General features: G+C 37.9%; 1 protein-coding gene and 2 long non-coding RNA genes across 4 annotated transcripts; 2 read left to right on the forward strand and 1 right to left on the reverse strand.

Moving 5' to 3' along the window:
- The first annotated feature begins 3871 nt into the window (after nt 1-3871).
- On the forward strand, nt 3872-70025 carry LOC148971537 (uncharacterized). 2 transcript variants are annotated; one of them, XR_016146938.1, is made up of 5 exons: nt 3874-4094; nt 56151-56470; nt 56573-56762; nt 68437-68499; nt 69957-70025. It is a non-coding gene; the product is annotated as an uncharacterized LOC148971537 (long non-coding RNA). The 2 variants fall into 2 exon arrangements; XR_016146937.1 differs by lacking the exons at nt 56151-56470; nt 56573-56762; nt 68437-68499; nt 69957-70025 and adding exons at nt 16786-17014; nt 33829-34431 and having other exon boundaries at nt 3872-4094.
- Nucleotides 70026-80451: 10426 nt separating this feature from the next.
- LOC120474300 (uncharacterized) lies at nt 80452-105395 on the forward strand. Its single transcript, XM_089121917.1, is given in 12 exon segments — nt 80452-80524; nt 86606-86802; nt 89126-89202; nt 89475-89543; nt 90004-90118; nt 97272-97506; nt 102362-102525; nt 102649-102727; nt 102730-102922; nt 104408-104497; nt 104532-104563; nt 104565-105395. Coding segments are annotated over 7 exon segments (822 nt in total). The 5' UTR covers nt 80452-80524; nt 86606-86802; nt 89126-89202; nt 89475-89543; nt 90004-90118; nt 97272-97398; the 3' UTR covers nt 104721-105395.
- On the reverse strand, nt 82345-85474 carry LOC148971538 (uncharacterized). Its single transcript, XR_016147141.1, has 4 exons — nt 85367-85474; nt 84852-84942; nt 84630-84724; nt 82345-83432 (listed from the first exon to the last, which is right to left on the reverse strand). It is a non-coding gene; the product is annotated as an uncharacterized LOC148971538 (long non-coding RNA).
- Nucleotides 105396-144179: the final 38784 nt, after the last annotated feature.

Genomic DNA, 144179 nt, shown 5'->3' on the forward strand with positions numbered 1-144179 from the left:
GAGCGTGCTGTTAGCAGAATGCATGAACTGATAAAATGAAGACATTGAAAATTGTTTTATTTCAAATTTCATTTGTATTGATTTGTGTGGATATATATAAGGGCTGTCAAACGATTAATCACGATTAAATGCATCCAAAATAAAAGTTTGAAATTACATAATAAAAGTGGGTGCACTATGTATAATTATTTTGTATATATATATATATATATATATATATATATATATATATATATATATATATAAATACACACATACCTGTACATATAAATATACACAATGATTAATCGTTTGACAGCCCATATATATATATATATATATATATATATATATATATATATATATATAATGATTTATTTTATTTCATTTTGATTGATATGCAGACCTTATTTTTTTCCTTATTATTATTATTATTAATATGCAGACCTTTAGATTTGTTTATTTTTTTCTAGACCTTGGATTTTGTTTTTAATTATTAATAATATGTAGACCTTTTTTATGTATTTATTTATTTTATTTTATTTATTTAGACTTGGATTTTTTTTTATTTGGTTTTATTTTTTTATTCATATTTAGACTAAGTTTTATTTATTTGTAAAGTTTGTATAGTTTTTATTTTTTATTTTTTATTTTTTTTTACTACTGTTATTTTATTTATTTGATATGTAGACTTTGGATTTTTTGTTTGTTTGTTTATTTATTTATTTTTTTATTGATATTTAACATTTGTGGTAGCCATAGTCCTGCTCTGACACAAAGCGATCTGTTTGACCGAGTTTGAGTCTCAGCTTATGGTCATTCCTGATCCCATTCCTTACTCTCTTCTCCATTGGTCAGACAAACAGATAGTCCTGCCCTAAACTCATGCCATTGGTTGAGATTATTTTATTGCTTGCATAACATTCAAGAGAAAATAGCTCAGTACCAATAAATCATTTCAAACTGTAATGGGGTTGCCCGACAAGGTTGTATGACTATGTTCTGTGTATTAAACTGCAGTGACTCTGACCAGTCGCACATCTGTAGAACTGTAAACGCTATGAACACTGTGGCCCGTTTAAGTCACTTGATTCATTAGACGCTTTCGGCAATGGAACACAATTGAGAGAGAGGGGACGGAGATTTTTTTTACGTCATCGTTAAGCTCCTTTAAAATGCACTAAAACTCAACATAGAGCGTTGTCACTGGAAAAAATGTTCTGGCGCCTCCCCGAAACTTGCCCCCAAGTTTCAATAAAAGATGTGTTTCATAATTTGCCAATAAATTCGATATTCTTTATAGGTCTATTAACGGCCAATGTTTGACTGATTTACTCTGAAAGGTCATTTTCTGTGTGAAAGTGAATGGTAAAACATTTAAGCAGCCCATGTGTCTGCCACTTGGAAGGAATCAAGTACGCTTCACAAAATCAGACTTATGTTCTCCTAGGGCATAAAAACTCCAGCAGAACGGTGGATGACATTAATAAAAGCGTTTGTTTTGGGGATTTGAGATTCTGGTCATCGTTTGCAGGCCTGGATTGGGTTAGAGCGCATGTTTTGCGGCCTAACTGCTGTAAATCCCGTTATAAATGATGACAGTTGGTTTTGCTGCATGAGACACAAAGAGGCAGTGACAGGACATACAGGGTGTGTGACCACATAATAGCTGCTTTGAATAATGTGTGAAATGGCCCTTTCTCGGGTTCTCATACCCCCTTTCCCACTGAAATGGTGCCCATTGTTATATTACAGAGAAAGTGGTAAAAGCTGTTATTGGATGGTATCTTTTAAAAGGTTCAAATATGTACCGTTTAGGTACTAATATGTACATTTTTGATAGCAATATGTATCTTTGAGGTACTAATACGCACTTTTTAGGTACAAAGATGTACCTTTTGAAAGGTTATCACCCCATTGACAGTGTGTGTACCTTTTTTTTGAGTAAATTATAGTATTCTTATTAATATTTTGTTGCTTAAACTTTGGTTTTAATTTTAGTTTTTAGTTTTTGTGGTGTTTGAAATAACAGAACTAAATATTGATTGATCATGTTCTATAATTTCTAATGGAAACTAATTTCTCATCAAGGAAAAATTTAGGCCTAAAACTTAGTAAGCTAAAACATATCAAAAAATAATTTCAAAGTGAACTATCCCTTTTAACAGCTATAATTGCCCATTTGTTCCACAGAAATCTCAACCTAACAGTGTTACTGGAATTGGTATCAATGTTGAACAATTAAATAGATGTTCTCGCTGAAAAATCTGAATAAGAAAATTAAACCTCTTTTTGGACCATTTATTATTATTATGTTGCATTGAGAAACTATTTCCATAACAACTATATATATTTTCCATAATAAATTCTCCTAATTGGAATTCAAATAATTCTAAATGGTGATTCTCATTATATGCATTATAGTGTAAAACATTTAGATCTTATTTGTCTGTTTAGCATGGTAAAAATGCAAGTAAAAAATTAGTGATGCATGTGGAAATGCCAAATAAATAAGGAAACATACCCATGAGAAGATTTGAGCTCTTTTGAACAAACTTTACTTTTTGAATTTTTCATGATTCTGCTGAATTATGGAAATCCATTTGCTGGATTCCTTTAACTAACGAAGCACCCAGCGGAGTCTGATCACCACCTCTCTCTTATACAGCCAAGCGTCTCCACTAAAACATTATGAGAGAGAGAGAGAGAGAGAGAGTCTATCTTGATTTTTTTTAATTATTATTATATTTTGTGTAAAAATGACAGAATAAGTCAAAATACAGACATAGTGTTAGGTGATCAGAAAGCATTGACGCACCTGTCAGCCATCTTTGTTTGTTTTTATTGGGTGACGAGTTTTTTTGAAGGCGGGGTTTGGGAGAGAATCTGTGTGGCTTGAAGTTAGCACACAGGCTAAAATTGCTTATTAGTATTAAGATGAATATTGATTTACAGCATGCACCATTTTCATCATGGTCTTCTGGCAAGCCACTTATTTTGCTAAAGTTTTGCCCTCAAAAACACACTGGAACACAACTGAACCGATCACTTAGCCGAGCGGCGAAACATAAACAGTCTGACATGTTTTGTGAAAAAGCACACTTAAAACCGTACGCGACTGGAAATATTTAAGATATTTGTCTTACATATACATGTTTTGCTTCAGTGTTAGCAATGTCACCAGATCCAAACATATTACTAAATATTCCCTTGTCCGTCTTTCTCTCACAGTCCAAAAGTAATGTTTATATGAAGGAGTTTTTATTGACATCATGGCCTGATGATGGTGTCAATGGCGTGTATTTCCACAGGCTGCGTCTGCATTTCAGTGCCTGTAAAACCATGTTTGTGTACGATGTTATGTCTGTTTACTTTCTCTGGAAAGCCAAATGATCCGTTGGCTAACTGACACGCTGAAATATTCATATAGTTGCGGAGCAAAACCTGTGGTGTGTTTCATGCAGTGTGGGCATCCAGTAATGCAGTTTTTTGGCCAATAAAAGTTTGAGTTCTGGCATTAAAGTAATACCAACATTGAGAGTGTTTGCAGGGTTGGTGAGGACGTCCCAGACAGCGGTTATTCCACAGAAGCCGAGGGTCCCGATAAATCTCACTTACAGTTACTTCATAATTCGTGAATTCAGACGTGCTGTGAATTATGAATTGTTTAGATGAGACAATTTCAAGAAAACATAAGGGTACAAGTAAAAAAAAATAAAAAAAAAATATATATATATATATATATATATATATATATATATTACGAATAAAGAAAATTAGGTGTATATATGTGACAGGTGGTATGTTAAAGTTTAGTTCCTTACTCAGTTTGATACCACATCTGATAAGTTAATAATTACATTTTCAAGATATTCCATTTACAATAGCCTGTTAATGTGTATTACGTTTTGTTACTGTTTAAAACTAGTCAACGAATAATAAATTGGAATGATAATGCTGATCTTTGATGGGTCGATTATTCGTCGATGTGTTGGTAATGCCTTGGGTCTCCAGTAGGGGGAACGCGCTTCTCTTCCTCATTCAATGCAGCAGACGAGTGAAGGCGTGGATTGTGTATTTCTTCAACCTTCTCCAGTTACTTCCCCCTTTTTAAGGTAACTGCCACTCACAACGGAATGTAAACTTTAACATGTTGATAGTATATTTTGTTATGTTACTGTTTTATGAGTAAAAGAGCCGTTTTGAGCATGTTGTTAAAGAGTTTCATGCTAACTCAGATGATGTGTAACATTATGCTAGCAGCCGCAGACCTCGTGGCTTCATCGTGTTCAAGTCACGCCAAATATGAGTGTTTCTGCGTCGTCTGCGTTTTAACTAGCTATACTAGTTACACGTATTTTTTGCTGTAAGGTTTATTGTGTATTTATCACTATAAGGGTGACCGTGAGTTCATGTTCTGCTTTTGAATACTGTTAAAAGTATAATTCATTTTAGTGTTATGTGAGAACTCATTTGAAAAGGAGTATTCAAATGTTATTTGATAACTTTGGTTAAACATTTCATGTGGTAATTTGAGTTAAAATGATCATTTAGAATGCATTATTGTGACTGTGGTCTTGAATTTGATGAGTGCACGAATATTGAATATGTTGTTTTTTTTTGTTTTTTTTTTTTGTATACATTGTTCAAAAGCTCATTCAACACAGACGAGTGAAGGCGGGAGTTGCGTGTTTCTTCAACCTTCTCCCGTTACTTTTCACCTTTTTAAGGGAACAAATTTGTAGCTTTTTATTTAACCTTTTTTCTTTGATTTAGAGCTTTACCTTTAGATTTTACTGTAATGATAGCTAAATTAACCAAATATGTAAGTGTTTTTTATTTATTTATTTATTTTTTTACTGAATTCAGAAGGCTTTAACATTGAAATACATACCATAATAATCATGAAGACGTTTATGGGTCTTTGTCCTGCTGCTAAAATAAGCTGAATCTTTTAATGAGGGCATTTTCCAATTAATAGACTCACTTGGCTCTTCTCTGTGTACCCGTCACCGTTCACAAGCAGACACTGAAGACAAGATTTTATGATATAAGAGGGTGAAAGTTTATTAGCTTCCTGCATCAATAGTTTATCTCGTTGGTTACAGAGCTAAAAGATATATCTTACAAGAAAAAGTAAGGAGTGTATCTTGGTTTTGTCAGGACATTGCAGACATGTTTATTTAAAAGTTCAATGTATAAAGTATTGAGGCTAGCGAGTGATAACATGATCTCATTGTGATAATAAAAGTAAAATGAAATGGTTTATTTGTGTTAAGACATTCTAGTGATCATCTCTAATTAATTAGAAAGTGGAAATATTGCTATTTCCAGATTTAGTGGTGGCTCAAGTTTTCTCATGCATTTCATTTTAAACTTTACTATCATGTTAGTTCAGGTCCAAATTTGCTTAAAGCGAGGAAGTGTTCAATTATTTTTATTCCAGGGTTCTCATCTGGCCTAATAAAACAATGTATTATGTTAACATTGAACTTTGAAAACAAAAGGGTCACACATTGTTCTGTTTGGAACATAATGCCAATGTAATTCATCTCCACGCAAGTCGATGAGTGAACGGCTGAAATAGAAATGCAAAAAGAATCTAGTGAAACAATAGAGGGCGAGAATTTTGGTCCTGAGGAAATGCAAGAGAATAGCCATGACCTTGTACATGGCAGCATTTCGTTTGTGCCATATCCGTATGACCTCACCCAACTCACTCGTTTTCCATGTTCATGTTGCCCGAGACTCATTTTGCTTTGTTTTTCATTAAATCTCTCAATTACACACACATGTTTCCGAACACTGTTATTGGCATCTGTCACCTCTGTTGTGCGTCTAGTATTAGCTGCAGTCATGCACTTGAGCAGAGTGCATTCTGGGTACGGCTCTCCGCGGTGGATTCTGAAGTGGTTGATAACTAATATTTACTGCTATTTTCGCAGCCAGGCTGCTTTCCTTAATTGTTTTTTACAGTTGGATTGGGGATATTGATTTATTTTCTCTGTCTACACTAATTGTGTACAAGCTTTGCATGCAAACATGGCAGTAGTATTTTATCAACTGTATCATAGTAAATTAGATGTAGAAGATTAGGCACAGATTCAGGGTGAAAGATTAGCATTTAAAGAGGAAAAGTCAAAGATTTAAACTAACAGTATAATCAAGGCGTTTGTTCGATTATTATTCTGGTGTTTGTCAACGTTGCAGAGTACAACATATTGTGCTTAATTAAATGCTGGAATAATTTTAAACAATACAACGGTACTTTGCAAGCAAATACACACACTGAAAACGGATATGAAGACTTCTATAAACCAGGAGAAAAAATTGATTTACTGGGTTGCAATTCAGAGTACATTTACACAACACTGTTTAAAAAAAAAAAAAAAAAAAAAGCCATTCATTTACACAACATTGGCGTTTTGGTGGCCTGGAAATGCAAACTTTTGGAAATCGTACTGTATCATACTATGTCAGTGCAATTAAGTATTGTTTGCCATTAGCCTGGTTTCACAGACAAGGCTTAGATTAAGCCAGGATTAGGGCTTAGTTCAATTAGTATGTTTAAGTAGCCTTTATAAATGTGCCATAGAAAAAAAAAAGTACTGTTTTGCATCTTGAGACAAAACAATGGCACTGATGCATTTGAGGCTGGAGGGTGAGTAAATTATGGAATAATTTTAATTTGTGTGTACTAACCCTTTAAGTGGTTGCTGGCTTGGTGGATTAACTCTGCAACCATTAAAATCGTCCAACATAGCTTGACCAGGCTGGGGGACCAGCCGACCATCTGTAAGGTAACGTCCACACTGTAGAGTCCTACATGACTCTCGTTGGCTCTCATCTAGCTCCAGTAGAGAAAGACTTCTTAATTTAGGAGGACCTGGCTGATCAGCTCTGGAAGATAGAAATTATCCAGCAGAATCTGACAGAAGACAAGGGTCTGGATATCTTTGTCTAGCCTCTTCGGCTGGAGAAAATGTATGTTCAGCAGAAGTACTCCCTCCACTGTAGAGACCGTCAAGTTTTAAATGTCTTCCTCTCCGTAACGACGTTATTCAGTAGCACGTCATTTGCTGCCAGTGACATTTTCTTTGAAGTCATAAAGGCTGGCACAGTCATAAAAGCGCTGAGAGTGACAATTTTCAGCATGCCCGGTGAATTATATCTTTTATTTAAGGTCTCGATTAACCGGTGTCACATTTTTCCCTGAACTAATCAATTTTCATGATACGAGCCACATATAATTCTGGAAAATGTTGGAGTCCCTCTTGCACACCGCTGCCAGTCATGGGATAGAACCAAAGTGCGGTTATTTTCTACGGCGGCATTTGAGATACTGTTCCACTGTAATAGAAAATCACTAGTACGTTTAGTTTGGAAGCTTCTGATGTGGCTAGAAAAAGCCAATGCAATACAGAAAGCTTGTATTAAATTCAGTCCCTAACTTACCCTCAGTTGTCTCAGTAGACTTTCTTTGCCAGTTCCTCTGCCACCCAGGTTCATTAGCAGATTGACTAGATTGTAAAAGCCAGTTGGTCAGTTGAGGCAGAGAATATGCAACATAAAGTCCAGCAAAAAATGGATTGGGTAGGTGCTAAATTTAAAAATTTCCCTTATGTTTTCCTTATTGTCCATCTGTCTGCTTTGAAATGTTGAAATTTACTCAAGTTATTTGTATTTAGCCAAGAGGTGAATCTATGACGACCGAGACTTTTGTTATACAGTTTTTTCTTTGTTTTGTTTTTTGGATTCTTTTGTGCAAATGGAGAGACCAGATTTATTGTGTTTAGCATTCATTATGCAAAGGGTATCCAATTAAAAGTTGGAGGAGAGATCCAGTCTTCAAAGTTTAATTTGGCAAAGGTTTCAAAACTCTTGCCAATATGTTGTATGACTATGAAAATTCATTTGAATTTGACAAACATGTATACAGATAAATTAAAAAAATTATAAATTGTTGAAATAGTCTTTCCAATATGTCCAGCATAGAATTGCAAATAATTCAGTTCCATTCAAATTGATATTATGTATGTTATCTGCTAAACATATATTTCACAATATAATTGTTCCAACTGCAGAATAACAAAAAAAGGTGTTTCAGTTTCAGTCATTCCAGATGCTCTATTTCTCTGTGTGGAGTAAAAATAGTCATATTAATTTATGTTAAATGATTCATGGTCCTTGTGGAACCAACCTTGGCTCTGGATCCGGAAGGCGATTGCAAATTTTTGACCTCTGGTTTAGCTGGTCAACCTAACTCAACTATAAAAATGTCCCATTTCAAATAAATCCTCATGCATGAATCTTGTTCACAGTTGTAGCATATTCTAACATGAGGACCAGTATGAAGATTTTTATCATAAATGACACTGTAAATGAGCTTCCAAAATTAACAACACATAGAGGAGGCCGTATTTCACATGTTTCGACTCTACAGTAAAACCTTCTGACGTTTTTTTTCCAATTGCCAAGCTCAGAGAATCACTTCAAATAAAGTACAGAGACAGTAAGTACCTTTCATTAAATCAGGGACTTTAAGCTTGAAGAATCTCAGACTCTCAACTGCATTTCTGAGTTAATAAGTCCGTCTTGGTAAAAGTTATGACGTCGTCTGATATGATCAACCATGAAGTACATTACAAAGGTAATGTGAGTGCAGGAACGGGCTCTCTGAGCAGAGTGTATATTTTCATTATCAAAAACATTGAGCCATTTATCCCAAGAAGTCAGAATAATCATTAATAGGCCGGAATTTATGATGCCAGATCCTCAACTAATGTGAAAGACTCCAGGTGTTACTAATAGCCGTATGGAAATGTGTGCCGGGGTCTACGGCTAAAACGGAGGTAATAGAGGCGCTCTTAATCTCCGCAGAAGAAGAGCCATTTCAGTGACACGTTGATTGGATTTTGAGGACCTTAACCGAGGACTATGGGAAAGCGTGTTTAAATGGCGATGAATGGGGTGACTTTTAAAGTCATGTGTTTTTTTCCACTTAGAAACGCACTAAACCTACTTTACAATTATTTAGTGTTGTAGGAAGCGTAACCTGGCCGTGACGCTTCTGGTGACTGAAGTTCAAATCCAACTTGGGTCAAGGATGGTGTTTTCTCTCCTAAAAGAATCCGCGTTTTTAAATGAATCGTTTTTGTTTCAAGTATGATTCAGTGATTCTGACAAATTGTTCGCTTCTCCATATGTATGTAAGACTCATTCCTAAATGAATCAGTGTTTTTGAACTAATCAATTCAGTTGCGGGAATGATTCAGTGGTTCACTCATGAAAACAGTCTTATTGTAATTGAATCAACATTATTTTTTTATTAATAAATTTGGTTTTGTTTCATTCACTCAATGAAGTCACTTGTTTGGTTTCTGAATGAATCAATGTGTTTGAACAAATCGACTGAGATATGAAGTCAGAATTGTGAGAAAGAAATTCGCGATTCTGAGAAATAAAGTCGCAATTGCAAGATATAAAGTTGCTATTCTGAGAAATAGTTGCAATTGTGAGAAAAAAAAGTTCACAATTCTGACTTTTTTTATCATTTATCAGGCCAATTCAGGCCAATTTATATCTCACAATTCTGACTTAACAGCACACAATTTCGACTTTATATCATGCATTTCTGACATTATAACGCAATTGTGAATTTATATCTTGCAATTCTGACTTTATAACACGCAATTGCGACTTTATATCTCGCAATTCTGACTTTAGATCTCGCAATTCTGACTTTATATCTCGCAATTCTGACTTTATATCTCGCAATTCTGACTTTAGATCTCACAATTCTGACTGTATATCTCGCATTTCTGAGAAATAAAGTCCGAATTGTGAGATGTAAACTCGCAATTGTGAGGAAAAAGTCCGAATTGTGAGATAAAAAGTCACAATTACCTTTTTTATGTTTCATTCTGTAGTTTCCATAGTTATAGCCTACATAAGCTATAGATAAGGTCACTGAAAATCTCCATCATTAATACAGAAGGTGTTTATAATTACTCAAAAAAAAAGGTTTAATTTGTTTGAAGCGAGCAAATGATTCATAATCCACGAGATGCCAATCCTGCATGAGGTGTCATGCTATCAGTTCAACATAACTCATTTCTAAAGGAGTATTAAATAAAAAAATGGCATGTTATTGTATAAAAATCCAATCAATCAAGTGAAATGTGTTGCATGTTACAGGTATGAATCATTGCTGAAGCACATGAATGCACAGACTCGATAAAACATTGATTAATTCTCCACTCGACAAGAGGTCACATTAAATTTACAGTCCCATAATTAGATAATTGTCCAACTTGTTATTTATTTCTTGTTGAGTAAGAGCTTGAAAAGGTGTGGATTGATCAATGTAGGTCAACAATGTTAGTTTGGAGACGCATGAATCAAGAGTATCAGAAAGAGCTGTTGTAGTCTACTTCGATTAAGGCCGGGGTCACATGCTTGACTTCCTCTGTACTTGACCCAGTTAATAATCAGCACTGGTTATGTGACCTTTAGCCATTTTAAATTAAATTAGAAAGTTGGAGGACATGGTTTCTGCATGGTCAGGGAATTGTTCCATTCTGTTATTTGTTAAGGTTTAACAAAAATGGAGGTTGATTAAAGACAAACAAAAAGAGCTATTATGAACTAATGCATGTTTAGTGAACAGTTTCTTACATTTAGTTGCATTGCAATATTTAAACAGCTAGACTCAAACATGCTTCTCTTAAAAAAACAACAGCAGCAGCATTTGGGTTTGGGATGACATGAGGGTGAGCAAATAATGAGAATCTCTGTTTCTTTTCTAAAGTGCGAGATATGACTGTAAAGCACCAACCGTGCCTCAAAACAACCGAAACCTTTTGAGAGTAGCAGCATCGTTACAACAAACTTAATGATACAACAACAAAGGCCTTGAATATTAGGATGAGGCGGGTGGATCTTGCGCACCTGTGGCTGGAGAACCATCATGAGTCGTAATCAGAACTTCTCTGTGAGGAAAGTCACGGGGACAGTTTTGGAAAGCTTGAAGTAGATGAAAGGGAACACTGCGGTTCAGGATCAAACGCCAGGGCTCTAGTCTCGGCCTGTGTTTGTACTAGGAATGCATATATACTGCATAGCATTTAGATCTGGAGCCTTTGTAGAGTTCGAGGCCACAGACGCGACTCTTATTATGCACTAGTGCAGCAACAAACCTGCCCCTTCTTCCGACCGCCTCGAATCCTCAAAGGCGAAGCAAAGACCAAAGGCAAATTCAAATAAAAACAGACACAGCACAGAGGCGTACAGAAGCACGCATTGTTTGTGTTCATAATACATTAAATGTCATGCCTGTATAGATGATGGGATTGTGGGTAATTGATCTGAATGAATTTCTCTTCAATCAGTTCTCTTTGGGATAAACATTTGAATCATTTATTAGTTAAGAGTGTGTTTGACAAATACAGTAGTTCCTGTTTACATGTAATTACCACTTTATTGAAATCTCTCATTGTATTCTTTTGCAGACTTGTCCACTATCTAAACATAGTCTATCTATCTATCTATCTATCTATCTATCTATCTATCTATCTATCTATCTATCTATCTATCTATCTATCTATCTATATCTTAAAAAATAAAACCGTAATTTTTACGGTAAAAAAAACGGCAGCTGTGGTTGCCAGAACTTTACCGTCAAAAAACGGTAGCAACGTTATTAGTTTTATAGACTTAACTTAAAATTTTAGAGTAATAAACTGTATTGCATTTTCCGATCTATTTTACAGTAAAATTATATTAAATGTACCATGAGATCTATCACAGTTATTTACGTATGTAGAATGGATATCTATCTATCTATCTATCTATCTATCTATCTATCTATCTATCTATCTATCTATCTATCTATCTATCTATCTATCTATAAAACCGTAAATTTTTACGGTAAAAAAACGGCAGCTGTGGTTGCCAGACCTTTACCGTCAAAAACGGTAGCAATGTTATTGGTTTTACAGACTTAACTTAAAATTTACAGTAATAAACCATATTTCATTTTCTGATCTATTGCACAGTAAAATTACTTTAAATGTACCATGAGATCTATCACAGTTATTTACCGTACATTATATAGTATCTATCTATCTATCTATCTATCTATCTATCTATCTATCTATCTATCTATCTATCTATCTATCTATCTATCTATCTATCTATCTATGTATCTATCTATGTATCTATGTATCTATCTATCTGAATAATTCTCACTACTGTGAATATATCCCACTGTCCATTAAGTACGGCTTGGTGGTTTAATCATGGTTGGTATCATTCTGTTTGAGTGTGCCATGCAAAGTGTGTCTGACAGGGTGCATTATTTGTCTATGGAGGAATCTTCGGAGTAGACAGCCAAATTCACACCTCACTGGAGAGCAAATGAGGCCCACCTTCATTGAATCTCCGGCAGCATAAGCTCTTGACGTAACTTTTTTTTTCCTCCAATGCTCCGTCGTTCCAGATCGCAGTCTCTTGTCATCTTCGGGCGAGTGTGACTGCGGAAGAAACAATGGAGGGATTCTGTACTTCTGCGGCATGTTAAAGATGCCCCGTCGCCATGGCAAGCCGAGCGTGGACGCCGGCTGAAATAAATGATGCCGCGGCTTACCTGTCGGAAAGAGTGATTCGGCGCGTCGGACTGTTGCAGTCGGCACGGTGACAGGCAGGCCCATCATGCTCTAGTAATGGGGTCAAACAGGAAGACGGGGATTTGACGCCCGGTGAGGCCACAGGGCCGTGCCCTTGTTGAGCAGTACGAGCGGCCCGATGGAGTCAGCCTGACCTGTTTATTACCGTGTTTTTCTGCTTCGCTGCAAACCAGTAATGATTGTCACACTGTTTGATTGACAGTAGCTCTCTCCCCTCGCTCGCTCACTGGATCCAACTTGAAAGTGGTTGATGGTAGACGAATTGTGCCTGTTGACCCATCGCCATGCCCCACCGAGGGTTCAATTTACCTCCCCTGACAAGCAAATGATAAGTTGCGGCCCCACACGTTCCCAGCACCCTACCTCGCACTCAGGAAAACACACTACCGTCGGTGTTAGAAACGATTCCAGGGCCTTTAATTAGCCTGGCAGTTTTACTTGACTGAACAAGTTCAGAAAGCTAATGATGTCTACATACATGATCTACAAGTCTAAACAACACGCCTGTTTTCAATTAAGAATAAGATTAGTGCCTTGAACATCCATATTTACAACTTGAGAAAAACAAGAGCATAAATGTTGAAGCAGTTCTTAGTTTAGTGCTCTTACACAATCCAAAAGTCTGAATGTGGGATTTTATGCCATTTAAACTTATGCTTGTAATTTGGCTTGAACAAACTTATTAATTTGCTGCTACAAAATAAGATTTTTCAGTGCTACAATATATCAGTTCAAAAAGAACACAGCAGCAGTCTTGTATTTGGCAGTATAATGGTTAAAGGGGTAATTCACCAAGAACTGCACAGAATTTGTCCAGCGCATTACATTTCCAGATGGACGTCTAATAGTGTATTTAGGTTTTTTTGGGGACCTTGGCAATAACTCAAACTGCAAAGTCATTAGGAAAGAAATTCAACAACACCGTGAGTGTGTCTGCCTGAGAGTTTAGGTTCCAGACTTCACATTGTTCTCAGCAAGTACTTTATTATTAAGGTTACCTTGTGCCTTCCTGTGAATGAGATTGACAAATATGGGTCAGGAGAGTTTTATTCGTTCAGGAAGAGTGAAAAGCTTTTGCAGTATGGAAGGTAATATGTTCTTAACCGAAATGGCCACAGATGCTTCTGAACAAAACCTCAATGAATCAACCAGCTGGTCAAGAAGTTATTAAATTAAAGAGTCTGCTATGTAAATGTGACATTAAAACCTTAATGATTTACATAAGCCATGTCAAGTGATTTGCCATATAGGAATTAGTTGAAATGAAGTCCTTGATTTAGATAGAAAGTAAAAAAATAAAACAAAACAATAGTTATATCCCAGTTGCAAGCATTATTTATGTCATTATTTGAATGGAGATGTTTATCTCTGACTTTTGGAGCTCACTTTATATCTATGGGTATCACATAGAGTTATGGTTTTAAATGGCTTTTTGGAAAATGTCACGGCCAGGGAAAAACCACCAGATCCAAGGCAAGATCACAGCGTTCTCTCTTTCTTAGATCAAAAAAGATGTCCAACATGCTGAGTTACTTTTTCTTAAAAGAAACGCCTTGGGCAAGTTCTTCTTTAAGGATCCAAAACAGACAGATGTTTCAGAATAAAATGGCCTCAGTAGTTGCTTTGCATCACCAAGTTCAGTCATTCCACAAACTCGCAAACACACGCAACCACCTACGCAGTCTTACACCTCCATTTCAATTATGAATGCGGGTGATTAGCAGCTGTCTGACAGGAAGGACTGCGCCAGATCTCCGTGGCTACGAGCAGATCGCGGTGATGGCTGTGGCGCTGGATGTGTGCTAACTTGCAGAGGCACAGATGCTTGTTCCTTAAATAGCATTATATGCTAATTAATCCGTCCAGTGGCTCTCACTGTCAGTCACACTGCTGGCACGGCGAGCCTTTGTTAGCGGTGTGCCAAGCTAATGTGGCGGTCTTTTGAGTTTTGAGCTCTTCTAATATAGTATTTAGGTCTCAGTATGAACTACATTTTAATGTGGATTATAGATTATGTAAAAATTCAGTTTCAGTTACAATGGTTACAATTTTGCTTATGGCTGCTAACTTGCAAACTACTTGCCAAATAATTACATGGGCATAAAATATTGATTTGAGATTATGCATGAGACAAAAGAGGCTGCTGATAAAAGAGGCATGGGACAACATTTTCTGATTAAAACGTAAGCGGTACTGCCTATGGAAAACTCACCACCACATAATCTAACGTATTCTGGGTGGTTGCCAGCGTGTTTCTATGCAGTTGCTAAAGTGCTCTGAATGTTTAACACTTTACTATGTGGTTTCTAGGGTGTTGCTAAGTGGCTTAGGGATTTCTGGGTGGTTTCCATGGTGTTGCTATGCAGTTGTTTAATGTGTTCTGAATGTTTAACATGTTTTTATGTGGTTTCGTAGTGGATTAATGTGTTCTGGTCGGTTGCCAGGGTGTTGCTATGCAGTTGCTAAATTGTTCTGAATGTTTAGCACCTTGCTACTGTATGTGGTTTCTAGGATTGATAAGTGGATTAGGGTGTTCTGGGTGGTTGCCAGGGTTTTGCCATGCAGTTGTTTAATTGTTTCTATGTGGTTGTCGGTGTGTTTAAGTGGGTAAGGGTGTTCTGGGTGGTTGCCAGGGTGTTGCTATGCAGTTGTTAAATTGTTGCTATGTGGTTGCCAGGGTGTTAAGTGGGTTAGGGTGTTCTGGGTGATTGCCAGGGTGTTGCTATGCAGTTGTTAAATTGTTGTTATGTAGTTGCCAAGAGTGTTAAGTGGGTTAGGGTGTTCTGGGTGATTGCCAGGGTGTTGCTATGCAGTTGTTAAAGTGTTCTGAAATTTTTAGCACGTTGCTACTGAATGTGGTTTTTAGGGTGTTGCTAAATGAGTTATTATGTTCTGAGTGATAGCCAGGGTGTTACAGTTGTTAATGTGTTCTGAATATTTAACATTTAACAAATATTTGTTTCTTCTGTATGTGGTTGCTAGGGTGTTGCTAAGTGGGTTAGGGTGTTTTTTCGGGGCGGTTGCTTACTGGCTAAAGTTTGAATTAATTTATTTCTGGGTACTCACAGTGTGTTACACATGGAAGGGGGAGTCTCTTCAACCACCACCAATATATACATATATAATGTTTTAAATAATAAGTATTCAATGAAATATCTTTGATGGTGGGATGATATCTAGAAAGCTTATGTTCACCCTGCTGTGAGCGCTCTCAGAAGCTGCCAAAAGAGTGTTTAGCTCCTCCGTCCAAAGGTAATGTGGAAAAGAGAGTCAGCAAATTCTGCTTTCTGTGTTTGACTGTTCCCTAATACCTACACAATAACCCCGTGGGGTATACTCGGGCACAAAGTTGTTTTGCTAGTGAAAAAGCAAAGCGGTCCCCGAGGGCTCCTCATCGCATAAACGCCTGTCTGCAAACCCTCGGGAACAACTCCCAATCATCAGGGGTCTCAAGCACGACAGCCAATCACAGCCACCCTATTTTTACTCTCCGCCTCTTGTTTTCATACTGTGTGGGGTCAACAGACAACAGCTGAGAGATTTTTTTGAGTTGTTCTCCCTGTGTAACTTGAGTCAGTTTTTTTTTTTTTTTTTTTGTAATACGCATATGATGCAGTGTGCTTAAACAGTTTACAGTAGGAACATTTTATTGCTCAGAGGTTGCTCTTTCAAAGCCTGAAGTCTTCTTAAGGAGTTATGCTATATCAGATGTGTCTTTTAAAAGTCATTAGAAGCTATATAAGTGGATTGCACAGCATTATAATTGTTTGAGTTAATATTGAGAGATAACTTTTGAAAGCACACTTGGGTATATTGTCAGATCGGAGCACAGTTTGAGACATTGTTGAGATATTTTCTGAAGCTTTGGAGTCAAAGGTGATTAGCAATTAATCTAATTGTTGTTGATTTAATTGATTTAATCCCTTATGGGAAAACTTTACTATTCTTTACAGTGTCTGTCAGTACATTGCACCACAGTATTGTACTGTAATGGACAGTGTGAGCCGAACATAGACCTCCCTCGATGTTGAGATAATGCCAAAGAGCTTTGCAGAGTATCTGTCTTCTCTCAGCTGTAGCACTAAATATCTCTCTTCCTTCCCTCTCTCTCCTTTCTCAGGTTTAGCTGCTGGACTATATCGCCACTTCATCACCCCGTTTGGCAGATGAGAACGCAGAGTTATTAATAATTTTGTCTGTGTGCTACAGATGTTCCACAAATGAACAGGGCTGCGTTGAGTTCTCATGACACCGGGGCGCCTCAGGTGCTGAGCGCAGACCCAAATATGTCTCCCTCCCCCCAGTGCTGTCTCACCCCTCTGTAAATGAATGGAACAGGAAGAGCTGAGGTGAGGACAGGAAAACAGACACGCCCACACATCCTCAACTCATGAACGATTGAGAAAAAGATGGATTGGGTGGGAGTGAGGGCAGGATAGAGTTGTGTGGTTGACCACATCCTTCCTCTGTCAGTTCAGGTTTTCGGAAACCTCCGTTTAACGTTCATCAGATGTTATTCCGATATGATCGTTGCATTTACATTTACAAACACTTTTATCCTAGCAACTGCATTCAAGGGAAAGTTTTAGCATTCTTCGCATTGAGAAGGCCTCGTGGCCTTGGCATTGCTTGCATTGTGCTCTTTACGAATGAATTCAATAATAGTTTTGAATGTCCTGAAACAAATACACTGTAAAAAATATTGATGGTTTAATTTAAAAAAGTAAGTAACCTGGTTGCCTTAAAATTTTAAGATCATTGAACTGGAAAAAGTGAGTTAATACAATGAAGGAGAATGATTTAATCATCAGAAACTCAAAATTATATGTTATCTGAACGAAATAAACGATTTAAGTTGATTTGACAAAAGAAAGAATGCTGTGATTACTACACTGCAAAAAAATATTGTTGGTTTAACTTAAAAAAGTAAGTAACCTGGGTTGCCTTAAAAATTTAAGTTGATTGCACTGGAAAAAGTGAGTTAATACAATTAAGGAGATTCATTTAATCATCAGAAACTCAAAATAATAAGTTATCTCAACTAAAAAATTATTATAAAGTTGATTTGACAAAAGAAAATATGTTGTGATAACAAATCTTGAAAATATTTTTTTTTTACAGTGTAATGGTGTTAAAGTTTTTGGTTTAAAAGAAGTACAAGTCAGTGGAGAACTGACTTTGCTCTCAAATTTCATAAAGTAATCTTATACCTATAATCTTTATGTATAAACCAATTCTGGAAAGGTGTATAGAGGTATGATATACCATATAACACATATATCTTAAAAATATATATAGGTTTGTTAGGTGACTGTGGGGCCCATTTTAGTACAGTGAACTCATTGTCATGTTCAATTGAAATGATTCAAGCTTTGTGACGTGGTGCATTGTCCTGCTGGAAGTAGCCATCAGTGGATGTGGATATGGTGGCCATAAAGGGATGGACATGGTCAGAAACAATGCTTAGGTAGGCTGTAGTATATAAACGATGCCCATTTGGCACTAAGGGGCCTAAAGTGTGCCAATAAAACATCCCCCACACCATTACACCACCACCACCAGCCTGCACAGTAGTAACAAGGCATGATGGATCCATGTTATCATTCTGTTTACGCCAAATTCTGCCCAGGCACCGTTTTCTCCAATTTTGGTGAGCTCTTGCAAATTTTAGCCTCTTTTTCCTATTTGTAGTGGAGATGCGTGGTACCCAGTGTGGTCTTCTGCTGTTGTAATAGCCCTATTGACACAACTATGTTTAGATAAAGTGTGCAAAAGCAGTGGTGGAATGTAACGAAGTACAAATACTTCGTTACTTTACTTAAGTACATTTTTCACGTATCTTTACTTTACTTAAGTACAATAAATAGTGCATACTTTTTACTTTTACTTCGTTACATTTTGCAGCAATTATTATACTTTCTACTCCACTACATTTCTACAACTTCTGTTACATTTTCGTTACATTTTCTGATCAGTTTTTCCCCTGCCAAAACGTAATCTGACCGTCCGTTCGTTGCACGTTTGTCTCACCAGTGACGTTTGGTTGCCATAGATACAGTATATCAACCCGGTCACACTAAATGCGTCTCACACGCAGTGTGTTTATCATGCAACTCATACGCGAAAATTTGTTTTTACGTGCATAGGAAACACACCGTGTGTAATATATGTTTGGTTTGGTTAGGATTATGGCAAGCCAAGAGGTTCAGAATTACACCATAAATTAATCGCGTTTACTGCCAAACATAGTTATTAACATATAGTAAGGATAAGCATGATATTGCCTAATTGCAAGCTTGTTTCAGAAATGGTGACATTTTTTTCCATCATTATTGAACATCATTATAGGAGTAGGCTATTAGGTTGAATGAGTTAGAATTAAATGTTTTATTAATCATTAGAAAATAGACATTAAGATAATAAATTGTTATGCAAGTACTTTTACTTTTAATACTTAAAGTACATTTAAAATAAAGTACTTTTTACTTTTTACTTAAGTATGGTTGTCATTGTGTTACTTCTACTTTTACTAAAGTAAATATTTATCTGGGTATTTGTACTTTTACTGAAGTACTGAGATTCAGTACTTCCTCCACCACTGTGCAAAAGTGATTTCAATGAAGTGGTAATTACATGTAAACAGGAAACTTGTTAATTGTATTTGTCAAACACACTCTTAAATAGTAAATTAGTCCAACGTTTATCCTAAAGAGAACAGTAGTGAAAGGGCATGGTGAAAAGTGAGTGGGATGGAGAGAAAGTGCTAACTAGTCAGAGTAAGAAAAGCATTGAAAGACATAAAATATGACTTTTCCGTGAGGGGTGTGTGTGTGTGGGGGAATTTGGGCCCAGCTGTGGCACACATGACTGAAGAGATTCTTATCCCGGGCCTCATGTTTCACAATGACCTCCACTTCCGTTCTGCCCCTCACTGCCCCGCTCAGCTCTGTAGCCGCTGTTAAAAAAGGCCTTTCTGAGAGCAGCAGACCCATGAAGAGGTGCTGGTGTGTCAAACATCTGTTTTATCCATTACTGTGAGACTGCAGCCCTGCAGAGTGCAGAAGACACAGAGAAGCATCCATAAATCTTTGGCCTCTGGTGGAAACATATTTTCCACACACTCCTCCTCCTCCTCCTCCCTCATTCTCTTGCTAACCCTCTGCCTTCATCCCACATCCCTCCATACTTGAATCCAAAGGGCCGTTCACACATGCAGACATTTGCAGCAGCACAACAAGCAAAAGTCACTGATTTATAACAGTAGCAACATAAACGGTAGAGTGTGCAGATGAGTGTGTTCAGCAATGCAACAGTGTTTATGAAAGTGTTGATGTATAAACAATAATTCTGAGAGCTTTGAGGCTATTCAGTTCATTAAGAATGACATAAGGCTTTTACAGAAGTATATGCACTATATCTTTTTTTAACCGCATTGATTGTAGCTTTCGTTTGCTATAAAATGGGAATATATTTTGATCTGATTAAAGTCTAAATTGATCAGAAGTGACTGTAAAGACATGTTACACTGAAGACTATAGTTATGATTTTAAAAAAAAAATCAGCTTTGCATCACAGAAATGAACTACATATTACAATTTATTAAAATTGAAAACTGCTATTTTACATTGGAACGATATTTAACAATATTACAATTTGTTATTTACCATATTTTTGACTAATAAGAGACTTCTTTCAAAATACATATAAATGACCACCATGTAATACAGTTTCCATTTGTTTGTATCATGATTCCATAACAAATGAATCGAGCAAAATAAGACCAGACAAGGGTATTTAAAAAAGTAAACAGTGTCAATTTTGAGGTAATGTTGTAACTGGAAGTTGTGTTGAGGTTCAGTGCAGTTAAATTGTATCTTATATGGGTATTTTTTTTATTTTATTTGATCATGTCTATATCCTCAAACAGTCTGTAGTCTAATAGAATAAATGATGGGTTCTCTGGTTGAAGACATCAGGCTGAAATCTATGTTTGCATTGATATAAAGCTCTTAATTGTTTTGAGAGCATCAAATAATTTTTTTTTCTGGCATTCTCTTTTATCTGGCAGTGTAGACAGTGATATATTGAAGGCATAGCGATATGAAAGACAGGCCAAATAAAGGACACTACGTCCAAGGTTTGTTAAATATTTCATAATAACTAGATAATTCATTTACAAAAAGACATTCATTTTCCTCCTGTATAATGGTGCACTCATCTAAAATGGAGAGCGTGAGCTCAAACTTTTGAAAAATTCAAATATTTGCATCAATTTTTAAAAGGGGTTTATATCTAATGAATTTAGATTTAATTTGGCATGGCATAAAATCCATTTGTACCGCTTTTAATTAAGAATGCAGTCCATGCAATTAGAATTATGGGTAGAGCCTTCATCAGCAGGTCCTGGGAGAACCGCAGTCGGAAAAATTATGTTAATGCTTTACACTGAAAACACTCCGAATGGAGGGCAGCTTTTTCCTCGTCTCTTGCAGACAATGAGGTGCTGCCGGAAGCTTCCTCCTAAGCCTCTTTCTGAACGCAACATTTCAAGCGTGTTTATTCTTTTGTTTACAACAACCCGGCACATGGTACATATGTCTGACGTGTGTATAGATCTGAGTTTGCGTGTGACGTTAATGTGTGTTTTACAAAATGCAGTGACACTGAGGCTGAGTGCTGTGTTATTTATAAAGGGCTGAGCAGTTCTTCAAGGCCTTGGCTCTCTTCATCTTGGAGCAGGACTAATGAATCTTTAAGCCCAGAAACAGTGAAAAGAGGAATAAGACTGCAGTTTGCACCAAGAGCCATTATTACACTTAAATCTAAACAGTGCAACCCATTTTAATGATAATGAAGTTTCAGAGCAAACTTCAGTCGAATTAAGTTTCTTACAAGATTTAAAAGCTTTATGCACTCTGTGCACTTAAAGAAGTACTTCAAAGATTTCATGTGTAAATGTTTTTACATTTCAGTTTTCACATACTTTAGTGCTGTATATATGTTTCACATAAGTTAAGAAATATTGCAAAACATACATACATACATACATACATAAAAATACAACAGTTATTTTATTAAGCTCACATTGGCAGATTTGCATAACTTAGAATTAGGAAAAAAATTATCTATTTAATGGATAATGGATATTATAAACAATGCTGTTGATTAATTTATAGCCTTAATAAAAAAAAAAATGTTTTAAATGAAAACGCAGTAGTGTGGACGGGGCCTCAAACAAATTCCGAGTGTGGTTACCATACTTGGCCGTCACGGCATGCCAATTAATATATATATATATATACACTCTAAAAAATGCTGGGTTGTTTTAACCCAACTTTGGGTCAAATATGGACTAACCCAGCCGTTGGGTTAAATTTTTACATTACATTTTTAACCCAACATTTCGGGTTTGTCCATATTTGACCCAAAATTGGGTTAAAACAACCCAGCATTTTTTAGAGTGTATATACAGTATATATATATATATGAAGAGTTCAGATGCAAAAGCCTCTAAATGCCATTTGAAATTTTCATCTTTAATGATGATTTTTATCAAACTTGTACATTTAAGTTCAGTGATTTCACTTAAATAACAATTAATAGGTAATTATCATTGCCATTTAAGTGAAATCACTGAACTTAAATATACAAGATAAAAATCGATTGATAAAGATTGATAAAAATCATCATTAAAGAAGAAAATTTCAAATGGCATTTAAAGGCTTTTACATCTGAACTCTTCATATATATATATATAATTCACGCCTGCACAATTGTGTTGTTGTTTTTAATATCAGAAATCACCCCATTTTACCTTTCAACCTTCTCTTCTTTGTTTGGTGCTAATTAAGTTTTACAGATATTTTAAAAAGTCCTTGCATAAACCTTCAGTTTAACTGACTTTGAGTCTTTCATCTGTTGTATTCATGAATGCACATGAACCGATGGTGGACTTCAGACCTCCATACAAACTTTGACATCAAGCACAAGTTCAATTTGCCTTCATGCATGTTGATATAGCCTGCAATGAATTGATTGCAGTTCTTTCAGCTCATTCTGACTACTTCAAAGCAAAGCCAGGGAAGAGATATGCAATTAGTGACTGAATTATGAAACCAGTGATAACACTGTATATATAGAACATAAAACTGTGCTCTTTTTACTGTATGATGTGGATTGTTTCTATCTAAGACTACTGACGTTGTCATAACATAACACAGTTAGCCCTTTGTTTGGTATAAGGGGTGGCCAGGTAAAAACTACCTATGTAGGTTTGTACAAGCAGTCCTAAGTAGTTTTGCAATTGGGGATAAAACCATATTAATATTTTGAACTTAATATTCAGATTTTATCACTTGAAGTACATTTTAGGTTACCTTGTATTTTTACGGAGTGATTACTGAGCTTAATCCGGGATAATGGTGCGTTCCATTCCATGTCGGATGTGGGATATGCTTGATTTATCACTCTTAGAAGAAAAGGTTCTATATAGAACCTTAAAATGTTCTATCAGCGCTACATATTTGGAACTCCTAAAAGGTTCTATACAGAAGCCTTTTTAAGGGTTCAATAATAAGAACCAGGAAAAAGGTTCTATATGGAACCTTTTGGGTTCATTCATTATCGTTTGTTTTGTCCTTTCCGGATTAAATATTTCATATTATTGACAAACATCAAGACCCTAAAATGTATTTATGAATGCATGTGAATGATCACAAAATTCAAGATATGAGGGTTAGAAAATGTATATATTTAAATCATTGTATGTAGTTAATCAATATCACACGAATAGTGCCATTTCAGTTTTTCTCCTCCAAAAATCAGCATGATTAAAAACAGTTTAATAAACATTACAGCTACATGAATGAATTATAGCCTATAAAGAACCTAATCCCAAAAGGATTATTTCTTGACATTATAGAACCTTTTTTTTTTTTAGCATAAAAGGTTCTTTGGAGTCGAGTGAAGAACCCTATGCTTCATATATAGAACCCCTTTTTCTAAGAGTGATCCTTCAACTTTTTGTGGACAACACACAAGGAAACAAATTGGCAATGCTACTTTTAGTTTTTGCAGGTGTTTGATGGTTAACACAGAAACTAGCACAGGTGTACAGAGATGTCTCATTTTCCATGTTTTCACACCTGTCTCCGCAAATAATTGCTGAACGGGTCTTTTTTTATATATATTATGTAGGAACTTTGAGTCATTGATGCAGTTTATATGCTTAAAATTAAATGTGCATCATTAACTATGTACATCGTCCTGGGTGCCACCATGTTCGTGCTCCGGCATCTTGGTGAAATCAGAGTTCCTAGTTCCCAAGTCGAAAGTCCCACTGGTGCATGTAGAAAGTTGGAAACGCCACATTTCCAAGTTGAATGTGCATAAGCCCAAATCTTGCATTATGGCTCTGATTGAAAGAGAACTACACCTGGGCGAAGTTCCTTTTCCATTCTGTGAAAGTCATCTCTACAGTAGAGTGGCCTAATCCTCCCAGCATGACAGAAGCCCATTTTCCCTTCATTTCACTGCTGCGCTGTAGGTGGCTTCCAACTTTTGAGTCATGGCTTTAATGGGAACGGCATCTGGCTGAATCTCCGCTCCCTCCCGAACGCCCACGCCGAACCCGACGTGCAGGAACACTCTTCCTATTTCCATTAAAGTTCATTTAACCTCTGCACACACATACAGCAAGTTTAAAAACCACAGTATTCACTCCCTTAAACACACTCTGATGTAGGCTTGATGTTTCTCAGGAATGGAGAGCTACGTGGTGTGTTTGGGGGCTTGAGCGAATACACAGGTTTGCTCTGGGAAACATGGTTTTCATTGGCAGCACTTGAGAAATAAATAAGCGGAAACCCAAAAGAGTCCAGTGGATATGCATTAAAAAGTAATGTGAGTGCCCTCTTGTGCATTCTGTGGGGAAATTAGCTCCAGGGTTTAATATGAAGTCAGAGTACTAGAGTATTACTAGACCATTATCAAGACATTCTCAACACTCACTCTGTCATTTCCTACGAGACTAATTTGTCTCTTTAAAATGGATCGCATAAAAGTGTGCATTGTGCAGGGTGGATTATTAAATGCATGTAGAGAGGATGAATCGTCTGATTGTTAGATTTTCTAATAAAGCACTGCTAATATACCAAGATGTTACGTCAACTTAAACACGTCTGGAAAGATTATACTGCGATCACACAGGAAATATTAGTCGGCTATTAAACTTTAAATGTGATGTGTGTAATATTTTCAGTGATAAAATATGTTCACTTATAATTTACTGAGACATATAATCAAGTCCTTCGAAATATCATTGTTTGTTTGGGTGCCTACACTGTAAAAAAATTGTTGGTTTAACTTAAAAAATGAAGTAACCTGGTTGCCTCCAATTTTAAGTTCATTGAAATGGAAAAATCAAAGGAGGTTGATTTAATCACCAGAAATTCAAAATATTACTACATAACTACATAATTTAAGTTGATTTGACAAAAATAAAAATGTTGTGATTACAAATCATGAAAAGATTTTTTACAGTGCATTTTTGTCAAATCAACTTAAATAATTTATGTAGTTCAGATAAGAGTTTCTGGTGATTAAATCGATCTCCTTCGTTGTATTAACTCAATTTTTCCATTTCAATTAACAAAAAATTTTAAGGCAACCAAGTTACTTCATTTTTTAAGTTAAACCAACACATTTTTTTACAGTGTATAGACTCAACCAATAGCATGCATTTGAGGGGGGGGCTATGTTTGACAAATTGCTGACAGGTCAGTGTTTGAGAAAACAGATTTTATTTGTGCAATTCAGCTAAATAAAATAGATTCGGCATATGTTAAACACAATAGCTTTGAAAAGCCCCTGATTTCCTGATTTGGCAACTATGGATAACCAGAAGTTAGCGACTGTTTTGTAGCATTCCTAACTGGATTGATAGCCCGAGTGCATAATTCTGATCTTTAAATCCGTCTCTCTGGTTCTGTATGATAAATGTCAACAAAGGATTACAGATTGAAAGCCCGTCTGGGTGAAGGAGACTTTAGAAGCGACGCTTTCCCCAGGAGAGTGCTCATACTCCACAGACAAATGTAAAAGATTTACTGTGCTTGAGCATCTAACACAATTCCTCTGCTTTCCTCATTTGGATCCAATTGACACATTTGGAATTCCTTTTACACTAATGAAATGCTTTCAATTTCTCTGTCTGTATGAAATGACCTCACATAGAAGCGATTTCATTCGTTTGAGTAACAGAGTACTCGAATGTGTGTGTATGTGTCTGGCTGTTTCAGAATAATTGTTGTGGGAGAAGGGCCACATATTGATTGTGGATTGAACAAATAGTTCATTTTATCAGGCCTGACTGTCCCCATTCTTCTTCATGCTAAATAATGAATAAGCCCATCCGTCAATGTTTCAAGGTATTTATTGCGGTTTCCCTTTAGCTTGTATAAACCGGCGGAGGCTTTAGCGTAAAACCGCTGGGAAAATTGCTGCGATTATTCCATGAAGCTCTGGCAGGGTGTCCAGTGAATAGCCTTGTTAATCATCTTTGTCCGATTTGGTTTGATTTAATTCACTTAGTATTTATATTCATATGTAAGACAGTAAAGCCCTGCAAAATACATTTAGTCTTGCAGTTAAAAGTGTTTCCAGGTGAAAAAACACAAGGATGTAATGGTACAAATTGAGGTCCAGAATTGTAGAGGACATGTACAATATGATATATTAAAGTGCTCATATTATTTTACAAAAAATGATTAATGCATAAATATATTGCGCGTTATTTATTTTCCCAGCCTGTTCTCACGTAAATGCATCTCTATAACACAGATTGTGTATTGTCGTTTAATTTTTACGCGTAAATTTGTTTATTACGTGCATATTAGACGCAGTTTTCGCATGCAATACACACGCACCCCACACCACTGCAAAACCTACCCTAACCAACCCATGCGTATCCTATGCACGTAAAAACTCACTTTAGCGTATAAATTACACAAAAATACACATGCCTGCTATAAAGACGCATTTAGTGTGATCGGGTTGATTTTCCTCACATTGTTTCATACATTTCTTGGCAACTGTAAACAGTCTACTGTACAACTGTAAACTTGGTGATTTTTGTAAATGTAATGTATTGAACATCAGGTTGCTGTGGCTACTGTTTTTATAACAGCAATCATCCATGATAGGCTCTATCTTGCAGTGATATTAAAGGAGTAGTTCACTTTTAAAGATAACTTTTGCTGATAATTTACTTACCCCCATGTCATCCAAGATGTCCATGTCTTTCTTTCTTCAGTCGAAAAGAAATTACGATTTTTGATGAAAACATTCCAGGATTTTTCTCCATATAATGGACTTCAATGGGAACCAAACGGTTCAAGGTCCAAAGTTTCAGTGCAAACTGCAAAATATTCAAAGGGCTTTAAACGATTGCAGACAATGAATAAGGGTCTTATCAAGTGAAACGATCGCTCATTTAATAAAAAAAAGTAACAAAGTTTAAGTTTTATAAGCTCAAATGGTCGCCTTGCTCTGTTCTGTGATGCGCGTTCGTGACTCTCCTTTTCGAACTCGTTCATCAAAATGAACGAATATTTTTCAGAGTCAATTCGTTCGTTTCGTTCGTTGAATGAACCAAACGACTCGCAAAAAGATTTGTTTATTTTGATGAACGAGTTTGAATCGTTCATCAAAATGAACGAATCGTTATAAGATTCCTTATTGATTGAAAATGATTCGTTCATTTTGATGAACGAGTTAGAATCGTTCATCAAAATGAATGAATCTTGATAAGCCCTCAAATGATCATTTGACTTGATAAGACCCTTATTCATCATCTGGAATCGTTTAAAGCCATTTGAACAGGTTGCAGTTTGCACTGAAACTGTCTTTCGGACCTTGAACCGTTTGGTTCCCACTGAAGTGCATTATATGGAGAAAAATCCTGGAATTTCTTTTCGACTAAAGAAAGACATGGACATCTTGGATGACATGGGGGTGAGTAAATTATCAACAAAAGCTTTTCTAAAAGTGAACTACTCCTCTAAGGGAGTTATGTATATGAACACCTCTTAACCATGGTGAAATAAGATACAGATTCTTATTGCAATACATTATCCAATACTAAATTCAAGTGTTTTTGTTTGGTGAATTTTGTGAAGTTTGTTCAGGTTGCTTTCCTTTTTCTTTTAACTTGGTTTCACCAATTTGTCAACTGATTTACCTGAATTCTGCATTAAGTGTTTAATCCATTGCCATAAGAAGCCACCCATATAGAGTCCTTCAAGAGATTCATTATATATTCAAAGTTCTCGAATGCTTAATGTACTTGAAAAATATAGTCTTGGATCACTGTTTGAGCACTAAATAATTTCGCTGATCAATATTACTGGTAATATGACATAGATAACATGCGGTCAAGGGCCTGAATATTTCATCAGATATGGTTGGAGAAAATTTTCAATAGACGTTTTAAAAGTAATCTCCTTGCACTTATGAGTAAAACCGCTTTTTACTCCACATAGCCCATTAACGCGAGTGAATTATGGATTTTTTTTTTTCCTGGATTCTGAACATCGGGCTATGAGTGTAACCAAGTAGAAATGATATTACATATATTATACAGAGGTACACAGAGAGAATTAATGGATGTCTGTCCCACTAACTCTAGGATGAGATGGCTGAGGCTTTCCCCAGGGATCCTGAGCATACTGAAGATTTCTTGAGTTAAAATTTAAAGGAATAGTTCATCCAAGAAATTAAAATCCTGTCATTATTGACAAAAATCGAGGTTTTGAGCAACATGCACATGTAAATGATGCTTTTTTTTGGCCTGAACTGTTCCTTTAAGAAAAGCTTCATCCAAACTCCACCAATGTTGGCCTGAAATTAAACTGGATTATTAACCCCTCTGAGTTTCAGAATGCCAGTATAATTTCTGCTTAAATGAAAGTCCAATGGGCTGGTGTTCCAGAAAGGATTACTCTCTTATAAATTTGATCTTGATCTCATGACACTAGTTAGGAGACGGAAAATATTGAGGCTTTGCTTTTAGTCAGTCTCTTGTGACTGTGTTCAAATAACTTCCAAATCTTGACCCATCATATTTTCAGCATCCTAAACGACTCAGCAGACAGAGCCTTGTTTGTGGCATTCAATACAAAATTATAAATTATTACTGTGCACTTTTTAATAGAACAGCTAAATGACAAATAACCCAAACTAAATACTCAATTTTGCAATGGTTTCAATTTGATATGCAGATGTTTCAATGCAATTACACATTAAATGCCTTGGAGGGAGAACAATATTGCTAGTAAATAGTCCAATGTCTTATAAAACAAACACCATTACTTCCAGCCCTGCACACACAAATCTCAGGAATCCCAATGTAACCATTTCTTCCGTAATGTTTTTATAAAAGATATATCTCGATATATAAATAAAGATATATTATTTATATAATATATAAACATTTTTATATTTGTTTTTGTTTTATTTTTGAAATATTCATTTATCGGCCATTATAACTGCCGATACCGATATTTTAGAAAATACCTAATATCGGCCTGCCGATATATCGGTCTGGCTCTACACCAAAGTATGTTTAAGTATGTTTTTCCAGCCCATTCTCATCCCAAGGCATCATATACGACACTTTTGCCAAAGCATATACATCCAACGCACATGGCACCCTTTAGCGTCAATGAGACGCAGATATATATGTGTTAGAAGGCGCCTCCTAGTGGTCTAACCCCTAACCCTACCCCAGAATCCGAAAACTACCCATAACCAAAGCGTGTTATATTGACGCTAAAGGGTGCCATGTGCGTTGGATGTCTACGCTTTGGCAAAAGCGTCGTATATGACGCCTTGGGATGGGAATGCGTTGGTTTTTTATACAAAGATATATGGTTTCAGAAGTTTCTAAAGATAGATCAATATAATCTCATGCCAATTCGTTTTGGCGAATTGGTGGCTAATGGATATGAATTCGTACAATCTCATCCAAGCCATGTCTGGCAACCAGAAAATCTTGGGAACTTGGGAATGGACTCGTTTGAGTAAGAAAGTATGTGTTGTGAAAATCATTGGTGGACTTTGTTTAGGGGTGCACTTTCATGCTTTTTTTCTCTAAAAACTATAAATTCATACAAAATTGCCCCCTTGTAAAACAGCTGTTTAACCATGAGATCGGGTTGTGCAGACTACTTTGGTTGGCCTTTGAAATGAATGCATGGTTTTGAAACAGTATGTCAATTATTTGAGAAGCAAAAGTTGATAGTAATGCCATGAAATTCTCCCTCTCTTTCTTTGTGCCACTGCCACCCAAAGAGTAACGGCAGACAATGAAGACGTGCCATTCCCGTCAGTCATTCCGAAGGCGGCCCCAATCATCAAACTGACAGCACTGCAAGAGGTGTGAGCCCTAGCTGGAAATACACACACTCGAGCCTCTGTCCTCCCTCGGGTGTCCTCTCATATAATGTTAGAATTAATTCTATTTGAAATACTTAAAACAAGTAAGGTGAGGGTGTGTGGCTGAGGTATTCACTTCTTTCCTAATGAACACATACCTTGCCTTTCTCAGAGTGTCCTTGGACTGTCATCTCCAACCTTTTGAGTCTGTATCTGATTATCCAGGCAGCAATTAATCATAATTAAGCAAGTCGTAGTCTTGGAGCAGTGGAGGCGAGGTGGCAGAGGATCTGGCACTCCTCCTGATCAGCCCTCCATTTTGGCAAGCGGGTACTTCGCTCGGCTCCGTGATAAAGCCTGTGGTGGGGGGCATAAAGGGACATATGTGTGGGGGGGTGGGTAAAGAGTGGAAGGGGGGATTTGGACAGGCTCGTGGCTAACTCTCGTCCTCCTCACCTCCCTTTCAGTCCCTCTGGACTGCTCTGAAGCGTTGGCTATGTTGAGTTCCTGAGCGCTTGAATTCTCTTTGTCTTCCGAGAGGAAGCGCCATAACAAATGACTCTTAGACCTGCAGGGGTTGTACGGATTTGGACCGAATGTACAGTATTTTCCTCCTTTTTTTCGCCCCCCAAGTACATCCATGAACAGATTTTTGGGACAAAGTCATAGAACTACCAAACAATCCTCTAGAAATCACAATTACAAAGTAGAAGCTAATTACTAATGTTCATACTTGGGTTTAGGGATTTGAAGTATAAGTATGGATCCAAACTTCGATGTGCTATATGATATCCAAAATTTGGTTTATTGAGTAGAGGCATGCCATTACTTTTTTAATTTGTAAAATGGTAAAATATGCCAAAAATTCCTTAAATCCCTTAGACCTGAAGGAGGGATCCAAGCCATGTCTGGCAACCAGAAAATCTTGGGAACTTGGGAATGGACTCGTTTGAGTAAGAAAGTATGTGTTATGAAAACCATTCATAACACATATACTTTTAAATGTGTTTAAATTTGCATACAATGTATAATATGTATGAAACACTTTTCTATTATTAACCACAACTATTGATTTTTTTTTAAAAGTAGGCCTAAAAAAGTTTTAAAAAATGCCAAAAGCGCCAAACTAAAGAGATTCAAATATGAAAAGATAATATGCAATATTAATAATTAGTGTAATAGTATTAGTATAAATAATACAAAAATAAATGACAACTTCATGCTAAATGAAATATTGTCCTCAATCTGGAGACCAAACATATCAAATCATGTCCCTGCGAATCTCTCCGCTCATCTTGTGGCTTTGTTGAGTTTTCCAGATGGTTTGTATTTTGCTGGTCGAAAGGTTTAGTATCGGAGGCCTGGGCTCGTAACCCTATGATGTGTTCTTCTTTTTGCAAGCAGTTTATTATCAGAAAGTGCTTTCATTGCATGGGTTGGATGTTGTGCTGTGCCTGTGATGGAGGCAGAACAGAGATTAATTCAGGGGTCAGCCGTATCTGAAGCCCTGCCGGGGAGAGGCTGAAGTCTTGCCAGGCCCTGACAGAGGTCATTTTTGGTCGGTTCTCGCTCTCTCTTTCGCCTCTGCCTTCAGCAATGAATTTCGTCACGCCTCTCCAATTGCAATGTTTTCACATATTTCCCATCCATTCTCTTGACCAGGGTGTGAATTATGGGGTGTTTAGGGACCATCTGACCTCTCTAATTAAAGCTCTCCAAGAACATAAAAAACAAAGAATTGGGGGTCCACCTTAGCACACTACATTTCCCAGCATCCCTCCTGTTCCTCACCTCATCAGCACACACACCTCATACACACTCCTCGACTTGGACAACATATTACTTAATATTCCCGAGTTCCTGTTTCCTGTTCCTCTTCTCCATTGTTCCCTCCAGACCCGTTATACAAAGATTATTACTTTTTAGCCTGCTAAATGGCTTTACTATTTACTCACCTGTTGAAGTCATGATCACTATCTTCACTTGCCTAAGAACTGAAGTTTAATACCTTCATTACTCTTCTGTGGGAGGAATTTGCTCAAATAAAACACTGTTAACATCCATATCTCTCGAGTCTGCTGCATCTTATATAGTATATAACTGAAATAGTGTAATAGCTTTATGGTGTTTATTTGTTATTTCAGGAACGTACAAACTCTGGATACAAACTACAATTATATGGCAAGAGCTGCTTAACTCTTTCCCCGCAACTTTTTTGATGATTTTTACAAAACGTTCATGGCCCCCAGAATATGTTGTTGTATGAATATCCAACCCGATCTCACGGGAATTCGTACGAATTTTACGAGGTGGCTAATTCGTAACAATTCGTACGACCTCACTTTGCTAAATTGTACATATTTTACGAATTAGCCAATTCGTATGAATAGAGTGCCGAAGTGATGACGTCACTTTGTTGGACAACTCGGAAGCTAGCGGCGCATTCCCTTGGTCGAAAAGCAATGCATTTTCCCCATAGACTTTTGGAAAATCGCAAAAAATAAGATCTGTGTTCAACAAAGAGTTGTGACCCTTACACGTTTTGTCTAGCAAAATAATCTTTACAAGTTAATCCAAAATTGATACATTTTGAAGCCTATATAAAGATTTTAAAAAAACGCAATCAGACACAATAAAGTTTAAAAAACCACAAGCAGGTTATAACTGTGTGTTCTATGTCATAGATCAAAACGTGAAAATATTTAGAGGCTTTGTTCACCACAGACCTTATTTCAGGCGATTTAGCAAAAACCCATTCAAAAATCCCATAGGCTTTAGAGCGAGGGAACCGTAGTGCTAAAATGCTAACTCACTTCCGCATTTTGGCCTACAGAGTGATGTCGTAACTTCGGCACTCTATTCATACGAATGACCTACCCCAGACCCCGCCCCTAAACATAACCGTCACGTGGGTTTACAAAAATCGTACGAATTCGTACGAGTGAGGTCGTATGAATTAGTACGAATTAGCCACTTTTGAATCACTCGTACGAATTTGTACGAATTGGTCGTGAGATAGCGTAGGAATATCTGAACATGCAATTAACCCAAAGAAAGAACAGAGCCTCTGACACGACAGCACAGAGCGAATCATATGCGCGAGTCGGCACAGACCGCAAAACGTAATGGATTATGAACCCATTTGAATTATGCACTGAATTCTATATTTTAAAGCAATATGGAGGAGAAATGGTTAGAGATTTTTATTATGTTAACAAAACGCTATTGGCTATTTTATAAAAGGGGAGGAGCTGTTCGGTATGTCCCGCCCTGTCTTCCTGTTTCAGTGGAAATGATGTTAACACATCGAATAATGCTGTGAGTTTCAAGGCACTTCAATTGGTCTTTAATGTACGTATACTGCTTGCCTTTGGACAAATTAATCATTCATAAAAATAACTATAGTTGGATTTGTTTTTTTAACTGCAAAAAATCAGTCCATTATCATCAGAGGGCTTTAGAATTTCAATCAGCAATTAGTTTCACTGGCTAGATTTCGATCAGTTCATCCATCAGCATATGATCTTACATAAAAAGCATTGCATAACCACTACGGCTAATTTTGTTGTAGCGTCTGCCGTGACTTTGCTTGTAAAGACATAACTGATTATGTTGTGCCACTCTGACGGATCACTGAGCTCTTCACTCCATTTTCACGGCCGCTTCTCATTCAGAGTGTCTTTTTTTTCTGTCTCTCTCTGTCATGGTTCCTGATGGTGCCCGCCTACAGGGGATGGTTTCACCACATCATCATCGCCTGGGTTTGATTGTCCTCTGACTAACCTGACCGCAGGACGACTTTGTTCTTACAAAGAGGACACCAAATTAACACTGAGCTGTTTCACAGCCCGTGCCTCTGATCTTAATGAGGGATGACCTGGAGAAATATAACATAATTATCCTGATTATTACAATCTTTTTAGCCAGAGAATATAAAAGGCTCATTATTGTTCTTTTTGAATTGTTCATTACGATTATTTCCGAGCCTGCAGCCTTTTTGGGCCAAAAAATAGTAGGGCGAGACAGAAGAGGAAGAGAGAAACCCCATCTTTGATTGGTTAATACCCAGCAGTGGAAAGGCTTAGAGAACTTGAGCCCACTGTCTCCCTGTTTCGGTCGTCTGAATGTCCCCCGGCTTTCTTGAATCATTTTTTTTTCTTTGATATATATATATATATTACACTGATCTATTAGAGGTTCCTGTTAGGGACCTGTTTAACATATTTAAATATATTTGATTTGTTGAAAGGGGCAAAGCTGACCTGCTGTGTCTTAAATGTGTCATTTATACAGAAAAATAGGGGCTAGTTGTCACACTTTTTCAACATTTCTCACAATCCTTTGTTTTTGAAAGTCTTCAACACAAAATTTAAATACATTTTAATTCATAGTCCTTCAGAAATCATTCTTATACACACTCTAAAAAATGCTGGGATGTTTCAACCCAAATTTGGGTCAAATAATGTTGGGTTAAAAATATAATTTAAAAAAAAATAACAGTTGAAAGTTGAAGTTGGGTTAAAATTTTAAATTACATTTTCAACCCAACATTTGTTTTTTCCATATTTGACCCAAATTTTGTTTGAAACAACCCAGCATCTTTTTTTTATTATTATTGAAACCATTGACATTTTCAGAATTTTCGATGAATAAAGTTTAAAAGAACAAAATTTATTTGAAATAAATAATTTAAAATAAAATTTATTTTTTAACTTTTTCTGACATATTTACATTCACTTCTGATCAATTTACTGCATTCTTGCTGAATAAAACTTGTCTTTCTAAACTCAAAAAAATGCTGGGTTGTTCAAATATGGACAAACCCAGCCATTGGATTACATTTTTAATGACATTTTTAACCCAATATTTGGGTTTGTCCATATTTGACCCAAAGTTGGGTTAAAACAATCCAGCATTTTTTAGAGTGTATTGCAATCTTTCTGACCCCAAACATTTGAATATAAACGTTACACTCATAAACAGTTGTATTCACTCATAAACATTTTATTATTATGAGCAAATGAGCTATTAGCATCAATATATTGTAATTTCTGATGTTTTATTGTTTCTCAAAGCAGCTCCTTATGTTTGAAACTTGTCAGTTTTGCATTTAATGACACTTATTTTCCCCTTTGGTTAAAACTGCCACGGCAGCAAAACGAACAGTCAGAGCAGGATCGGGTCCAGATTGCTCATTACTAAGTGTCTGCTTAATTCCAGTTGTTGAGCGTGAGTGATATGTGTAATTATAGCTGTCAGTCCATCCTGACGCGCTGACACCCGTGTGACAGTCCTCATAAGCAGACCGTTGTTGTCCTCAGTGAGTTATGATGAAGGTTTGATTTAGAGTCTCGCTGCGGCATTATTATTAACATAAAATACAGACGCTCGTGGTCACGTCTCTAAACAAATAGTAATTTTACATGCTCTCTTTTCACCTTTTGAACACTTAACCTTTCCAAAATGAATAAGTATGCAATCAATGAATCGTTTTGATAAGCAGAACATTTTAAAGTGACCCTATTTTGCTTTTTAGACTATAACCACGTGATTGCAAAAGGTCTGCAGCTTCAAAGATCAAAGTGCATGACAAATAAAGTTAAGTTTATAAAAGAAAGCTTTATTTGCACACTAACAGGGTGTGCAATTCATTCCTAGAGAATTCCCTTTTAGCCATCAGAAGCTTTTTTTAAAATAATGCGAAGACAAGTAAATATGAAAAAAAAAAAAAACGTAGTGCAAATATACTCTTAATATGTGCTTGTCTGCGTGATGGGGCTTTGAGCGCGGTGGGGCGGCTGGTCGTATTGTGCTGAGAGATAGTCAGTTTGGATTACTGTTCAGTCGTCCTGAAAAACAATTGGGGTTTCCAGCAGCTACTCTGCATGCTAAGCTACGACGCTATTGAAATCTGCGCTAGCTGTTTTACCCTGGTGCCAAAAGAAATCAAGTTTTGCCCACATGGCAGGCTATGAAAGACTATGAACTATGGGAGAAACCTACTGTGACATGTGTCGCCTGCATACGAGATCAAATGCATGTGCATTCAAAAGAACTTCTCCAGGTAGATTTATCGACAGGGGGACAAACGCCACAATGAGACTGACTCAATCACGATCACTTTGAAGTTGGAGAGGGACGAACCATCACGGGCCTGAATAGAAGTACAATTATTCTTTTCTGCCTCTCTCTCTCTCTCTCTCTCTCTCTAATGGGTTTAGCATTCATGCTTTATAATGGCTTAAACAGATCGAATAGAGTACAGGCATGTTGTTTATTCACTTTTTACTCGCACACACACTCTACACCTCTGCATCACGATTTGTTTTCGTAGTGTCTTTGCCCTTGAATTTGTACAGCAAAAAATCTGAAACCTTTTTTTTGTTTTGTTTTTTACTCATACACTTTATTTTTTTGCCATTTGTTGTCGTTTTATTTTTCCCTTTTTTCACAAAAGAAATCATCAGATTATATGATTTATTTTTTAATCAAAATTTATTTGGTTTAGATAAATGTTAAAAAGGACTAAAATAACACTATTGGATTGAATCTCAATTTAATCAAAGTGATAATTTAGTATATTATATTTAGTTATGATGACTTTTAATTGGCTTTAGTTTTAGTATTTTTAGTTATTAGTTTTATTTAGTTTGAATTAATTGTATGGTAATTGTTGTACTTCAGCTTAAACCTATTGTTTTCAATTAAAACCAAGGGCAAATTTCTAATTGTCATTTGTATTATTTTCTTTCAGCCCTATTTCAATTAAAGAAAATGATGACACCTGTGCAATGTAAAAAAACATTTTTTTCAACATTTTTTCTTTTGTCAAATCAACTTAAATTATTTATGTGCTTCAGATAACATAATATATTGAGTTTCTGATGATTAAATCAATCTCCTTCATTGCATTAACTCAATTTTTCCATTTCAACGAACTTAAAATGTTAAGGCAACCAGGTTACTTCATTTTTTTTTAAGTTAAACCAACAACATTTTTTTACAGTGTGGGTCTGCTCATCTTAAAAGTAAATGATAAAGATGTGAATTGTCCAGGCTTTCGTTGAACTTGAAGTTTCGACCTTATTGGGTGGAGAGGAAGAGGTAATCTGGCAAGCGAGAAGAAAAGCGTTTTCACACTTTTCTGTGTGGCTTCTCCAAGCTGCTTTAGATCAATAGCATGTACTTGCTGGAGGTTAACGTCAGGTCTCCTCTCTTTAAAAGCCATAAAACTGAAACTAAACAAGCCTCGGAAAGCTCTAACCGCTGTTTCGCCCTCCTCCTACCCGACGCTTCCAGGTGTTCTCGGATTCGAGCAGTAATTGCGATCACATCAGTCCAGTCATAAAAAGCAGGCCTATGTAATGAAGCTGGTCTTAATAAGGTGCTTATGTTTTATTCTGGCCTATTAGAGTCCATCTCTGAGAGCAGAATGACTTTTACAGTTCTCTCCTCTACCTGCTGTTTGGCAGCGGTTGGAGAGACGGCATGCAGGCCAACAGTTTCTGACAAGGTTAACACCCACAGACGTTTCCTGTAGGTCTGGGGATAGCAGCTGCTTTTTACCTGACGCCCACTTCTGGTCTAGCTTTCACGATCCTCGCTGGACTATGAATTTGGCTAACCAGAACCAGACATCCCACCATTGCTCGCCACAATCCTGAATCCGCTGAAACACTGGCCATTAATGAGGGGACAGCGACTGTAAAACTGCAATCGTTTCAGATAAACACTTTTGGGACTACGTGTGATGGTTCATTACTTGAATCTAAACAGGTGTGAATACCCAACGCTATCTCACAACCTCACTCGTATGAATTTGTACGATTTGTCTAAACCCACGTGATGGGTAGGTTTAGGGGCGGAGTCAGGGATTGATCATTCGTAGGAATTCACACGAATTGTGCAACTCGTAAAATATGTACGATTTAGCAAAAATCGTACAAACTCGTAATTAGCCACCACGTAAAATTCGTATTTTCGTATACACGAACCATATCGTTTTGTATTTTATCATTCCTTGTGTTGGTTACACTTAAGTAATAATTTGATTTCAATATTTTTTTGGAATAATTCAGTTGTGACCTTATTTCCTTTGTTTTTTATTTTACCCGTTTTAGAATGACTATTTTTTACTTGTTTTATAGTAAATATCAAACACCATATAAACGTACTTGTCGATAAAAAAAGTGTCGACTGTAAATCGATAATTGTCAGTGAAACACAAAGTCTATAGACTCAAAAAAAATGCTGGGTTGTTTCATCCCAAATTTGGGTCAAATATGGACAAACCCAAATTGTTAATTACATTTTTAACCCAACATTTGGGTTTGTCCATATTTGACCCAAATTTGGGTAGAAACAACCCAGTGTATATGTTTTAATGCAAAATATTCAAATTGCTTGCGATTATTAAATCTCAATAATTCAACATGTCACTTTTAAAAGTAACTTCCCCAACACAGACACAATACACAATAAAACGAATGTATCCTATAGAAATGAGCTATTCTATTCTAGTTTGTTCTAAGATCATCATTTACATAGGAGAAAAGTTGAAATCTCTTATTCAACACCTCAAGACTGATATTCTGAATGATTTATAAATATGCTAACACTTTTTCCTCTAGAGGTAGGTGTGTGTGTGTGTGTGTGTGTGTGTGGTGTGGCGTTGGGGGGTTCCTCTGACACTCATGGGTCCAGACCCCAAACTCTGGTTCATGTCTTAACAGCAGGCAGAGCAGCAGGTCAAGCCACCAATGGGAAGCAGTCCTGGGCCGCACCTCAATGGACCAGAAGCCCGTACAAATCTCTAAACGTACGTCAGATGTCAGTTCTGTGGCCTTGGACTTACACGGCCACTCTGACATACAGATTTACCCAGAGCTGCTTACATTGGCCTGACCTAGACCTTGCGAGAGCCCAAACCAGATCAAAATGTGTATAGTATTAATGCTGTATTTTTTTAAACCATATGCTAATGCTTGCACGTCATATGGAAAGATGGATCCATTGTCAGTCTCAAATATAAAAAAAATAGTGTAATTGCCTAGGGTTACTCTGTTTGAGGTTTTAAAAGATGCATGCTTTCCTCTGCACGCTGTTACCGAAGCATCTGTAAATCCACTAAAGCTTGTTTGTGGTGTCCACATGTCAAATTCAAAATACTCTAGTTCATCTTTTCTTGTTTAGAGATACGCTTTCGCTTTCACTTTCACTCGCCACATCAGTCTTGTATTTCCCTTTTGTTTTAAAAGAAAATGTTTTTACACATTTGAACCCCATAGACCTTATTCAGAGCAGCGCCAGGACAGGTATGAAGGCGACACTGTGAGGGATATAATAACCATGTTTTTAATGATATCCGCTGTAAAAAAAAAAAAAAAAAAAAAATCATAAATTTAGTTTTAAAACCCTAAATGTAATACATTTTCCACAGCGCATGTTGTCTGGAGTTTTTTTTCCTACTGAAATTTCTTTAACGGATATTTTTGCAGAAACACATTAATAACAGTACAATCCACTTGTACTGAAATGCATGTCTATCCCTCACTTTCATTTCTGTTAAAGGTTAAAGATGGAGCTGTTGTGAATAGGGTCTATTCCTGATAGGGTCTAATAGGGTCTATATAGGTTATACTGTCATAACAGCAAATTATATATTCTTAAGTAAAACAAAAGTTCATGTTTCACATTTAACTTATATTTAAAACGTATATTTTTTCATGCACTAAAAACAGTGCATGTTTCAATGTATATTTCACATTTAACATTGTGTGTGCATGCAAATTGAGAATCAATAATAATGATACACTTTTTTATAGCCCTTTTCATGCATGGCACAAGCATAAAAACAAATATTGGGAAACGGTGCACCCCGATATCAATATAAAAATACTCAACAAACAACTATTAGAGGATAACATAAAACATAAAACAACTTTTGTTGTACTGAAAAGCAACTTAAAAAAATGTATGTTAATTTTGGCAATGCCTTTGCCAAATTTAAACTTTTATTAGGGATGCCAACTGGCAATTCAAAAGTAATAAATGCAGAAATGCTGTTCTTTTGAACTTTTAATTCATAAAAAAAAAATATATATATATATGGTTTCCAGAATTTTTTTATTTGCATATATCAACATATAGCACCAAAACAGCATATTAGTGTGATTTCTGAAGGATCATGGGACACTGAACACTGGATGAATGCTACCTCAGCAATAAATTATATTTTCAAAATAAATTAGAGAAAATTTTGATTAAAAAATACAGTATATCTAATTTACTTTTCAACATTAAAAAAATCAAATTGACCCTAAACCTTTAAACAGTAGTACATGTGTAAATTCACAAAGGAGAATCGTTAAAGACAATTAAATGAAATGGGATTGCATGAATTGACATGGGTCACAGCACCTGAACTCTTGAGCTGGACGCCAGCTGTTATGAGGTGTTGATTTTGAGCATAGATCATCCGTTTGGCCCAGATGGTAATTGACTCAACACCAGAACCACTGAGGCGACCCCTGTGTCTCACTCTATTTCTCTTCCTGGGACGTCAGAACCTTTTTCTTTGCAGTTTTCGGAGGCTTTGAAATCCTGAAAAGTGGAGGTGGATCCCAGCAGGATCGAGGCCCATCTCTCTGCCCCGAAGGAGACGTACTGCCACAGGGCCGAGAGATGAGCCTTTGCCTGTCCGCTCTCTGTTCCTGGTAGGTGTTCGCTGATGATAAATATTTCATTTCCTTGCAAAACAAATAGCTACACATCATCCCTTCCCCGAGCTTTATTGTCGACGGCGGCGCGGCGGGAAGTTTGTGATGGTTGCCGTGGAACGCATGAGAGAAAAATGGCTTGTTGAGAACAATCATAACTCAGCACGTCACAGAAAAAACCTGACCGCAGCGGTCAGAGTCCCTCATTGGGAAGTACGTCTGCATGTTGTGACAGCGAGTTTGTTCTGTTTTGATGCCTGATGGATAACTCGAATCTGCAATGCCGTTGAAAACCGAGCGTTTTTATATTGAGTGCAGAATTACCATGATACCACAACTCCCAGCTCTATTTCAGCTAAACAGAGCGCAGTGGAGGAACGTGATTTGTTGAGTGTTTCCTAAATCACTTTCCTTTGCCTTTTTTTAGGCTTCTTGTGCGCTATACACATTAATAACTTTCAGAGATATTTCCTGATCTGGACCATTAATGGACTTTCATTGAACTTGCAGTCATTTTCCATTTTTTCAATCACAGATTTGACAGCATATTTGCTCACTGTTGGCCAATATATTAGTTTTATATCCTGATTTCATAGATTTACATCATTAGTGGCATTAACCCCTGCCAAACGCGTGTGGATTTCAGCAGAGGTGTGTGTAACGCTGTCACTCCTACTAGCAACTTTGGTGGGTTGAATTTTATATGTAATATATGCATACATTTTACAGTTGTAGTCTTTTAAAAAGGCATCTGAAATTTCTGAACTGTAGTGGGTTTGTGTTGGTTCCAGTATGGTTTGCACTGAAATGAAATGGCGTTGCATAAACTATGTGCAACGTGTGTTGTCAAAAATAGACATTTTTTGATACATATTGATACTTAAATGCATCTGAAATGCTTCCGATTCTTATTTCATTCCGCAGAATAGAGACATGATACCAGCTGGATTATTAGGAACACCATACTAATACTGTGTTTGACCCCCTTTCTGCCTTAATAATACGTGGCATTGATTCAACAAGGTGCTGAAAGCATTCTTTAGAAATGTTGGCCCATATTGATAGGATAGCATCTTGCAGTTGATGGAGATTTGTGGGATGCACATCCAGGGCACGAAGCTCCCGTTCCACCACATCCCAAAGATGCTCTATTGGGTTGAGATCTGGTGACTGTGGCGGCCATTTTAGTACAGTCAACTCATTGACATGTTCAAGAAACCAGTTTGAAATGATTCGAGCTTTGTGACATGGTGCATTATCCTGATGGATACATGGTGGCCGTAAAGGGATGGACATGGTCAGAAACAATGCTCAGGTAGGCCGTGGCATTTAAACGATGCCCAATTGGCACTAAGGGGCCTAAAGTGTGCCAAGAAAACATCCCCCACACCATTACACCACCACCACCAGCCTGCACAGTGGGAACAAGGCATGATGGATCCATGTTCTCATTCTGTTTACGCCAAATTCTGACTCTACCATCTGAATGTCTCAACAGAAATCGAGACTCATCAGACCAGGCACCGTTTTGTCCAATTTTGGTGATCTCTTGCCAATTGTCGCCTCTTTTTCCTATTTGTAGTGGAGATGAGTGGTACCCGGTGGGGTCTTCTGCTGTTGTAGCCCATCCGCCTCAAGGTTGTGTGTGTTGTGTCTTCTTCACAAATGCTTTGCTGCATACCTCGGTTGTAACGAGTGGTTATTTCAGTCAAAGTTGTGCTTCTATCCTTCTATAGTTGCTCTATAATCCTTTAGGTGAGTGTATACCTAATATCTACTGTATATGGCAGTGATTCCCCATGGTATCAATGTCAGGACTGTGGCCAGTTTAAATGCTAAGTGTCTAGTAACTTTGGAAAACCATTAGCCACAGCATGGTGAGTAAAAAAAAAAATAAAGTTAATATCAAGCCCTGATGGTAACTATTATGTAAACTTATAGCCATAGTGCTCATATGAAGCTAACTGAGGGTGGCAATGGCATGTCACCCACGTCGGCTGGTAAAGATTTGTTCCTGGCTGTATTTCATCAAGACCTCCTCATTACTCTGTTCTTTTGCATGTTTTAGTGTGTGAGGTGTGTGTCCCTTTAAACCTGCCAGTTAATGAGCGGTTCTCTCTCACACACTCCCGTTCCTGTGTTTAATCACAAAGATGAGAGACCATCTGAACATCAGCATTACTTATTACAAGACTTCTTTTCATCCAGACCGTCCATCTGATATTCTCTAGCAAGTCGAGGAGGTAAAAACCTGCCAATTACGTTCCTCCTCCTTCAAATTCTCACAGTTTCCTTGATAATTCTCTCCACAACTGCAGGCCGCTGCCATCGAGCTTTTGAAGTCCTAACATTTTAAACTCAGTGTACAGTGGTAAGGAGAAATTATACGAACACTTCCGAGGAGAGACAGACCGTGTGAGAAAGACAGCCAAATGAAAAGCTTTATTGCTCAGAGGTTGCTCTTCGAAGGCTCGGGAAAGCTTGTAGCTTAATAAAAATAATAAAAAGGTCATATTGAAATATATGGATTCGATTGGTATGAGACATCTGAAACTAGAGACTACTCAGCTGGTCTCATCCTAAGGCGTCATATACTGACGCTTTTGACATTTCGTCTACATCCAACACACATGGCACCCTTTAGCATCAATATGAGATATATATGGGCCAGAAGGCGCCTCCTAGTGGTCTAACCCTAACACTACCCCAGAACTAAACCTACCCATAACCGAAGCTTGTTATATTGACGCTAAAGGGTGCCATGTGCATCAGATTTAGACTCAATGTCAAAAGCGTCACTATATGACGCCCTAGGATGAGAATGCGTTGGACTAATGTGAGATTACTGGGACTTTCTTAGGAGAGCTTTTTTTTCATCAGGAGGTTCTACAATCTACATTTTTATTTCTGTCTAGGTGACACAACAGAGATGTTAACGAGATATTATTTGTGATCGTGTATGTTCTTATGGATTGTTTGAAAAGACAAAATGAATGGACTTTTCTAATGCAGATGTTCCTCGTGAAGTCCTCAGGAGAAATGAAAAATGGAGACAAATGAGACAATTGTTGACAAAAGAAGAATTTAGCACTACAAAGACATTATGAATTTAATTTGGATAGTAGATTAAAATTGTTGCAAATCTGTCCACAATTTAAAATATCTCTTCTGAAACACTAAAGGGGGGAGTGAAATGAATGAAATTAAATAATATTAAATTAAATGATTATATTTATTTACTTATTTATTTCCATCAGAGAATAAGTACATTTGTGATTTTAATTTTTTAATCTTCATCTTTTTTTTTTAATTATTATTTATTTTTTTATTTTTTTATTTTACATAATCTAAAACTTTGAGGCAATGGCTACAAAGAAAGCAGTTTCATTTCTCAGTGAACTTTCATCATTCTGAGCTCACGAACTCAGCCCTTTTCATTCTAAGCAAGTAATTTCCAGGCCTATATGCTCGAGATCAATAGGTTAAATAACTTGTCTAAATCACCTTTATTGTATTTTTAAAAGGATAAGTTTTATATCCTCTAATCTGTTTTGCTCCTTCTGTAGTTATAGGCCAAAAAACCTTCCCTTAATCCGGTTCCTGCCATGTGCCCTTACTTCCAAAATATGCATGTCATGATCAAATCACTTCCCAGCAAAGCCATCATTAAAATGAATTTATGCACTTTGGAATTGGACGTTATCCCCGATGCACTGGATGTAGGTAGCCCAGTTTCTGGCTCAGCCCTGGATGTTTTAGATTCTGTGGATAGACCAGGCTTCTCTTCCACCACATTTCAATCGCTCTGCTCCCAATTCTGAAGCCCACATTCACTGGGGCCTGGGGATATCCAGTTCCAAATTAAGAGGCACGACTGGACTGGCGTTCCTCGCTTGTTAAGAGTCTGAAGCCAGACTTCAAACTCTCAGACACAGGGACCAGCTCCATAGTTCAAACATGTATTCTCTCATACAACCGCTGTGTTCCCACCAGTGTTGGGGAGTAACAATCTAAAAGTAGAGATGCTACTAACTTTATTACATTTTTCAGCAGCTCAGCTATTTTTCAGCAAGCTTTATTTATTTATTTTTTTCAATGAATAGTGAAACAGTTTGTTTTTTTTGTTTGTTTTTTTGTTATATTACAGTTTAGACTTAGACTAACTAAGTGAATTTTAGTATTTTAAAAGTATTTTTTGTTAGGTTTAATCCAGTTGCTTTTAGATAAACATTATTCTGATTGCAATAATTAAATAATATAATTACCTTTTGATGCATGCATCAAAGTTTGTTTGATGTTTATACACATTTGGAATAGAAGATAATAATACATATATATATATATATATATATATATATATATAATTGTGATTAATCGCATCCAAAATACAAGTTTGTGTTTACATAATATATGTGGGTGCACTCTGTATAATTTTTTTGTATTTTGTATTTTATAAATACACACACATGCATGTATATTTAAGAAATATTATTTATATATAAAATATTTCTATTTACATATCATATAAATTATATATAAATCTATATACAGTAAATACATGACAATATTTATTAAATATATACATATATAAAATAATTATACACAGTGCACCCACATATATTATGTAAACATAAACTTTTATTTTGGATGCGATTAATTGTTTGACAGCCCTATATATATATACACACACACACACACACACACACACTTGATTAAGTTGCATAATTATGATCAAACATAAATTACATTACAATGCGTATAAAAATATTTTATAAATGACATTTTTTAAATATATTGACAATGAAAAAAGTCATTGGACGTAAAAAGGACAGTCATGCAGAATTATTATGAGGTTATAACAGAAATACCGTTTAAAGATCTCTCCACTGTATCTGCAACATGCATTGGAAGAGTACAAAAGAACAGGTTCAGTATCTACTTTTTATTACAAACTTGTAGCATAGCCTACTTTTTCAAAGGTGTATCTTGACTGTAGTTTAACTACTTCAAATAAAGTAGAGCACCTTGTATAGTCAACAGTTTCAAACACTGGTTCTCATGCACGTCAGATCCAGATGCAATCAGATGTGGCACTCAGCAAATACATCTGACCTTACACCTGTGTCCACCTTTGTTGTAGAGAATGACAAGATCTCTGTAGGACTTCCTCTTTAGTTTCCCTTTCATTTGACAGTGGGGCATTATCTCCTTCCTCTCTCTCTCTCTCTTTCCATCTCTCTCTCCCTTTTCGCTGTATGCTTCAGGCAATTACAGCAATGTTGCATTTGTCAATCATATTCAGTTGTGCATGGTTTCCTAAAATAATTATCAGGTGAGTGGCATCTCGTTGCCTGGAGTACCAGTCTGGTGAAGGCAAGCCCCAGAGTATTAATTACTGCGCGCAGAAATTTGCAGAGAAGCAAGTCTTTTAATGGTAGAACTGACGCAACATGATTGTTCTGATTTTTTTTTTTTCTACTAACATGACAATCATCGCCGTCCCTGTGGTCATCAGCATAGATTAGCTGGAATCGTCAAGGGAGGCCATTACCAAGCTGTGTACCATTTGATAAAACGAGGCACACATTGCCAGGTTTCTGTTTGTTGATTTTCAAAACAAGGCCTGCTTTTCAAAAAAGGGAAAAAAAGGCAGAGAAAACACCCCAAAAGTCAAAATCTAATAAACATGGACTGCTGCCAGAAAGCTTGAGTGTAGTGCTATTTACCGGGGTGAAAGAGCTACATTTCTGGAGATTTCCGCTGGAAAGGAATCTCTCAGGAAAGCAATCTTCAAATAGCAGCATAAAGGGATGCGTTTATTCTAAAGGGCATTTTCCTGCAGGGATGCGGGGTTGAAGTGTGCGGATGCATCGTCTCGGGCCTGGCGAGTGGGGAACGAGAGAGAGCGCGCTCGCACAGGTGACATTTCCAAACTGGTTGGTTATTGTAGTGGTTCATTCTTAGCCTGGATCACAGATGATCTCCTCACATTGTCTTCATCTTATTCCTTCCAGCAAGGGTTTTGACTGCATTTCGGCTCTTGTCTTCACATGAATCACAGCTTCATATATCTAGAGAGTGGGTTTTCAAAAAGGGGCTCCGTGAACCCCATAGGAGACGCAAGGAGGCGCTAGGATCTCTATTTGAAATAAAAGCTAAATATTTACTAAATAAGATTTAAGGGCTGCCAAAGTTAACACGTTAACTTTTAATTAGTTAAATATGATGTTATTTTAATTTTATATAATTTTTAATAATTATATATATATATATATATATATATATTAGGGCTGTAAAATGATTTATCGCAATTAATCGCATTCCAAAATAAAAGTTTGTGTTTATATAATATATGTGTGTGTAGTGTGTAATTATGTTGTATATATAAATACACACACATGCATGTATATGTTTAAGAAATATTTGCATGTATATACTTTATATATATATATATTTATACAAAATTAATATTATACATAAATATTTTATATATTAATAACACATTTTTCTTAAATATATACATGCGTGTATTTATACAAAGTAATTATACACACTACACACACATATATTATGTAAACACAAACTTTTATTTTGGATGCGATTAATTGTGATTAATCGTTTTACAGCCCTAATATCCTATGTGTGTCCTTTTCTATTGGACGTTCGATTTTCTATTTTCTTATTTACAAGTTATTTTTAATGCTATTTTTAATGAAAATTATTTTATTATTTTTGGTTACTCAAAAGTAAAAAAAAAGTGTTCGACAAATATATATATGAAGAGTTCAGATGCAAAAGCCTCTAAATGCCATTTGAAATTTTCTTCTTTAATAGTGATTTTTATCAAACTTGTATATTTAAGTTCAGTAATTTCACTTAAACAACAATTAATAGGTAATTATCATTGCCATTAAAGTGAAATCACTGAACTTAAATATACAAGTTTGATAAAAATCATCATTAAAAAAGAAAATTTCAAATGGCATTTAGAGGCTTTTGCATCTGAACTCTTCATATATATATATATATATATATATATATATATATATATATATAGTACTATATGTATACACTCTAAAAAATGTTTAGAGTATTTATTTAGAGTATTTAGAGTCAAATATTTTCCCCAAAATGTACTATTCATTTACTACAAATTCAAGTATTCTGTATTGTAAATCAAAATAAATAAATGATTTTAATTATCCAATTAAATATGTCAAATATAATGTCAGTATTGTCCTGCCTTCAATTTTAGATGACAATTTTAAAAAACATTTTATAACATCAGTAAAATCACTCAAAACACTGTTAAATTAAAGAAAGTCAAGTAATGAGAATTACCAAAAAGTAAAAAAAAATTACATGTTATGGTTATATAATGAACTACTATCATGAAAATGTCAAAACTGTATCTGCAGTTTTAGGTTGAAAACTTGAGACGTTCAGTGCCATTCTCTTTTCAACACGCGTGTCAACATCATCAGGTAAACCGCCTTGGTCGTGTATCCGTGTATCCCAGAGTTGGGAAGTGAATGAAAACTCCCACCCGTATCTCATTACAGCGTTTGCAGAGTGGGAGTTCTCATGGCCTGTGTGTGTGTGTGTGTGTGTGTGTAAATGCTTCTGTATAGGTGTAGGTCTACAGCACACGCCTCCCAATCAGATTTCCGCTCTGGTTTTCACACTCCTTAATCGCGCGCGTTAAATCGGCACGCAATGCGGTGTCACGGATTTCTTTCCGCTCCACGCCCTTCTTTGTTGTGCCTCGCCGCTGAAGTAGGTTAATGGCGGCCTTTGAAACGCAACCCTTCTCTCTGAACGCGATGTGCGAAAGGTCCGTTCAAAGAGCGCCGCTACCTTACTTCAAGCTTACAAATGCACACTTGAGTGCACATAAAGAGGGAGTGATTCAAATGGGGGGAGAGTAAGCAGAGCTCATTAACATCCGTGTAGCGGCAAACGCTTTCTCTCTCTCTCTCTCTGTCCACGGAGCCGAATTCTAGCTTCAGATGAGCCAGGCCTGCTGGGAGTTCAGCTGCCAGTTTAATTAGTGTTCAGTAATTTCAATAATGAGTGACAATTCATTGGGGCTTTTAGGTTGGTCTCCTCGTCAGAGGCGAATCAATAATCTGCTGTTTTCCTCCCTCCTTTTCTTTCAAGACTAAAAAGTGGCACGTAACTTCCATCAGAGGGGGAGAAGGAAAATGAAAGACAGCAGCGGGTCCCAGAGAAATGCTGGAGACAATTTGCCGCTAATAGCAGATGCTAGCCTTTCCTCCGCCTTTTGTTTTGATGTTATTGGATGAAAAGGCAGGTCTTTAGCAGCGAGCGCAGGGCCAGAGCGTGAAAACAATTTGCCCTGGCTGTAGAGGGAGTGATGCGGGTAAGTGAGAGGAGGCGCTGGGATTACGGATAATCCCCCGGTCCGCACCTTGAGGCGGAGAGGAAGCGGTGAAGCTAATTTTGGACGTTAGCGCGCGCGCCTCGTAGCCGGCCGCCGTTCCATCCCGCGGTGACATCCGTAATTGATAATAGGATTTTCTACTCGAGCGGAGTTGAAATGTTATTATTAAGGCGCACCATGCTAGAATGAAGAAGGAAAAGTAAAAGACGTTTAACCGGAGTGCTTGAAAAGTTTACTTACAAATCACTTTGTCGCTGAAGAATAAGTTACGAGATCTCTATGTGTCTTGGCATGCCTGTTTCTTTAAATGTGGGGCCAAGGGATGAATTTTATTCAAAATAAATATTATTTACTTTATTGTTTTATAAATTTAACATTAAATCTGTTTTGGAAACTTTTATCATGCCTTCCCTGTAAAAAAAAAAAATAATTTTCCAAAGATTATGTTTAACTTTCATACAAATTCAATGCCATTTCTTTGAAGCAGTTTTCAGAAATTGCTTGTACATTTTGCAAATAATTGCAAAGTTAATCCTACACCATTTTTGTGTGTGTGTTTATAATGTCTTTACCGATTTTACAGATGTCTTTTATGTCTTTAACCCAATTGTTGGGTTAAAAGTGTAATTTTCACCATCAACTGTAATTTTTTTAATTGCATTTTTCAACCCAACATTTGGGTTTGTCCATATTTGACCTATATTTGGGTTGAAACAACCCAGCATTTTAGAGTGTACGTATGTACCTATAGACTGAACACTTACTGTTTTAACCCAATTTGGGGAAAATATGTACAAACTCAGCCATTGGGTTTCATTTTTAAATTACATTTTTAACCCAATGGCTGGGTTTGTCCATATTTTACCCAAAATTGGGTTAAAACAACCCAGCATATTTTTAGAGTGTATGCATGTGCATGACGTCCCCTTTTTGTTTACAAGGAGAGGACATGGAGACAATACGGGTATCATTTTCAAAAACTCGTTTTCAAAAATTTGCATTCTCAAGCCCCCAAAACACCATTGTTGTGTAAAGAGATAGAGATACTCATCCCTTTTAATATTTGATCAGCCTATGTACTTTGCTGAAAATATACATGATTATATGGTTAGGTTTTTAGGTTAGGTTAGGTCTTTTATTGTTTTACCCTTTTCCCACACCCAGAATTTGAATCTTTTAGATGAAAACATTTGCAAACTATGATCATAAGCAAATCATTTAAGTATTTATTGAAAAACATTTTACACAATTTACATCCACTAATTAATAATCGCCACTTAAAAGATTTACTCAAAAGTTTGTGAACTTGTTTAATAAGAAAAAATATATATTATATGTGCATAAGATCTTAGCAGGGCTTAGCAAGGCAAAACATTTGACATTTGATTAAAAAAAATCATTGAATGTAGTTATTGAAATGTGAGGGAAATCATATTTGTTGACAAATAACTAAATGATCATGTGATGCATATAAATACACTGTTGGACATTGTAAGAAGTACAAATAAATGAGTGTGTGTTTTAAAGAAGAAGAAGAAAACCACCTACTTTGCATAAAACTTATTATCCCATGTCAGACCTAAACATGAATATGCACCTGTGAATTATACTCAATGCATATTTAGCATGGATGCAAACCCTGCTAATTGTTTGTTTGAGACTGCACGTTGCTTCCTGTACATCTCGAGTCAGCATGGTTCTGCATACCATTATGCCAATGATGTGCAATTAGACCCGCGCATGCCAGGACTGGCAGACGGCCTGTTCCTCTTCCTACAGACACCGCTGTGAACTTCTGAACCTGTGAGGAACGGGGTCTACCACAGCCTCTGGGCCTGAGAGAAAGACACACAGAGAGAGAGAAAGACAAGAAGAGTGAGGAAAATGATGCCCGAGGCAATGTTACATTCTGAGCGGTGATGTGGTGTCGTTTAAGGAGATTATTCTTATAGCGTCGGTTCCTTCATCTTCGGACTAACTGAAAGTGGCTGTGCATGAATCACCTTTAGCAGATCCTTAACCTGAGATGGCCAATGGATTCACTTCATAGAAATAATCAGGCAGAACAAGTGCCACCCATTTATTTTCTCAACTGGTCTTGCATCATAACCCAGATTTTGTACTGAGCACCATAACAGAGCCACTTATATCCAGAGTGACTTTTATTTCATTAATGGCAAAAAATTAACATTCAGTTCATGCATTCCATTGGTATCCATGACCGAAGTGATGTTGACAAAAATATCTTTAATATCAAACATTGCAATTCATGGTTGGGCTATATGCAAAATGCAAGCCAAATACACTCTAAAAAATGCTCGGTTGTTTTAACCCAATTTTGGGTCAAATATGGACAACCCCGAAATGTTGGGTTAAAAATGTAATGTAAAAATTTAACCCAACGGCTGGGTTAGTCCATATTTGACCAAAAGTTGGGTTAAAACAACCCAGCAATTTTTAGAGTGTATGTAAATTTATAAACCTGACATAAGCTTTGTGTATGTTTAGCATGCATAGTTATTCATATTGCTGATAAACATTTAATTAACAGGTTTACTGTTTGGGATTTAACTTATATTTGACATTTGTTTGAGTATTGTATTTTTTGTTAATTTTAGGGTACATTTACACGACAACGTACTAAACACGGAAACGTTTTTCCTCTGGATTTTTTAATGTTTTGCGTATAGGTGACTAAAAGCGCTGTATTCTGCTGCCAGACCAGTAGTTGGCGACATCACTTTGTAAAGAAACACTGCACTCGAGTCTAAACAATGCTGGGTTGTTTGAACCCAATTGTTGGGTTCAAAGTGTAATTTTCACCATCAACTGTAATTTTTTTAATTGCATTTTTCAACCCAACATTTGGGCTTGTCCATATTTGACCTATATTTGGGTTGAAACAACCCAGCATTTTTTAGAGTGTACGTATGTACCTATAGACTGAACACTTACACTCTAAAAAATGCTGGGTTGTTTTAACCCAATTTGTGTAAAAATATGTACAAACTTAGCCATTGGGATACATTTTTAAATTACATTTTTAACCCAATGGCTGGGTTTGTCCATATTTTACCCAAAATTGGGTTAAAACAACCCAGCATATTTTTTAGAGTGTATGCATGTGCATGATGTGCATGAAAGCACCTTTTTGTTTACAAGGAGAGGACATGGAGACAATACGGGTATCATTTTCAAAAACTCGTTTTCAAAAATTTGCATTCTCAAGCCCCCAAAACAACATTGTTGTGTAAAGAGATATGAGATACTCATCCCTTTTAATATTTGATCAGCCTATGTACTTTGCTGAAAATATGCATGATTATATGGTTTTATTTGATTATTTCAGGTCGTAAGGAACCAAATGCAAAGATTTACTTACTTCAGTCTGAGGGATATTTCAAGAGAGTTGTGGGCATGAAAAGCCAGCTTCTTCTCAGAGCGGCTTGTCTTTAGCAGGTGTGATTCACAGCAGTAAGGACAGCGTTAATGCAGCTGTATTCATTATTCACTGTAAATTTATATTTGGCATAATTACGAAGCAGTGTCTGTCGGTGCGGTCCGTGTGAAGCAGCTCTGATGGGGAAGATAAATGGTGAGGCTCGGGCTCTTAATGAGAAAAGAGGTCATCTGTAGGGTGTGCAGCACTGCCACAACTGTAGCTCTCCTTCCGTCCCCAGGTACCACATGAGCGCACGACACGTAATTAGACAAAAAGAGGGAAAGAGAAGCATATAATAGCTTAATGAGATATGATTTCAAAACTTTATCCTTTTTCCGATGATATATTGCATACTTTTTAAGAATGGCGTCATGTTGGGTAAAATGAACTCCTTGCTAATGAAAAGCAACAAAAACAAAACCTTATGAAAATATATATGTGGGCTGTCAAACTATTAATCGCGATTAATGGCATCCAAAATAAAGGTTTGTGTTTATATATTATATGTGGGTACACTGTGTATAATTATTTTGTATTTACATAAATACACATACACATGCATGTATATTTAAGATTTTTTTTTAATTATATTTATATTTTACATAACTTATATATAAATCTATATACCGTATATACATATTGCTTTATATATAATTTATATTTATATTTATTAAATATATACAAGCATGTGTGTGTATTTATATTTATAAAATAATTATACATAGTGCACCCACATATATTATGTAAGCACAAACTTTTATTTTGCATGCGATTAATCGCGATTAATCATTTGACAGCCCTAATATATATATATATATATATATATTTTATATATATAGTTTATATATATAGTTTTATATTCCATACATTCAGAGTGAATATTCACTATATTCAAGTCTAATTCCTTATATTCAAAGTTGCATTCCATATATTCACTTTTGTTCCATATACTCAAACTTCATATTCTAAATATAGTGTGTGAAATTAACTCTTTGAAATGAATTGGATTGTGCAAAGTACCAAATCACAAATGAACCAGCATTATTCTGATGTGTGTGTGATGTCAGAGAAAAGTTACAATTCAATATTTGAGGCTGACTAATTAAATGCAGATGCATGCAACAGATATGTCTCCACGAGGCGTCTCTTGTGGGACTTTAAAGTGCAAAAGCATATACAGATATTTCCCAGCCCATGCAACATGCAGGCCAGAGCTTCAGTGGAGTGTGAGGGAAATATTAACCTCCATAATACTCTTCAGCGTATCACAGTCTTGTGTATAATCCCCATTAAAGATGCACCTCACAGCCAGAGGGCCTTTCTGCGTGTGTATGAAGCCTGCTGGGGAGTCCGCGCTTCAGGGAATAGCTCCGCTCGAGACAGTCTGATATCAGCGGGGAAACCTCCTCACGTTTGTGCAACACAACCCTCCTAATCTAACTTTTCCTGACATGTAATGGGGGAGCGTTCCCCGATGGCCCATTTATTTATATTAAAAACGTCATTCAGGTTCGCTGTCTTAATTGATTTCATTTCTCCCAGTGAATCTCTTGCCCCGTATGTTTCCACTCCAATAATCTAAATGATTATGTATTTTTTTATTAATACTTGCAGACTTGCTTTCACCTGATTCTTTTGAACCTTGCTTTGATTTAGTCAGGTGTGATGATTGACAAACAGAGCTATGCTATCCCTTTTACTGTTTTTTTTCCTTCCATGCTCTTAGTTTCATTTCAAACTGTCATATAACACGAGAACTGAGTCTATGATAAGGCAGTAATGGGGTGTAGACAGAAAAAAAAAAAAAAAGAATAAATGTGCCCGGTTATTACGCGCTCCCAGGGGACTCGTGTGTTTGGTGTAATGTGCGTGTGAGAGCGATACTCATATTTCCATGTGTCACGCATCCCCTCATTCCCTCTGTCAAGAGAATTGTCAGCCATATTGCTGTGGCACTTGGCGTGAAATGCTCGGCAACAAGTGCTGATGACTGACTATCGCACCCGCGCTTTACAGCGATTCGGTTCCTGATTACAGACGTAAACATGGTAAACACTCCTTGAAACTGCCTTATGTGATTGCTGTCGCTTTTGTAGCATCTCTGATTCTTTAAACAGGGAAATTTTTCTCCATATAATGGACTTCATTGGGAACCAAACGGTTCAAGGTCCAAATGAGTGTTTCAGTGCAGCTTCAAAGGGCTTTAAACGACACCAGACGATGAATAAGGGTCGAAAAATAAATAAAAAGGTTATGTTTTAAAAGCTCAAACGCTCGCCTTGCTCTGTTCTGTGATGCGCGTTCGTGACTCTCCTATTTAAACTCGTTCATCAAAGTGAACGAATCTTTTTTCGAGTCATTTGGTTCATTCAACTAACGAAATGACTCGAAAAAAATATTCGTTTAAAGCCCTTTGAAGCTGCACTGAAACTTTCATTTGGACCTTGAACCGTTTGGTTCCCAATGAAGTCCATTATATGGAGAAAATCCTGGAATGTTTTCATCAAAAACCTTAATTTCTTTTTGACTGAAGAAAAAAAGACATGGACATCTTGAATGACATGGGGTGAGTAAATTATCAGCAAAATATTTTTTTTTTTTAAGGTGAACTACTCCTTTAACACAATGGCGGGAAGATTTCAATGAGTAAGTTTCGCTCTTATTTCCTTAAAAAATCTCAGCTGTTTTACACTACCAGTAAAGCACAAGAGGCCTACGTTACAGTGGATTAACCACGCTTAAACGCAAAGCTTGCTTTATTCTAGGCTATCGCGCTGAGAGCTTGGCGCTGCAGTATGCATATATGGTTGCATAACTTGTCTGATTTATCGCAGCTAATGCTCCAGTTCAAGTCAATTGTAAACGTATACAGTGTTTATGTTGGAGTGGGATTAGAACCACAGGCATTTATTGCTCAAACATGAGCCACAGATGAGCGAGTTTGGAGAGCTTGAAGGAAAAAGCCAAAAGGAAATTCATCATTTGATCTTTTTGTCTCAGAGTCTTCTCTCCCATAGGTACGAGGAAATATCAAGTTACCAAGCACTCTCTCAGAAAGGCAAAAAAAAAGAGAACATATGGTTTTTCGGAAGACTTACACAGTGTTTCATTTATTTTGCGCTGTCCCCATTGACGGAAAATGGCAGTAAATAACCTTGCCATGTATCTATTAAACTCCAGATTTACAACTGTTAAGCATCGGCTAACGTGTTAACCAGGTGCGTGCATGTTATTGCATGAAATCTGACCCAGTTTTAAATCACTGTTCCAGGTCCAAGAGTTGAGAAGTGAAATTCCCAGATAGCCTTTGTCTCTTCTATCAGCAGCAGACGAGCTGAAGGATGTTGGTTATATTTTTAAGAGAGCTGCAGAGGATACCTGCATCTCATCCCATGCCTTCCTCCCACAACTTTTTTCCGTTTCCACTCGTCCTCTTTCCCTCAATCTTGTTTTTTCTCTCTCTTTCACTGGATTCCCACTGATTGTAGGCATTTCCCCTCACTGGCTCCATGTGAAGGAGGATAAATCCTGCGTTTCTGGCAGAAGAGGCCATGCATCCTGGCGATGGTGGAGGCCATTGACAGTTGAGTGTCGTCGGGGGATATTAAAGTCCAACAGCGGGCCCATTTCCCTTATTATTACACGGGCTATCCTATGATCAGTTTCATGCACCTTTCCTTCGAACTCCGCCAACATGTGTCAGCTGTGTTTAATAGTTCGGCAACAACAAATTTATGTTGCTAAGCTCCAGAAAGTAAACCTCACCAAAATACATCTCGCCAGCCACCCTTCTACAGCGTCCACAGAGGTAATATGGAATTTACTTTCTTTGAGTTTTTCGTAATTGCTTCCAGATTTTGGTCTTCCCCCAGAATATTCCTGAGCGAAGCCACATTTTCTCACGATGCAGGCGGCCAAGAATATCTCCAGCCTTGCTGTGGTTATTCACTGCTGCTTGTCAAACATCCTCCGGCCGACCGCAGTCATTTGTTTTCATGTTAACCATGCCTGAGAGAGAAGAGCGAGATTGCTGCTCATCGCGGAGGGAAGGAAGGCTCCGTGTATTCCGACATTTGGACATGCATAGTCATGGGATGATGGTAACCTCAACCTTGACATCTTCCATTTATCATGCTGAAATTGGAATGTCAGGATCTAGTGAATCTTTCTACTGTATCTACCTTTATTGAACAGGATGCTTATTTATTATTAAGGCTCTCTAGTGATGCAGTACTCAAGCACACACAAATATTAATGAAAAAATTGTGATTCAACGAGGTGTCCGTGTTACAGTGTATATCTATATATTTAAGTGTTAAAGGAGTAGTTCACTTTTAAAAACTTACATGTCTTTCTTTCTTCAGTCGAAAAGAAATTAAGGTTTTTGATGAAAACATTCCACGATTTTTCTCCATATAATGGACTTTACTGGTAACCAAGTTCCAAAAGTCAATCAAAATGAATCTTTTTTCGTGTCATTTGGTTGATTCAACGAACAAAATGAATGAATTGACTCAAGGAGGAGGAGAGTCACGAACGCGCATCACAGAACAGAGCAAGGCGAGCATTTGAGCTTATAAAACTTTAACTTTTTATTTATTTTTTAAATGAGCGATCGTTTCGCTTGATAAAACCCTTATTCATCGTCTGGTGTCGTTTAAAGCCCTTTGAAGCTGCACTGAATCTGTCTTTTGGACCCTGAACCGTTTGGATCCCAGTGAAGTCCATTATATGGAGAAAAATCCTGGAACGTTTTCATCAAAAACCTTAATTTCTTTTCGACTGAAGAAAGAAAGACATGGACATCTTGGATGACATGGGGGTGAGTAAATTATCAGCAAAAGTTGTTTTTTTAAAAAAAGTGAACTACTCCTTTATCTTTAAATTAATTTCAATTTCACCTGCAGTTGCAAACTAGTACTGTATGTCCTTAGACTCGTTTCACATTAGCGTTTCAGTGTTCTGACGCTCACTATAAACGAATGCAGCAATATTAGCGTTGCCCGTTGACCTTGCAGGCGCTGTATGAATATGTATGTGCTTATGCCTTACGATGCAGTTCCCAAGGAGGACGGGACACTGACCCCTCTCCTACAGTAGCCAGATTTAAACAGGAGAGCTGGTCTTCTTCTCTCGCACGTCTCATTACGCAGATGTGATGCTCCGAGCGGGGTTATAAAAACCCTGGCATGTCTACAGAACTGTAGGCGAACATGAGGAACATTAATTCATAAAACATGTCCTGCCTCTTCTAACACACACAGCAGCAGCGTAGAGACACATCAGCTCTAATAAGGTGCCACTGCCATGGGTTTTATAAATGAACCGGATGCTGCGTCCCTCGGTACGCCGGAGCAAACCAACTCCAGTGGATTAAGCCGTAATTAATCCATCATCTCTCCTTCCCCTCACTCTTTTTAATACACATGAGCAGTTGGACTCTGAGCTCCTCGCTATGGTAAATTATGTATGCTTATAGATCAGCGCATCTCTTGGATGTTAATGCTATGGTGTCTATCCCCTCATTGGATGCCCATGATGACCTAGGAACTAGTAAAGTTCGCTCTGCGATGGCGCCACGAACGAGTGACACGCCGTTGCCGTCAGATTGGTGGATGCCCACCCCGCCTCGCCCCTGATTGGCCCTGGGTGGTCCGTGTCCCTCGTTTGCATGCAAATGCGTCCACATTGTCTGATCAGATAACGGTCTAGTCGGGAGACGGCCAGAGCTGCCAATCTCGCAGATTGGATTAGATCGAAAAGGACTGAAGATTGGCTTGTTCTGGTTGGTTAGCGTGCCCTCCGGGGGGCTCGGGACGACACCGGTGCCCCCGCAGAGCAACGCTTCTGTCTCCGTTTCCCACTGTCAGCCTGTCCTCGCCCAGTTCCTCCTACCCTTCTTGTTATGAGCCTAACACCAGCAGGCAGTGTATTAATATGTAGGAGATCAAGAGTTTATTGATTAGAATCACTTGCTTAATATCCCCTTGTCTGTCATTCAATACGCCGAGGCTTCTTTCATGATTTTTTTTTCCCCCCTCTCCTTCTTTTGGTGTCACTCTTTTTAAATATTCATGGCCTAGCTTGCTTTGTGCCCCTACTGCTGAATATCTAATTAAACTGTCAAAAGAAATACAATTTGCCCTTAAGGGTTATTACGAGAGGGGTCAGCCAGCACTGATCAGGCCCGCTCGGGCCGAGGGGGTAATTACTTATAAGCAAGCAGTGTTTACCTTTCTCCCGTACCTGTGGCCCGGCGTAGGGGAGCCTAAATGAGCCTCGGCGAGCTCCCGGCTGCCTTTGAAGCCTCGTCACGCCACCCCAAATTATCCTGATCCAGAAGAAAGACGGAGAAGTTGAGAGTCTATAACAACATAATCAGCAATTATAGCTGGGAAATGGGGAGAAGCAAGATTTTTATCTCATTAAAAAGAGCCGTTTCCTCGTCAATCCTCACCTCTCCCACACTCATTCCCTGTCACTTGCGCTTTCTTTTGAATTCAAATGATTCGGCTTTAAAGGTGAGGGGAGAAATCTGGAAATTTAATTCAGGAGACGAGAGCTTGAGCCAATTAGCGGGGTTCGCTCGCTAAAATATGAATGACATTTGCTCTGGCTGAGCCTTAATGGAGGGAGGCATTAGCGTTATCGTGTCTCCGTCACCTTATTTCCCATCATTATTGTTGCCTTAGTTCTTCTGTCAAATTACGGCCGCTAATTTCTGTTCATATTTTACGAGGCCTGTTAGCAAGTGTCTTTAATGAGCTCCCAAAAATGACCCGGTGCGGCAAAACTTAAACGGGAACCGCCCATCCAGGAATATCATCAGAGAGAAAGTTAAACACTATCGTTCTCGGACGATTTACAGTATCTCTAGCGCGACTCTTCACCTCGCGCGCATAAAGAGCTGGGTTTTTTAATTCGCCTTTTTATGTGACTTGTTAATGTGCTCTTTTAGGGCACTCTTAATACCTTCAAAATTTGTAGAATATCACGATAAATCAAGGCCTTGCCCATCTAATGCTAATTTATCTCACTCATTATATTTTATTCTCTCACCACATTATGGCACCTAGTTAAACTCCTCTCTCCGTGACCTTTATGGGTGCGCTTCAAAAGTTAGTTCTCAGAAAAGTTGATCATTCAAACTTCAAGAGTATTGCTTACCCCCGACTAAAACGTTCAGTTTTCTATAAAGCGGTGCAGGTGTAGTTTATAGTATTTCAGGCCACACGTGGAAAAATTGGGTGAGGTGATATTTCTCGTTACGGCTAAGCTGTTAAAGCAGCAAGGGTTGGATTTTTGACGTACAGGAAACGGCAATCATGGTATAATAGGGTAAAAACTAGATTTGCATTTCCTGAAGGAAATACAAGCACTTGCCAGAAGCAAAAGAACAGTGTTCGAATATGCACTTTGATCAAGTTTACAAAAACCCAATTTGGTAGCACACCCAAGGCTGAAAGATCTACTCAACAAAATGACTGTATGTGAGTGATTTGTAAAGAACAACTAGATTTAAATGTTTAAAATGTGCTTTTTTGGGCTGGTTTTCTGTGGAAAACTAGCTTTTAGGTGTTTTGAGCAACCCGATTTCATGAGAAAACAATTTCAAATTGTTTCAATTGAATTTGTATGATGTGATTTGTAGAGAAACATGATTTTTAGGGGGAAAAATAAGCATGTGTAATGGTGCGCAAGCAGATTGTTCAAAACTATGCGAGTGAAATGGTGTGTATATCTATGGGGAATGGTGTATATATGAAGAGTTCAGATGCAAAAGCCTCTAAATGCCATTTGAAATTTTCTTCTTTAATGATGATTTTTATCAAGCTTGTATATTTAAGTTCAGTAATTTCACTTAAATAACAATTAATAGGTAATCATCATTGCCATTTAAGTGAAATCACTGAACTTAAATATACAAGCTTGATACAAATGATCATTCTAGAAAATTTCAAATGGCACTTAGAGGCTTTTGCATCTGAACTCTTCATATATACAAGAAATGGTATATGTATCTACGGGTGGTGATGGCACAGTAGATAAGACACATGCCTTTTGGAGTGAGACACCCGGGTTCAAATCCACTGTGAGACACCAGTGAGCAAGACACTTAACCCCTAGTTGCTCCAAAAGCGTGTGACCTCTGACATATATAGCAATTGTAAGTCGGTTTGGATAAAAGCATCAGATAAATATAAAATATATATAAATATATAGTTAATATATATATATATATATATATATATATACACTCACCGGCCACTTTATTAGGTACCCCATGTTAGTAACGGGTTGGACCCCCTTTTGCCTTCAGAACTGCCTCAATTCTTCGTGGCATAGATTCAACAAGGTGCTGGAAGCATTCCTCAGGGAGTTTGGTCCATATTGACATGATGGCATCACACAGTTGCCGCAGATTTGTCGGCTGCACATCCATGATGCGAATTTCCCGTTCCACCACATCCCAAAGATGCTGATCGAGATTGAGATCTGGTGACTGTGGAGGCCATTTGAGTACAGCGAACTCATTGTCATGTTCAAGAAACCAGTCTGAGATGATTCCAGCTTTATGACATGGCGCATTATCCTGCTGAAAGTAGCCATCAGAAGTTGGGTACATTGTGGTCATAAAGGGATGGACATGGTCAGCAACAATACTCAGGTAGGCTGTGGCGTTGCAACGATGCTCAATCGGTACCAAGGGGCCCAAAGAGTGCCAAGAAAATATTCCCCACACCATGACACCACCACCACCAGCCTGAACCGTTGATACAAGGCAGGATGGATCCATGCTTTCATGTTGTAGACGCCAAATTCTGACCCTACTATCCGAATGTCGCAGCAGAAATCGAGACTCATCAGACCAGGCAACGTTTTTCCAATCTTCTATTGTCCAATTTCGATGAGCTTGTGCAAATTGTAGCCTCAGTTTCCTGTTCTTAGCTGAAAGGAGTGGCACCCGGTGTGGTCTTCTGCTGCTGTAGCCCATCTGCCTCAAAGTTCGACGTACTGTGCGTTCAGAGATGCTCTTCTGCCCACCTTGGTTGTAACGGGTGGTTATTTGAGTCACTGTTGCCCTTCTATCAGCTCGAACCAGTCTGGCCATTCTCCTCTGACCTCTGGCATCAACAAGGCATTTCCGCCCACAGAACTGCCGCTCACTGGATGTTTTTTCTTTTTCGGACCATTCTCTGTAAACCCTAGAGATGGTTGTGCGTGAAAATCCCAGTAGATTAGCAGTTTCTGAAATACTCAGACCAGCCCTTCTGGCACCAACAATCATGCCACATTCAAAGTCACTCAAATCACCTTTCTTCCCCATACTGATGCTCGGTTTGAACTGCAGGAGATTGTCTTGACCATGTCTACATGCCTAAATGCACTGAGTTGCCGCCATGTGATTGGCTGCTTAGAAATTAAGTGTTAACGAGCAGTTGGACAGGTGTACCTAATAAAGTGGCCGGTGAGTGTATATATATATATATATATATAGTTTATAAAAAGTTCTGCGTGATTTTTGTTTTGTAGTTGTTTTTAGGTTGCTTGGTGGTTGCTTTGTGAATGCCAGTCAAAAAAGTCCCTAGATGTGATCATTGGAAGTCTATTGGTGCGTTCACACCGGACGCGAATAGCACGTCAGGCGCGAGTGATTTCAATGTTAAGTCAATGGAAAGATGCGTTACGTGAGTAAAAATTCCTGCGGCGTGAACGAGGCGTAGAGCGCGGCGCGGTAGACGCGAATATGCCTCATTCGCACGTCAAGTCCGCGCGAATTGAGCGTCTGACGCGTTAAGCACGTTACGCGCGAATGATTAAGTTAGTGCTATTTGTGCATTCACGCGTTTGACGTGAATTCGCGTCTGCCGCCCGAGTTGAAAAATCTGAACTTTCGCGTCAATTCTCGCCACGTTAACCAATCAGGAGCCTGCTGCTTGCTCACGTGGTGAAGTATCTGGATGCTTCAATAATTTTTTTTGTAATATGACTGAATGCCTGGTCAATCGGCATTATAAAAACGATCAACATGCCAACGGATTTCGATTCTGACCCGTGTGACGCGTGTAAATTTCGCTTCAAACTTTTGTTTTTACACGTGTCAGTTTTCGCTCTTGACGCGCGAATGGATTCAAAGTGTTCACACGTATAACTAGACGCGGTAGGCGATTATTTGACGTGCTATTCGCATCTGGTGTGAACACACAGTATGAGAGTTTTTCATCCATTTTATCGTCTACCAAAGAAATCTTTTAACTTTGATCAGTTTGAAAAGAAATAGCACATCTTCTCAACAAGTATCATTCATCTCCGTAGCACAAAAAGGGATTCTGTCATCATTTACTCACCCTCATGTTGCTCCAAACCTGTATGACTAACTTTCTTCTGCAGAACACAAATACGTGGTGGCAGCAAAAATAGTCAAAAATAGCCGATAATGTTTGGACCCCATCGTTTTTTAAAATATCTTTTTTTTTTTTTTTCAAAAGAAAGAGTTGTTATGCAGGTTTTGTGAGTAAATGACAATTTCCATGTTGCAAAAAATGGCTCACTGTCATTTGCATGCAACTTCACATAACACTTCAGCAAGGAATGAGCCATTATTCGCAGATGTCAAATTTTGAACTGCAGAAACTGAGCTTTTCACGTTTCCCCTGACATTATAATGGGGTGATGTCATAGCACATCAACATGACTAATGACTATGTTAAAGCCCACTTGACATAATTTATCTTTTCCTGGAACGTTATTCGTATGCGACTTTGGGTTTGTGAAGAATGAAATAAAGACACACAACATTTATGTGTCATTATGGATTGCCGCTCCATCAGTGACAAAAGAGCAAAAACTACCTTTGATTGCTGGTGTGCTTAACGGAACTAATGGCCCCCAGAACGCCCTATTTAGAAGTGCTTAATTTGGCATAAAGGAACTTTAAAGTGTTTTTTCTCTCCGCCTGACATGAATTAAAGCCAAACAACAGTGGAGAACAGAAAGGCACCTGACACATCTGCACCTCTGCTCTCGCTCTCATGCCTCATCATCTCATGATGAATGAACGTCTTATTGTTACCAAACAACATCCGTCATGACTCAAGCAGTGTGAGAAATCTTTAAATAGATGCTGATCTGCAGAGGGAGTTGGGCTGGGGAATGAAAGCCATGATTTTCTCTTGTTTCCGAAGCGCCGATCGGCCCACCGGCCCCTCAGAAGCTCAGCTGAAGTTTATTGGGACTCTCCGCTATTGTGTCATCTCTTGAGAGGGCCGGTGACATTCATTGGCTCCCGTTGAGGTTATTTGCAGGGGATTTGGTGACAGTGAAACATGCCTTTGCCATCCCTCTGTGAGCGCGGTCCGACATGTTTTTAAGAGATGGGTGAGGCGAAGAGGTACATGTGCCACCTGAGACCGCAGAAGCAGACAGAAAAGTGAGACTAATGACCATAGGCTCCGAACTCAATAAAACCCTATTTTTGACCCATTCAAAGTTTGCTAGGAAATTTACTGTTGACTTGAGACAGGTTTTTTTTTTTTTTTTTTTCCTACAAGCAGATTTTATGCTCACACCACAAAGGGATCGTCATCAGTGTTTTGTTCATCAGTGTTTTTGTCTTGTTTTCCAGAAATTTTCCTTAAAACACCTCACAAAACAATATATATATACACTTTCGACTTTTATGAATACATTTGATTTAAGCAAAATTGTTTGAAAATAATAATGTTTGATTTCATATATGTTTGTGTTGCTAGCTTCTTACCCCAAATTATTAAAAAACGTTCATTCATTCATTCACGTTTCATTCATTCATTCATTCATTCATTCATTCATGTATTAGTCATTCATTCATTCACGTTTCATTCATTCATTCATGTATTATTTGTTTGTTCATTCATTCATTCATTCATTCACGTTTCATTCATTCATTCACGTTTCATTCATTCATTCATTCATCCATTCATTCATCCATTCATGTATTAGTTATTTATTCATTCTGTCCTTCATTCATTCATTCATTCTATCATTCATTCAATCATGTATTATTTATTTATTCATTCTGTCCTTCATTCATTCATTCATTCATTCTATCATTCATCCATTCATGTATTAGTTATTTATTCATTTTTCCTTCATTCATTCATTCATTCATTCATTCATTCTATCATTCATTCATTCATGTATTATTTATTTGTTCATTAATTAATTAATTCATTCATGTATTATTTGTTTGTTTGTTCATTCAATCATTCATTCTACCATTCATTCATTCAGGTATTATTTATTTGTTCATTCATTCATTCATTCATTTATTCATGTATTATTTGTTTGTTTGTTCATTCATTCATTCATTCACGTTTTATTCATTAATTTATTCATGAATTAGTTATTCATTAATTCTCTCCTTCATTCATTCGTTCTATCATTCATACATTCATGTAGTATTTGTTCGTTCATTCTTGTATCATTCATTCATTCATTCATTCATTCATTCATTCATTCATTCATTCATTCATTCATTCATTCATTTATGTATTAGTTATTAATTCATTCTGTCCTTCATTCATTCATTCTATCATTCATTCAATCATTCATTCATTCATGTAGTATTTGTTTATTCATTCATTCATTCATTCATTCATGTATTGGTTATTCATTCATTCTGTCCTTCATTCATTCGTTCTATCATTCATTCATGTAGTATTTGTTTGTTCATTCATTCATGTATAATTCATTCATTCATTCATGTATTAGTTATTCATTCATTCTGTCCTTCTTTCATTCATTATATCATTCATTCATGTATCATTTGTTCATTCATTCATTCATTCATTCATATATTAGTTATTCATTAATTGTATCATTCAGTCGCTCATTCACTCATTCATTCATGTAGTATGTGTTCATACATTCATTCATTCACTTATGTATTATTCATTCATGTATTATGTTATGTTTTTTCAGAAACAAATTAACAATTTATTTAGATTAATGCAATTGACTTAAAATATAATACAGACATATTCTATAAAAATGAGAATTATTATTTTCAAACTAAGAAAGAAAGAAAGAAAGAAAGAAAGAAAGAAAGAAAGAAAGAAAGAAAGAAAGAAAGCTTAAGGAAATGTACCTTTAAAGATGACAGGAAAACAAGACACAAATTCAGATGAATATGTTGTTGTTGATGTTCTGCAGTAAATAGCACTGAACATTTTTAAATTGGAAAGCCACAAAACGCTAATTTATTGAATCATTGTTATTCCAAGGTGATTATTCATGTTTATCGCATCACTTTGTTCATTCATCCTTCCTTAATGGGAGGCGGGGTCTGTCAATATTACATTTCATCTGAAACAATGCTTTGGTAAGCGTCCAAAAGCACTCCATTCCATCTGTGAAAAACAATTTTCTTCACATTATGAAGCTTTGTGTCATGGATCATTTTCTGACACCTCAAAATAAGACTTCAAACAAGCCTGCGAGGCGTTTCCTGTCTGCCTCTCCCCATTGTCAGGTTCAGATTTCCTCATCGCCGAGTTCCAGTCTATCAGCCCATTATACATGGTAGCGCTGGAAAAATAGGATTACGCGGGGAGATTGTGAGCTTTATCCCAATACCAATTTTATCTGGCTGGCTGATAAACTGCCGTTGCCCGGAGAGCAAAGGGAGCTAATGGGAGCGAGGGAAAGGAGAACTTGGACGCGAGGAGTCACTTGGCTGTGGCTCGAAAGGTCACGGGTTTAGCGCTCTGTGCTAATGCTAACAGAAACTCATTTCAGAGAACAGGCCGTTTGGCTGCAGGGCTGTGAACTGCGCTGTGGGTTGCTGTCCTAGTTTTTGTCTGCAATTAGAAGTGTAGACTTTGTGAGTCTTTGGCAATATGTCAAACTCGTGTCATAGGGTGGACTGATATGTCAGATGATGTACGGGGTTGAAACTGTCAAGCTACACATATTTTCTCTGATAATGATCCTTGAAAACCCTTGGCCTGTGCTGCTTTATGATATGCTATAGGGGTCGATCCTACTATGCTGTGCATGCAGTACATAGGGAATGTCATTTATTTGGTTTGAAGATTTAAAAATGTTAAATGTTTTTGCGATTATTTCTATTTTTCTCCTGTGTTGAAATTATAACGTGATAACTGGTCATTTTTTTAATCGAAATGTTTCTGACAAAACATGCCTTATTTTCGCGAATGTTGCTTTTTTATCATTTTATAGGACCTCAAATCACTTTCCATTCTGCTAATCTTCTGTGATATGCCTTTAACTAATTCCCTAATGACATCACCTTCAGGAAGTGACATCACTTTGGAGGAAAAACAATGTCAATGTACAATGTACTAATAACAATGTCAATAATTATTAGCAATGGATATAATGAATTGATATATGGATATAATGAACCTTGACGGTTTTCTGTATTAGAAGTTGGTTTGTCTCATTTCTAGAACATTATCCGGTTTGATAAAATTACAGAAATCAGTTTGACTGAAAACGTTTAAAAAAAATCTAAATTACTAACTTTAGCTATGTATTACCATTCCACTGTGATCATTTGTTTTACTCATCTGACCACAACACGTTTCTGAAAGTATGCTTTCTTATTGATCAGTGCTTCCTTTAAAGGTGCTGTATGTATTTTGTATAAAAGCAATGGGCTTTATGCACAGCTGCACTACTTCCTGAACTTCAGCCAGCTCCTTGTTTCCTGTCTGCCATTATTGACCAAATTGATTAATTCAGGTGTACCTGACCTCAGTAGTCATGGCAACAATAATCAGACACACCTGAATTAATCAATTGTGGCCTATAATGGCAGAAAGGAAACAAGGAGCTGGCTGAAGTTCAGGAAGTAGTGCAGCTGGGCATTAAGCCAATTGGCTAAACTTCTCCAGAGACCCGCCTTTCTTGGACGATTTCTCCCGCGTCTCAGAGCTGATCACGTGCACAGAGCTGGAGGCGGGGATGTGTAGAAAAAAACTCATTTCTATCATATTTTTCGCATATACTGGGTGTATTAAATATCTCAAACAAACAAATATTGACATTTTTGTATAAATAATTTCGATCATTGTAATGTGTGATTACAACCCCTTCACACACAGGCACTAAAAAAAGGTTCATTTTAGAAGAAAAGTTACAGCACCTTTAAAATATGTAAAAAAACATATTTTGTATTCCTTTATTTTCGAAAGGTTCAGAATAATAGGAATAAAAGACTGTGTAGTTTTATAGTTTTGCACCTCTTTCTAATAAGCAGATGTGTTGCAACATGAGACAGAGAGAGAGAGAGAGAGAGAGAGAGAGAGAGAGAAAGAGACAGAGAGAGAGAGAGAGGGTCGTAAGAATCTAGGCCATTCGTTAATGGTAGAGTCACCAGTAGGCCGCGGCTTCACTCTGCCGCCTATCCAGACATTAAAAAGAATTTCAGATATACTCCATTTCTTTGAGGATGCACTTCCTTTGAGATGGGGCTCCTTTTGAGCATATCCAAAGTGTTTTTCTGGTACACGGACCACGCCACAATAATTTAAGCCCCAGTACACAGATACGCGTGCTGACCAGAATCAGCCATTTGACAATGAACTCGAGACCTTTTTAAAACCAGACTGATTTGATATCAATCTATGGTAAACCCAATGTTGTTTCTTTTGTCTTTAATTCTTATCGAAATGTTTTAAACAAACACTACTTTCTTGAACAGGATGGAACGTCATATTGATCGTATGTGCTATACCTTTAGTTGCTTTTTTTATTATCTTGAACTAGTTCCTTAATGACATCATAATCCAGGAAGTGACATCACTTTGGAGTGAAAACAACAGCATGTCAGTAAGTATAGCAATGAATTTGATTCATTCTTTGATGTTTTGCTGTGGTTTGTCTCATTCTAGAACATTGTCCAGTTTGATAACATAAATCAGTTTGACTGTATCAACGTTTAAAAAGGTGGTTAAAAAATGACAAAATTACTAACTTAAGCTATTATTTTTATCCAACTGTGATAGTTCAGTAACTCAATTAAATACTGTTTTCTATAGAAGCTTGTTTCCGCCACAGAATGAAAAATAAAAAAAGGTAATAGCGACTTTTTATCTCACAATTCTGCCTTTTTTTTCACAATTGCGAGATATAAAGTCAGAATTGCGAGATATAGTCAGAATTGCATGATTTAAAGTCGCAATTGCGTGTTATAAAGTCAGACTTGCAAGATATAAAGTCAGACTTGCGAGATATTAAGTCAGAATTGGAGATATAAAGTCAGACTTGCGAGATATAAAGTCAGACTTGCAAGATATAAAGTCAGACTTGCGAGATATAAATTCAGACTTGCAAGATATAAAGTCAGACTTGCGAGATATTAAGTCAGAATTGGAGATATAAAGTCAGACTTGCGAGATATAAAGTCAGACTTGCAAGATATAAAGTCAGACTTGCGAGATATAAATTCAGACTTGCAAGATATAAAGTCAGAATTGCGAGATATTAAGTCAGAATTGCGAGATATAAAGTCAGAATTGTGAGATATTAAGTCAGAATTACAAGATATAAAGTCAGAATTGCGAGATATTAAGTCAGAATTGCGAGATATAAAGTCAGACTTGTGAGATATAAATTCAGACTTGCAAAATATAAAGTCATACTTGCGAGATAAAAAGTTAGAATTGCGAGATATAAAGTCAGACTTGCAAGATATAAAGTCAGACTTGCGAAATATAAAATCAGAATTGTGACATATAAAGTCGCAATTGCGTGATATAAAGTCGAAATTGCGTGATGTAAAGTCAGAATTGTGAGATAAAAAGTCTAAATTCTGTCTTTTTTTCTCGCAATTGCGACTCAAAATTCTGACTCCATATCTCGCAATTGTGAGATAAAAAGTCGCAAGTATGTTTTTTATGTTTTTATTCAGTGGCGGAAACAAGCTTTCATAGTTTTTAGTATATAAATGAGTATCTCAGTTATAAATGTATCAGTTGTTGTCACTGTAACTGAGATTTTTGGTCTAGATAAATATTGCTCTCAATATGAAAATGAATGTCTTAATGTGAAAAGTTATCGCCTCTTGGATAGCGTCAATGTTAGTTTTCTTGTGTAGCTAAATACATTTTCATCATTTTATGAGAAGCTTGCAAAGCTACAGTTTCAAGACGGCTTCCCCTATGATGCTTCTTATAGCAACTGAGCATATGATGTTAATTCATCAACATATTCTTTTAGTGATGCCATCATGCGTGTATCAAGCAAATGTGACTCTCTCCTGCTGGATATGTGCTCTTCCTCCGCAGCATGCGTCGCTAACCGCACCATATTGTGAAGAGGCAGGCAGCCCATCACCGACGTAACTTTGATTGACAGTAAGTGTGCATATGTGTCCAATCTGCTCATCGGGATACGTGCTATCGTCATGATCTTTATTTATGTGTTCTGCTGTCGGCACAGTGCGAGCTAACTGCCCATTCCACACTAAATTAATTAGTTTGGCAGCCAGCCTGCGATGGAAAATTGGATCCAATATGGTTTTTCCAGGGTGTTTCAATGTGGCATTCACTGGAGGGTGAGACAGACTTCAGATATTTGGGTCACACAGATTATACGTGCGGACGCTTTTCGTATCCGACTCGACAAAATGGAAAGATGTGTATGCGTTTTTCGACATTCATCCACATTATTTCGACCATGCACTTAACAATTAAAAGATTCCCCTTTATAAAAACAAGCGCGTGGAGGCTTTGTGCGAGCACCTATCCTGGCAGGGGTTCAAACTCGTGTTCCTCTTGAAAGGTTTTATCCAAGTAAATAAATAAATAAATAAACATCCTGGGAGAAAGGGAAAAGTGAGAGAGAGAGGGAGGAGGGACTACGGAAGCGCTTCTATCCCGTGTTGTTGTGCGTAAAATAAATCCTTTGTAGTGCATGCTCTTCTAATAACACGTCGGCTAATTAATAACTTCTACACAATTATAAATTAACTTTGGATCAGGACTCCGGCTTTGCATATGATTTCCTATAATCGCTAAAGCTACTGCGAAAACATGTCTCATATCAAGCGTAACTTTCTTATTTAACACAGACAGACTGGGTTCTCATCGGGTTTAAACGTACAGCAAATTATCTCTGCTGGGACCTTGTGCGTAAGCCAAAAATCACTGCAGTAATTTTTTTTAATGTGAAATAGCATCCTTAATCGTCATTTTTGGATTCGTTCTCTTTTTTTTTTTTTTCTGCGAGTGAGCTTTGATGGAATTAATCTTAATATTTTAATATTATTACAGCAGTACGAGGGAGCTGTCACTAATTCGCTTTTCCTCAAGTCTCGACTCTGTGCGTATGAGATGATCATAGGTGGCTCTGCGTGCGGCTCGTTCCTGGCACCTTGCTGGTGAGATCCATAATCAAACTCCTCTGTAATTAAAGGTGCAGAGAAAGCAGACGAGAGCGGCATGACATATCGCCTGACTCCTCAAATTCCTCTGTGGCTTTTCAAAGGATACTCCTTTAATATGGAGATTATGCTTATGTACATGTCTTCACTTGAAAGGCATTTTCCTAATTTACTTATTAATGACATGTAAATCTATTTATACTGAGGGCGTCAACTTTGAGGAAACGCGCCCGTCCCGCTCGCCGTAAAATCCGCCGGTTTGAAAACACAGAGGGAGGGAGGGCGCGGGTAGACGAGCCCGGCCTCCCATTCTTGTTCTGTTAAAAATTTATACGGTCCATGTTAAATTTATTAATATTGCTTGCTGTCATTCACTTTGCTGCACTCTAACTGAAATGCGACTTGACAGCAAGCACATTAAAGATGTATGTCATTGTATTCAACGAAGATTAATGAAGCTCTGTAAAAGGAGCTGTATAGGAGAGAGGGCGAGAGTGATCAGAATTTGAATCCGCTGAATTAACCGAGGCCTAGTGCGGCACAGTTTAACATGCTTTTGCTCAGTCGAGAGGCTGAGGGACTGAGTGGTATGTTCGACCGTAAAAACAAGTTTAAAAGATGATAGTTCTGCTCTAAAGCCTGGTGAGCGGGCATTTCACAACACCGTCAGCTGATTTCTAAGGCCAGAAACATACTTCAAGATAAACACAAATGCAGATGCTTGGCATTGCAACCATGTGCCATTAAAGGGACTATCAGTCATATAATGCAGGTCTATGGTCACCACCTGACCTTTAAGTACATGATTTAATGACTCGTAAATGTAAGTAGCCTAAGACACGAAACGAGCAGTATTTTTTACCTCTTGTAACCACAGCCACGTCCAAGTGATCTGAAGGCACGGGTGCTTTGTGGCTGTGGTTACAAAAGGTAAAAACATGGTCAAAGTGTATCCTGCAGGAATCAGCTGTAAAGCCGCTAGAGATATGACATCTCCATCCATGTTTTGTCCAGAAGTCTCAGTGTTTCCAGAGCAGCGGTGCTGTAGTGTTGTAGTTGAGTGGCTCTCACACACATTCCCCCTCTCAAACATCCTCACACTGAGCTCTAGCGCTCCTCTTTCCCCAGGCGCTCTGTGTGCTGATGTCATATCCCCTGCAGCTGGGATGAGAAATTCACATCAGTCCTCAGGAGAAGTCCTTATGAAAACGTGTTCATATCTCTCCCGTTTGCTGTCCTGCATACAGCTCGCTGTAAAAAAAAAAAAAAGGTGGACAGCTAGAATACATTTCACGAAGAATTGAGATCTGATGTCTTTAATGTTGCCTGGTTAATGTGGTCCAGTTAGTCCCTGCTGGTAGATCCAGTAACTACACCTGTCAGCACCAATAATTATATATATATATATATATATACTGTATATATTAATGTAGAGAAAGATTATTGGTGCTGACAGGTGTAATATCTTATTTTTATATATAATATAATCTCATGCTTTTAAGTGCTTTCAAAAACAAACTTGGAAAACATCTACTAAAAAAACAATACTATATACAGTATATATATATATATATATATCATATTTTTATTATATATATATACATTTATTATGTCATTTATATATTTATATATAATATATTATTTATATTTATATATAATATATTAATATATATATATATATATATATATATATATATATATATAAATGTAGAGAAAGATTATTGGTGCTGACAGGTGTAATATCTTATGTTTATATATAATATAATCTCATGCTTTTAAGTGCTTTCAAAAACAAACTTGGAAAACATCTACTAAAAAAAATACTATATATATATATATGTATATATCATATTTTTATTATATATATACATTTATTATGTTATTTATATATTTATATATATTATTTATATTTATATATAATATATTAATATATATATATATATATATATATATATATATATATATATAGTATTGTTTTTTTAGTAGATGTTTTCCAAGTTTGTTTTTGAAAGCACTTAAAAGCATGAGATTATATTATATATAAAAATAAGATATTTTTCTCCTTGCTGCCTTTACTCTGTAAAATAGTCATGGCTATTTTATATATATATATATATATATATATATATATATTTATATAGACATTTTTAATTAGCATTGGACTTCTTTCCTCAAATTGTGTCCTTATTTCATTACATCTTATACATACAAATATAAATGTAAATACTTTTTTTCCTTGTCAAGCAATTTTTATGATTGCAAAGCATTTTGTCTTTGAGATGAAAAGCAACCTATCAGGTGTTAACGGCTCGGCAAAGAAGGTGGAGAGGAAGGGGGGAAGAAAGAAAAAGAAAAGCCCTTTGGGAAGCAATAAAATGATTCTTCTGGCGTGCATTCCCTCAAATCATTAAATTCAAAGATTAAACACCCTCCCCACAAACAGCTGATTGTGTTTTTGCAATTAAGATTGCACAAGAAAATCAAAACAAAGCAACATTTGCTGTTTACTCAGCACAGCGAGTAACACACACCAGCATATTTTCATATAAGAGAATAAAAAAGTATTTACAAAGCTAATATGGTTTAAGAGGAAGCAGGGTGAAGAAAGATGACCAGTATATCTAGAGAGATAGAGAGAGATAGATAGAGAGAGAGGAGAAAGAGGAAGAGTTCTTCAGGGCAAGAGGGCCACTCTTCGCCCAGTGCAGATGTATAATGCAAAGTTAGTGTTTCTTAGACCTTTCCTCCAGATAGATGGATCTGATAGATCTAAAGCAAACGCAGTTAAACAGCTGGGCACCGTGGGCCCCGGTGTACAGTGAGAATATAGCAATGGATAGAGAGTTAAACATGTGAAGGAAAGTATATTTGCCCCAGGTGAGCATCTGGTTGAGGTCTTTAGACGTTGGACTGAAGAATCACAGCAAAATCAATGCTTTTTATTAAGCTTTTAGTTAATGTTAAACAGCATGGAACATAAAAACGTGGATGTTACAAAGTGGCGGTGGAAGGTGATAGTTCATGACGTGGGCAAAATATTACATTTTGAAGTAAAATAAATTCTTTGGAATATTGTTAAGACTGAATTGTGCATGATAAGACCAGGAATGTGCATTTTCATTTCATGTTGACCTTAAAGGGTCATTCCACCTCTGGAAAGATGAATGTGTTTTTAAATTGGGTCATTTATGGAGAAGAAATGTGAAATTATTTTTGAATTTGGAGCTTTCTAGACTGAGAAAAGCCAGAAAATGTATTTTTGGCTGATGTGGATGAAAGACAACAACTCCCAGAATGCACTTGCTTCTCTGCCCTAGGAGGCCACGCCCACCGGTAACAAAGCAGTAGTTAAACAACAATAGGCTACTAGTGATAAGTCTGCCTGAAAATGTGTTTCGAGATCGCCCAAAATGTCCGGGATTCAGCTTTTGTGTTCTACAGTCGCCATTCATCATGCTTAGCTTCCAAAAAAGATGGCCGACACCCAATGGGTAATCCCAATCCTCCATAATACATCCGTCTGCGTATTCACAACGCGTTCTCATCCCAAAGCGCCATATAGGACGCTTTTGCAAAAGCGTAAATATCCAACGCACATGGCACCCTTTAACGTCTAATGAGACGCTTCGGTTAATGGTTAAGTTTAGGTATGGTGTAGGGTAAGGGTTAGACCACTAGGGGGCGCCTTCTGCCCAAATATATCTGCGTCTCATTTTACGTTAAAGGGTGCCATGTGCGTTGGATATTTACGCTTTTGCAAAAGCGTCTTATATGGCGCTTTGGGATGAGAACGGGCTCGTATTCAATACCTTCGTCCATATTTTCAAAAAGTTTCTGCCAGTGAAATCAAACGCACTGGCACTGATCTGTGATTGGTCTGTTAGCGCATTAGGCCCAACCCCCTATGGGCGGGTTTGAAAGGGTGGGATCCCCCCTCTTACACTTCCTCATACAATGATGTAAAATGACGATTTTTGTGTCATTGTAAGATAATGTGAAAAAGGTAAATAGCGAATTTCTCTCGTCTCAGGGAAAAATGAGAGAGTGTTGCATGACCATTCAATATTAGCTTAATATTTTTCCTTTAAAATAGAAGACAATTATATTCTAAGCACATTTGCACAACATGCAACGACGTCAGTTAGTAATTTTCTCTGGAATGTATAGTTGAATTTGGCTATAGAGCTTTCAAAATACTTTGTGGTCAGTCTGAGGAAACATTAATCAGTGTATTTTTCTGTTTCTGATCTAAAATGTGGCTGCTAAACGCTTGGTTCCCTTGCGAAGCCAATAAATTAAATATTAGTAAACTACATATTTAAATTCCTTCCCCAGGCAGTTTTTTTTAGCATGTTTTGCTATTCTTGTGTACTATAATATTCACCATCCCATTTTCAAACTAATGGCTTGTTACAGCTTGGTTTTGCATTCCATTTGCTTTTCCTCCAGATTTCTTTATAAAACAAATTGCAGTGGAACTCTAAAGGGAGACGAGAAAGGAAATTGAAAGTTTCTGAGGAACACGTCATTTCACAAACGTTCACCCTTAAGCGATCAGGAACGCTGGAATAATTTTAGTGTTTATTGAGGCACGTAGCTATCTGCGTATGAGAGGAGAAAACGAGTGATTTCCACCTCAAAACCTCACTATTTCTCGTTTGATTATTTGATTCGAATGTGGCTATGCATTTTTTATGTCAAATGTGAATAATTATTTGTCTAAAAAATATTTACATTTGGCTTGAGCATCCATTCATATCTTATCCTTAAAGCTACAGACCATTATAGGATTTACAGTAGCTAAAACACATTTATAATTCATGAATGTAAACAAACTTCATCTTTAATTATATGTATTGGAATCATTGAGAAATTATTAATAACTTTCTAAGCTCATAAGATGGTTCATGCAAATAGAGGCAAATCACATAACTGGGAAGAGACGTTTTAGCCAAATACTTACACAGACTCACTGAAAGAGAATGTTGTGTCATAAAAAAAAGACCTTTTTCATTTTAGTCCCAAAAGAAATGTCATTTGTGGCTTAATTGTTTCTGAAATATATCTGTCTATATTTGCCACTGTCATAAGTAGGGTTGGATATCGTTTGAATTTGAACGATTCTGATTCCGATTCCTTGTTTCGATTCCGGTTCCCAACGATTCTCGATTCTGATTCTTTTAAGAGCCAGGGTCAAAAAGTTTAGCTAACCTTGCTAACCAACGGTCTTTCTGGAGGAAATAATCCTTTCTGAAGGAAATACTCCTTTTGTCACAAACACACACTTTGGACCGCCCACGTAAGCTAGTCATGTTCGACTCGCGCGGTTATGCCAACACTTCCCGTAGACGCTTCTTCGTTGGTGTTGTTCAGCGGTTTCTTCTTCCGCTCGTCGGACTGTGAATATCGAAACTAGGAATCGAAATTTTAACTTTTGAACGATTCCGGGAAAAACGAAAAGTTAGTCCCGGTTCCAATCGATACTTGATTCTCGATACCCAACCCTAGTCATAAGCCTTTTGAGTTTGAATTAGAATTTTTTTTAGTTTCCATTTATCAATTATTTGGACACCAGTTATCAGCTGAATGTGAAGTCACACAGTAACTTAAAAGCTTAAGTGTCTGTGCTGTCTTAAATGGATAGTTCACTTTTTTAAGTTTAGTCAACTTGTACTAAGTGACAACTTGGATATTTGAGTTGATTAAAAACTTTCCTTTTTTTAGTTTAAACATTTCTTAAGCACATTTAATTCTAAATTAGAAATGATATATTGTAGTAAGAAAAATCGAATTGTGTAGTGTACAAAATGCATTGCTGTAACACTATCAGAATGAAAGCTTTCAGCGCAACAAATACCACTTCATTTCCAAAACTTTTTTGGGGGGTGAAATATGATCTGGACATGTTCTTGACAGGCTTCAATCATGCATCAATACTTATGAAGTCCAAAACTAGCTTTGTATTGATTTGATTTTAGTCCCTTAACTCTACAAATATCTTTCTACACCTTTCTCCTTGAGTAAAAATAAAGAATATGTTATATGAATCTACACGGTGGACTACACGTTCTTAGCGAATTGTCTCAGAAGGAGGTGAACTCGGCAGTGTGAAAGCATGTGAGTCGAGTGATGGCACAGGGGAATTTGCAGATCCGTGGTGAACTTTCAAATCAATTCTATGCATTAGTCATTATCAGCGGCTTTGATAGACACAGACTTCACCAGACATCTGCTCATTACAGGGGCATGCTACTGTCTGACCAAATCTACAGAGAGACGCAGAGAATGAGAGTGATTGTCTCACAGGTGAGTAGGTGAGGCATCAGTCATTAGGATTCTTGCGCTTTTACACATTTCAAATCAGTTTAAAAAAACTTCACTTTGTATTGTCATCTTGAACACCATGAAGATCTATTTCATGCTTTGAAGAGCCCTGCAATAGTCTAGCAAATCTGAGTTTATATATCATCTGGTTAAACATCACTGTCTACTAATATCTAATGAAATTTTAGCCAAGGAATTGTTCTATACTATACTATACTATTCTAGTTTTGGCACCAAAATGGTGTGGCATTAAAGGGATGGTTCACCAAAAAATAAAAAAATTTAATTTACACACTCTCAAGTTCTTAGCTGCTGAACACAAAGATATTTTGAAGGATAACAGTTGTGTGACACCATTTACTTCCATAGCATTATTTTCCATAATATGGAAGTCAATTGGGGCCAATCAATTGTTTGGTAATGAGCATTCTTCAAAATATTTTCTTTTGTGTTCAGCAGAACAAATACATTTATACATGTTTGGAACAACTTAAAGGCTGAGTAAATGATGACAGAGTTTTCATTTTCATTTTTGGTTGAACTATCACTTTAGCCGGGGTATGTTAATCCATTAAACCTCCACTGTTGCATAAACATAGTGATTATGTTAAGACTTAAGCGTCTTAAGTACTAGGGGCAATCAGTCTTACTTGTTGGTATCAAATTATACAAATCTATGTTGCTTAAAACAGTTATGAACAGTCTTACAGAAAAACTGACTAACTTGTAAGACTTTGTAGTTTATGCAACCGCCCCCTAGTTGCATTGGCCTAACAAACATAAAAAATCAGTGTGTGCAAATGTTAAGTTTTGATGATGGTACATGAAGCTCATACAAATTCAATCTGAATTGCATTCACACAGATTAAAAAAAATAAATAAATAAGTGATTTGACTCCGCTGTGAGGGGAAACGGCACACATTGGCACAATTAGTTATGCGAATGCCCTGGCTGTGATTTCCAAAAGTTTCCTTTCATAACGTGACAGGAGACGGAAGAGCTTTAACGAGGAGTGAGATATCCTCCAAGACGCCGGCATTATCTTCCAGGACAGAGGGCGCAAATTCCCTCTCTCAGGTGGATGATTAAAAAATCAATTAAATCACTCCAGCTATGTCAGCCTAGGGATTCTTCTGACGAATGAAATTATGCTAAGAAAAAGGAGGGTGAGCGCGAGCTAGAGAAACGTTCGTGCTCTCCCCAGGCCTGTCTCAGCATCACTCTCCCCCACAAATGAGATTAAAATGTGCAGCACAGGGATTTCAAAGGGATATTTTCCATAAGAACATGAAAAGTCCTCAGAAGCCAGTGTAAAGAGACCTGAAAGCCTCTAGCGAGAAGCCCTGTCAGCCAACCCCCATCTCACACCACCGCTGCCAAAAAAAAAGTTACGCGTGCACGCGCTCGTGTTCCCTCTCGCAGCGCTTGTTAAGATATAAACAAACACGAACCCACCCGACTCGACAAACATTACCATAACCACCTCTGTCTGAGTGAAACAGCCGTGACGTGTTACCAAAAAGGGCCGTGTCGCGGCCACTTCCTCCCGGCGTGTTGTTGACAGTCGTCTGATTTGCTTTCGTCAATCCTCACTGTTGTTGTTTTTGTCCAGGATGCCTCCGTCATCGTCAGTTAGAGAACACGGGCACAGATGAATGAGCTGAGACACGATTTCTCACTCGTCACTGGTTGTTGCAAGTCAACAGCATTTAAATTCAACCTATTTGCATCTGGTCATCGTAGTGTGCATGATTCAGCAATGCTGATTATTGAGCAGAAAAAAGCAGTGACATTTTTTTCAGCTGATATCAACGACTACCTGCCTCTTTTCACGTATACAATATACAATTCACTTTTAAGATTAATATTTGATCGAAACTTTTTTCTCCTCGCCATTTATAAATGTCTTTTTAAAAAATAGGATTTGTGGACTCATGGTCAACATGAAATGGTGACTTTAAAGTTGCAGTGTATAGCGTGTCAAGAGAGTTTTTTTTTTTTTTTTTCATATTGAGATATGGAAGCTTTTATCCGCCATTAAATAAAAAAAACATTTTTATCTCACAATTCTGACTTTTTTCTCGCAATTGAAAGTTTAAATCCCAAAATTATTATGACCCTTTTTGGTTACACTTTATTTCGATAGTCACTTTAGACGTTCTACTAATAAGTAACTTTTCAACTACATGTCAAGTAACTCTCATTAGAGTATTAGTAGACTGTCAGTAGGCTGTTTATGGTTAGGTGTTAGGCGAATAAGATTACTTGTAGTCGCCAAGTTACTTATGGTCAGTTGAATGTCTGTTGGGGGACCAATCAAATAAAGTGTTAGCAGATATTAAGCAGACACTAATACTCTAATAACAGTTGGTTGACATGTAGTTGAAAAGTTACTTATAGTTAGTAGAATGTCTAAAGTGGACCATCGAAATAAAGTGTTACCATATATTAAGAAAAATTTGGACGAGTACTTTATGGCTCTATGTATTGGTTGTTGATTGAATGGAAGCAAATTAACTTGTACTTCTTTTTCCCTATAATGGTGTGATTATATAATTCCTAGTAGACTTTTCAACTATGTTTTTGGTAACACTTTACAATAAGGTTCATTAGTTAACATTAGTTAACTACATTAGTTAACATGTACAATATGTGAACAATACTTCTTCAGCATTTATTAATCTTAGTTAATATCAATTCCAACATTTACTAATACGTTATTAAAAAAGATTGTATTAGTTAACATTAGTTAATGGACTGTGAACTAAAATGAACGCACAATGAACAGCTGTATTTGTATTAACTAACATTAACAAAGATTAATAAACACTGTAACTAATGCATTGCTCATCGTTAGTTCATGTTAGTTACTAATGAACTAATGAACCTTATTGTAAATTGTTACCATGTTTTTAATGGATATATAGCCTACAATGGGTTGAAATTATTGGTAGCAGGCCTATTTGCAAAGGCAAAACATTACAATGATTATTAATTGCTCATAATTAGGGTCAAACATTTTAGCAAGTAACTTATCCCAGAACGTTTGTGCTTGTTATTACAGAGAGGCTTCTGGAAATATTCATAGCTTGCGCCTGCAGGGACCGAAGATGTTTCTAGGATGGCCTCGGAAGAGACTTGGACCAGTAAGCAACCTCAAAGCAATGTACTAAAACACCTTAGCAACACCCTGGCAACCACCCACAAGAGTTTTGCATGGGCAAGAAAATGTCAAATCTAGTTGTTACATGTATTATTTGAGTCAAAGCGTTCGTAACGCAGCATGCGTAGCATATCTGCTGAGATTTATAGACTGTTAGTTTAAATTGGCAGAAGGCAGTAAGACAGCACCGTCATTTATGGGGAGAGAAAGAGAGAGAGAGAGAGAGCGTGTCGAGGTCTATTTCTCAGCAGGCGCGGGAATCTTTGCCCTCCTGGAATAATGTAATATACACTGTAAAAAGTAATAAGTTGACTTTACTAGGAAAAGCTGTGGAAACTGATTGCCTCAAAATTTTCAAGCAAATTAGGTCATCATTTTTGAGTTGATACTACTCTCTACTTCTTTGTAGAGTTAACTTGTGTATTTGTAGAGGTTACCATAAAACTTGAGTACAGGTAACTTAATAATCTCAAGTTAAGGCAACTTACAGATTTAAGTTGAGATTTGTAAGCAGAACTTACACAAAACAGTTAATTTAACATGTCTGCTTGTTCTACTTACTAGAGGAATGTGTGGAAACTGATTGCCTTAAATTTCTCAAGCAAATTGTACTCAAAATTCTGAGTTGAGAATACAAAGAAAGACAACACATTTGGCAAACCACTAGAATGTTTATTTGTTCAACAACAATATGTTAAAACATTACTGGCCCGCCAACAACATTTTAGAAATAAAGCACATAATGCACTCAAGAAAAAAAACAAAGTACTAAAGACAATAAAAACAATGATTCTTTGTTTTTAACATCTTTACAAAGTGGTTGAAAGCAGAGCATGCAAGTCACACAGTTTGGTACAGAATTCCTTTCCTACTACAGTTCTCTTTAAAATTCTCTTCTTATAAAACTATTCCAAAACCAAACAAGTAACATAAATAAGGCTTTTTTTTCTTTCCTTTTTTCTTTTCAACAATTGAAAAACAGTGAAGTATCTATAAAACAGTACTGAACAATTTTCTTTAGAGTTCTCTTAAATGAACACTCCACTGTTTTATTTCATATTAAGGGAATAGTTCACTTTGAAATTAATTTTTGATATGGTGTATCTTACTTCAAGGGCATCCAAGATGTAGGAGTCTTTGTTTCCGCAGTGGTTTCAATTTTGATATTTTTAGGTCAAAGCGTTCTCGTCTGTCAGTCACATAATGCAGGTCTATGGTCACCACCACAAAGAGCATGCACAGAGAAGTCAAAATTTAATTTAATTTAATGACTCGTAAATGTAAGTACACATTGATGGCCTAAGACACGAAACGAGCGGTTTGTGTGAGGAAACGAACAGTATTTATATCGTTTTTACCTCTTGTTAACAGCCATGTCCAGCTGATCTGGATCAGATGTCCAACTGAACCGTATTGAACCATGTCCAACGTTCTGCAAGAAGTGATCTCGCGCGTCTACGTCACGCATTGTTTACACAGAGATTTACCTTTCACTAAACATATTTAGATATATCGAAATCATTTTTTATTGCGATTTCCTGTATATCTAAATATGTTTAGATCTTCACAGTGAAAGGTAAAACTTCCGAAATCTCCGTGTAAACAATGAGTGACTTAGACGCGCGCGAGATCACTTCCAGCGGAACGTTGGACATGGTTCAGTTCGGTTCAGTTGGACATCTGATCCAGATCAGTTGAACATGGCTGTTAACAAGAGGTAAAAACGATATAAATACTGTTCGTTTTCTCACAAACCACTCGTTTCTTGTCTTAGGCCATCAATGTGTACTTACATTTACAAGTCATTAAATCATGTTTAATTTTGACTTCTCTGTGCATGCTTTTTGACGTGGACCCCCTAAACATCCATTGTATGACTGACAGACAAGAACGGTTTGACCGAAAAATGTAAAAATTGAAAATACTGTGGAAACAAAGACACCTACATCTTGGATTCCCTTGAGGTAAGATAAAACATATCAAAAATTAATTTCAAAGTGAACTATCCCTTTAAACTATGTTATTTCCTCACAAAGACGAGTTGATACATACCTCTCACGTCTCAGTGCGTGCACTCAATCGCTTTAGCGCGACGCGACACATTGATAGCACTTAGCTTAGCACAGTTTATTCATTAGGATCCAAAAAGAGATGAAGTTAGAAGCGACCAAACACCTCCACGTTTTCCCTATTTAAATACAGTTACACGTTGGTAAGTAGTTACATGACCGAGAATGGTGTATGATTACACCAGTGTAAAATGGATAACTATAATGTATGGCGGAATAGCACTTGAGAGCACTTCGACTTGGCGCAGTAATATCATCACTCCTAAAAAATCCTCTCATCATCAGTAGTGATGATATTACTGTGCCAAGTCGAAGCGCTCTCAAGTGCTATTCCGCCATACATTGTAGTTCTCCACTTTACACGCTTAGAAAAGCAGCACATTTTATTTTGTCACCATACTTGGTCGTATAACTACTTGTGTAACTGTATTTAAATAGGGAAAATGTGGAGGTGTTTGGTAGCTTCACTGCTTGGATCCTAATGAATGAACAGGGCTAGTTAAGGGCTATCAAAGTTTCGCTGCACGTCAGAGAAATTAAGTGTACGGCGCACTGAAACGAGAGAGGTATGTAACAACTTGTCTTAGTTAAGGGAATAAAATAGTTTAATATAAAAAAAATGGTGGAGTGTTCCTTTAAAGACAGCTCATTGCTTGTGGAAGATTTTCAAGATCATCCACAACCACTGTACCTTCCAGAATGATTGCCGTTGTTGTGGCATCAAGATGCAGGGAGTAGGGTATGGCAGCGGTTGCAGACGATTCGGAAATCACTGTCAGAACTCATTTCAATGTTGGACATATCTTCATTGTCATCACAGTCCTAAAAATGGGAATAGCATATAACAAAAATTAGGTCATAGAACAAGACATATTTTAACGGAACACTCCACTATTTTTTCATATTAAACTATGTTACTCTCTTTACTAAGACGAGTTGATACATACCTCTGTCGTCTCAGTGCGTGCACTCAATGCCTCTGGCGTGCGGAGACACTTTAACACTTAGCTTAGCCCAGTTTATTTAAACAGAGAAGCGACCAAACATCTCCACATTTTCTCTATTCAAATGTGGTTACACGGCCAAGTATGGTGACACAAAATAAAATATGGCGGTGTTTGGTCACTTCTAACTTCATCTCAATTTGCATCCTAATGAATGAACTGGGCTAAGCTAAGTGCTAACAATGTTTCTCCATGCACCAGAGCGATTGAGTGCAGGCACTGAGACGAGAGAGGTATTCATAGAGAGGTATTCATCAACTCGTCTTTGTTAAGGGAATAACATAGTTTAATATGGAACAAAATGGTGGAGTGTTACTATAAAGGGATAGTCCACTCAAAAATTAAAATCTTGTCTTAATTTACTCACCCTCAAGTTGTTATAAACCTGTATGAGTTTTTTTTTTTTTCATCTGCTGAACTGAAAAGAAGATATTTTGATGAATGTTGGTAACCAGACTGTTGAGAGTAGCCATTGACTTCCATAGTGGGAAAAAAAACTATGGAAGTCAATGGCTAATCTCAACTGTTTGATTACCGAACGTCTTCAAAATATATTATTTTGTGTTCAATATAAGAAAGAAACTCAAAGAGGTTTGGAATAACATAAGAGTGAGTAAATAACAACATCATTTCATTTTGGGTGATCTATCCCTTTAAGAGCACATAGTCATTAAAATATGAAACTAAATTAATAACCCTTTGTGTCTAAATGTAAAGGCCTTTTCAAAGAGGACACAGCAGTGAATCCAGGGGGAAAAACATTCATCAAACCACTGCATGAAAAGACAAATAAAACTGATGGCCGGTTATATAAATTAAAACTAATATAAAATGTATCTTCTAACTGTCTTTTTTCTTCTAAACTCTTAATTTATCTTTCACTTTCTTTTCTCCAACCCTTACTTTGTTTCACTGTCCTGACAGTTTTTCATGCCTTTCTTCTTGCCAGATATCAACTGTTTGAAGAACAGTTAGACTGTTAAACAAGAATCACATCAGAGATGAAAATACTTACAAAAGATGTCTTGTAAAAATCATTGTGGTCCTCCTCGAAAAGTAGTGGTAGGCCATGATGAAGAACGCTGTTCGTTCCGCATTGATATTAGATTTCTGCAAAGTTATAAAAATGTATATTGAATAGCACTCGATACTAGCAAAACGTCAGAGCAAAAAACAACAGTAGAAGCAACATATGTTTTGCAATCGAGACATAATTGTGATATGTCGATGAGCTTACGTCATTTTGAATCTGCTGCAGAATCTTAAGTTTGGAGCCAATAGTATCTCCAGATTTAGCCTTGAATTTATTGATGAAACGTTGAGCGAATCTGTCACAAAATAAAGACAAAATAAGGTAATAACTGCTTGTTAGTTACACTTCTTAATTAATGCGTCATGTAATTAATTTTCATGTGAACGACACGTGAGCATTGAACTTTCTAGAAAGAAGGAAAGTTACGTTAGCTGCTATCTAGGCCGCACGGCCAGGGTTTTTACATTTTAGATAAACCCCAAACTTAAACGATTAACACAGCATACAAACTGTAACTAATATAGAACACGTGTTCAGTAAAAATCGTTTTTTAATCTAGTAACTTATGCCGCTTGTCTCAACTGGTCTCATTCGACATAAAACTAACGTTACTTCAGTGTGTCTTTTCCTCTTACTGCACAATGAGCAAAATAAATTCTGTTTTTAAGCTATTCAATGACATTAAAGTTGATAAATAGTTGTTCAAGAGGCTAGCATACCTAGTTTTGCTGCCGCATCCATTCCCGAACACGAGCTGAGGTCCCTCGTCGATGTCGTCTCGTCTTGACGTCTTCCTCAAGTTCAACCGTCCAATTGCGCAAATGCGCATGCGCGAGTTGAAAAAAAAAATAACCGAGTTGTTTCGTCTTATGCTGAAACTTAATAACCAAAGTAAATGTATAAAGATTTGTTTCTAAAAATATAAAGGACTGTGAAGTAGCAGCCGATGGGCTTGCTTTTTATCTTCCCAGTTATTTTTTTAAGCGTGCAGGAAAAAAAGATTCAGAACCTATTAACTATATATTAACCTATTAACTATTTTCAAACTAATTGTATGGTATTTACTAAAAATTTTGTTAATTTCACTATTATTATTATTATTACTATCCAAATTCTGTGCTCCAGAAATTTTCAACAGTGTGAAAATGCCTTTAGTACAATACACTTACCAAACTTAAGTACAATGTACTAGATTTGTTTAGTTTGACTATTGCATCCACCTAAAAGTTCACAGTACACAGTGTAATCAAGTTAAATCAACTAAGTTTCTAAAGTAAGTTAAATTCACTAGTTTTTCTTAAGTAGAATCAGCAATTACTTTTTACAGTGTATGATGTTCTGTAGAGCGCACTGAGTGATCACATTTGGACGTAGAAAGATGATAAATGTATGTTGAAACAATGTAAAACTGTCTGAACAGGGTATTGTCAGGGATTTCTCCCTGCCGTGCTTCCGCAATAACCGCCCAGATCCCTCTTTGAGCTGTTCGGATCTATTTAATGCCTTATTATCTGAAAAATATACAGCACGTATTGCCTCAAACTCTGGCAGGCCTTTGTCTCCTGACAAATTTACCTATTCTCCAATTCTGGTGATGCGTTTCAGAAGCGAGCCTCTGTCAATCCCAGTTAAAGACGGCATCCCCGTCTTTCGGCTGCGCAAAGCTTTTGATATAGGGCCCGGCCGTAAAGCTTGAAAGAGAAGAAATATATTCAGTTACCCACAGTCGCCTAGAAAAGCCTGTCTGAGAAATGGTGTATTGAAATGCCTAATTAACTGACAGTGTCCAGTCAATTCGCTTTGCTAAACCTGCAGATCACCTCGGCTGAGGGGCCGTCCCTGGGGCTCGTTTGACATGCACACTCTTTACGGCCCCTAAGAACGACTGTAGCAGACGAGGCTTTGTGCTGGATGGAATCTCCCCACCTCCGATAAGTCCATGTCTCTTCTTTTATTAGAGTATGAAGGGGAGTGCCAATGAAATTTTGATTCCGGCAGAATTTCAGACGGACGATGCGAGCTCCCGTGGGGTGGGCGGGAAGCGGCCCGGACGCGGGCAAACCGATCCGGAAAAACGGCAAGGGACGAATCAAAGGAGGAGGGAGATGTTCGGTTTCTCTGTTTCTTCTGCCACTGGGAGCTGTTACACGTGCATGTGAGGAGTTTTGCTTCACTCACTCTTTCTGACAAACAAAAACTGACAACTTTTCTACCTTTCTGTTTGTTTGTTTGTTTGTTTGTTTATTAATTATTAATTTCTCTGTTTTCTTGCTATTAAGATCTGTTTATTCTATGTTGTATTACTTTAAATTTTTGAGAAACACAATGCATTGATAGAATTACAAGCATATTTTGTGCAGCATTTATTTATTTATTCTTAAAATAAACGTTTTTTTTTCTATCCATCCATCCATCCATCCATCCATCACTCTATCTATCTATCTATCTATCTATCTATCTATCTATCTATCTATCTATCTATCTATCTATCTATCTATCTATCTATCTATCTATCTATCTATCTATCTATCTATCTATCTATCTGTCTGTCTGTCTATCCATCCAATCCATCCATCCATCCATCCATCCATCACTCTATCACTCTATCACTCTATCACTCTATCTATCTATCTATCTATCTATCTATCTATCTATCTATCTATCTATCTATCTATCTATCTATCTATCTATCTATCTATCTATCTATCTGTCTGTCTGTCTGTCTGTCTGTCTGTCTGTCTGTCTATCCATCCATCCATCACTCCATCCATCCATCCATCCGTCCATCCATCCATCCATCCATCCATCACTCTATCTGTCTATCCATCCATCCATCCATCCGTCCGTCCGTCCGTCCATCCGTCATCAAAAATTGCTAAATTAATTTAGTAAACACCAGTTCACATGATCAAAAACACCTTTATTGAGAGAACTTCTTTTCAATTAATTTTCCAGAAGTTCAAGTGTTTTGGGTTAATAGGGATATTTTTTTCCTGGTTTATTTGCTGTGTCCTTTTCTTAACTGACAGCTTTCATTTTATATATCTGAGTGGATATTTGATTATTACTTAAACTTGTCACCTTAAATTATCATTTTAATAGTAGCATCAGTATGGCAGGAACATGTCATTAGTCTTAAGAGCAAAGTATGAATCAGGTTGTATTTCTTCCATCTTAAGCAAGGCGACATCACTCGCTTCGCATTCAGCCAGTGATTACATGTCTAATGAAAACTATCTCAGTTGAATTTCCAAAGTAAATGCAATTTAAATATCTATTTATCTGTCTTTGAGAGTGGCTTTGAGCTATTAGTTCATGTGAACAGGTCTGGCCTGTTAATTTTCTGCCTCTCCTTGAGCTCAGAGTCAGGGAGGGACGCTGTTCCCCCAACGCCACCCTGAAACTCAGCAGTGGAAATGAATAATGCAGTCCGACCAGCCCCCACCACACACACACACACACACACACACACACACACGCACACACAGTCACTCTGCAAGGCCTGAAGCGCCGTGGGTTCAAGTGTACGCACTTGAGGGGCACCATCAGTATCAGCGCACAATTATCTGGTGAATGTGTACACTTTATTACAGGAGCTCCATTGGGCAAATAGTGTCACAACTCAGAGACCGGCCCTTCAAAAGCATATTTAGCTAATAAGAGCAAATTAATTAGACTAGAATGAGCTTAGCGGAGGGACACTGGTGGGCAATGAGCATGTGTGTTTGATACAACACAGCTATGACATATCTTAAGATATCTTAAATGCAGCATTAGACTGATTAAGAAAGAGCATGATTTCAGTCCAGATAATGGATCTCATAAGTTAAAACATATTCTCATATCCAAGCTTAATATGTGGCGACAACTATATGTAAACCTAGCAAAACATTTAAGAAACATCCATTTTCTCCTCGTCTTATCGTTTTCTAAAGTAGGTAATGACTGCGGACAAGATGCCAGTTTCTCTGTTTATTGGTTTAACAAACAGTTTTCTGTGACTGTGACCAGTGATGGGTTTGGAAATGTCTTTATTTTTGCAGTTTCATTTGGTAAAGCTAATAGCGCAGAATTTTTCACATTTCACCTTTAAACAGAAACAAGTATGGTCCTCTTAAATTTATTGCAACACAATCAGCATGATCCTCCTGCTGTCTTCACCAACTGTATAAGTATTATTCATCATATAGATAGATAGATAGATAGATAGATAGATAGATAGATAGATAGATAGATAGATAGATAGATAGATAGATAGATAGATAGATAGATAGATAGATAGATAGATAGATAGATAGATAGATAGATAGATAGATAGATAGATTTATGATCTGCATTTGGGTTCTGTATATTGTTGAATTGCACTTTAGAACAAAACCTTGTGTTTTCACATTATGTTCAAAACTCTTTGTCAAATGCCAGGCTTTGACATTTGGTATTTGCATTAACGATGCTTTGTGGTTTTTCTGCATCCACAGGCTCTCAGGATTTCTTCCTGATAGGTCTGGAGTTTATGGCCAGTGGGATCTTTGCTTAAAACTCTTAACAAACAGAGGTAAAGACTTGCGCTCGGGGCTTTCAGGCTGCCTCCTGCCTCACCTTCATGCTTTATCATGTGAAAATCTGCTAACCCCATCATACAAACACACACACACACACACACGCCCATCCGATCTCGCTCGCAGCTACAGTCTTAAATCAGAGCGCACACACGTGGCTGATGGGTGTTTGACACCGCTGAGCTCTTGTCACTGCTGAGTCAAAGTTGCCGGTCTGGTGTCCTTGTCTTATTCCCTCGAGTACAATCACTTGTTAATCTGTCCACAGGGCACGGCTGCCCCCCTCATCGCCGGGATGTGCATACTGAACACGGCCTCAACAGCTACACGCTCAATGGCAAGATTGCATGAACACAAATACACTTTAGAAACACAGTTTATTTTCGGCTTTACCATTCTGCATTTTGTTGCCGTTTTCTTAAGTAATATGAAGCCATTGTGACCGTCAGGGTCGACTGTATAATTGATCAGTTTTTAAACCACAGGTTATTTTTTTCACATTGCAGTTTAAACTATGATTAACTGTCTCTATTGTATATAGCCAATTTAAATTTATCCCTTAAAGGGATAGTTCACTTTGAAATTATTTTTTGGTATTATATTGTTTATTAATATACAGTATTTGTATATTTATTATAAAATCTTGTTATTACCTAAAACGATGTAAAACGATATAAATATTGTTCGTTTTCTCACATAAGCCGCTCGTTTCGTGTCTTAGGCCATTAATGTGTACTTACATTTATGAGTCAATAAATCATGTTTAATTTTGGACTTCTCTGTGCATGCTCTTTGAGGTGGTGACCATAGACCTGCATTATATGACTGACAGACAAGAACGGTTTGACCTAAAAATATCAAAAATGAGACTACTGCGGAAACAAAGACAACTACATCTTGGATGCTCATGAGGTAAGCTAAAACATACCAAAAATTAATTTCAAAGTGAACCATCCCTTTAATTTTCAACTTCAGTCAATCACATTTTACCTAGCCATCAGTGTGAGTATCATTTTGAATACTAGTTTTCAGTGCCAACCGTTCTTAGAGTATTTGTCAATTTTACCATCAAAACATTCATTTGTCTGCTATACATGTAATGGATTGCAAGAGATGTGAAGACTGAGCTGTTCTCTTTGGCCGCATATACATTGTGGTTCAAGTGACCCAATTCTGATTATTATTTCCCTCCCATGTGGCACAGATCGGATCATATGACCCACGAACATGTAAGCAGGAAAAAAGCACATGGATTTCAATATTCTCAGATCGGTTTCAGGCCTCATTCATCTGTGGAAATAAATCTGACAGATTTTTAACAGACAGATCGGATATTTCCCAGTCAATGTGAGTCGTACGTCACTGAATAAGATGTAAGCTGGTTGTAAAAACATATTCAGGTAAAGTCAACAAATCGGAATTGGGCATCAAAACCTACAGTGTAAATTTGACCTTTATTTAATAATCAAAATAATCTGATTTTGCATGAACTAAGTTTGGAAACCTATTTTTATTCTCGGATCTGCACCAAAAGCTAGTGAAAAGTAGTGGTTGCACTTTATTTTACAGCATGACCCACAAAATGACTGAGTAAGATAACTTGAAGGGGTAGGTTCAGTTACTCAGTTAGTGTCTTTATAGTAATGTACATGGTATGTTCATGCAAAACAGGGCTGTAAAATAAAGTGCTACAAAGTGTCATTCAGTGCCGGTACCATGTAGCGATAAAGCAAGATCCACTTTCTTACCATTTTTCAATCCATCTTGAATGACTTACGATTAATGGTCTGGCTCTGGAATGTCATTTAATCAATCCCTCTGACTTTGTGACCTTGACTCCCGTTGTAGTGGCTTTGTGAGGGAGCGGGCCTTAGTCTTCTGCATGATTCTGTCTCCAGTGAAAGATGTATTGAGCTAACGCTGTTTCACATGCATACAGTTTTGCTCCTTTAAAAGAAATGTGGGACAAAATAATGTCATTGTCTTGTCAAAGCATAAATAATTCAGCCCCTCTCTGACACAAAGCTTTCATATCGTAGCGTTCACTCTCAAAAACCCGGAATCACTTTGCCGTTTCTTCTCCTTTATTCATGACAAACTTGCATGGAAACTTTTAAATTAATTATGAAAACAAAAAATACATTTAGTTCCTTTCTGACAATCCCCCGTACCCCAACAATGCCCTCGGTGCGCCATTCTGTCATAAAATCAAAATGAAAGACAAATGGAAAGACTGGAGGCAGAGCGTGGAGACTTCCTCTCCGAAACTTAACCTCATCATCTCAAGAACAAAGGTGACGGAACATCAAAACAAGGACGGGATACATCGTGATGTATTTTTCCACTTGATGAGCGAGTAAGAAAAGTCTTCTTGTGACTATCAAACATATATACGTACGTATATATATATTTATTATTATTATTTTCTGTTCAGTGGGACGTGGGCACGTGCGATCCAAAGTCAGCCGGGAGGAGGAGCGCAAATACATTTTTTATTTGCTCAGCAAGGACCAGGGTTTGCTGCTCAGATGTTTCATGCGTCTCAAAGCCAACTTCAGCTGCAGTGTCTCTGAAATCCCACGTGGTCCGAGGAAAACAATCAAAGTGATGAGCAAAAGCCGTGTGACGCCACCAAACTCGGGCACTTTGATGGAGGCAAATGACAGATATTCCCCAACCGTTGTTAGATTGTTGTTAGGCTGTAGCACCTGCATTGTAAAAAATTATCGTGATTTTAACAGTAAAAGACTGTAAAAATGCTACAGTGAAAAACGAATTAGTTTCCTTACTATATATGGTAAAAAAACTGTGATATATATAATCCTACATTTAATGTATAATTTTACTGTAAAATACCGTTATATTTACAGTTTTTGGAAGTGAAAAAGAACAAATCATTGTAAAATTTACAGTGAAAAAAAATTCAATTGACATTCCCACAATTCCCTGTGTGACAGATTTAATGTATTATTACTATTATCATTATTTTATTAATGTTTCTTCATTTTTTGTATTAGGTTTTTTGGTAACACTTTATTTTACAGTGTCCTTGTTACATATGTTACATGTACTTACCATAGTATTAACAGTAAAGTATGCATAATTACATGCAATTAAACCTAAAACAAATCCTACCCTAACCTAACCCTACAGTAAGTACATGTAGGTGCTTTTATAATTACACTGTAACCCGGTTAGGACATCCGCGACATGCACACTTACGAACCATTTTTTAAAAAAATATTGCAATACCAAAATACAAACAATGTAGAACAGGCGCACAAGATAACACGTCAGCAGCGTCATTGGAATCGTGAACGAGCAATAACAACAGAACCGGAAGACAATACAATGCTGAATAAAGTCGTTGTTTTTGCCATGTTTGGATCAAAAAGTATTTTCGATGCTTCAAAAAATTCAAACTAACCCACTCATGTCACATGGACTACTTTGATGATGTCTGTATTGTCTTTATGGACAAGGACAGTACATACATTTTCAATGGAGGAACAGAAAGCTCTCAGACTAAATCTAAAATATCTTAACCTGTGTTCCGAAGATGAACGGAGGTTTTACGAGCTTGGAACGACGAGTCATTAATGACATAATTTTAATTTTTGGGTGAACTAACCCTTTAAATGTGTCTAACATGTTACTTGTGGCCCAACACATATATGATGTTCCCCAACATGTTTTGCCTTTCCCATCTGTAGGAGCTATTTTGAGTTTAGTTTACTCTAAATTGTTGAGCTATTGGAGCACTGGAAAGATTTAGGATCCATTATTTTGTAGGGACTTTTATTTTGACAGTTGGTGAGAATGTTTCAATAAAAAGATGGCCGCCTCTCACTTTTTAAAACAGAACAAACAAGCTGTTGGAACGTACAAGCATACAGTTCTTTACCGAAACGCCATCAAAATACTTTGGAATCACAATTGAACTCTACTTGGACATTAGATTTGACATTTAAGTTGTGCCTTTTAACCACCTTTCTTCAATCAACTACCAATCGTTTGTTGGATTACTGGAATCCATCCTTTGTCTGATACTACCAACCTACTTACCTACCTGCTGGATTTCCATCTCATCCATTGCAAAAAAAGGTACAATACAAGTTTCTTTGCATTGGATAGCTTGTCAAAGAAGTTAACCAATAGCTATGAGTGGTCCGCCATCACACCATCTCTTCCTGTGTTCTTATTTAGTATTCCCTCCACTTTCACATGTTTTCCATCCCAGACAACCTGTCTCTCCTGCCCAAGTCAGCTTCAAATAATTAGCCTACAGTAATGTGAAGTCCTGTTCTGGAGCGAGGAGCAACTTGAAAGCAGCAAACATGAATCATGTATAGCTTCATTTTAAACTGCTTTGTAGACAAACACACTTGCAAAGTCAGCTTCTGAAGAGAATGCAAATCCCCGTTCTGCTGCCCTAAGCTCGGTTTTAATGTGCTAAAACGAATGAGGACAGGCCTTCTTAAACAGGTCTTTAAATGTGTCGTTACCTGTCATGCGGTCTCGATCGTTAAAGGTGAGGTATTTTCTGTTTGCATGCCTTTTTTTAGCCGTTCCTTTGTCATCCTGAAAAATAAATGACGCAGAGAATGATGGAGAATGTTTAAAGATTGAGGGCACTCAAGCAGCAATTAAATTTGACTCTAGGGGAAATTATCTACAAAAATGGGACATGGGCATGGCGTGTGGTCAAATGGCTTTTTCTTGTTCTCTTTCCGTGTACGTCTTGTGTGTTCCACTTTGCCACACAAAAACTTTCTATTTAAAAAAAGAAAAAAAAAGCATCCCACCTGACCATCTTGCCAAGTCTCTCACCGTGAAGTCCACTGACCATTGAATGGATTTAATCATTTAGTGCCCTTGTTATAATCATCTACAAACATACTGACTACATTTTATATATTCTTAAGAAATCATGAGTGGTGCATATCATACTGAAAAATGCCAGTGTGTTGCTATATGCAGTTACTAGATGGATGCTAAAGTGTTGTGGGTGGTTGCTAGGGTGTTGCTGTGCAGTTGCTAGGTGGATGCCAGGGTGCTTTTGACTGTTGCTAGGATGCCACTGAAGTTGCAAGGTGGATGCTGCAATGTTGTGGGTGGATTCTAAAGTGTTGTGGGTGGTTGCTAGGGTGTCGCTATGCAGTTACTAGGTGGATGCTAAGGTGTTGTTGATGGATGTTAAATTGTCACCATGCTGTTCCAAGCTGAATGCTTGAATGCTGTGGGTGGTTGGCTGCTAAGGGGTCACTATGCAATTGTTAGGGTGGATGATAAGGTGTTGTGGATGGTTGCTAGGATGTCACTACGAAGTTGAAGATTGGATGTTGCAATGTTGTAAGTGGGTGCTAGGGTGTTGCTATGCAATTGCTGGGTGGATGCTATGATGTTTTGGATGATTACCACTGTGTTGCTATGCAATTGTTAGGCTGGTTCTAAGATGTTGTCAATAATTGCCAGGTTGTTGCTAGGAGGATGTTAAGGGGGTTGCTAGGGTGTTGCTTTGCAATTGCTAGGTCGATGCTGTGTTGTTGTTGGTGGTTGCTAGGGTTTTGCTTTGCAATTATTAGGTGGATTCTAGAATGTTGTCAGTGATTGCTAGGGTGTTGCTAGGTTGCTAGGATTGTTTCAGTGGTACTGCTAGTGTTGATGTGTGTGTGTGTGACATGAGTGTAGGTCTATACATTGTGTATTGTCACATTGTCATGGCATTGAGACTCTTTTTTTTTAATAGTCTATGGATCTGTTTACCTATTTTCAGATGGTTTATCTCAAATTATAGTCGAGGAATCACTCATGTCTGTGGCTTAACCAGCACAGAACGAGTAAAACCAAAGTGTAATACTTAGTGTTTGGGGTTTGTTCAGACCAACATCTGTGACCTTAATAGTGATGCTTTAACACCTCTATTTAAAATTGCTGGTCAGATATAGTTTAATTATATGCTGTCGCACAAAACAATATTACTCGGGACGTGCAATGTAATTATACTGAGATAACTTCTAATGTTGCAGATTTTTTTGTCATATAGGTTTATGTTGTCCAATAGTTGCTTTGGGAGGTTTGAAATTGGGCTATGACTATTTAACATGTGAAGGGCATTTTTAATTACTATTTTTGTTTTTGGCTCACACAAAAGGGTTTTAACATTTCATGTAGCAAAGTGATATCTCCAACCTTACAGTACATCAAGCTAATAGCCGCCGTTAAATACACAGGAGTATTATGCTGTCAAGGCTGTATTTGGTACTGTAACAAACAACAAAACTGTTTTAGCAATTAAAAGTCAGGAGCTAAATTAACTTCCCTTTTTTCCAGAATATCAATAACTGTGCATGTGCAAGAGTTTGTGCCGATTAGAGTGAGGGCTGTTTTTATAATTGCTTTTCTCCCCGTGGCAGCGAGGGCCCAGAGGGTCAGATCTGAAGAACCGGAGCGGGTTCTCCAGGGGAACCGCACGGGACCTGCAGACGCAGATTAATTGTGTGAGGTTCTGGGGCTTTAATTTGCAGGGTAGGAAATGACTGTGTAACCTAATTAAACACTGACTTGTTTCAAATATCTGTCCAGCTGCAACCCGAACGCAGCGTCGCACAATGTCGCCGCCCGTAATTGCCTTGTATGCGGTAGGAGAGCGAAAGGGTGGGGTTCAGGGGGGCAACGGGGTGCGGATGGATGACACAGAGAAGGGGGTACAGTCTGATTTCCTCAAGTGATCAATTTAAGGGAAAATTCTGTTTCTCTTAAAGGGAACATCTTTAGCGCAGACTAATTAGGATCCGCATTTATGAATGTACGATTATTGTGCACAGCAGGAAATCTTTTATAGGAACATCCTGGTCTGGGATTATGGGACGCAGAGGATAAAAATGTCTGCAATAGTGCATTATGGGATACCTATAATCATGATCAGGTCAAATAATGCCCAACCTTTAATATTAGATGGAAAGTTCAAGCTTACGGTTGTAACATTAACATGCAGCTTTAGAGGAATAATAATAAAAAAGAACCACAAATTATAGACCATGTTGTTTTAGTTGCTCCAGAGGCGTGCAACCTCTGACAAATATAGCAATTGTAAGTCGCTTTGGATAAAAGTGTCAGCTAAATGAATAAAATCTAAAATCTGAATAAAATCAAACAACAATTCGTGGTCATCACAACATACTAGTAACCCAAATTTAAGTCATTTGAATTTCTCTGTTAAATCTCTGAAATATTTTATGTTCTTGCATCCTGATTTTAAAACGTATTTAATAAGGTTCCATTTGTTAGCATTAGTTAAATTGACAAAATAATGAAAAATAATTTTAATCTGAGGTAATGTTTGTAATAAATTATTCAATTAAAATGGACCTGTGCTAACACTAATAATTAACAAACATTTAAAAAAGATATTGGAACAAATGTATTGTTCGTGCAAACTTATTGTAAAGTGTTACTATGTACTGTTTGGAAAATAATATAAAAAATAACAGCATGTAGAATTGGCACATCATTTGCGGTGGTAAATGATTTTGATTTGTAAGTGAATTATTGCTTTAAAGGGATAGTTCACTTTGAAATTATTTTTTGGTATGTTTTAGCTTACCTCAAGGGCATCCAAGATGTAGGTGTCTTTGTTTCCACATTAGTTTCAATTTTGAAATTTTCAGCTTATATATTGGTCAGTTATATAATGGAGGTCTATGGTCACCACCTCAAAGAACATGCACAGAGAAGTCGTTTCGTGTTTTAGACCATTAATGTGTACTTACATTTACGAGTCATTAAATCATGTTTAATTTGGACTTCTCTGTGCATGCTCTTTGAGGTGGTGACCATAGACCTGCATTATATGACTGACAGACAAGAATGGTTTGACCTAAAAATATCAAAATTGAAACTACTGCGAAAACTAAGACACCTACATCTTGGATGCCCTTGAGGTAAGCTAAAACATACCAAAAATTAATTTCAAAGTGGATTATTGCTTTAATAGTGATGTTGTGATATGGCTGATCACACTGAGTGTCTGATTGTGTCTGATTATCCTCTCTGTATCTGTCAGGACGGGTGGTGTGATTTCAGCGTAAGCCCTTATACTGCCTGGCTCAGGGCTCGCCCCCAGCTGGACGCTGGAGACGGGTCCTCTGGGACACGGAAGGGCTCTCTGTTCCAATCCGTATCGATCCGTGATGCTGATGAAAGAACCCACTGGTCACCTTGAGCCCTGCGTATCCCGCGGCAGCACTGCAGCCCCCCGTGTCACTTTAGTCAGACCGAGAGGCTCCGGGGCATAAGAGGTGTGCGTGTGTGCGTGTGAGAGAGAGAGAGAGAGAGAGAGAGAGAGAGAGAGAGAGGGGCAGAGGTGAGATGGTCCGTGAGGAACAATGATTCTGTGGTTACTGTTTTTATATTGCATTTTGCAAGAAAAAAACTTCCTTTATAAAGTTATAATTTGCTTCTAAATGTTATTATGTGTTCATATCCTATAACTTTTTCACTTCTGTCCCTCCAGTGAGTTGTTAAACTCTGCTTCGTTTCATTGAATGGATCTTTCAGTCTAGACTGAAGAGAAAATTTGTCATATGGACTACTTTTATGATCTTTTCGTGCTTTTTAAGACTTTTTGAAATCTCCTGAAAAGAAATTGTAGAAACAATTATTCTACATGTCTCATTCTGTCATCCAAAGAAAAAGTGTGATCGACTTTAAATAAGGACAGAATTTTCAGGGCGTAATCACTATTGTATTTGACTTTATGTCAATGGAGGACCATCTCTTAAATTGCACAATTACATGACAATAGTGAGCATGGAACATGTATTTGAGGAATAGAAATAAAAGGATGTGGCATTTTTGGTGCTATTGCATCCTTTTGAAAAGTTAAAAACTCCTGTGCTTATTTATTCTAATTTGCATGGAATAACCAGTATTTATTTATTTTTATTTTTTTCAAAATGTCTTTTGTCTTCCATGGAAAAAAAGTAAATCATGCCAGTTTGACAAATTAAATAAGGTAGGAATTTTCTTCTTTTTTTTTTTCTTTTTCTTGTGTGAACCTATAACAATTACACACTCTAAAAATGCTGGCTTGTTTTAACCCAACATTGGGTTAAAAATGTAATTAAAAAGTGTAACCCAATGGCTGGGTTTGTCCATATTTGACCCAAAGTTGGGTCAAAACAACCCAGCAATATTTAGAGTGCAGTAATCACTAATTTATTTGATTCTATTTTGAATGACGCAGATACATATCACTTAAAAAAATTAGCATATGCATGAGAATGCAATGCCTAACTGTACGTTCACGCCGCCGTCGACGCTTGTCAAAAGTACGGGTAAACTTGTTGACACTTTGGACGCTTTGAACGCTCACAAACGAAGTGTCACAACAACATGAAATGTAATAAACAGAAAAAAAAACAAGCAATACATTGAAGAAACCTTTTATTATGACAGCATTTTTATAACCGTTTTGGTCACATTTGGTCGGGGAAAAAAAAAGTTAGCTAATATTATTATTATTTGCGGTCAAATCGGTGTCACCTAATGAATTGCATTCCCGCTTTAAAACGAGCGTAAATCTTTCAAATAAAAGTTGCGCTCATGCGGTCCCTATAAGCAAACAACGTCATGTCATAAATGATAGGAAACGGCGATTATTAGCTTCTCTTCCATTTTCTCGGAAACGAAAATTTACATTGTATATTTGTCCGGAATCAGCCAGTGCGAAGGACGTCTATATTCCAATTGGTTCACAGCTCATTACCATAAAGTTGAGCTTCTTTCAACTTTCTGATTGATGCTCAAAACGCCCAAAACGCGACGTCGATGGATTTGACGCTTATTGCAGGTGAGAAACGCCAGCTTCCATTGAAAATGAATGACTTCCGGGCACTTTGGAAGCTGAAGTCGGCGGCGGTGAGAACGTACAGTTAGCATGAAACTCAAGGAAAGAAAGAGGATATTGTATTTTGCACAAAAAAAAGTTTGGAAAAAGTACAAGCAATATAAGTTCCACTTTGCATCTGTTTGTGCTGTTGAGAAAAACAAAACTGGAAAAAACCTCAGAGAAGCAGAGTAGATCAGAACACCATCAGATCAGTTTTCCCAACGCCACATCTCAAGACAGATCCCTGATCATAGTACGCACAGAGCCGCTCTACGGGGAATATGATTACTTTTTTTTCCACCAGTGACGAGTGATTTCCCAGGTTTAAACAGAGGTGCTGGGAGAAATGTGGACGATTGATCAGCGGTGATGCCTCCCATTTGAAGATCACAGACAAGACAAAGAAAAGCTAAGTAGGACGGCGTTGGACGCTCCCAAAACGCAAGGCGGGTTAAGGGAAGAAAAAAAAGAGTATAAATGAAAAGGAACAGAGGGAGAAGGCTTGGGAATTAAGTAAAATATAATTAATGACAGCCGTCTGAAACTTAACTGTATCAGAAATGTGTTTTAATCGTGCAAAAGTACATCAGGAGCGTCACACGCGGGGTAGTCGTATGGCTCTGGGCGAGTGAAGAATTAAGTACAGCTGGAATATCTGCCTCCTCCCCGTCATCCCAACTCTGGGAGTTTGTTGTTTGCGGCCTTATGGGAGCGAGACGGAGAGGAAAATACTTAATGCTCTTCCGACTGTTGGCTGTAGTCGCGCCTTAAAAGCGGAAGAGATACCGAGATTGATCTTATAGGAGCGCGACGTGGGACTCGGGTAAAGGAGTCAATGGCGAGCTATTGGACAGTTGGGAGATCTCCTCTGAGATCACAGACCATATTGAGGTGGAATAAACTCCCGTCTTTGTGCTTTGTCACTATCAGGAGGACCTTGTCCCACAACCTTGAACACATATTCCCTCGGTAAAGTCACCTGGGAGAAATTACAGGGGGAAGGTTTGTTCTCAATTCCTCTTTTTGTTGGAGCCGAGGTTTAATCTACTACCCAATACTAGAGACTCATTTTTTAATATCTCCCCGGAGCACTGGCCGGTTAAAGGGCTTCCCAAAAATACACCACATGATCAGCAAATTTTTTTTTAGATAACTTTTATGCATTTTACAGTAGATTTGATTCATTGGCCTGAAATGGCCCTTTAAATTGCCATGATAAATTTGAAAGTGTCATTCACATCCTGTGTATTAATATTAGATTTCCAATAAATGTAGAAATAGTCATTTTTTTAGTGCAAATTAAGCTAGTAGAATATTAACAAAGTGAAATAAATGTAAAATGATTAATCAAAACTAGATTAGCATTGAGATTTGTAAAATGCTGGGTTGATTCAAATATAGACAAACCCAAACGTTGGGTTAAAAATGTAATGAAAAAATTTAACCCAATGGCTGGGTATGTCCATATTTGACCCAAAGTTGGGTTAAAACAACCCAGCATTTTTTATATTGTGTCATTATAGTTTCATGTTTTATTGTTAAACCTGTTTGTTTTATGTTGCTTACAATGGCAATTGTAAGAAATGTTTAATGTAAGAATACCATTTATTGTAATTTTTTATTATAGTATTTTTTATAATAATAGTATTCATTGTTATAGTGCTAATAAATTTATATTATTAGTATTGTTGTTATGTATTTATTTAATTTTAAAGATGCTTTAATAGTGATCTTTAGCAGGCTTAAGCAATTATAATGGTATCAATTTGTAGCAAAATGCAAAGCAAATGTGTTTTAGGTTGTATGTGTTTTAGGACAAAGCAGAAAAGAGGCACAAAATGCAACAGATCTCCCCCCTCTCGCTGCTATCCGTGATCTTCCTGGCACTCGGAGACGGGGGGCCCAGCTGGGGCTCTACCCAGGACCGCTTCTCTTTCATGGGCAAGCGCTGCTTCACCTGCCCCCTCCCTTTCCCAATCCCCTGCCATCACAAATCCCACAATCCTCCCCCCGGCTTTCCAACCCCTCCAACCGTCCCAGCTGAGCTTTGCTAATCAGTATGGCGACGAGAGACAAGACTTGGTTAATTCGGCCAATTAGACCCGAGCATTGTTTGTGGCCAGCGACATGTTGTATTCGTGGAAATGTGTGGAGTGCAAAACGTGCCCTGGAGCGACGGAATGATAGCGCCGCAGCTCTTGCCACATGTCAACAAAACATGCGCTCGGGTGAAGGGGCCGATCATGTGTTCTGGGGTGTGTGTGTGTGTCTGTCTGTCTGTGTGTGTGTGTGAGTACACATGAATATGTGCATGTGCTTTAAGAGAGGATTATGATCTTCACAATTTACACTACTAGTCAAATGTCTGGACACACATATATATATATACACACTCTAAAAAATTGCTGGGTTGTTTTAATCCAATTTTGGGTCAAATATGACAAACCCAGCCATTGGGTTACATTTTTAAATGACATTTTTAACCCAATGTTTGAGTTTTTCCATGTTTGACCCAAAATTGGGTTAAAACAACCCAGCATTTTTAGAGTGTGTTTAGATTATATATATATATATATATATATATAAATATTATGTTACTGTGTGTGTGTGTGTGTGTGTTTAAGAAATCTATTATGCTCCAAAGGCTGCATTTATTTGATCAAAAATACAGTAACTACAGTGATATTGAGAAATAAAATGTTTTTTTCTAATTTGAATTAATTTTCAGCAATCTCAAACCTTCAGAAATCATTTTAATATGCTGATTTGCTGCTCAATTATGATGAAATATTAGGCTATTGGTGCTCAAGTATAGAAAATGTTATTTTTTAATTATTAGAACTTTTTTAAAACAGATCTTTACTGTCACTTTTGATTAATTTAATGTGTCCTTGCTGAATTAAAGTATTACATTTAAAAAAAAAAAAAAATCTTGCACAATCACTAAAAAGTTTAGGGTCAGTATCACAGTTTCCATAAAGAATAAAACGAATTAAAGTGCCTTGTTTACTTTAACGTAACATTTCATATCTATTCGAAATAATAAAGTCCAGATTTTTAAAACATTTTATTAATTCCACACATAACGAGCAGCGCAGTGATGGTTGAACAGGTGTTTTGCATCACAACCATTACTATATTGTGTCATTCAGCATGCAGGAACGCTGTATTGACCAATCAGCATCCGGGACCGTTTTATAACAATGTGTACGGTGCACTGCCTCTCTCTTTCCTGTCTCTCTCTCTCTCTCCATCTTTTGTAGGAGCGAGTTAGCGGAGGGGTCTTGGTGGCAGATGGGCAGGAGTATCAGGGATTGACTAATCCCAAATCTGCCGTCTCCTCACCACACCGAAACCAGGGGAGAGGCACGAGCCAGCTGCCACATAGATGCCTTTCATGCTCGTCTGCACACAACAGCTGCACCAGGCCTGCCTGCTTGCTTCTAAATTATTAAACATCTTTTTAGTTTGTTCCAGATGCAGAGCCCGATGTGCTTATGGAGGCCTTTGTGCATTTTACATACCGTTCCTTTTCCCCTCCTCTCATCAGAATGCTGTTTGTAAAAGTCATTATCCCATCTGCGCCGCCAGTTTGGACAAAACAGCCCAAGACGAATCCAGCACGTTCCGGGACAGTTTGGGAGTTGAGGATGACGGTGATGATGGAGGGCTGCAGGGGTTTGGGTATCTCGTCTCAGAAAGGCGGAGGCCACCTGTAAACCGTCGTCTCGCTCGCTGCTCCGGGGCGGCAACAGGAGTTTTGCAAGTAAGATTTCATCCTTTGGAAGGCGGCTTAAGGAAGAATGAGCCTCTTTCACACACAGGTTGAAATAATCTGCTTCTCGTGGAGTCTTTCCCCCAAAGGCAGGCCGGCAATGGCTGGCCTATTATTGCTGTGAAAAGGCGATAGAGTCCTGAATATTCATCAGGGAGATGGAGGGGGCACAGAATAGGGGCTCCAAAATCCCACCGCACCGATGGTCAGCTAATGTACCAAGACACAGAATGGTAATATAGATGTGCAAAGAAAAAATCTTTCGTTTTTATTAAATTTTTTTTATGCACACTCTTGATCTTTTTGTACATGTTATTGAAAAGCAACAAAATGTATAACTGCCTCTGAAACAACTTGATGCCCTCTTCTTTTAGTACCTCTCACTTTTTACAATCAATTCCCAATAGATAAAAGAGTTGCACTTTATTTTACAGTATGTGCACTTACCAACTATCTAAACAATGCTGGGTCGTTTGAACCCAAATATGGGTCAAATATGGACAAACCCAAATGATGGGTTAAAATGCAATTTAAAAAAAAAAGTACAATTGAAAGTGAAAGTTGAAGTTGGGTTAAAATTGGAAATTGCATTTTTAACCCAACATTTGGGTTTGTCCATTTTTGACCCATATTTGGGTTCAAACGACCCAGCATTGTTTTGAGTGCAAGAGGGTTCTGGGTCATTTAAGGTTAACATGGCTTGGGTTTAGGGGAATGTTCAGGGTTAATACTACACTCTAAACAATGCTGGCTTGTTTGAACCCAAATTTGGGCAAAATATGGACAAACCCAAATATTGGGTTAAAAATTTTAACCCAACTTTCACTTTCAACTGTAATTTTTTGAATCACATTTTTAACCCAACATTTGGTTTTGTCCATATATGACCCAAATTTTGGTTGTAACAACCCAGCATTTTTTAGAGTGCATTATCCAGTTATTGTAATTACTATAGTAAGTGTAGGCTACATGCACTCTAATAAATGCTTGGTTGTTTTAACCCAATTTTGGGTAAAATATGGACAACCCAGCCATTGGGTTACATTTTTAATTTACATTTCTAACCCAATGGCTGGGTTTGTCCATATTTTACCCAGAAATTGGGTTAAAACAACCCAGCATTTTTAGATTGTGGGGAACAGGACTGTAAAATAAAGTGCGAGAACACTTTATTTTACAGTGTCCTTTTTTACATATGTTACATGTACTTACCATAGAAATAATAGTACATTATTCATAATTACATGCAACTAACCCTCAACCAAATCCTAATACTATCCTGATTCCTAACCCTATAGTAAGTACTTGTAGTTGCTTAATATAGCACTTATACTGTTACAATGACACCTTAAAATAAAGTGTAAACTAAAGTCCTATATTTTCTATTTTACCTTCACATTACATAGACAAATTGATTGCAAATGGCAATTCATGTGTTGAATTTTTTCCTTGTTTTTTTGTATTTTTTCATTTAGAAAGCAAGACAAAGTGGACTAGGGAAACATGGCAAGCAAGACAAAGGGGATGTTTTGAGTGATTTGGCATGAGTTTTGCTGCACCCGTGCTGCTGGATTGAAGTTAATAAGCGTGCGAGAGTCCCGACGAGAGAACTGTGGCTCTTACTGTCTCCCCCCGTCCAGGCTGGATCTCCAGATGAGTCCTCCACGGCCCACACACACCAGAGACGAATCTGGATCCTCCACTGGAGCCACTGCACCTGTTGTTTTCAGGAGTCGGAGAAAGATAGACACTCATGCTTGGAGACCGTATGGAAGGATGAGAACAGGCAATGTGTTTTGTTGCTAAAGCCAAAAAAAAAAAAAAAAAGGTTTGATTCAAATATTTAGTCACCAAGAATAAAAAAAGCCCCTTTTAGAACCAAAATAGTTTTTAAAAAAATCTGAATTAATCCTAATATGCGCTACCATTTATTTATTTATTTATTTATTTATTTAATTTATGTTTTTAAAAGAAGTCTCTTCTGCTTACCACAACTGCAGTTAAAACAGCAATGCTGAGCTATTATTACAATTCAAAATAACTATTTTCTATGTGAATATATTGTAAAATTTAATTGATTCCTGTGATCAATGCTGATTTTTTCAGCAGCATTACTCCAGTCTTCAGTGATCTTCCAAAAATCATTTCCGATTATCAAAGTTGAAAACAGTTATGATTCTTAACCACTAAGATTCTTAACCACTTGACCACTAAGTGTTTTCTGTGTTTTTTGTTGTTGATTCTGGCTTAGCCCTGTGGCTATAATCCGGCATGTTTACGTCTGTTTTGTTGTCTCAATTCAGAAGTTCATTAATGTGCATTGTCCCTATCAAATAAATAAATAAATAAATAAATAAAATTAAAGTTTTTGTGGAAACTGTGATATAGTTTTCCAAGATTCCTTGATGGATTGAAAGCTCATAAAAATAAATATTTTGTAGAAATAAGTAGAATATTTTCATTAATATGCCACTTTTGATCAATTTAATGCATTCTTTCAAAATAACAGCTTTAATTTCCTGTAAAAAGTTAGACGGACGCCAACCTTTTGAATGTATCTTTTATCAAAACGTATGATTTTTGTTTTTCTGAACTTCTTGAAACTCTGGATTCTGATAGACGGCCATGGGACTTAGACCTGAGTGCAAAAATGGAGGCTCTAGACCCTTCCAGAGCTGAGATATTGAGATATTTATAATGGCATAAATGCTATGTGGTATCTCAATAGCTCTGGAAGGGTCTAGAGCCTCCATTTTTGCACTCAGGTCTAAGTCCCATGTCCCTCTATCAGAATCCGGAGTTTCAAGAAGATCAGAGAAACTCAAAATTTTGACCCAAAAAAAAAAAAAAAACGACAGTGGTACCCCTTTCGGTTTTTTCTCCCGGGTCGAAATTTTGAATTTCGATATCTCAGCTCTGGAAGGGTCTAGAGCCTCCATTTTTGCACTCAGGTCAAAGTCTCGTGGCCCTCTATCAGAATCCAGAGTTTTGAGAAGATTGGAGAAACTTAATTTTTCACCCGAAAACGACAAAAAACGAAAGGGGTAACACTGTCGTTTTTTTTTTCGGGTCAAAATTTTGAATTTCGATATCTCAGCTCTGGAAGGGTCTAGAGCCTCCATTTTTGCACACAGATCAAAGTCTCACAGCCCTCTATCAGAATCCAGAGTTTTGAGAAGATTGGAGAAACTTAATTTTTCGTCCGAAAACGGAAAAAAACGAAAGGGGTAACACTGTCGTTTTTTTTTTTTGGGTCGAAATTTTGAATTTTGATATCTCAGCTCTGGAAGGGTCTAGAACCTCCATTTTTGCACTCAGGTCAAAGTCTCACAGCCCTCTATCATAATCCAGAGTTTTGAGAAGATTGGAGAAACTTAATTTTTTGCCCAAAAACGAAAAAAAAAACGAAAGGGGTAACACTGTCGTTTTTTTCGGGTCGAAATTTTGAATTTTGATATCTCAGCTCTGGAAGGGTCTAGAGCCTCAATTTTTGCACTCAGGTCAAAGTCACACAGCCCTCTATCATAATCCAGAGTTTTGAGAAGATTGAAGAAACATAATTTTTCGCCAAAAAAAGAAAAAAAAAACGAAAGGGGTAACACTGTCGTTTTTTTTTTCGGGTCTAAATTTTGAATTTCGATATCTCAGCTCTGGAAGGGTGTAGAGCCTCCATTTTTGCACTCAGGTCAAAGTCTTGTGGCCCTCTATCAGAATCCAGAGTTTTGAGAAGATTGGAGAAACTTAATTTTTCGCCCGAAAACGAAAAAAAACGAAAGGGGTAACACTGTCGGGTTTTTTTTGGGTCGAAATTTTGAATTTTGATATCTCAGCTCTGGAAGGGTCTAGATCCTCCATTTTTGCACTCAGGTCAAAGTCTCACAGCCCTCTATCATAATCCAGAGTTTTGAGAAGATTGGAGAAACTTAATTTTTTGCCCAAAAACGAAAAAAAAAAAACGAAAGGGGTAACACTGTCGTTTTTTTGGGGGTCGAAATTTTGAATTTTGATATCTCAGCTCTGGAAGGGTCTAGAGCCTCCATTTTTGCACTCAGGTCAAAGTCTCGTGACCCTCTATCAGAATCCAGAGTTTTGAGAAGATTGGAGAAACTTAATTTTTCGCCCAAAAACGACAAAAAACAAAAGGGGTAACACTGTCGTTTTTTTTTTTCGGGTCGAAATTTTGAATTTCGATATCTCAGCTCTGGAAGGGTCTAGAGCCTCCATTTTTGCACTCAGGTCAAAGTCTCCCAGCCCTCTATCATAATCCAGAGTTTTGAGAAGATTGGAGAAACTTAATTTTTCGCCCAAAAACGAAAAAAACCGAAAGGGGTAACACTGTCGGTTTTTTTCGGGTCGAAATTTTGAATTTTGATATCTCAGCTCTGGAAGGGTCTAGAGCCTCCATTTTTGCACTCAGGTCAAAGTCTCACGGCCCTCTATCATAATCCAGAGTTTTGAGAAGATTGGAGAAACTTAATTTTTCGCCCAAAAACGAAAAAAAAACAAAAGGGGTAACACTGTCGTTTTTTTTTTCGGGTCGAAATTTTGAAATTTGATATCTCAGCTCTGGAAGGGTCTAGAGCCTCCATTTTTGCACTCAGGTCAAAGTCTCACGGCCCTCTACCAGAATCCAGAGTTTTGAGAAGATTGGAGAAACTTAATTTTTCGCCCAAAAACGACAAAAAACAAAAGGGGTAACACTGTCGTTTTTTTTTCGGGTCGAAATTTTGAATTTCGATATCTCAGCTCTGGAAGGGTCTAGAGCCTCCATTTTTGCACTCAGGTCAAAGTCTCACAGCCCTCTATCATAATCCAGAGTTTTGAGAAGATTGGAGAAACTTAATTTTTCGCCCAAAAACGAAAAAAAACAAAAGGGGTAACACTGTCGTTTTTTTTTTCGGGTCGAAATTTTGAATTTCGATATCTCAGCTCTGGAAGGGTCTAGAGCCTCCATTTTTGCACTCAGGTCAAAGTCTCACAGCCCTCTATTATAATCCAGAGTTTTGAGAAGATTGGAGAAACTTAATTTTTCGCCCAAAAACGGAAAAAAACGAAAGGGGTAACACTGTCGTTTTTTTTTTCGGGTCGAAATTTTGAAATTTGATATCTCAGCTCTGGAAGGGTCTAGAGCCTCCATTTTTGCACTCAGGTCAAAGTCTCACGGCCCTCTATCATAATCCAGAGTTTTGAGAAGATTGGAGAAACTAATTTTCCGCCCAAAAACGACAAAAAACGAAAGGGGTAACACTGTCGTTTTTTTTTCGGGTCGAAATTTTGAAATTTGATATCTCAGCTCTGGAAGGGTCTAGAGCCTCCATTTTTGCACTCAGGTCAAAGTCTCACAGCCCTCTATCATAATCCAGAGTTTTGAGAAGATTGGAGAAACTTAATTTTTCGCCCAAAAACGAAAAAAAAAACGAAAGGGGTAACACTGTCGTTTTTTTTTTTTCGGGTCGAAATTTTTAAATTTGATATCTCAGCTCTGGAAGGGTCTAGAGCCTCCATTTTTACACTCAGGTCAAAGTCTCACGGCCCTCTATCATAATCCAGAGTTTTGAGAAGATTGGAGAAACTTAATTTTTCGCCCAAAAACGACAAAAAACAAAAGGAGTAACACTGTCGTTTTTTTTCGGGTCGAAATTTTAAATTTCGATATCTCAGCTCTGGAAGGGTCTAGAGCCTCCATTTTTGCACTCAGGTCAAAGTCACACAGCCCTCTATCATAATCCAGAGTTTTGAGAAGATTGGAGAAACTTAATTTTTCGCCCAAAAACGAAAAAAAAACGAAAGGGGTAACACTGTCGTTTTTTTTTCGGGTCGAAATTTTGAAATTTGATATCTCAGCTCTGGAAGGGTCTAGAGCCTCCATTTTTGCACTCAGATCAAAGTCTCACAGCCCTCTATCATAATCCAGAGTTTTGAGAAGATTGGAGAAACTTAATTTTTCGCCCAAAACCGAAAAAAACGAAAGGGGTAACACTGTCGTTTTTTTTTTCGGGTCGAAATTTTGAAATTTGATATCTCAGCTCTGGAAGGGTCTAGAGCCTCCATTTTTGCACTCAGGTCAAAGTCTCACGGCCCTCTACCAGAATCCAGAGTTTTGAGAAGATTGGAGAAACTTAATTTTTTGCCCAAAAACGAAAAAAAAAAACGAAAGGGGTAACACTGTCGTTTTTTTTGGGGTCGAAATTTTGAATTTTGATATCTCAGCTCTGGAAGGGTCTAGAGCCTCCATTTTTGCACTCAGGTCAAAGTCTCGTGACCCTCTATCAGAATCCAGAGTTTTGAGAAGATTGGAGAAACTTAATTTTTCGCCCAAAAACGACAAAAAACAAAAGGGGTAACACTGTCGGTTTTTTTCGGGTCGAAATTTTGAAATTTGATATCTCAGCTCTGGAAGGGTCTAGAGCCTCCATTTTTGCACTCAGGTCCAAGTCTCATGGCCCTCTATCAGAATCCAGAGTTTTGAGAAGATTGGAGAAACTTAATTTTTCGCCCAAAAACGACAAAAAACAAAAGGGGTAACACTGTCGTTTTTTTTTTCCGGTCGAAATTTTGAATTTCGATATCTCAGCTCTGGAAGGGTCTAGAGCCTCCATTTTTGCACTCAGGTCAAAGTCTCACAGCCCTCTATCATAATCCAGAGTTTTGGGAAGATTGGAGAAACTTAATTTTTCGCCCAAAAACGACAAAAAACAAAAGGGGTAACACTGTCGTTTTTTTTTTCGGGTCGAAATTTAGAATTTCGATATCTCAGCTCTGGAAGGGTCTAGAGCCTCCATTTTTGCACTCAGGTCAAAGTCTCACAGCCCTCTATCATAATCCAGAGTTTTGAGAAGATTGGAGAAACTTAATTTTTCGCCCAAAAACGAAAAAAAAACGAAAGGGGTAACACTGTCGTTTTTTTTTCGGGTCGAAATTTTGAAATGTGATATCTCAGCTCTGGAAGGGTCTAGAGCCTCCATTTTTGCACTCAGGTCAAAGTCTCATGGCCCTCTATCAGAATCCAGAGTTTTGAGAAGATTGGAGAAACTTAATTTTTCGCTCAAAAACGACAAAAAACAAAAGGGGTAACACTGTCGTTTTTTTTTTCAGGTCGAAATTTTGAATTTCGATATCTCAGCTCTGGAAGGGTCTAGAGCCTCCATTTTTGCACTCAGGTCAAAGTCTCACAGCCCTCTATCATAATCCAGAGTTTTGAGAAGATTGGAGAAACTTAATTTTTCGCCCAAAAACGAAAAAAAACAAAAGGGGTAACACTGTCGTTTTTTCGGGTCGAAATTTTAAATTTCGATATCTCAGCTCTGGAAGGGTCTAGAGCCTCCATTTTTGCACTCAGGTCAAAGTCACACAGCCCTCTATCATAATCCAGAGTTTTGAGAAGATTGGAGAAACTTAATTTTTCGCCCAAAAACGAAAAAAAACGAAAGGGGTAACACTGTCGTTTTTTTTTCGGGTCGAAATTTTGAAATTTGATATCTCAGCTCTGGAAGGGTCTAGAGCCTCCATTTTTGCACTCAGGTCAAAGTCTCACAGCCCTCTATCATAATCCAGAGTTTTGAGAAGATTGGAGAAACTTAATTTTTCGCCCAAAACCGAAAAAAACGAAAGGGGTAACACTGTCGTTTTTTTTTTCGGGTCGAAATTTTGAAATTTGATATCTCAGCTCTGGAAGGGTCTAGAGCCTCCATTTTTGCACTCAGGTCAAAGTCTCACGGCCCTCTACCAGAATCCAGAGTTTTGAGAAGATTGGAGAAACTTAATTTTTCGCCCAAAAACGACAAAAAACAAAAGGGGTAACACTGTCGTTTTTTTTTTCGGGTCGAAATTTTGAATTTCGATATCTCAGCTCTGGAAGGGTCTAGAGCCTCCATTTTTGCACTCAGGTCAAAGTCTCACGGCCCTCTATCATAATCCAGAGTTTTGAGAAGATTGGAGAAACTTAATTTTTCGCCCAAAAACGAAAAAAAAACAAAAGGGGTAACACTGTCGTTTTTTTTTCGGGTCGAAATTTTGAATTTCGATATCTCAGCTCTGGAAGGGTCTAGAGCCTCCATTTTTGCACTCAGGTCAAAGTCACACAGCCCTCTATCATAATCCAGAGTTTTGAGAAGATTGGAGAAACTTAATTTTTCGCCCAAAAACGAAAAAAAACGAAAGGGGTAACACTGTCGTTTTTTTTTCGGGTCGAAATTTTGAAATTTGATATCTCAGCTCTGGAAGGGTCTAGAGCCTCCATTTTTGCACTCAGGTCAAAGTCTCACAGCCCTCTATCATAATCCAGAGTTTTGAGAAGATTGGAGAAACTTAATTTTTCGCCCAAAACCGAAAAAAACGAAAGGGGTAACACTGTCGTTTTTTTTTTTCGGGTCGAAATTTTGAAATTTGATATCTCAGCTCTGGAAGGGTCTAGAGCCTCCATTTTTGCACTCAGGTCAAAGTCTCACGGCCCTCTACCAGAATCCAGAGTTTTGAGAAGATTGGAGAAACTTAATTTTTCGCCCAAAAACGACAAAAAACAAAAGGGGTAACACTGTCGTTTTTTTTTTCGGGTCGAAATTTTGAATTTCGATATCTCAGCTCTGGAAGGGTCTAGAGCCTCCATTTTTGCACTCAGGTCAAAGTCTCACAGCCCTCTATCATAATCCAGAGTTTTGAGAAGATTGGAGAAACTTAATTTTTCGCCCAAAAACGAAAAAAAACAAAAGGGGTAACACTGTCGTTTTTTTTTCGGGTCGAAATTTTGAATTTCGATATCTCAGCTCTGGAAGGGTCTAGAGCCTCCATTTTTGCACTCAGGTCAAAGTCTCACAGCCCTCTATCATAATCCAGAGTTTTGAGAAGATTGGAGAAACTTAATTTTTCGCCCAAAAACGAAAAAAAACAAAAGGGGTAACACTGTCGTTTTTTTTTTCGGGTCGAAATTTTGAATTTCGATATCTCAGCTCTGGAAGGGTCTAGAGCCTCCATTTTTGCACTCAGGTCAAAGTCTCACAGCCCTCTATTATAATCCAGAGTTTTGAGAAGATTGGAGAAACTTAATTTTTCGCCCAAAAACGGAAAAAAACGAAAGGGGTAACACTGTCGTTTTTTTTTTCGGGTCGAAATTTTGAAATTTGATATCTCAGCTCTGGAAGGGTCTAGAGCCTCCATTTTTGCACTCAGGTCAAAGTCTCACGGCCCTCTATCATAATCCAGAGTTTTGAGAAGATTGGAGAAACTAATTTTCCGCCCAAAAACGACAAAAAACGAAAGGGGTAACACTGTCGTTTTTTTTTCGGGTCGAAATTTTGAAATTTGATATCTCAGCTCTGGAAGGGTCTAGAGCCTCCATTTTTGCACTCAGGTCAAAGTCTCACAGCCCTCTATCATAATCCAGAGTTTTGAGAAGATTGGAGAAACTTAATTTTTCGCCCAAAAACGAAAAAAAAACGAAAGGGGTAACACTGTCGTTTTTTTTTTTTCGGGTCGAAATTTTGAAATTTGATATCTCAGCTCTGGAAGGGTCTAGAGCCTCCATTTTTACACTCAGGTCAAAGTCTCACGGCCCTCTATCATAATCCAGAGTTTTGAGAAGATTGGAGAAACTTAATTTTTCGCCCAAAAACGACAAAAAACAAAAGGAGTAACACTGTCGTTTTTTTTCGGGTCGAAATTTTAAATTTCGATATCTCAGCTCTGGAAGGGTCTAGAGCCTCCATTTTTGCACTCAGGTCAAAGTCACACAGCCCTCTATCATAATCCAGAGTTTTGAGAAGATTGGAGAAACTTAATTTTTCGCCCAAAAACGAAAAAAAAACGAAAGGGGTAACACTGTCGTTTTTTTTTTCGGGTCGACATTTTGAAATTTGATATCTCAGCTCTGGAAGGGTCTAGAGCCTCCATTTTTGCACTCAGATCAAAGTCTCACAGCCCTCTATCATAATCCAGAGTTTTGAGAAGATTGGAGAAACTTAATTTTTCGCCCAAAACCGAAAAAAACGAAAGGGGTAACACTGTCGTTTTTTTTTTTCGGGTCGAAATTTTGAAATTTGATATCTCAGCTCTGGAAGGGTCTAGAGCCTCCATTTTTGCACTCAGGTCAAAGTCTCACGGCCCTCTACCAGAATCCAGAGTTTTGAGAAGATTGGAGAAACTTAATTTTTCGCCCAAAAATGACAAAAAACAAAAGGGGTAACACTGTCGTTTTTTTTTCGGGTCGAAATTTTGAATTTCGATATCTCAGCTCTGGAAGGGTCTAGAGCCTCCATTTTTGCACTCAGGTCAAAGTCTCACAGCCCTCTATCATAATCCAGAGTTTTGAGAAGATTGGAGAAACTTAATTTTTCGCCCAAAAACGAAAAAAAAACAAAAGGGGTAACACTGTCGTTTTTTTTTCGGGTCGAAATTTTGAATTTCGATATCTCAGCTCTGGAAGGGTCTAGAGCCTCCATTTTTGCACTCAGGTCAAAGTCTCACAGCCCTCTATCATAATCCAGAGTTTTGAGAAGATTTGAGAAACTTAATTTTTCGCCCAAAAACGAAAAAAAACAAAAGGGGTAACACTGTCGTTTTTTTTTCGGGTCGAAATTTTGAATTTCGATATCTCAGCTCTGGAAGGGTCTAGAGCCTCCATTTTTGCACTCAGGTCAAAGTCTCACAGCCCTCTATCATAATCCAGAGTTTTGAGAAGATTGGAGAAACTTAATTTTTCGCCCAAAAACGGAAAAAAACGAAAGGGGTAACACTGTCGTTTTTTTTTTCGGGTCGAAATTTTGAAATTTGATATCTCAGCTCTGGAAGGGTCTAGAGCCTCCATTTTTGCACTCAGGTCAAAGTCTCACGGCCCTCTATCAGAATCCAGAGTTTTGAGAAGATTGGAGAAACTTAATTTTTCGCCCAAAAACGACAAAAAACAAAAGGGGTAACACTGTCGTTTTTTTTTTCGGGTCGAAATTTTGAATTTCGATATCTCAGCTCTGGAAGGGTCTAGAGCCTCCATTTTTGCACTCAGGTCAAAGTCTCACAGCCCTCTATCATAATCCAGAGTTTTGAGAAGATTGGAGAAACTTAATTTTTCGCCCAAAAACGAAAAAAAACAAAAGGGGTAACACTGTCGTTTTTTTTTCGGGTCGAAATTTTGAATTTCGATATCTCAGCTCTGGAAGGGTCTAGAGCCTCCATTTTTGCACTCAGGTCAAAGTCTCACAGCCCTCTATCATAATCCAGAGTTTTGAGAAGATTGGAGAAACTTAATTTTTCGCCCAAAAACGTAAAAAAACAAAAGGGGTAACACTGTCGTTTTTTTTTCGGGTCGAAATTTTGAATTTCGATATCTCAGCTCTGGAAGGGTCTAGAGCCTCCATTTTTGCACTCAGGTCAAAGTCTCACAGCCCTCTATCATAATCCAGAGTTTTGAGAAGATTGGAGAAACTTAATTTTTCGCCCAAAAACGAAAAAAAACGAAAGGGGTAACACTGTCGTTTTTTTTTTCGGGTCGAAATTTTGAATTTCGATATCTCAGCTCTGGAAGGGTCTAGAGCCTCCATTTTTGCACTCAGGTCAAAGTCTCACGGCCCTCTATCATAATCCAGAGTTTTGAGAAGATTGGAGAAACTTAATTTTTCGCCCAAAAACGACAAAAAACAAAAGGGGTAACACTGTCGTTTTTTTTTCGGGTCAAAATTTTGAATTTCGATATCTCAGCTCTGGAAGGGTCTAGAGCCTCCATTTTTGCACTCAGGTCAAAGTCTCACAGCCCTCTATCATAATCCAGAGTTTTGAGAAGATTGGAGAAACTTAATTTTTCGCCCAAAAACGAAAAAAAAACGAAAGGGGTAACACTGTCGTTTTTTTTTTTCGGGTCGAAATTTTGAAATTTGATATCTCAGCTCTGGAAGGGTCTAGAGCCTCCATTTTTACACTCAGGTCAAAGTCTCACGGCCCTCTATCATAATCCAGAGTTTTGAGAAGATTGGAGAAACTTAATTTTTCGCCCAAAAACGACAAAAAACAAAAGGGGTAACACTGTCGTTTTTTTCCGGGTCGAAATTTTAAATTTCGATATCTCAGCTCTGGAAGGGTCTAGAGCCTCCATTTTTGCACTCAGGTCAAAGTCACACAGCCCTCTATCATAATCCAGAGTTTTGAGAAGATTGGAGAAACTTAATTTTTCGCCCAAAAACGAAAAAAAACGAAAGGGGTAACACTGTCGTTTTTTTTTCGGGTCGAAATTTTGAATTTCGATATCTCAGCTCTGGAAGGGTCTAGAGCCTCCATTTTTGCACTCAGGTCAAAGTCTCACAGCCCTCTATCATAATCCAGAGTTTTGAGAAGATTGGAGAAACTTAATTTTTCGCCCAAAAACGAAAAAAAACAAAAGGGGTAACACTGTCGTTTTTTTTTCGGGTCGAAATTTTGAATTTCGATATCTCAGCTCTGGAAGGGTCTAGAGCCTCCATTTTTGCACTCAGGTCAAAGTCTCACAGCCCTCTATTATAATCCAGAGGTTTGAGAAGATTGGAGAAACTTAATTTTTCGCCCAAAAACGGAAAAATACGAAAGGGGTAACACTGTCGGTTTTTTTTTCGGGTCGAAATTTTGAAATTTGATATCTCAGCTCTGGAAGGGTCTAGAGCCTCCATTTTTGCACTCAGGTCAAAGTCTCACGGCCCTCTATCAGAATCCAGAGTTTTGAGAAGATTGGAGAAACTTAATTTTTCGCCCAAAAACGACAAAAAACAAAAGGGGTAACACTGTCGTTTTTTTTTCGGGTCGAAATTTTGAATTTCGATATCTCAGCTCTGGAAGGGTCTAGAGCCTCCATTTTTGCACTCAGGTCAAAGTCTCACAGCCCTCTATCATAATCCAGAGTTTTGAGAAGATTGGAGAAACTTAATTTTTCGCCCAAAAACGGAAAAAAAACAAAAAGGGGTAACACTGTCGTTTTTTTTTCGGGTCGAAATTTTCAATTTCGATATCTCAGCTCTGGAAGGGTCTAGAGCCTCCATTTTTGCACTCAGGTCAAAGTCTCACAGCCCTCTATCATAATCCAGAGTTTTGAGAAGATTGGAGGAACTTAATTTTTCGCCCAAAAACAACAAAAAACAAAAGGGGTAACACTGTCGTTTTTTTTTCGGGTCGAAATTTTGAATTTCGATATCTCAGCTCTGGAAGGGTCTAGAGCCTCCATTTTTGCACTCAGGTCAAAGTCTCACAGCCCTCTATCATAATCCAGAGTTTTGAGAAGATTGGAGAAACTTAATTTTTCGCCCAAAAACGAAAAAAAACGAAAGGGGTAACACTGTCGTTTTTTTTTCGGGTCGAAATTTTGAATTTCGATATCTCAGCTCTGGAAGGGTCTAGAGCCTCCATTTTTGCACTCAGGTCAAAGTCTCACGGCCCTCTATCATAATCCAGAGTTTTGAGAAGATTGGAGAAACTTAATTTTTCGCCCAAAAACGACAAAAAACAAAAGGGGTAACACTGTCGTTTTTTTTTCGGGTCGAAATTTTGAATTTCGATATCTCAGCTCTGGAAGGGTCTAGAGCCTCCATTTTTGCACTCAGGTCAAAGTCTCACAGCCCTCTATCATAATCCAGAGTTTTGAGAAGATTGGAGAAACTTAATTTTTTGCCCAAAAACGAAAAAAAACGAAAGGGGTAACACTGTCGTTTTTTTTTCGGGTCGAAATTTTGAAATTTGATATCTCAGCTCTGGAAGGGTCTAGAGCCTCCATTTTTGCACTCAGGTCAAAGTCTCACAGCCCTCTATCAGAATCCAGAGTTTTGAGAAGATTGGAGAAACTTAATTTTTCGCCCAAAAACGACAAAAAACAAAAGGGGTAACACTGTCGTTTTTTTTTTCGGGTCGAAATTTTGAATTTCGATATCTCAGCTCTGGAAGGGTCTAGAGCCTCCATTTTTGCACTCAGGTCAAAGTCTCACAGCCCTCTATCATAATCCAGAGTTTTGAGAAGATTGGAGAAACTTAATTTTTCGCCCAAAAACGAAAAAAAACGAAAGGGGTAACACTGTCGTTTTTTTTTCGGGTCGAAATTTTGAATTTCGATATCTCAGCTCTGGAAGGGTCTAGAGCCTCCATTTTTGCACTCAGGTCAAAGTCTCACAGCCCTCTATCATAATCCAGAGTTTTGAGAAGATTGGAGAAACTTAATTTTTTGCCCAAAAACGAAAAAAAACGAAAGGGGTAACACTGTCGTTTTTTTTTTCGGGTCGAAATTTTGAAATTTGATATCTCAGCTCTGGAAGGGTCTAGAGCCTCCATTTTTGCACTCAGGTCAAAGTCTCACAGCCCTCTATCAGAATCCAGAGTTTTGAGAAGATTGGAGAAACTTAATTTTTCGCCCAAAAACGACAAAAAACAAAAGGGGTAACACTGTCGTTTTTTTTTCGGGTCGAAATTTTGAATTTCGATATCTCAGCTCTGGAAGGGTCTAGAGCCTCCATTTTTGCACTCAGGTCAAAGTCTCACAGCCCTCTATCATAATCCAGAGTTTTGAGAAGATTGGAGAAACGTAATTTTTTGCCCAAAAACGAAAAAAAACGAAAGGGGTAACACTGTCGTTTTTTTTTTCGGGTCGAAATTTTGAAATTTGATATCTCAGCTCTGAAAGGGTCTAGAGCCTCCATTTTTGCACTCAGGTCAAAGTCTCACGGCCCTCTATCAGAATCCAGAGTTTTGAGAAGATTGGAGAAACTTAATTTTTCGCCCAAAAACGACAAAAAACAAAAGGGGTAACACTGTCGTTTTTTTTTCGGGTCGAAATTTTGAATTTCGATATCTCAGCTCTGGAAGGGTCTAGAGCCTCCATTTTTGCACTCAGGTCAAAGTCTCACAGCCCTCTATCATAATCCAGAGTTTTGAGAAGATTGGAGAAACTTAATTTTTCGCCCAAAAACGACAAAAAACAAAAGGGGTAACACTGTCGTTTTTTTTTCGGGTCGAAATTTTGAATTTCGATATCTCAGCTCTGGAAGGGTCTAGAGCCTCCATTTTTGCACTCAGGTCAAAGTCTCACAGCCCTCTATCATAATCCAGAGTTTTGAGAAGATTGGAGAAACTTAATTTTTCGCCCAAAAACGACAAAAAACAAAAGGGGTAACACTGTCGTTTTTTTTTCGGGTCGAAATTTAGAATTTCAATATCTCAGCTCTGGAAGGGTCTAGAGCCTCCATTTTTGCACTCAGGTCAAAGTCTCACAGCCCTCTATCATAATCAAGAGTTTTGAGAAGATTGGAGAAACTTAATTTTTCGCCCAAAAACGACAAAAAACAAAAGGGGTAACACTGTCGTTTTTTTTTCGGGTCGAAATTTTGAATTTCGATATCTCAGCTCTGGAAGGGTCTAGAGCCTCCATTTTTGCACTCAGGTCAAAGTCTCACAGCCCTCTATCATAATCCAGAGTTTTGAGAAGATTGGAGAAACTAATTTTCCGCCCAAAAACGACAAAAAACGAAAGGGGTAACACTGTCGTTTTTTTTTCGGGTCGAAATTTTGAAATTTGATATCTCAGCTCTGGAAGGGTCTAGAGCCTCCATTTTTGCACTCAGGTCAAAGTCTCACAGCCCTCTATCATAATCCAGAGTTTTGAGAAGATTGGAGAAACTTAATTTTTCGCCCAAAAACGACAAAAAAACAAAAGGGGTAACACTGTCGTTTTTTTTTTCGGGTCGAAATTTTTAATTTCGATATCTCAGCTCTGGAAGGGTCTAGAGCCTCCATTTTTGCACTCAGGTCAAAGTCTCACGGCCCTCTATCAGAATCCAGAGTTTTGAGAAGATTGGAGAAACTTAATTTTTCGCCCAAAAACGACAAAAAACAAAAGGGGTAACACTGTCGTTTTTTTTTCGGGTCGAAATTTTGAATTTCGATATCTCAGCTCTGGAAGGGTCTAGAGCCTCCATTTTTGCACTCAGGTCAAAGTCTCACAGCCCTCTATCATAATCCAGAGTTTTGAGAAGATTGGAGAAACTAATTTTCCGCCCAAAAACGACAAAAAACGAAAGGGGTAACACTGTCGTTTTTTTTTCGGGTCGAAATTTTGAAATTTGATATCTCAGCTCTGGAAGGGTCTAGAGCCTCCATTTTTGCACTCAGGTCAAAGTCTCACAGCCCTCTATCATAATCCAGAGTTTTGAGAAGATTGGAGAAACTTAATTTTTCGCCCAAAAACGAAAAAAAAACGAAAGGGGTAACACTGTCGTTTTTTTTTTTTCGGGTCGAAATTTTGAAATTTGATATCTCAGCTCTGGAAGGGTCTAGAGCCTCCATTTTTGCACTCAGGTCAAAGTCACACAGCCCTCTATCATAATCCAGAGTTTTGAGAAGATTGGAGAAACTTAATTTTTCGCCCAAAAACGAAAAAAAAACGAAAGGGGTAACACTGTCGTTTTTTTTTCGGGTCGAAATTTTGAAATTTGATATCTCAGCTCTGGAAGGGTCTAGAGCCTCCATTTTTGCACTCAGGTCAAAGTCTCACAGCCCTCTATCATAACCCAGAGTTTTGAGAAGATTGGAGAAACTTAATTTTTCGCCCAAAACCGAAAAAAACGAAAGGGGTAACACTGTCATTTTTTTTTTCGGGTCGAAATTTTGAAATTTGATATCTCAGCTCTGGAAGGGTCTAGAGCCTCCATTTTTGCACTCAGGTCAAAGTCTCACGGCCCTCTACCAGAATCCAGAGTTTTGAGAAGATTGGAGAAACTTAATTTTTCGCCCAAAAACGACAAAAAACAAAAGGGGTAACACTGTCGTTTTTTTTTCGGGTCGAAATTTTGAATTTCGATATCTCAGCTCTGGAAGGGTCTAGAGCCTCCATTTTTGCACTCAGGTCAAAGTCTCACAGCCCTCTATCATAATCCAGAGTTTTGAGAAGATTGGAGAAACTTAATTTTTCGCCCAAAAACGAAAAAAAACAAAAGGGGTAACACTGTCGTTTTTTTTTCGGGTCGAAATTTTGAATTTCGATATCTCAGCTCTGGAAGGGTCTAGAGCCTCCATTTTTGCACTCAGGTCAAAGTCTCACAGCCCTCTATCATAATCCAGAGTTTTGAGAAGATTGGAGAAACTTAATTTTTCGCCCAAAAACGAAAAAAAACGAAAGGGGTAACACTGTCGTTTTTTTTTTTCGGGTCGAAATTTTGAAATTTGATATCTCAGCTCTGGAAGGGTCTAGAGCCTCCATTTTTACACTCAGGTCAAAGTCTCACGGCCCTCTATCATAATCCAGAGTTTTGAGAAGATTGGAGAAACTTAATTTTTCGCCCAAAAACGACAAAAAACAAAAGGGGTAACACTGTCGTTTTTTTTCGGGTCGAAATTTTAAATTTCGATATCTCAGCTCTGGAAGGGTCTAGAGCCTCCATTTTTGCACTCAGGTCAAAGTCACACAGCCCTCTATCATAATCCAGAGTTTTGAGAAGATTGGAGAAACTTAATTTTTCGCCCAAAAACGAAAAAAAAACGAAAGGGGTAACACTGTCGTTTTTTTTTCGGGTCGAAATTTTGAAATTTGATATCTCAGCTCTGGAAGGGTCTAGAGCCTCCATTTTTGCACTCAGATCAAAGTCTCACAGCCCTCTATCATAATCCAGAGTTTTGAGAAGATTGGAGAAACTTAATTTTTCGCCCAAAACCGAAAAAAACGAAAGGGGTAACACTGTCGTTTTTTTTTTCGGGTCGAAATTTTGAAATTTGATATCTCAGCTCTGGAAGGGTCTAGAGCCTCCATTTTTGCACTCAGGTCAAAGTCTCACGGCCCTCTACCAGAATCCAGAGTTTTGAGAAGATTGGAGAAACTTAATTTTTCGCCCAAAAACGACAAAAAACAAAAGGGGTAACACTGTCGTTTTTTTTTCGGGTCGAAATTTTGAATTTCGATATCTCAGCTCTGGAAGGGTCTAGAGCCTCCATTTTTGCACTCAGGTCAAAGTCTCACAGCCCTCTATCATAATCCAGAGTTTTGAGAAGATTGGAGAAACTTAATTTTTCGCCCAAAAACGAAAAAACAAAACAAAAGGGGTAACACTGTCGTTTTTTTTTTCGGGTCGAAATTTTGAATTTCGATATCTCAGCTCTGGAAGGGTCTAGAGCCTCCATTTTTGCACTCAGGTCAAAGTCTCACAGCCCTCTATCATAATCCAGAGTTTTGAGAAGATTGGAGAAACTTAATTTTTCGCCCAAAAACGAAAAAAAACAAAAGGGGTAACACTGTCGTTTTATTTTCGGGTCGAAATTTTGAATTTCCATATCTCAGCTCTGGAAGGGTCTAGAGCCTCCATTTTTGCACTCAGGTCAAAGTCTCACAGCCCTCTATCATAATCCAGAGTTTTGAGAAGATTGGAGAAACTTAATTTTTCGCCCAAAAACGGAAAAAAACGAAAGGGGTAACACTGTCGTTTTTTTTTTCGGGTCGAAATTTTGAAATTTGATATCTCAGCTCTGGAAGGGTCTAGAGCCTCCATTTTTGCACTCAGGTCAAAGTCTCACGGCCCTCTATCAGAATCCAGAGTTTTGAGAAGATTGGAGAAACTTAATTTTTCGCCCAAAAACGACAAAAAACAAAAGGGGTAACACTGTCGTTTTTTTTCGGGTCGAAATTTTGAATTTCGATATCTCAGCTCTGGAAGGGTCTAGAGCCTCCATTTTTGCACTCAGGTCAAAGTCTCACAGCCCTCTATCATAATCCAGAGTTTTGAGAAGATTGGAGAAACTTAATTTTTCGCCCAAAAACGAAAAAAAACAAAAGGGGTAACACTGTCGTTTTTTTTTCGGGTCGAAATTTTGAATTTCGATATCTCAGCTCTGGAAGGGTCTAGAGCCTCCATTTTTGCACTCAGGTCAAAGTCTCACAGCCCTCTATCATAATCCAGAGTTTTGAGAAGATTGGAGAAACTTAATTTTTCGCCCAAAAACGAAAAAAAACGAAAGGGGTAACATTGTCGTTTTTTTTTCGGGTCGAAATTTTGAATTTCGATATCTCAGCTCTGGAAGGGTCTAGAGCCTCCAACTTTGCACTCAGGTCAAAGTCTCACAGCCCTCTATCATAATCCAGAGTTTTGAGAAGATTGGAGAAACTTAATTTTTCGCCCAAAAACGAAAAAAAACAAATGGGGTAACACTCTCGTTTTTTTTTCGCGTCGAAATTTTGAATTTCGATATCTCAGCTCTGGAAGGGTCTAGAGCCTCCATTTTTGCACTCAGGTCAAAGTCTCACAGCCCTCTATCATAATCCAGAGTTTTGAGAAGATTGGAGAAACTTAATTTTTCGCCCAAAAACGAAAAAAAACGAAAGGGGTAACACTGTCGTTTTTTTTTTCGGGTCGAAATTTTGAATTTCGATATCTCAGCTCTGGAAGGGTCTAGAGCCTCCATTTTTGCACTCAGGTCAAAGTCTCACGGCCCTCTATCATAATCCAGAGTTTTGAGAAGATTGGAGAAACTTAATTTTTCGCCCAAAAACGACAAAAAACAAAAGGGGTAACACTGTCGTTTTTTTTTCGGGTCGAAATTTTGAATTTCGATATCTCAGCTCTGGAAGGGTCTAGAGCCTCCATTTTTGCACTCAGGTCAAAGTCTCACAGCCCTCTATCATAATCCAGAGTTTTGAGAAGATTGGAGAAACTTAATTTTTCGCCCAAAAACGACAAAAAACAAAAGGGGTAACACTGTCGTTTTTTTTTTCGGGTCGAAATTTTGAATTTCGATATCTCAGCTCTGGAAGGGTCTAGAGCCTCCATTTTTGCACTCAGGTCAAAGTCTCACAGCCCTCTATCATAATCCAGAGTTTTGAGAAGATTGGAGAAACTTAATTTTTCGCCCAAAAACGAAAAAAAAACAAAAGGGGTAACACTGTCGTTTTTTTTTTCGGGTCGAAATTTTGAATTTCGATATCTCAGCTCTGGAAGGGTCTAGAGCCTCCATTTTTGCACTCAGGTCAAAGTCTCACAGCCCTCTATCATAATCCAGAGTTTTGAGAAGATTGGAGAAACTAATTTTCCGCCCAAAAACGACAAAAAACGAAAGGGGTAACACTGTCGTTTTTTTTTCGGGTCGAAATTTTGAAATTTGATATCTCAGCTCTGGAAGGGTCTAGAGCCTCCATTTTTGCACTCAGGTCAAAGTCTCACAGCCCTCTATCATAATCCAGAGTTTTGAGAAGACTGGAGAAACTTAATTTTTCGCCCAAAAACGAAAAAAAACGAAAGGGGTAACACTGTCGTTTTTTTTTTCGGGTCGAAATTTTGAAATTTGATATCTCAGCTCTGGAAGGGTCTAGAGCCTCCATTTTTACACTCAGGTCAAAGTCTCACGGCCCTCTATCATAATCCAGAGTTTTGAGAAGATTGGAGAAACTTAATTTTTCGCCCAAAAACGACAAAAAACAAAAGGGGTAACACTGTCGTTTTTTTTTCGGGTCGAAATTTTAAATTTCGATATCTCAGCTCTGGAAGGGTCTAGAGCCTCCATTTTTGCACTCAGGTCAAAGTCACACAGCCCTCTATCATAATCCAGAGTTTTGAGAAGATTGGAGAAACTTAATTTTTCGCCCAAAAACGAAAAAAAAACGAAAGGGGTAACACTGTCGTTTTTTTTTCGGGTCGAAATTTTGAAATTTGATATCTCAGCTCTGGAAGGGTCTAGAGCCTCCATTTTTGCACTCAGATCAAAGTCTCACAGCCCTCTATCATAATCCAGAGTTTTGAGAAGATTGGAGAAACTTAATTTTTCGCCCAAAACCGAAAAAAACGAAAGGGGTAACACTGTCGTTTTTTTTTTCGGGTCGAAATTTTGAAATTTGATATCTCAGCTCTGGAAGGGTCTAGAGCCTCCATTTTTGCACTCAGGTCAAAGTCTCACGGCCCTCTACCAGAATCCAGAGTTTTGAGAAGATTGGAGAAACTTAATTTTTCGCCCAAAAACGACAAAAAACAAAAGGGGTAACACTGTCGGTTTTTTTTCGGGTCGAAATTTTGAATTTCGATATCTCAGCTCTGGAAGGGTCTAGAGCCTCCATTTTTGCACTCAGGTCAAAGTCTCACAGCCCTCTATCATAATCCAGAGTTTTGAGAAGATTGGAGAAACTTAATTTTTCGCCCAAAAACGAAAAAAAAAACAAAAGGGGTAACACTGTCGTTTTTTTTTTCGGGTCGAAATTTTGAATTTCGATATCTCAGCTCTGGAAGGGTCTAGAGCCTCCATTTTTGCACTCAGGTCAAAGTCTCACAGCCCTCTATCATAATCCAGAGTTTTGAGAAGATTGGAGAAACTTAATTTTTCGCCCAAAAACGAAAAAAAACAAAAGGGGTAACACTGTCGTTTTATTTTCGGGTCGAAATTTTGAATTTCGATATCTCAGCTCTGGAAGGGTCTAGAGCCTCCATTTTTGCACTCAGGTCAAAGTCTCACAGCCCTCTATCATAATCCAGAGTTTTGAGAAGATTGGAGAAACTTAATTTTTCGCCCAAAAACGGAAAAAAACGAAAGGGGTAACACTGTCGTTTTTTTTTTCGGGTCGAAATTTTGAAATTTGATATCTCAGCTCTGGAAGGGTCTAGAGCCTCCATTTTTGCACTCAGGTCAAAGTCTCACGGCCCTCTATCAGAATCCAGAGTTTTGAGAAGATTGGAGAAACTTAATTTTTCGCCCAAAAACGACAAAAAACAAAAGGGGTAACACTGTCGTTTTTTTTTCGGGTCGAAATTTTGAATTTCGATATCTCAGCTCTGGAAGGGTCTAGAGCCTCCATTTTTGCACTCAGGTCAAAGTCTCACAGCCCTCTATCATAATCCAGAGTTTTGAGAAGATTGGAGAAACTTAATTTTTCGCCCAAAAACGAAAAAAAACAAAAGGGGTAACACTGTCGTTTTTTTTTCGGGTCGAAATTTTGAATTTCGATATCTCAGCTCTGGAAGGGTCTAGAGCCTCCATTTTTGCACTCAGGTCAAAGTCTCACAGCCCTCTATCATAATCCAGAGTTTTGAGAAGATTGGAGAAACTTAATTTTTCGCCCAAAAACGAAAAAAAACGAAAGGGGTAACACTGTCGTTTTTTTTTCGGGTCGAAATTTTGAATTTCGATATCTCAGCTCTGGAAGGGTCTAGAGCCTCCAACTTTGCACTCAGGTCAAAGTCTCACAGCCCTCTATCATAATCCAGAGTTTTGAGAAGATTGGAGAAACTTAATTTTTCGCCCAAAAACGAAAAAAAACAAAAGGGGTAACACTGTCGTTTTTTTTTCGCGTCGAAATTTTGAATTTCGATATCTCAGCTCTGGAAGGGTCTAGAGCCTCCATTTTTGCACTCAGGTCAAAGTCTCACAGCCCTCTATCATAATCCAGAGTTTTGAGAAGATTGGAGAAACTTAATTTTTCGCCCAAAAACGAAAAAAAACGAAAGGGGTAACACTGTCGTTTTTTTTTTCGGGTCGAAATTTTGAATTTCGATATCTCAGCTCTGGAAGGGTCTAGAGCCTCCATTTTTGCACTCAGGTCAAAGTCTCACGGCCCTCTATCATAATCCAGAGTTTTGAGAAGATTGGAGAAACTTAATTTTTCGCCCAAAAACGACAAAAAACAAAAGGGGTAACACTGTCGTTTTTTTTTCGGGTCGAAATTTTGAATTTCGATATCTCAGCTCTGGAAGGGTCTAGAGCCTCCATTTTTGCACTCAGGTCAAAGTCTCACAGCCCTCTATCATAATCCAGAGTTTTGAGAAGATTGGAGAAACTTAATTTTTCGCCCAAAAACGAAAAAAAACAAAAGGGGTAACACTGTCGTTTTTTTTTCGGGTCGAAATTTAGAATTTCGATATCTCAGCTCTGGAAGGGTCTAGAGCCTCCATTTTTGCACTCAGGTCAAAGTCTCACAGCCCTCTATCATAATCAAGAGTTTTGAGAAGATTGGAGAAACTTAATTTTTCGCCCAAAAACGACAAAAAACAAAAGGGGTAACACTGTCGGTTTTTTTTCGGGTCGAAATTTTGAATTTCAATATCTCAGCTCTGGAAGGGTCTAGAGCCTCCATTTTTGCACTCAGGTCAAAGTCTCACGGCCCTCTACCAGAATCCAGAGTTTTGAGAAGATTGGAGAAACTAATTTTCTGCCCAAAAACGACAAAAATTGAAAGGGGTAACACTGTCGTTTTTTTTTCGGGTCGAAATTTTGAAATTTGATATCTCAGCTCTGGAAGGGTCTAGAGCCTCCATTTTTGCACTCAGGTCAAAGTCTCACAGCCCTCTATCATAATCCAGAGTTTTGAGAAGATTGGAGAAACTTAATTTTTCGCCCAAAAACGAAAAAAAACGAAAGGGGTAACACTGTCGTTTTTTTTTCGGGTCGAAATTTTGAATTTCGATATCTCAGCTCTGGAAGGGTCTAGAACCTCCATTTTTGCACTCAGGTCAAAGTCTCACAGCCCTCTATCATAATCCAGAGTTTTGAGAAGATTGGAGAAACTAATTTTCCGCCCAAAAACGACAAAAAACGAAAGGGGTAACACTGTCGTTTTTTTTTCGGGTCGAAATTTTGAAATTTGATATCTCAGCTCTGGAAGGGTCTAGAGCCTCCATTTTTGCACTCAGGTCAAAGTCTCACAGCCCTCTATCATAATCCAGAGTTTTGAGAAGATTGGAGAAACTTAATTTTTCGCCCAAAAACGAAAAAAAAACGAAAGGGGTAACACTGTCGTTTTTTTTTTTTCGGGTCGAAATTTTGAAATTTGATATCTCAGCTCTGGAAGGGTCTAGAGCCTCCATTTTTACACTCAGGTCAAAGTCTCACGGCCCTCTATCATAATCCAGAGTTTTGAGAAGATTGGAGAAACTTTAATTTTTCGCCCAAAACCGAAAAAAACGAAAGGGGTAACACTGTCGTTTTTTTTTTCGGGTCGAAATTTTGAAATTTGATATCTCAGCTCTGGAAGGGTCTAGAGCCTCCATTTTTGCACTCAGGTCAAAGTCTCACGGCCCTCTACCAGAATCCAGAGTTTTGAGAAGATTGGAGAAACTTAATTTTTCGCCCAAAAACGACAAAAAACAAAAGGGGTAACACTGTCGTTTTTTTTTCGGGTCGAAATTTTGAATTTCGATATCTCAGCTCTGGAAGGGTCTAGAGCCTCCATTTTTGCACTCAGGTCAAAGTCTCACAGCCCTCTATCATAATCCAGAGTTTTGAGAAGATTGGAGAAACTTAATTTTTCGCCCAAAAACGAAAAAAAACAAAAGGGGTAACACTGTCGTTTTTTTTTCGGGTCGAAATTTTGAATTTCGATATCTCAGCTCTGGAAGGGTCTAGAGCCTCCATTTTTGCACTCAGGTCAAAGTCTCACAGCCCTCTATCATAATCCAGAGTTTTGAGAAGATTGGGGAAACTTAATTTTTCGCCCAAAAACGAAAAAAAACAAAAGGGGTAACACTGTCGTTTTTTTTCGGGTCGAAATTTTAAATTTCGATATCTCAGCTCTGGAAGGGTCTAGAGCCTCCATTTTTGCACTCAGGTCAAAGTCACACAGCCCTCTATCATAATCCAGAGTTTTGAGAAGATTGGGGAAACTTAATTTTTCGCCCAAAAACGAAAAAAAAACAAAAGGGGTAACACTGTCGTTTTTTTTCGGGTCGAAATTTTAAATTTCGATATCTCAGCTCTGGAAGGGTCTAGAGCCTCCATTTTTGCACTCAGGTCAAAGTCACACAGCCCTCTATCATAATCCAGAGTTTTGAGAAGATTGGAGAAACTTAATTTTTCGCCCAAAAACGAAAAAAAAACGAAAGGGGTAACACTGTCGTTTTTTTTTTTTCGGGTCGAAATTTTGAAATTTGATATCTCAGCTCTGGAAGGGTCTAGAGCCTCCATTTTTACACTCAGGTCAAAGTCTCACGGCCCTCTATCATAATCCAGAGTTTTGAGAAGATTGGAGAAACTTAATTTTTCGCCCAAAACCGAAAAAAACGAAAGGGGTAACACTGTCGTTTTTTTTTTCGGGTCGAAATTTTGAAATTTGATATCTCAGCTCTGGAAGGGTCTAGAGCCTCCATTTTTGCACTCAGGTCAAAGTCTCACGGCCCTCTACCAGAATCCAGAGTTTTGAGAAGATTGGAGAAACTTAATTTTTCGCCCAAAAACGACAAAAAACAAAAGGGGTAACACTGTCGTTTTTTTTTCGGGTCGAAATTTTGAATTTCGATATCTCAGCTCTGGAAGGGTCTAGAGCCTCCATTTTTGCACTCAGGTCAAAGTCTCACAGCCCTCTATCATAATCCAGAGTTTTGAGAAGATTGGAGAAACTTAATTTTTCGCCCAAAAACGAAAAAAAACAAAAGGGGTAACACTGTCGTTTTTTTTTCGGGTCGAAATTTTGAATTTCGATATCTCAGCTCTGGAAGGGTCTAGAGCCTCCATTTTTGCACTCAGGTCAAAGTCTCACAGCCCTCTATCATAATCCAGAGTTTTGAGAAGATTGGGGAAACTTAATTTTTCGCCCAAAAACGAAAAAAAACAAAAGGGGTAACACTGTCGTTTTTTTTCGGGTCGAAATTTTAAATTTCGATATCTCAGCTCTGGAAGGGTCTAGAGCCTCCATTTTTGCACTCAGGTCAAAGTCACACAGCCCTCTATCATAATCCAGAGTTTTGAGAAGATTGGAGAAACTTAATTTTTTCGCCCAAAAACGAAAAAAAACAAAAGGGGTAACACTGTCGTTTTTTTTTCGGGTCGAAATTTTGAATTTCGATATCTCAGCTCTGGAAGGGTCTAGAGCCTCCATTTTTGCACTCAGGTCAAAGTCTCACAGCCCTCTATCATAATCCAGAGTTTTGAGAAGATTGGGGAAACTTAATTTTTCGCCCAAAAACGAAAAAAAACAAAAGGGGTAACACTGTCGTTTTTTTTCGGGTCGAAATTTTAAATTTCGATATCTCAGCTCTGGAAGGGTCTAGAGCCTCCATTTTTGCACTCAGGTCAAAGTCACACAGCCCTCTATCATAATCCAGAGTTTTGAGAAGATTGGAGAAACTTAATTTTTCGCCCAAAAACGAAAAAAAACGAAAGGGGTAACACTGTCGTTTTTTTTTCGGGTCGAAATTTTGAAATTTGATATCTCAGCTCTGGAAGGGTCTAGAGCCTCCATTTTTGCACTCAGGTCAAAGTCTCACAGCCCTCTATCATAATCCAGAGTTTTGAGAAGATTGGAGAAACTTAATTTTTCGCCCAAAACCGAAAAAAACGAAAGGGGTAACACTGTCGTTTTTTTTTTCTGGTCGAAATTTTGAAATTTGATATCTCAGCTCTGGAAGGGTCTAGAGCCTCCATTTTTGCACTCAGGTCAAAGTCTCACAGCCCTCTATCATAATCCAGAGTTTTGAGAAGATTGGAGAAACTTAATTTTTCGCCCAAAAACGAAAAAAAACAAAAGGGGTAACACTGTCGTTTTTTTTTCGGGTCGAAATTTTGAATTTCGATATCTCAGCTCTGGAAGGGTCTAGAGCCTCCATTTTTGCACTCAGGTCAAAGTCTCACAGCCCTCTATCATAATCCAGAGTTTTGAGAAGATTGGAGAAACTTAATTTTTCGCCCAAAAACGAAAAAAAACAAAAGGGGTAACACTGTCGTTTTTTTTTTCGGGTCGAAATTTTGAATTTCGATATCTCAGCTCTGGAAGGGTCTAGAGCCTCCATTTTTGCACTCAGGTCAAAGTCTCACAGCCCTCTATTATAATCCAGAGTTTTGAGAAGATTGGAGAAACTTAATTTTTCGCCCAAAAACGGAAAAAAACGAAAGGGGTAACACTGTCGTTTTTTTTTTCGGGTCGAAATTTTGAAATTTGATATCTCAGCTCTGGAAGGGTCTAGAGCCTCCATTTTTGCACTCAGGTCAAAGTCTCACGGCCCTCTATCAGAATCCAGAGTTTTGAGAAGATTGGAGAAACTTAATTTTTCGCCCAAAAACGACAAAAAACAAAAGGGGTAACACTGTCGTTTTTTTTCGGGTCGAAATTTTGAATTTCGATATCTCAGCTCTGGAAGGGTCTAGAGCCTCCATTTTTGCACTCAGGTCAAAGTCTCACAGCCCTCTATCATAATCCAGAGTTTTGAGAAGATTGGAGAAACTTAATTTTTCGCCAAAAACGACAAAAAACAAAAGGGGTAACACTGTCGTTTTTTTTTCGGGTCGAAATTTAGAATTTCAATATCTCAGCTCTGGAAGGGTCTAGAGCCTCCATTTTTGCACTCAGGTCAAAGTCTCACAGCCCTCTATCATAATCCAGAGTTTTGAGAAGATTGGAGAAACTTAATTTTTCGCCCAAAAACGAAAAAAAAACAAAAGGGGTAACACTGTCGTTTTTTTTTTCGGGTCGAAATTTTGAATTTCGATATCTCAGCTCTGGAAGGGTCTAGAGCCTCCATTTTTGCACTCAGGTCAAAGTCTCACAGCCCTCTATCATAATCCAGAGTTTTGAGAAGATTGGAGAAACTAATTTTCCGCCCAAAAACGACAAAAAACGAAAGGGGTAACACTGTCGTTTTTTTTTCGGGTCGAAATTTTGAAATGTGATATCTCAGCTCTGGAAGGGTCTAGAGCCTCCATTTTTGCACTCAGGTCAAAGTCTCACAGCCCTCTATCATAATCCAGAGTTTTGAGAAGATTGGAGAAACTTAATTTTTCGCCCAAAAACGAAAAAAAACGAAAGGGGTAACACTGTCGTTTTTTTTTTCGGGTCGAAATTTTGAAATTTGATATCTCAGCTCTGGAAGGGTCTAGAGCCTCCATTTTTACACTCAGGTCAAAGTCTCACGGCCCTCTATCATAATCCAGAGTTTTGAGAAGATTGGAGAAACTTAATTTCTCGAAATGACAAACATTGTTGAATGTAGCCTTCAGCGTGCGCGTGCGCGAGCGATCGGTTGTTTGTGTTTGTAGCTCCGGAGAATTTCTTCACAAATCCTTGATTTTCTTCTTTACCACTTATTTATAAACAAGCACTTTCTATTTTTATATTATGTGAACTTATCCTCGATAGTATTCCTTATAAAAAACAATTGGATTGCTTTGATATCGCTACTTATATCCAACCTCCCTAAATCCTGGCTACTAGCCTTTAGCCCGCTAGCATTCCACGCGTGCCCTCTCGCCTATTTGATCGTCTCATTTTACACCCGTTTCACTGAATCCTGGTTATTTCCGACATTTCAATCCTAAATTAGTAGTGATAGTTGTAGTATCACTACTAATTTACTGATCATCCGTTATAATGGCGAACATATCAGATGCGTGTCTAACATTACCTTTGAGTGCAGATGAAGACACATTCGAGCTCTTCACGGTGAAGCAGGAGCTGGAATACGTCGAGAAACAGATCCGCGGTCTGCTGGTGAAGCAAGCCGAGCTGCTGGATCGGCGCTCAACGCTTGAAGCATCACGCGCCGACGCTAACAAATCAAATCACTCTTTGACTCCGAGTTCATCTACGCCGTACGTTACTCTGCCGAGGAAGATGCGATCATCTAAGGCTTCATTCACTCCGGCACCGAAACAACATGGACCATGGATCACACAGCGGAAGACTCGAGCCAGGACCAGAGCTGCCTCTCCGCCCCTCCCGGTCTTCGAGATCTCCACCCGGAACCGCTTCTCCCCTCTTCGCGAGCCGGAACGCGATGACGCCGTGATCATCGGCACATCCATAGTCCGCCATGTCCGCGCTAATTCGGATAAAGGTAAAGTGCGCACTCACTGCTTTCCTGGTGCTCGTGTTCTTGATGTTGCTGCACAGGTTCCCGAGATCCTGAACGGGGACGAGCGCGTCGGAGCTGTTGTGCTGCACGCGGGAGCGAACGACATCAGGCTGCGGCAGACGGAGGTTCTGAAGAAGGACTACAGGAGCCTGATCGAGACGGTACGCAGCACAGCGCCTAAAGCAGCGATCATCGTGTCTGGACCGCTTCCCACGTACAGACAAGGACAGGAAAGGTTCAGTAGACTTTTTGCATTAAATGAATGGTTAATGTCATTGTGTAATGAACAGGGGCTGCACTTTGTAAATAACTGGCATCTGTTTTGGGAAAGACCGAGACTGTACAGCACAGATGGTCTCCATCCCAGCCGAATCGGAGCGGCTGTGCTATCGGACAACATTTCCAAGACATTACGCACCAGATGACTAATGAGTCAAAGTCCAAATTACAGCCTTTGCGGTCCAAACTTAACTAATAAGCATAGTGTGGAACATTATATAGAAACTGTGTCTATTCCTCGTTTAGTGAAGCCAAACAATAAATCTAGTGTAGGATCTAGCAAAAATCTTATTGTAATTAAACCAGAAAATCTAAATATCAGTCAACAAAAACAATTTCTAAAGCTAGGTCTCCTAAACATTAGATCGCTCACACCTAAGGCGGTTATCGTAAATGAAATGGTCACAGACAATAACTTCGATGTTCTGTGCCTTACTGAAACCTGGCTTAAACCAAATGAGTATTTCGGTCTAAACGAATCTACTCCGCCAGGATACTGTTATAAACATGAGCCTCGTCTGATCGGTCGTGGCGGCGGTGTTGCAACAATCTATAAAGATATTTTTAATATTACTCAGAAAACAGGTCACAGGTTTAATTCATTTGAAGTACTTGTGCTAAATGTTACGCTCTTAGATGTAAAAAGGAAATCTATATTATCTCTAGCCCTGGCTACTGTATATAGACCTCCAGGGCCATATGCTGAATTCCTAAAAGAGTTCGCAGACTTTCTCTCGGATCTATTGGTAAATGTCGATAAAGCAATAATTGCTGGAGATTTTAACATACACGTAGATAATACAAATGATGCTTTAGGGGCTGCGTTTACAGATTTATTAAACTCCTTTGGGGTCAAACAAAACGTCAGTGGTCCCACTCATCGTCTAAATCATACACTAGATTTAATTATATCATATGGAACCGATCCAACTGATATAGATATTATACCGCAAAGCGATGATGTCACTGATCATTACATGGTGACTTGCATAATACGTACTGCTGAAATATGTCATGTTGCGCCACGTTATAGACCAGGCAGAACAATCCTTCCAACCACTATAGATGGATTTTCAAATAGCTTACCTGATCTATCTAAGCTGCTAAGTGAACCCAAACAAACAGATGAATTAGAGGAAATGACTAGCAGTTTAAGCACCATTCTTACTAGTACATTAGATATTGTTGCGCCAATTAAATTAAAAAAGGTTCGAGAGAAAATTAAAGCACCGTGGTACAACAGTGCTACGCATGCTATCAAGAGAGAAACTCGCAACTTAGAGCGTAAATGGAAACAAACTAATTTAGAGGTCTTTAGAATCGCGTGGAAAGACAGTATGTCACGTTATAAAAAGACACTAAAAACAGCCAGGGCTGAGCATCTCCGCAAACTAATCGAAAATAACCAAAATAATCCAAGGTTTTTATTTAACACCGTGGCTAGGCTAACAAATAAACAGACATCACCAGAGCAAAATATACCTTTACAGTTTAGTAGTAATGATTTTATGAATTACTTCAATGCGAAAATAGAAAGCATCCGAAACAAAATTATAAATGTACAATCCGCTATGGTGTCTTATGATTCAGCTTCAATTATGGACCCTCTAGAACAACTAAACCGCTTTACAACGATAGGACAGGAGGAGCTAAATAAACTTATCATTGCATCTAAACCAACAACTTGTTTATTAGATCCAATACCCACTAAACTACTGAAAGAACTATTACCTGTAGTGGAAGAGCCTCTCCTCAATATTATTAACTCGTCTTTATCTTTAGGTCATGTCCCAAAAATATACAAGCTGGCTGTAATAAAACCGCTCATTAAGAAACCGCAATTAGATCCAAATAACTTGGCAAATTACAGACCCATTTCAAATCTTCCATTTATGTCCAAAATACTTGAAAAAGTAGTGTCCGCTCAATTGTGCTCTTTTTTGCAAGAAAATGATATCTATGAAAAATTCCAGTCAGGATTCAGACCGCATCATAGTACAGAAACTGCGCTAGTTAAAATTACAAATGATTTACTTTTAGCTTCTGACCAAGGCTGTATCTCAATACTAGTCCTACTTGATCTTAGCGCTGCGTTCGACACTATAGATCATATAATACTCTTGGATCGACTACAAAACTTCACCGGTGTCCAGGGACAGGCATTAAGCTGGTTTAGATCGTACTTATCGGACCGTTCTCATTTTGTCTGTTTAAATGGGAAAAAATCAAAGATAACGTCAGTAGACTATGGAGTACCGCAAGGATCAGTTTTAGGCCCTCTGCTATTCTCAATATATATGCTGCCACTTGGTAATATTATAAGAAAACATGGAATTAATTTCCACTGTTACGCTGACGACACTCAATTATATATTTCATCACGACCAGATGAAAACACTAACTCATCTAAAATGACAGAGTGTCTCAAAGATATAAAATGCTGGATGACGCGTAATTTCCTGCTATTAAATTCAGATAAAACGGAGGTATTACTAATTGGTCCAAAAAACTACTCACAAAACCTCTCGCAATACAACTTTAATATAGACGGATGTCCTGTTACTTTATCCACAACAGTAAAAGACCTGGGTGTTATACTAGACCGCAACTTGTCGTTCGAAAATCATATTTCATATGTTACAAGAACAGCCTTTTTCCACCTTAGAAACATTGCTAAGCTACGTAACATGCTATCTATTTCTGATGCAGAAAAATTAGTTCACGCATTCATGACCTCGAGACTAGATTACTGTAATGCTTTATTAGCCGGTTGTCCTGCATCCTCAATAAACAAGCTACAGTTAGTACAAAATGCAGCTGCTAGAGTTCTTACTAGGTCAAGAAAATATGATCATATAACACCGATTTTATCATCTCTACACTGGTTACCTATTAAGTTCCGCATCAACTACAAAATACTACTACTGACCTATAAAGCCCTAAATGGTTTAGCACCTATGTACTTAACGGACCTTCTTTCGCCCTACAATCCACCGCGTTCCTTAAGATCACTAAATTCAAGGCTTCTGGTCATTCCTAGGATATCGAAGTCCAGTAAAGGAGGGAGGGCGTTCTCGCATTTAGCTCCAAAACTCTGGAATGGCCTTCCCGATACGGTCCGAGCCTCTGACTCGCTGACACAGTTTAAAACTAGATTAAAGACGCATCTCTTTAGTCAAGCATTCACATAATGCTTACCTTCTACTCCTCTGTTATGCCATACGGAACCGTTTGCCACTGAAACTGCTTAACGCACCAGTGGGGCTCGACAGCCTCTTAGACAAACGGGTCGGCGCGTATGGTTGGGTTGCGGAGAGTTCGGGTTACGGAGAGTTTGTGAGTTATAACGGAAATTATTATGAACATCAGCTATGCTAATTATTTCCCATCTGCCTTTCTGCTGTTATCTCGGGACGCTTGTCCCGAGAAAAATGGCGTTCGTCAGGTCCAGTTTTGTGTCCAGCCTCTCACGGGGATTTTGGATGCCCCAACGCCTGTGATGAGACGACTCAACGCCTGTGATGAGACGACTCAACGCCTGCGATATGTTATGGCGCCGTTTGAATCATAAACAATATTTATATTTAATATTTATATTTAAACAATATGAATGTAAGCCAGAGGAGAACTGGCCCCCGACTGAGCCTGGGTTCTCCCAAGGTTTTTTCTCCATCCAATCTGATGGAGTTTGGTTCCTTGCCACTGTCGCCTTGCTTTTGGCTTGCTTTGAGCTTGCTCAGTTGGGGTTATTTATTTAGTGTTTAGCAATGTTGTTGATCTGTGTTGTGCTACTTACATGTTATCACTGTGAAGCTGCTTTGATACAATCTGTATTGTGAAAAGCGCTATATAAATAAATGTGACTTGACTTGACTTGACTTAATTTTTCGCCCAAAAACGACAAAAAACAAAAGGGGTAACACTGTCGTTTTTTTTCGGGTCGAAATTTTAAATTTCGATATCTCAGCTCTGGAAGGGTCTAGAGCCTCCATTTTTGCACTCAGGTCAAAGTCACACAGCCCTCTATCATAATCCAGAGTTTTGAGAAGATTGGAGAAACTTAATTTTTCGCCCAAAAACGAAAAAAAAACGAAAGGGGTAACACTGTCATTTTTTTTTCGGGTCGAAATTTTGAAATTTGATATCTCAGCTCTGGAAGGGTCTAGAGCCTCCATTTTTGCACTCAGATCAAAGTCTCACAGCCCTCTATCATAATCCAGAGTTTTGAGAAGATTGGAGAAACTTAATTTTTCGCCCAAAACCGAAAAAAACGAAAGGGGTAACACTGTCGTTTTTTTTTTCGGGTCGAAATTTTGAAATTTGATATCTCAGCTCTGGAAGGGTCTAGAGCCTCCATTTTTGCACTCAGGTCAAAGTCTCACGGCCCTCTACCAGAATCCAGAGTTTTGAGAAGATTGGAGAAACTTAATTTTTCGCCCAAAAACGACAAAAAACAAAAGGGGTAACACTGTCGTTTTTTTTTCGGGTCGAAATTTTGAATTTCGATATCTCAGCTCTGGAAGGGTCTAGAGCCTCCATTTTTGCACTCAGGTCAAAGTCTCACAGCCCTCTATCATAATCCAGAGTTTTGAGAAGATTGGAGAAACTTAATTTTTCGCCCAAAAACGAAAAAAAAAACAAAAGGGGTAACACTGTCGTTTTTTTTTTCGGGTCGAAATTTTGAATTTCGATATCTCAGCTCTGGAAGGGTCTAGAGCCTCCATTTTTGCACTCAGGTCAAAGTCTCACAGCCCTCTATCATAATCCAGAGTTTTGAGAAGATTGGAGAAACTTAATTTTTCGCCCAAAAACGAAAAAAAACAAAAGGGGTAACACTGTCGTTTTATTTTCGGGTCGAAATTTTGAATTTCGATATCTCAGCTCTGGAAGGGTCTAGAGCCTCCATTTTTGCACTCAGGTCAAAGTCTCACAGCCCTCTATCATAATCCAGAGTTTTGAGAAGATTGGAGAAACTTAATTTTTCGCCCAAAAACGAAAAAAAAAACGAAAGGGGTAACACTGTCGTTTTTTTTTCGGGTCGAAATTTTGAATTTCGATATCTCAGCTCTGGAAGGGTCTAGAGCCTCCAACTTTGCACTCAGGTCAAAGTCTCACAGCCCTCTATCATAATCCAGAGTTTTGAGAAGATTGGAGAAACTTAATTTTTCGCCCAAAAACGACAAAAAACAAAAGGGGTAACACTGTCGTTTTTTTTTCGCGTCGAAATTTTGAATTTCGATATCTCAGCTCTGGAAGGGTCTAGAGCCTCCATTTTTGCACTCAGGTCAAAGTCTCACAGCCCTCTATCCTAATCCAGAGTTTTGAGAAGATTGGAGAAACTTAATTTTTCGCCCAAAAACGAAAAAAAACAAAAGGGGTAACACTGTCGTTTTTTTTTTCGGGTCGAAATTTTGAATTTCGATATCTCAGCTCTGGAAGGGTCTAGAGCCTCCATTTTTGCACTCAGGTCAAAGTCTCACGGCCCTCTATCATAATCCAGAGTTTTGAGAAGATTGGAGAAACTTAATTTTTCGCCCAAAAACGACAAAAAACAAAAGGGGTAACACTGTCGTTTTTTTTTCGGGTCGAAATTTTGAATTTCGATATCTCAGCTCTGGAAGGGTCTAGAGCCTCCATTTTTGCACTCAGGTCAAAGTCTCACAGCCCTCTATCATAATCCAGAGTTTTGAGAAGATTGGAGAAACTTAATTTTTCGCCCAAAAACGAAAAAAAACAAAAGGGGTAACACTGTCGTTTTTTTTTTCGGGTCGAAATTTAGAATTTCGATATCTCAGCTCTGGAAGGGTCTAGAGCCTCCATTTTTGCACTCAGGTCAAAGTCTCACAGCCCTCTATCATAATCAAGAGTTTTGAGAAGATTGGAGAAACTTAATTTTTCGCCCAAAAACGACAAAAAACAAAAGGGGTAACACTGTCGGTTTTTTTTCGGGTCGAAATTTTGAATTTCAATATCTCAGCTCTGGAAGGGTCTAGAGCCTCCATTTTTGCACTCAGGTCAAAGTCTCACGGCCCTCTACCAGAATCCAGAGTTTTGAGAAGATTGGAGAAACTAATTTTCTGCCCAAAAACGACAAAAATTGAAAGGGGTAACACTGTCGTTTTTTTTTCGGGTCGAAATTTTGAAATTTGATATCTCAGCTCTGGAAGGGTCTAGAGCCTCCATTTTTGCACTCAGGTCAAAGTCTCACAGCCCTCTATCATAATCCAGAGTTTTGAGAAGATTGGAGAAACTTAATTTTTCGCCCAAAAACGAAAAAAAACGAAAGGGGTAACACTGTCGTTTTTTTTTTTCGGGTCGAAATTTTGAAATTTGATATCTCAGCTCTGGAAGGGTCTAGAGCCTCCATTTTTACACTCAGGTCAAAGTCTCACGGCCCTCTATCATAATCCAGAGTTTTGAGAAGATTGGAGAAACTTAATTTTTCGCCCAAAAACGACAAAAAACAAAAGGGGTAACACTGTCGTTTTTTTTCGGGTCAAAATTTTAAATTTCGATATCTCAGCTCTGGAAGGGTCTAGAGCCTCCATTTTTGCACTCAGGTCAAAGTCACACAGCCCTCTATCATAATCCAGAGTTTTGAGAAGATTGGAGAAACTTAATTTTTCGCCCAAAAACGAAAAAAAACGAAAGGGGTAACACTGTCGTTTTTTTTTCGGGTCGAAATTTTGAATTTCGATATCTCAGCTTTGGAAAGGTCTAGAGCCTCCATTTTTGCACTCAGGTCAAAGTCTCACAGCCCTCTATCATAATCTAGAGTTTTGAGAAGATTGGAGAAACTTAATTTTTCGCCCAAAAACGAAAAAAAAACAAAAGGGGTAACACTGTCGTTTTTTTTTTCGGGTCGAAATTTTGAATTTCGATATCTCAGCTCTGGAAGGGTCTAGAGCCTCCATTTTTGCACTCAGGTCAAAGTCTCACAGCCCTCTATTATAATCCAGAGTTTTGAGAAGATTGGAGAAACTTAATTTTTCGCCCAAAAACGAAAAAAAAACAAAAGGGGTAACACTGTCGTTTTTTTTTTCGGGTCGAAATTTTCAATTTCGATATCTCAGCTCTGGAAGGGTCTAGAGCCTCCATTTTTGCACTCAGGTCAAAGTCTCACAGCCCTCTATCATAATCCAGAGTTTTGAGAAGATTGGAGAAACTTAATTTTTCGCCCAAAAACGACAAAAAACAAAAGGGGTAACACTGTCGTTTATTTTTCGGGTCGAAATTTTGAATTTCGATATCTCAGCTCTGGAAGGGTCTAGAGCCTCCATTTTTGCACTCAGGTCAAAGTCTCACAGCCCTCTATCATAATCCAGAGTTTTGAGAAGATTGGAGAAACTTAATTTTTCGCCCAAAAACGAAAAAAAACAAAAGGGGTAACACTGTCGTTTTTTTTTCGGGTCGAAATTTTGAATTTCGATATCTCAGCTCTGGAAGGGTCTAGAGCCTCCATTTTTGCACTCAGGTCAAAGTCTCACAGCCCTCTATCATAATCCAGAGTTTTGAGAAGATTGGAGAAACTTAATTTTTCGCCCAAAAACGAAAAAAAACGAAAGGGGTAACACTGTCGTTTTTTTTTCGGGTCGAAATTTTGAATTTCGATATCTCAGCTCTGGAAGGGTCTAGAGCCTCCATTTTTGCACTCAGGTCAAAGTCTCACGGCCCTCTATCATAATCCAGAGTTTTGAGAAGATTGGAGAAACTTAATTTTTCGCCCAAAAACGACAAAAAACAAAAGGGGTAACACTGTCGTTTTTTTTTCGGGTCGAAATTTTGAATTTCGATATCTCAGCTCTGGAAGGGTCTAGAGCCTCCATTTTTGCACTCAGGTCAAAGTCTCACAGCCCTCTATCATAATCCAGAGTTTTGAGAAGATTGGAGAAACTAATTTTCCGCCCAAAAACGACAAAAAACGAAAGGGGTAACACTGTCGTTTTTTTTTCGGGTCGAAATTTTGAAATTTGATATCTCAGCTCTGGAAGGGTCTAGAGCCTCCATTTTTGCACTCAGGTCAAAGTCTCACAGCCCTCTATCATAATCCAGAGTTTTGAGAAGATTGGAGAAACTTAATTTTTCGCCCAAAAACGAAAAAAAACAAAAGGGGTAACACTGTCGTTTTTTTTTTTCGGGTCGAAATTTTGAAATTTGATATCTCAGCTCTGGAAGGGTCTAGAGCCTCCATTTTTACACTCAGGTCAAAGTCTCACGGCCCTCTATCATAATCCAGAGTTTTGAGAAGATTGGAGAAACTTAATTTTTCGCCCAAAAACGACAAAAAACAAAAGGGGTAACACTGTCGTTTTTTTTTCGGGTCGAAATTTTGAATTTCGATATCTCAGCTCTGGAAGGGTTTAGAGCCTCCATTTTTGCACTCAGGTCAAAGTCTCACAGCCCTCTATCATAATCCAGAGTTTTGAGAAGATTGGAGAAACTTAATTTTTCGCCCAAAAACGACAAAAAACAAAAGGGGTAACACTGTCGTTTTTTTTTCGGGTCAAAATTTTGAATTTCGATATCTCAGCTCTGGAAGGGTCTAGAGCCTCCATTTTTGCACTCAGGTCAAAGTCTCACAGCCCTCTATCATAATCCAGAGTTTTGAGAAGATTGGAGAAACTTAATTTTTCGCCCAAAAACGAAAAAAAAACGAAAGGGGTAACACTGTCGTTTTTTTTTCGGGTCGAAATTTTGAAATTTGATATCTCAGCTCTGGAAGGGTCTAGAGCCTCCATTTTTGCACTCAGGTCAAAGTCTCACGGCCCTCTATCAGAATCCAGAGTTTTGAGAAGATTGGAGAAACTTAATTTTTCGCCCAAAAACGACAAAAAACAAAAGGGGTAACACTGTCGTTTTTTTTTCGGGTCGAAATTTTGAATTTCGATATCTCAGCTCTGGAAGGGTCTAGAGCCTCCATTTTTGCACTCAGGTCAAAGTCTCACAGCCCTCTATCATAATCCAGAGTTTTGAGAAGATTGGAGAAACTTAATTTTTCGCCCAAAAACGACAAAAAACAAAAGGGGTAACACTGTCGTTTTTTTTTCGGGTCGAAATTTTGAATTTCGATATCTCAGCTCTGGAAGGGTCTAGAGCCTCCATTTTTGCACTCAGGTCAAAGTCTCACAGCCCTCTATCATAATCCAGAGTTTTGAGAAGATTGGAGAAACTTAATTTTTCGCCCAAAAACGAAAAAATACGAAAGGGGTAACACTGTCGTTTTTTTTCGGGTCGAAATTTTGAAATTTGATATCTCAGCTCTGGAAGGGTCTAGAGCCTCCATTTTTGCACTCAGGTCAAAGTCTCACAGCCCTCTATCATAATCCAGAGTTTTGAGAAGATTGGAGAAACTTAATTTTTCGCCCAAAACCGAAAAAAACGAAAGGGGTAACACTGTCGTTTTTTTTTTCGGGTCGAAATTTTGAAATTTGATATCTCAGCTCTGGAAGGGTCTAGAGCCTCCATTTTTGCACTCAGGTCAAAGTCTCACGGCCCTCTACCAGAATCCAGAGTTTTGAGAAGATTGGAGAAACTTAATTTTTCGCCCAAAAACGACAAAAAACAAAAGGGGTAACACTGTCGTTTTTTTTTCGGGTCGAAATTTTGAATTTCGATATCTCAGCTCTGGAAGGATCTAGAGCCTCCATTTTTGCACTCAGGTCAAAGTCTCACAGCCCTCTATCATAATCCAGAGTTTTGAGAAGATTGGAGAAACTTAATTTTTCGCCCAAAAACGAAAAAAAAAACAAAAGGGGTAACACTGTCGTTTTTTTTTCGGGTCGAAATTTTGAATTTCGATATCTCAGCTCTGGAAGGGTCTAGAGCCTCCATTTTTGCACTCAGGTCAAAGTCTCACAGCCCTCTATCATAATCCAGAGTTTTGAGAAGATTGGAGAAACTTAATTTTTCGCCCAAAAACGAAAAAAAAAACAAAAGGGGTAACACTGTCGTTTTTTTTTCGGGTCGAAATTTTGAATTTCGATATCTCAGCTCTGGAAGGGTCTAGAGCCTCCATTTTTGCACTCAGGTCAAAGTCTCACAGCCCTCTATTATAATCCAGAGATTTGAGAAGATTGGAGAAACTTAATTTTTCGCCCAAAAACGGAAAAAAACGAAAGGGGTAACACTGTCGGGTTTTTTTTCGGGTCGAAATTTTGAAATTTGATATCTCAGCTCTGGAAGGGTCTAGAGCCTCCATTTTTGCACTCAGGTCAAAGTCACACGGCCCTCTATCAGAATCCAGAGTTTTGAGAAGATTGGAGAAACTTAATTTTTCGCCCAAAAACGACAAAAAACAAAAGGGCTAACACTGTCTTTTTTTTTTCGGGTCGAAATTTTGAATTTCGATATCTCAGCTCTGGAAGGGTCTAGAGCCTCCATTTTTGCACTCAGGTCAAAGTCTCACAGCCCTCTATCATAATCCAGAGTTTTGAGAAGATTGGAGAAACTTAATTTTTCACCCAAAAACGAAAAAAAACAAAAGGGGTAACACTGTCGTTTTTTTTTTCGGGTCGAAATTTTGAATTTCGATATCTCAGCTCTGGAAGGGTCTAGAGCCTCCATTTTTGCACTCAGGTCAAAGTCTCACAGGCCTCTATCATAATCCAGAGTTTTGAGAAGATTGGAGAAACTTAATTTTTCGCCCAAAAACGAAAAAAAACGAAAGGGGTAACACTGTCGTTTTTTTTTCGGGTCGAAATTTTGAATTTCGATATCTCAGCTCTGGAAGGGTCTAGAGCCTCCATTTTTGCACTCAGGTCAAAGTCTCACGGCCCTCTATCATAATCCAGAGTTTTGAGAAGATTGGAGAAACTTAATTTTTCGCCCAAAAACGACAAAAAACAAAAGGGGTAACACTGTCGTTTTTTTTTCGGGTCGAAATTTTGAATTTCGATATCTCAGCTCTGGAAGGGTCTAGAGCCTCCATTTTTGCACTCAGGTCAAAGTCTCACAGCCCTCTATCATAATCCAGAGTTTTGAGAAGATTGGAGAAACTTAATTTTTCGCCCAAAAACGACAAAAAACAAAAGGGGTAACACTGTCGTTTTTTTTTCGGGTCGAAATTTAGAATTTCAATATCTCAGCTCTGGAAGGGTCTAGAGCCTCCATTTTTGCACTCAGGTCAAAGTCTCACAGCCCTCTATCATAATCAAGAGTTTTGAGAAGATTGGAGAAACTTAATTTTTCGCCCAAAAACGACAAAAAACAAAAGGGGTAACACTGTCGTTTTTTTTTCGGGTCGAAATTTTGAATTTCGATATCTCAGCTCTGGAAGGGTCTAGAGCCTCCATTTTTGCACTCAGGTCAAAGTCTCACAGCCCTCTATCATAATCCAGAGTTTTGAGAAGATTGGAGAAACTAATTTTCCGCCCAAAAACGACAAAAAACGAAAGGGGTAACACTGTCGTTTTTTTTTCGGGTCGAAATTTTGAAATTTGATATCTCAGCTCTGGAAGGGTCTAGAGCCTCCATTTTTGCACTCAGGTCAAAGTCTCACAGCCCTCTATCATAATCCAGAGTTTTGAGAAGATTGGAGAAACTTAATTTTTCGCCCAAAAACGACAAAAAACAAAAGGGGTAACACTGTCGTTTTTTTTTCGGGTCGAAATTTTGAATTTCGATATCTCAGCTCTGGAAGGGTCTAGAGCCTCCATTTTTGCACTCAGGTCAAAGTCTCACAGCCCTCTATCATAATCCAGAGTTTTGAGAAGATTGGAGAAACTAATTTTCCGCCCAAAAACGACAAAAAACGAAAGGGGTAACACTGTCGTTTTTTTTTCGGGTCGAAATTTTGAAATTTGATATCTCAGCTCTGGAAGGGTCTAGAGCCTCCATTTTTGCACTCAGGTCAAAGTCTCACAGCCCTCTATCATAATCCAGAGTTTTGAGAAGATTGGAGAAACTTAATTTTTCGCCCAAAAACGGAAAAAAACGAAAGGGGTAACACTGTCGTTTTTTTTTTCGGGTCGAAATTTAGAATTTCGATATCTCAGCTCTGGAAGGGTCTAGAGCCTCCATTTTTGCACTCAGGTCAAAGTCTCACAGCCCTCTATCATAATCCAGAGTTTTGAGAAGATTGGAGAAACTTAATTTTTCGCCCAAAAACGACAAAAAACAAAAGGGGTAACACTGTCGTTTTTTTTTCGGGTCGAAATTTAGAATTTCAATATCTCAGCTCTGGAAGGGTCTAGAGCCTCCATTTTTGCACTCAGGTCAAAGTCTCACAGCCCTCTATCATAATCAAGAGTTTTGAGAAGATTGGAGAAACTTAATTTTTCGCCCAAAAACGACAAAAAACAA

Source organism: Pimephales promelas, chromosome 17 (genome assembly GCF_988280905.1).
Source record: "Pimephales promelas chromosome 17, fPimPro1.hap1.1, whole genome shotgun sequence".
Lineage (NCBI taxonomy): Eukaryota > Metazoa > Chordata > Actinopteri > Cypriniformes > Leuciscidae > Pimephales > Pimephales promelas.